At 40.6% G+C, this 144179-nt stretch overlaps 1 long non-coding RNA gene across 2 annotated transcripts; it reads left to right on the top strand.

Moving 5' to 3' along the window:
* The first annotated feature begins 11779 nt into the window (after nucleotides 1–11779).
* On the top strand, nucleotides 11780–91621 carry LOC125078288 (uncharacterized). Of its 2 annotated transcripts, XR_007120849.1 has the most exons (4): nucleotides 11780–11927; nucleotides 51569–51617; nucleotides 90638–90852; nucleotides 91278–91621. It is a non-coding gene; the product is annotated as an uncharacterized LOC125078288 (long non-coding RNA). The 2 variants fall into 2 exon arrangements; XR_007120848.1 differs by lacking the exons at nucleotides 90638–90852; nucleotides 91278–91621 and adding an exon at nucleotides 62403–62934.
* Nucleotides 91622–144179: the final 52558 nt, after the last annotated feature.

Raw genomic sequence — 144179 nt, forward strand, 5'->3', positions numbered from 1 at the left:
AAGTACTTGTCTACATCTCTATTCTCTTCCTATAGATTCCTAGAAATAGGATAACCGAGTCAAAAGTCATGAAATCCTTGTATTGAACTTTCAAAAGCTCTTACTTGATTTACATATTGCAGATAGCTTTGGGGAAATTTACCCATTTATTATACCATGGGGATATATATTGCTGCTGCCACCGCTACTACTACTACTACTACTACTACTTTCATTTGGTAATTTGAGAGGCCAGGAAAAATGATCTAATTGTTAACAGTGACTTCCTCACTGATCTTCTTGGAGTATATCCAGCTCCAATTAAGCCTCCATAGTGTTTCTAGACACATTTTTCTCTAAAATTAAAATTTGATTATATCACGTTCGTGCTAAAGCCAGTCATTTGCTCCCCATTGTTTAAAAGCACAAGTCCTACATGTAAGAGAATGTTTTATCAGCACTTTCCTAATATGGCTACATTTCCAATCTCATTTTTTTTTCTTTCCCCCTCATATTCTCCTCTCCAGTAACAAGAAACCGTTTACAGTCTCTAAAATGCCCTGTTTTACAATTCTTTTCCTTTTCATATGTGTTCTCTCTGTCTTGAATGCTTTTCCCTCTTGGTGGGCAGCACTTTCAAAGCCTGTGTAGAGAGAAGGCATATGGGGTGTTCCATTCCTAAAAATGGGAATGCTACTGTAAGCGGCACTATACTGGGTCTCCTTACCACTGTCCCCATGTTGTGTTCCAGTCTTTCATGTGGCAGCTACGCTTCTGCTCTCTGTAAAACTCTGTAAATCAAGATGTGCCTTCTGAAGAAATTATTATTTCTTCCAAGTAGCTTCCATACAATTTTTTGTTGATTCTCCCGGGCTGTAGTGGTGTTTATGCTGCCCTTCATAATGCCAAAAGATATCTCTCAGTTCCAATTTCGCTGATTCTGTCTTCTTAAACACTTCTTGAAGGCACCCTGAACTTCTGTAAAACTTGCAATTTAGTGTCTAGCATGGTACTGTCACTTTGTTATGCATTGTTAAGCACTGTGTCAAAAATGCTTTTGAGGACACAAAATAAATTGCCAGCACTCAAAATAATGGCAGAAAGAGAAGCAAAAGTATGTACAGTTGACCCTTGAACAATGTAAATTTGAACTGCATGGGTCCACTTACACACAGATTTTTTTTTTCTAGATAAACACAGTACATTATTATAAATATATTTTCTGTTCCTTATGATTTTCTTGATAACATTACCTTTTCTCTAGCTTAGTTTATTGTAGGAATACAGTACATGAAACATAGAACATACAAAATATGTGTTAATTGATTATTTTGTTATTGGTAAGGCTTCCAGTCAACAGTAGGCTCTTGGTAATTAAGTTTGGGGGAGTCAAATTTACGCAGATATTTGACTGCACACAGGGTTGCTGACCTTAACCCCTGCCTCGTTCAAGGGTCAGCCATTTTATAGAACACTCTCAACTCAGAGGGGAATGATAGTGTGCAATAATGAGGGACTCACATTCATTGGCCGATTGTCTGGTATACGTTGCTGTGTTAATGCTTACTAGTTCTATGCCTACAAAATCACCCAAGACATGAAAAAATGTTTATTTGTTTACAGCACACTTCATTATATTGTTATTATAAATGTGTTTACATATTTTTAAAGACAGTATTTATAGATATTATAGGGGAAAAGTTTTTTTTTTTTAAAGAATTAGAGTTGAATGCAGTGTTATTCAACATGGTGCAACATAAATCAAGTTGCATTTGTATTTAAAACGGTCCAAGTATTATCCCCTCTAGGAAATCTTTTCTGACACTCCTCATCCCCTGTGCCTCCTTTAATATGATTGATTTGGATTGATTTGTATTGATTTTTGATTTGCTGGAAGGTGGAGATGATTTATGATAAATTACAAATATCATCATCATGACCATACTTTGATTGAATCAAGGAATCGTAGAGCTGGATGGCATCTCAAATGTCAGTTTGTCTAACCTCTCACTCAGTGGAAGTGGCATTGCTGAGAGAGGGTCACATTATGTCTGCTAGGATGGCTTTCATTGTTAGAAAAGTTATTCATCACACTGTATAGAAAATTTCTCTGAGTGACAAGCCCTTGTTGGTCTGGGCTTTAACTCTACAGAATGAATCCAACTCCTTTATCACAAAATAGACCTTCCCCTGGTTGAGCCCAGCAGGCATATCCTGTTCTTCCCTTCTCTGGGCTAAGCATCTCCAAGTCCTCAAATGACCTGAGTGGGCTGCATGCACAGATTTGATGCCAGTAGAGCAAAGGCTGGTGTGGCTCTAGTTCTGAGAGTCTCTAAGTTACAACTGAATGGAAGACTATCGTCCTTCTTTTCACTTTCTTAGTGTGGGTAGTTTAAGAGTTTATCTGTTAGCTGAACTTTATGAATTAGCCATGACTTTTTTGGCTGCAAGTAACAAAACACTAATTCAAACGAACTTATATAAGAATAGGCTCATTGAACTGGCAAATCTAAGGGGTGGCTTTAGGCAAAACTGGATTCTGTGATTGCAATGCCAGCAGGGACTTTTCTTTCCATCTCTCAGCTCTGCTTGCCTCTTTTTGACTTAATTCCTAAGTGGGCAGGGTAGCCAGCAGCCCCACATTGCTACCATTAGAGCTTGTTATTGTAAACAAGGAGGGACCATCTCCTTTGGTTTCTCTCACAGAACACTGGAAGAGAATGGCTTGGCTTGGGTCATGTGCCCATTCCTGAGCCAATCATGTGGCCAAATAGTTTGAAGTGCTTTAATCCAGCTTGTTTTCTGTGAACATGCTCTGCTTCTTCCCACCCTCCGCTCTGCCTGGGGCCCCCCCACCCCCCAAAACCACTTACCCTTTGGTGGAAGAATAAATGTGATCACCTGCATCTGAGTTATTCAGATTGAGAAGGATTACTGTGGGATGGGATTAGGGTTGGTTACTCAAAGGAGGTGATGCTGTGAAGATAAGCATATGTCTATCAAGTTACCTAATAGGCTATTCTTTTTTTTTTTAAGATTTATTTATTTATTTGACAGAGGGAGAGAGATCACAAGTAGACAGAGAGGCAGGCAGAGAGAAGGGAGAAGCAGGCCCCCCGATGAGCAGAGAGCCCGATGTGGGGCTCGATCCTAGGACCCTGGGATCATGACCTGAGCTGAAGGCAGAGGCTTAACCCTCTGAGCCACCCAGGCACCCTCCTAATAGGCTATTCTAAAAAGACCATGGTTCGGACATTCAGAGTCCAAATGCAGGAATGTTATGGCTGGATGAAATCAGTTGCAGTGGTCAGATGCATATGTATTTTTTTATAATATGTAGGTCATTTCCAACTCAAAGTTTTCCCCTAGGTGCCTTACACAGTATCAGGACTCAAAATACATTTTACTGTAATATTGAGAATCTGCCTATAATGTGCTTAAGTTAATATTTTGAAAAAGTCACTTTTCCTCAGGAGCATAGTATATTGGGTTACAGTCATAATGCTCACTTGCTTACATGTCTAAGTTATACTTCATTGTTTGAGGCAAGGTCATACGTCCTGTTCCATTTCTAAATCCATTCCGATTTGAGAGATTCCCTGTTGTGAGATTCTTCTTTATGATATTTAAAAACTACATGGAGAGATGGAGGCTGAGCTAGATTAAAGTTGTACAAATCTGATTAACATCATCTGCTCTGTTTCAAAGGTCAGGTGCACTCAACGAATTTACTTTGAAATTATTTTGTTTATTTTGTGGGCATATACATCATGAGCTTTCTAAAGGTCAAAAGTAGAGTTTGTTCTTGGATTCTAAAGCAATCTGATTTCCATTTACAGTATGCTTTGGTGACCCTAAATGCAGAAGCCAGCCCAGTTAAGTCATACTTCCAGTTTGTATTTGGTTTAATTTTCCCATGAAGAAAATCCCTGCTAGATTAAGGCAGTGCTGAAATATCATTTCCCCTAAATTACTTTTATTTCCAACTAGGTTCATAGGAGAACACTACTTAAATGATACCTGAACTGTGAACGTGGGTTTCATGCCCATTCTATTTTCAAAGATGTGAAAGCATCTTTGTCAGCTAGTTTCTTAGTTGGAAACAAGAACAAAGGTCAGAAAAGTTAGGACTCCTGGGTTTTATTAAAATTTACCTGGTAGGGGTCCTGAAGCTTTATTAATTGATGTGTGTAAAGTCACTGTGTGTTTCATACAGAAGAGGCTCCAACAGTCTTATTTACTATTCAAAAAATCAAGGATCTAGTTATATAAGGAGTATTTATTCATTAATTATTTTAAATGATTTTTTTTCTTTACCATATGTACTTTACCAAGATAAAAAGAAAATCTCTTGGAGTATTTTGTATTCATGTTCATTAACATTCTGGTGGAATAATGAACCTCCAAACGATTCATGTATGAATCAGTGAGGCATGGTTAATTACAGTTTTCAGCCACATAGCCAATAACATTCACCACAGAACACGGCATCTGTTAAATACATCTTTCTGAATTTTTGTTGGGGGGAGAGTGGTAGGAAATAGGGAGGTTGCAAATTACAATTTTAGAATGTCTAAATATTTTAGGGGCTTGTGCATTATAAATCTTTTTCAGGCAAGTATTTATCATAAGCATGACATCCTGTTATCAAAACAGACAAAAACCTCACAGATTCTCCTAAAAACAAAATGAAACAAAACAGAAACAACCACAAGTCCAGAGAATGGACCATGTTCTATAAGGAAAGAGAAGAAACTTTTGGGGACATTAGGGAATATGATTTACTACAAATTTCAAAAATACACTTTTTTTTTTAAAGATTTTTATTTATTTATTTGACAGAGATCACAAACAGGCAGAGAGGCAGGCAGAGAGAGAGGAGGAAGCAGGCTCCCTGTTGAGCAGAGAGCCCGATGCGGGGCTCGATCCCAGGACCCCGAGATCATGACCTGAGCCAAAGGCAGCGGCCTAACCCACTGAGCCACCCAGGCGCCCCTCAAAAATACACTTTATACTGAATTTTAGAAATTTTAGAAATGAATTTTCCTACTCCTTACAAAGTCATCTGGATACTATGACTCTCTCCAGTCCGAACATATTCAAAAAACAAAAATCTGAAAAGCCTATAGAGGACAGTAAAAGTTGAATGTCATGACTAAAACACTCAAATTCAGAGGCAATTTTGTGATGCATATTCAGAATCTTTTCTATTGCTTTTTTTGCTTAAAATATTTCCCCATAATACTTCCCATATTGTTGGATACTCAAATACTACAAGAATAAAAGCCTTAGAATCCACATTTTTAAAAAATTTAAACTGGTGTTATTTCAATGACATGTCCAATATATGGTTAAAAAAAATAGTGTTCAGAAGTTCAGAATTGTATAAAGTAGAATAAAAGATACTCCTGCTGCCCATCCCATCTGGTTTCCCCAACCACTGTAAACAACCATTTTGATGCTCCTGGTTTTCTACCACAGATGAAAATATAGGTTCACAATCTCTTATTTGCAATGTCAAAATCGCAAAAGGTTTGAAAACCCAAATGCTGGCCTGATAGGGGCTATGTATAGTGTTTATTTATCCCATATGTGTTTTTTTGCAGAAATATCAATGTTTGATGACAGGTTGCTGTCCCAGGACTACTCTAGGCATGTTACACTAGATGGTATAGGCATATATTACCTTTCCTAAAAACAGTAAGATTAATTTCCAAAATACACCTGTCCCCACAGTTTTGGATGAGTGATTATGGACCTTGATAATTATATATATATAAAACAATTCTTTCTTTTAATGATTATACAAATAGATCATACTGTATACAGCATCTGGCAAATACATTTATGCAATTGTTTAACATAGGTCCTTAAGATTTACTGTGGCCTACACGCTCTGGCCTCTGGTTACCTTTGACCTCATCTTCCATGGCTTTTCCTCTCATTCACTCTCCTCCAGCCACATGGACTTTCTTGCAACTCTTCCACCACACTAAGCCCGTTACTGTTTTAAGGACTTTGTACATACTGTTCCCTCTCTTTCTGGAACATTCTTCCATTGATTTTCTCACTTCATTGAGGCCCCCTCACTTCACTGAAATCTTCATTCAAATGACACCTCTTCAAAGAGGCCCTCCTGACCACTCTAACCAACAGAAGGCCACCCATCATCTTCTGACCCCTCATTCTACATTTTTCTCATAGCATTTATCATCATCCGATGATAGATTATAAATTTGTATATTAGTGTATGGTCTTTCTTCTCTACTAGAAGTTTCATGAGGGTAGGAATTTTTTGAAAAGGTTTATTTATTTATTTGAGAGAGAGTGAGTGAGTGTGTGGGGGAGGGGCAGAGGGAGAGAATCACAAGTAGACTCCCCACTGAGCGTGGAGCCTGATGTAGGGCTTGATTTCATGACCCATTAGATCATGACCTGAGTGGAAACCAAGGGTCAGATGCTTAACTGGTGGAGCCATCCAGGCACCCCCAGGGAAGGGATTTTTTGTGACTTACTTACTGTTGCATCTTCTAGAACCTAGAACAATGCTGGGGCATGTAGTAGGTGCTTAGTAAATAATTGTTAAATGAATTTTTCTGTTTGCCTCAAAATCAAGGAATTCATTTAATAGTTACAAGGCTCTCAATTGCCCTTTAGCAAACTAAGAAGTGTGCTTGTGAAAGTGTCCTGAGCTGGCTTTTAGGTCTCCTCCAGCCTCTTTCCCCACTGTTCTACTTCCACTGTAGATTGTGGACCAATACGTCTATCCTCTCTGAGCTCTGGTACTTGTCACATGCTGTTGCTTCTGCCTAGAACTCTCTTTTCCCTCCACTGTAGGTAGCAGAATTGACTCATTCTAGCATCAATTTCTAAAGCATCACATAGAATTGTTCACCTGTTTACTTGCCTATGGTTTCTATTACCATATAGTATCAGGGACTATGTCTAATTCCTCAATGAATCCTAGCCCAGTGCACAGTGGCTAGCCCGGAGTAACCCTTAGTACATGAAAAACTGAGCTGAAGTGAAGTTGCATCCCATTCTGCACTAAGTCCTCTACTAAAGAAATATACTTTTTAATTTTTAGGAAATGCTTTTAAAGGGTTTTTACCCCCCCAAGAATGATGAAATGTCTTTAAAGCTGCAGTGAAACCAGGGCAATGTGTTTAGAGGCATAATTTCTTGAAAGAGAGTGATGAAAAACCATAGCTTATCTTTGAGCCACCCTAGTGAGATCACAGCTTGGACACTGAGCTTAGTTTTATGCACCGTATGTTCTAGGTAACTGGAAGATGATTGCAAAAGATGGCAGTAAGAAGGATTAAGTGTGATTATTTATGAGGCATAGTTAAAAGGAGACAGCATGCATATGTTCACTAACTATAGGGAATAGACGATCTCTAAATATCTGATGAACAAATCCACCCAAGGAATATATTTAACACAACAAAGGAATAAGTAAGAGGAGAGAGTATAAAAAGATAGGGAAAAAATTTAGAGAATTTTCAGCATATCACAAGATGGTTCTTATTAACAACCAGATTTCTCCAATAACAGCCCAAAAGCTGAATGATTATGGGTTGAGAAATTTGTGAAGGAGACATGAGCATCTGGGTAGAGCTGAGTTTCCCAACCTTATTATGCTTTACATTACAGAAACAATGCATAATTTTTATCTAATTCAATGTTTTCCTATTAGAGATGATTTTACCAGTTAAATAAATACTCCAAGTTCTGGATTATGACCTGTGACATGCAGCTGAGATGAATTATGTAGGGAGTTGATCTCTTTGACCTCAAATGCCTTTCTAGTTTTGAAATTTATTTCCATGGTAAAGATTTTCCTGGAGGTCCTATGTGCCTGAAGAGGATGCTATTGGGAATATTTGACTTAAGCAGAAGACCAGTGGACAACTTAAATGACCACAGGCTTTCCACACATTAGGATAGTCTCAAGCTTTGGCATAATGGGAGGTTTTTGCAAGGTTGCTTTTGTCTCTTTATTTCATGGCTTACCTGAGTGTAATGAGTAGTGCAATGTTGGGCCCTTCCAGTACTTACTCTATTTGCTTTGTATTTATTGTGTGTCTACAACTGAGTAAGACATAATGTTCTTGCCTTCATGGAGCTTCCATTTTTTTTGGAGGACATGGATGATAAACAGAAAGACAAACAAATGGTGACTAACTTCAAATAAAGCTATTTGCTCTGAAGAAGTGCTATAATGGCACAACCCAGAGGATCTTGCACAAAACTGTCCTCTAGGTCTAAAGACCACCGTCTGTGCACTTACTGATTTCTTAAAGATCTGAAGCCCTTGGGGCGCCTGGGTGGCTCAGTGGGTTAAGCCGCTGCCTTCGGCTCAGGTCATGATCTCAGGGTCCTGGGATCGAGTCCCACATGGGGCTCTCTGCTCAGCAGGAAGCCTGCTTCCCTCTCTCTCTCTCTCTACCTTCCTCTCCGTCTACTTGTGATCTCTCTCTCTCAAATAAATAAATAAAATCTTAAAAAAAAAAAGATCTGAAGCCCTTTATTTGTGGTTCTTCAATATCATGAAATAAATAACATTGTCTTCAGCAATATTTCTTTAAATTCCCTTTTCTTTTTCTTGATGTCCTTCGTCCCCTTTCTTCTAAACCCCAGTCCCACTGGAGCTTCTCCTGAGATCTCCAAAGAGTTCTCAGTGTGAGAGGCTTTGGTTGCTGTAGATTTTGTTTTGTATGCGTGTGTTAGTGAGAATTTAGAGAGAATTATCTGTCTTAACTTTTCACATGATGAAGTATACAACATGGTAGATTGCTTTTTGTTTTGTTTTGGTATGGGTTTAAAGTTTTGAATTATTCTTATTCTGCTAGTCTCCACAATGAGGTCCTGGTGACCCAAAGCCACCTGGAACAGATACTCTTGGTGCCCTAAGTAGTATCCCTATTCCCTCACCCTTTCAGGATATACCAGCTCGACTTCCATTGGAAGCACCTGTATCTCTGGCTTTCTCTGGATACCGAGGCAACTCTGCCCGCTCATGCCTAGAGAGCCAGGGACTTAAGTGCCCCGGAAAATGGCCCCAATTACTGACTGATGGGAGTTAGTATTTAAACAACCAAGTTCTTTTGGTGGGGTAGCTCAGACTATGGCATGTGTTCTACATTGTTTCCTAGAGTTCCTCAGGAGGATTAAGCTCAATCACCTCTTGTAGTAACATGCTTTTTTGTCTGTCTTCCCTTCCCTGTTTCACTTTCCTATTCTACTGGTGTTTCCTGCAATTATTGACTTGCACTTGAATACCTGTCTCAGGATTTACTCCTGGGAGAACTCAAAGATACCACCTCCTGGTGATCATTAATCAAGTTGTATATCAGATAGTCATCCTGTACTGATTGTCTTGGCATTTGGATATCCTGGGTCCAAGGCAAGTGCCATGTGTTGATGCTTCTTATGTATGTATGTATGTATATATGTATGTATGCATGTATATATTGCTGAAGGTCATGACTGACCTTGACCTGACCTTGAGCCCAGTAAACAGCATCACCCTCAGTTGAACTAATACATGTATGTTCACACTAGACTGCTTAATAAGGGTTTAATAAATTATTAGATGCCATTGTTTAGATCCTGAGTATATTCATGACATTTACCTTTTGATTGCTAAGTAGAAGATGTAATGATCATAGGCTGATACTCTCTCAGGAGAAGTCTAGTGGTTGAGCTTTCCATTTTCATATGGTTCAGTGATTCTTTTCACAAGTCTGGCTGCTGACACATGTGCTGAAATCTCTCACGCCACTCAGTCTGAGAAAAGCTGGTACTGCTGAGCTGAGTCTGCTCGTAAGAGCTAAAAAGAACCGTTGTGTTATCAGAAACAACCCCAAATTGACAGATTAGGCTAGGAAGTCTGGGCAGAGGGTTTAATTTCTATGCACAAAATTAGTCTATATACAAATTGATCACGTTTCTATTCCATCTGTGATTGTTTTCAATTTCACCTAGTTATCCAAAATTCTCTAGTATTCTAGGTGGTCATGGTGTCTGTGTGATGACCTGTAAACTGACCATAATCCATAGTGACATTCTCTGAGAGCCAAGGTTCTTAGGACATCAGTATTTCACACCAGGACATTTTGTAGGACACCTCACTACCCTCCATGGGGTTCAAACATCAGAAAGGATGAGAGATAGAAGACTTGGTGTAATGGCCTGCATGTAAGGAAGCAGGCCAAAGAAAAAAATGATGGGAAAAAAAAAAGGGAAATTGGGATGCCTGGGTGGGCATGGAGCCTGCTACAGATTTGCTCTCCCTCTTCTCCCCTGCTTGCTCTCTCTCTGAGAAAGAAAGAAAGAGAGGAAAAATAAAGGGAAATGGTGTCAGGGTAAGTAAGAAAATATCCCAGTGTTCGTCCAGGTGTAATTGCTCGTTGCTTCTCCTTAAATGTAAAAGTTGATGGGCAAATATATTTTCTTCCTTGGCACTAGGATTGGTAGGAAAGAGAAGGGAAGTGTGCAATCCTGAAGGGAGGCTGCTATAAGAAGCATGGTGTGTAGTACCAAGAGTCTGAAGGCCAGGATTCTAGTCCCTGCTCATAAGCAGCATGATCTTGTACAATTATTTACCTGCTCTGCAATTTGCAATTGCGTTTATGGCAAAATCAAGTTTACTTCTCATACTCCTTTAGACTAGAAACATCTTGAAGTTAGGAATTGCATCTGAATCAGGAATTTATCTCTCCAGCATCCTAGACTATATTGAGAATGATTTTGAATTTGAAAGGGAGCGAGGCACAAGAACCCCATGGTCCTCAGAGATGGATTTAATTGATCTGCACCAAAGAAAGGGAGAATAGAAAGTAAAATGCTACCCTAGAGTTCATTTAGTTATTTAAAGCATATTTCCTGAGTGCCTAATATATATAGTTCCAGGTTCTAGAAATATTGCAGCGAGCAGAACAAAAATCTTCATCTGCATGGATCTTTCATTCTGGAGGACAAGACGATTAAAAAAGATAGATAAATGAATTATATACAGTGTTTGGGAAGGAAAAGTGCTAAGTAGAAAAACAGCACGAAGGGAGAAAGGAAGGGACAAAGTAGTTTGCAGTGCGATTTTATTTTTATTTTTTTTTAAGATTTTATTTATTTATTTGACAGAGAAAGATCACAAGTAGACAGAGAGGCAGGCAGAGAGAGAGAGAGGGAAGCAGGCTCCCCGCTGAGCAGAGAGCCCGATGCGGGCCTCCATCCCAGGACCCTGAGATCATGACCTGAGCCGAAGGCAGCGGCTTAATCCACTGAGCCACCCAGGCGCCCTTGCAGTGCGATTTTAGTTAGGATTACAACAAGGCCGAATGTGGTCGTAAAGTGGATCAAGTAAAGGTCTGCAAGCCCGTTGTTATGAGAAAAATATAAAGAAAATAAGACTTAAGGATTCAAGAGCGATCCAAAGGTAGAGGAAAAGAAAGAAAATCCAGCCAGTGTGTATTGGCGCGTTTGTGTGTGTGTGGGGGTGTAAGTTAAACACGTTTAGGAGGAAATAAGGAGGTAAAAAAGCAGCATAGCCTGAAGAATTTTATTTCTTTTAACCACTTGGAAAAAAAAGATTTATTACAAAAATCCCTTTCCCAAGGGATCCTCACCTCAGCTGCTCTCCTGAAACAATCTTTCTCACCCCGGTATCGGAGTTATGCCATTATAGCTTCTGATTGGCCTGGTGTAGGCTCCTACTTTATGCCTATTGGCCCTCGCTTCTGTCCTCAGGCCAGCGGCCATCTTAGATCCCGCCCCCGCCGCGGCGCCACCTGGGAATTGTAGTACCTTCTCCGTCCCGTCGCGGGACTTTTGCCCTCCAGTTCCCGGTTCCCTCAGGCCGCCTCCCCAGTGGGCACACGCCCAGGCGCCTTGCCCCGCGTTCCCTCCCTCTGCCTTTCACTTCCCAGCTGCCAAGATCTTGGAAGGTAGGGGCAGGGGGCAAACCCCAGTAGAAGAGTGTTTCTGGGGTGCGGGTCTTGATTTCCACGCGCGTCTGGTCTATATACCCACAGTCCAGTGGGGCGGGGTCTGGGTCGCATAGCTCCTTGGGGAGGGGGTGGTGGTGTGTCTGCCCGGAGGACCCTCCCACCCCCTGAACTTGCAGGACCCATTCTGACCAACAGCCCTAACTCTAACCCTTCCCTCATCTGCTGCATAAGGGGGTAAACTGAGGCATGGGGCCACTCCAGCGGTTCCAGGGACGCCCCAGCACCCATACCTAGTGGTGTAGTTGGCACTGGCCGCTTTTGCAAGGTTTGCCAGTGTCATAGGCAAGTAGCAGGAATCGCTGCCCCAACAGAACTGTGTCAAACACCCAGCGCTGGGTTCCCGAAAGGGAGGGGGAGGGGGCTGAACACGTGCCCCAAAAAGGAGCCTAGTAGGTAGAGGGAAGACAATATTTTGGGAGGGAATCTTCCATTTGATACTTTAAAAACATTTTTAAAAGCACTGAATGCTTTATGGTGGGGTAACTCAATGAGTCCAAACTTGTTAGAGCTATTTTATGGATTAATACAGTTTTATATAAAAATATGCGGGGATCTTAAAGGTAAATCGTGTAACGCTAGGGGAGGGGGGTTGGAGAGAGGAGTCTGGTTAGTGGAACCGGAGTTGGAGCCTCCTCTCTAGGATCAAATTCTCCATCTGGTGTATGACCTTGGACCAGCCACTCACAGTATTTTATCTTGGAAAAAAGAGCTTAAAGATCTCTGGCCAGGTGGCCCAAGGATGCTTGCTGGAGCTGAAAACTAAATGAGGTCTTGTTTGTGAAAGTCTGCCACTTGCAAACTTACTACTTTATTACTCCGGATCCCTCAAGATATGTGCGGGGACCAGCAGAAAATGATCCCAGGGGTTGTTGTAGAAAGGCTCTGACCTGTGCTGGGCCTGGGATTACTAAAAGCCGCCCCTAGTCGCACCTGTGAAGCCGGGTGTGTCTGAACCCTCCCTCTCCGGCTCCATTTTACCACCGGCATCCTACGTAGCGAAGGCGTCTGGGAGTTGGAGTCCCGCTGCGTGTTTCCCGGAGGGCTGGTACTCTATCTCCCAGCGTGCCATTTGGTGCGGCGAAGTGTCTCCTGGGAGTTGAAGTCTCACTTCGGCCGTTTTGTGGATCAGCTCTTTGACTGGGAACTACAACTTCCATGTGGCCCTGCGTTCTTGGCAGCCAGCCTCTGTGTCCACCTGCTGTGAGCCTGCACTAGAAAGATGTTCAGGAAGACTCTTTTGTTGTTGGGGAGTGGAGAGATATGTCTAGTAAAGATCTCGTTTATTATGCTTGTCGTCGTTGTCATGGATTGTATATGCTGTTACAAGTGTTAGGGGAGAATTGAATATACTTTTCCAAGTGTTAGGGACTATGCATGCTTTCAAACGCAGCAACACTAGACTTTTTACAGAATGTTCATATTACTTTTTTTCATAACACCGTATCTCCCATCTGTAGATGAGGAAAAACCTTGAGAAGTTGATTTGTCCTCGGTCACACATCTAGTAATAAAATAAAATAATAAAATATATGTGTATTATTAATATATATTACAGTTTTAATTTAATCCTCTCAAAAAACTATATGAGAGACATAACCATTTTATATGCTTTTCACATATTAGAAACTAAAAGTTTTAGTTAAGCAACTAAGGTTAAGCAACTTGTCCAAATTAACTCAGCTAGGGAATAGACGTACTCAGTAATCCTATCTGTTTTAACAGTCTCTGCTTAAGAAAAGACCCCACCTAGGGCACCTGTGAGGCTCAGTTGGTTGAGCATCTGCCTTCAGCTCAGGTCATGATTCCAGGGTCCTGGGATGCAGCCCCACATCAGGCTCCTTGCTCAGTGGGGAGCCTGCTTCTCCCTCTCCCACATCCCCTGCTTGTGCTCACTCTCTCTGTCAAAAAGGAAAAACAACCCCCCCCCCCCCCGCCAAACCCCAAAGACCCCACCTAACAGAGTGGGAGGGAGTCCAGTGTTTCTGAGTACAGAATTTGGAATCTTTCCATCATACCATGTTTCCTCCGTAGTCAGACTAAATGTTAGAGCTGCAAAAACCTTTGAGATCATTTAAATTTAAGGCAAAGATCTTGTAACAGTTCCTGGCATATAGTAAAGGTTCCATAAATGTTAGCTATATATAGCTTTTTAATACCTTTATTTTAGAGGTTAGGAAACTGGCCCAGGTGGTAAGGCCATTTGCCCAAGGTCACACAGTTGGTTTGTGTCAGAGATGAGACTAGACCCAAGTGTCTTATTTCCAAGTCCAGGGTTATTTTCATTCTACCAGCAGCAGCTAGGAGCAACAGATATGAAGCTGTTTAGATAATGGTTTCTCTTATAATTTGTTCTTTGTAGGCCACAAAGAACCAATTGTTGTAAATTGTTGTAAAGCCTCTTTTCATATTATTTGTAAGGTTGTAATGTTTCAACAATTCAACAAAAGTTTTTTGAGCATCTTTATATGCTCGTATCTCTTCAGGTGTAGGGGCCACATGGATTAAAGTAGTTAATGGGTTAGGGCTAGAAGGACCTGAGGAGAGGGATCCATGGTCTTCATCTCATGCCCTTTCTGCAAGGAGACAGGTTTCTGGAGGCCTTGTGGTAATGTATTTGACCTTTCAGGTTCATGATTTCTTTTACTTGATGTTCTCTTCCTATCCTTATCTCTGTAAATGTTTGATGGAATGCTTTAGGAAATGTTTCTATACTCCTCTCTTTATTTGTATATATGTGTGGCTTTAATTGCTCCCTTTATATTTTGGGATTATCTTGTTTTGGCTCCCAGTGCTTTTTTCTCTTTTGGTCTTTCAGACCCTTAAGAACAAAATCTGACACTGTGTTTGAATTCATATAAGTTACAGTCTGACCCTCTAATATGGGATATCAGAAAGGAACACACGAGTTGTTTGAATTATGTAAAACTTATATTTTAGAAGATACATTGTCCCTTTCAATTATGTATTTACAGGTAATAAAGGAGGTAACTCATCTCCTGTGTGTGAAAGCTTCTTTCTATGTAGTTAGATAATAAAGTAACATTTTGTAAATTATTGGCTAAACATTCCTCAAACAGTCACTATGGGAGATGTTCTCCCTATCCCCTCCTGTAGCCCCCTGCCCTGTCTCTCAGCTAATAGTCTGATCATTCAGGTTTCAGCACATGCCTGACCACTGGTAGATACTGAAAAAATATTTATGTAGTTGCATTCATAAGCATCCCTAAGCTCTGTTCCCACATCTTTTTCTGGAATCTCTTTTAAGATAGAAATGCTTTGAAATATAAGATGTAGCAGGTTGCTTTCCTTTCAATGTCTATATTGCAAAGAAAAATCTCAGCTTTTGAGGTCATCTTTCAAGGGGCTGTTTCTTTGGGAATGTTCATGTCTGTGATTTCTCAGATGAGAAAGTGATCCAAATAGCAAAACATGGCAAAGAAACCATAGAGAGTGGTAGTCTGGAGACCTATGATTTAAATCTCAGCCCTGCCCTAAGAGGTAGGTTACTTAGCCATTGGCTTTTTCTATAAAAGAGGAATAATAAGCGTTTCTCCCTCATAAAGTGAGGATACAGATTAAATAAGATAGTTATTTATTTATTTATTTATTATTTTCTGTCTTATTTCATTTTTTTAATTGATGTATAATGTATTATTTGCTTCAGGGGTACAGGTCTGTTATTCATCAGTCTTAAAATTCACAGCACTCACCATAGCACATACCCTCCCCAATGTCCATCTCCCAGCCACCCCATCCCTCCAACCCCCCTCCCCTCCAACAACCCTCAGGTTGTTTCCTGAGATTGAGTCTTTTATGATTTGTCTCCCTCTCTGGTTTCATCTTGTTTCATTTTCCCTTCCCTTCCCCTATGATCTTCTGTCTTGTTTCTCGAATTCCTTGTATCAATGATATCATATGATAAATGTCTTTCTTTGACTGACTTATTTTGCTTAGCATAATACCTTCTAGTTCCATCCACATCATTGCAAATGGCAAGATTTGGGGGGTTTTGATGGTTGCATAGTATTCCATTGTATATATGTACCACATCTTCTTTATCCATTCATCTGTTGATGGACATCTAGGTTCTTTCCATAGTTTGGCTATTGTAGACATTGCTGCTATAAACATTCAGGTGCACATGCCCCTGGATCACTACATTTTTTTTTAATTCAAAGATTTTATTTATTTATTTGACAGAGAGAGATCACAAGTAGGCAGAGGGGCCTGCAGAGAAAGAGGGGGAAGCAGGCTCCCCACTGAGAGCAGAGCGCCCAATGCGGGCCTCTATCCCAGGACCCTGAAATCATGACCTGAGCCGAAGGCAGCCGAAGGTAACCCACGGGGCCACCCAGGTGCCCCTGGATCACTACATTTGCATCTTAGGGTAAATAACCAGTAATGCAATTGCTGGGTCATAGGGTAGCTCTATTTTCAACTTTTTGAGGAACCTCCATATTGTTTTCCAGAGTGGCTGCACCAGCTTGCATCCCCAACAATGTAGGAGAGTTACCCTTTCTCCACATCCTCGCCAACACCTGTCATTTTCTGACTGGTTAATTTTAGTGTTTTTAAAACTTTGAGTGTGTTGTCAGGCACTCAGTAGCTTATATTCAATAGACGAATAGTAGCTCTTATTTTTATTATTAATGTAAACAATATATGAAGATATATCACATTTATCCACCATTTAACTTGAGGAAGTTATCTGCTTTATAAAAGGATTTGCCATTTGTTTTCTTAGAATAGCAATGTTGGCCATCCCATTTAAAGTGTGAAGTTATCCACAGCTTTGATAATCGATCTTGTCAGCACAGTGTTACTCTGTGTGTGTAGAGAAATGGTGAAGCTTTTGACTTTTTGTTGCCCACTGAGAGGTCCCTGATCTATGGTTCCATCTCTATATTGAATCTCATATTGAAAAGTGGCCTGCCTCTGTTGGTGGGGCCTTCTGTCTACTTCTGGAAAGTACTGGGCCTATTCCAGGTGTCTCAGGGTTAAAGTGAAATAGTCATCACCCTGTTGGTGAATAACCCCAGGGCAATGGACATGTGAACGTGGCAGGGTGTCTCTCTAAGTCTGACAACTGCAACAGCCATGAGGTTACTGATAAGGAGGTGAGTGAGAGAAGAGAGGTGGTGTAAAGGACAGGGAAGGAAAGATGGAAAAGAGCAAAAAGCAGATGGGCAAAGGGATCAGCGGAAGCTCTCAGTAGCCAAAGCACGTCCTTACTCAGTGCATTTATCCTGCTCCAGCTCTGTGCCAGGCACTGCACTGCTCTGCATGGGGGATACAGCAGTGAATGTGGCTGACATGGGTTGGTCACAGTGGTTGGTGGTGGTTAGTTTTAGGCAGGGAAGAGCTTAGAGGAAAGAAGAAAAGCAGGAAGGCAGAAAGGAGGAAAGGGAGGGAAGAATGTAGGAAAGGAAGAGGAGGATATTGGGATTTGATGAGTGGAAGCTGATCTTTGTGTCTGGGGTATAAAAATCATGGGAGGGGAGACATGGGGGAGGAATCGGGCTGCATAGGCAAGCACCAGCGATATTATGCAAAGTCTGGTTACCTGTACTGTAAAGGCATTCTAGACTTCATTCCAAGGGCATTTGGGAAACCACTTAACAGCCTTAACTGTGTGTGGGGGGGGGGGGGCTCCTGGGTGGCTCAGTAGGTTAAGTATCTGCCTTCCGCTTAGGTCATGATCCCAGGGTCCTTGGACTGAGCCTCATGTCAGGCTTCCTGCTCAGCGGAGAGCGTGCTTCTCCCTCTCCTCTGCCTGAGGCTCTGCCTACTTGTGCTGTCTTTCTATCTCTCTATCAAATACATAAAATCTTAAAACACACACACACACACACATAACAAAACAGTCTTCACGGGGGAAACGAAATGATAGGATTTAGTTTTTAAAAGCATGGATGCAGTCAAGATGATGAGTTTGTGAGAGAGAATTGTCCAAGTAGGCCTGTTTTTTAAGTGCATATAAATGTCCTGCAGATCTTAAGCTGCGGGTTCTGATTCAGTGCATCTAGAATGGACCAGAGGTTCGGGATTTCTAACAGGCTGATGCTGCTGGCCTGTGGACTGTACTTTGAGGGGCATGTGATGAGGAGACTCTTGGGTCATCTAGATGAGAGATGGTAGTGGTTCAGAGAATGGACCCCAGGGAGTCACAGGCCTGAATTCTAGTCTTGCTTCTTCTACCAGCCACTTACAGTGTGACTCTGGGGAGAGTGTCCTAGTCTCGCGGAGCTTCAGTTTCCTTATTATCTGTGAAATGGAGATAATAATTCCTATTGTAGAATGGCCTTTTGAGTTTTCATTGAGGTAACACAATAGCTAGCACTCAAGAAATGGTAGCTTTGAATTTATTCTTATTGTTGTTAATAAATCTGGCAACTTCATGCACCCTGCTCCATGTTACCTTTTTTTTTTTTTTTTTTTTTTTGGGAGGGAGAGGGGGAAGAGAGGAAGAAGGAGAGGGAGAGAGAGAATCTTAAGCAGGCTTCATGCCTAGGGTGGAGCCTGGCACAGGGTCCGATCTCACAACCCTGAGATCATGACCTGAGCCAAAATCAAGAGTCAGTTGCTTAACTGACTGAGCCACTCAGGCACCTCTGGAATAGATCACTTTTAATTGTACTGTTTTTGTTTTTATCTCAAGTGTGAAATGCTGAACTTGTTCAGTTCTTGGTAAAAACTTGAGTATTATGGGCAACTGGATATATCTCTCCCGTGTAATTGAGACAGTTTAAATTTGATGGGAAAAAACCCTGGGATCCTTAAAGTACCATCTTCTATCTGATTATGATGGGAATTTGAGGCACTTTGCCTCCTCATGTAGATTTATTTAAGCCCAATTATAGTGCCTCCTTCTTTACATAATTTTAACCTGTTTGGATTGCTTTTCAACCAGTGGTTCTCAGTCCTTGCTACAAGTTCAAATTACCAGGGGCTGGTCCCATCCAGAGAAATTGATTCAGAGTGCGGAGGGGAGGTAGGTATTGGTATTTTCCTTTTTAAATTTCCCATGTGATTCTGAAGTGCATTTAGGAATGAGAACCACTGATTCTGACAACAGAACATCATGAAATGAATCAGGTACAATCTAACAGGTGAAAGGTCTTTGCAGGGAGAGAAATATCTAGAAAGTAGCATTTTGAAGTCTTTGGTTGTGAAAGAGATGATAAGCCTTGTCACAAAGCTCTCCGGGAATTTGATGAACTAACTATAGGTTGTATCCTGGGTTTTCTTTGAAGTGAAATAGTGCACCCCTCTGTCCCCCTGTGGCCTGGTATCTCTAGGAGTGCTCACTTCAGTCAGGATTCTCAATTTTGTTTCAGGCTGTGTTTCTCTGCTTGATAATTTAGTTTGTTTTATTCTTCATAGCTGAAAAAAAATACTATTAACCCATTAAAACTATGTTCAAAAGAAAGAAACTGAGTTACATGCTTTCATGAGCTGTGGCTTCATTACTGTAAAGGTATAAACTGTTTTTCAGATAAACTACAACCCATTTTAACCAGTAACATTTTTAAAATTTTTATTAAAAGAATTTTTTTTTTTTTTAGATTCAGTAAGTTCCATGCTCAGTATGGGACTTAACCAGTAACATTCCTGTGTTCTAATTCAGTAGCCTGAAATGAATGCTTCTAGAGAGGCTGCCTATTATAAATATTGGTTTCCTTTTAAATTTTTTATAGTTACCCTCACCCTCCATTTCATGGCAGAATAATTAGGCTAATTTGGGTAAGTGTCTTTTATTTGCAGGATTATCCATAACATATGGGAACCCTTTCCTTTTAAAAGTTTCTTTTTCCTTATAGAAAATGTATGTCCTTAGGTTTGTTTGTATCTGAATATTCATGTTTAAAACCTTCTATCCAGCATCCAGGAGCAGTCTTGGCCTGAATTTCTCTTACCCTGCACCATAATTTTGTTTTTCAGCCTTTCCTCAGCTTTTTTTACCCACTAGGAAGTCATTTCACAATGTAGTAGTTTTATTTTTCTACTGTGTTGACTTATTAGAGTTTAATAGAGTTTCTCTCTATTAAGAGAGTGGGAAAAACTGTTTTTGTTGGAGGGTTTAAAATAAAGTTAAAAAATTACATACTTTATGGATATTTTGTACATAGGCCAAGGTTTTCTTTTAATGATGTATAAGTAGGAATAGAAGAGAAAAATGAGAAACTGGCTAAGAGATTTGCAAAAGGCCCACATTGAGATATTCTGGAACTTAAAGACTCTTTCTGAGTCTATTTATGTGTTTATTAGTGTTCCTTATTATGGATTTACCTCTTTTTATTAACAATCAGATTTCCATTAAAATTCAGTGTATTTTGCAGCTTCTCAGACCCACAGCTATTGGAGCTAAAACCCATCATAGATAATGTGGAAGTATCAGTACTCCCTCGTGAGGTTTAATGCACGCATATTTTAGTTGGGCACAGTTTAGAGGAGAGTATTGTCTGTAGTCATTTAATCACTGAAGTGTGTGGTATATGGTAAGAACAAAATTTCATTTTCTGCAAGACTTAAAGTCTTCTTCCTGTGCCTTCATTTTTGGGGAAAAAAAAAAAAAACCAAAAAAACCCAGAACTCAATGCTGTCTTAAGTCTACACATTAAAGCAGGACGGTACCTGCGTGGTTATGCCAGAAGACATTTAAACGATGCTGGAAGCATGTCTGTGCTTGGAGCCCAGCGGACAGGCAGTGGAGGGGGGCTGGAACCTGCTGGAGTAAGGTTGTTTCTCTCAACCCTGGAGCCTGTGCAATTCCTGTTCAGGTTCTCCCAGGAATGAAGCTGGTGATGGAGAGGTAGTGATCCTAAGGTGGGCAGGAAAAAGCAACCAAGAGGTAGAAAGACCTGCAGAGCCTGTGAAGAGGTATGACAACAAAAAACGTGGTTGAGTGGGGGGGAGGGGGAGGTGGGACATTTTTTGTTTTGACAAATACGTCTGTGAATGGTGTCCTCCAGAGTTGTGCTGTGCACGGCTTGCCTGGTTGTTAACACAGATAGCCACCCTGATCAATGGGAGGTGTTGGAACCTTCAAAGAGAAGGGATCCTGTACCAAAACAACAGGTGGGCCCTGCACTTGAGAATTGTAGTAGCTGGAATCTGCTGACTGAGCAGCTCTTAGCCAGTGTCCAATGAAATCTGTAGCTGGGGTGCTCTCTTGGCCCCTCGGAGCAGGGCAAAAAGCTTCTCCTAAGCTACAGTTTCCTCTAGGCTCTAGAACTTACAAGGGGCAACCAGCCAATACTTCCTTGGCCTAGAAGAATTAGCTGTGTTTGACTTTTAGCACAGATGAAACGGCTGGGTCCAAATCCTGTGGGTTGGGCACTGGTTGGAATTGTACCCAAACTTCCTGGTGAGGCCAGAAGCTTCTGCCATTTCTTACAAGCTCCCAGGTGATGCAGATGCTGCTGGTCCATGGGCCATGCTTGGAAATCAAGATTCTAGTTCTTTATGGCTCCTACTATGTTTCCATTCTGTTTTAATGTCATGAATAGGATTGTTTAGAGTTCACAAATACATATGTTACTCTGTTACAGGCTGAGGGTGATCTTGGGCAAGATGTTTTGCTTTGAAGAATTTTATTTTCTTCTCCAGAATGGACATAGTCATACATACCTCATAGGTGGGTATGAATACAGTGGGATAATCTATATAAAATATTAGCATAGCACCTCTCATATAGTAATTTCTTAGTAAGTGTTTGCTTTTATTTTTATTATTGCTATTATATTTTACACTTTTATTATTTTTGAGCTCAGAGATCCAGATCTATAAACTGAGGCATGTGGATTTACCAGTTACCAGATGTGGGGCCATGGGTAGGTTTCTTGATTAAGTCTGTTTCTTCACCTTTAAATTGGGGGTTACAGTGATCGCTAACTATGGATGCTGTGAGGGCTGAATAAGGCTGTATGTATAAAGCTGTTGGCATGTATTACTTACTCTCATGATTATAACACTAATCACTGGATTTGAGGGTCTGCACAGCAGCTTCTGTTACTTGGCATTGGCCAGGTTTCTCTGAGACTCTCTTGGTCTGGTAGGAACTGCCCACACCAGTGGCAGGTTAAGTGGACAGTGGGCCCAGGATTTGGAAGTAGGTCATACCTGGAAGTTAAGGTCAGCAGGCAGGTGGAATGTGGAATGACGCCTGGTAACAGGTCCCCTAGCAAATCCTAGTTGATGCTGTTGCTTACTCTGACCATGGAGCTTACTGGGCTCCTGCCTGGACAATCTCTGACCTGCCTAATATCCCAGTGTGTGAACCTAATCTCCAACTATATTCTTGCCAGTTCTTACTGCGTGTGAGTCATTCCCTTGCTCATAACTAATGTATTCATTTGGAAAGCATTTACTGAGGCCTTTTCTATGTCAGGCACTGTGCTAGCTGTGGTTCTATGCTGGTGAACAAGGCAGGCACAGTCACTGCTCTCAGGAGTCCAGTGGAGGAGATGGACAATGCTCAGGCCAACAAATGCAATTCTAAGATGCCGAGTACTGGGAAGGAAGAGTTGAAGGTACTGTGATACTAAAAGGGGGTGGGGTAGCCAGAGAGGAGGAGCTGATATTTGAGCAGAGACCTAAGTAAAGGATGAGTGGGAGGCAGCCATATGAAGAACTAGTGAAGTGGTATTCTAGGCAGAAGGAATAGCCTGTACCCAGGTCTTATTTAGGGAAAGAGTCTGACATGCTCAAAGGGATAAAAGAAGGCCTCTGTGGTAGACCATAGAGACTGAAGAGGGGCTGGCACTGTGTGAGGTTGGCCTGTCAGTGTAGGGCCTGGAGATCAAAGTATGGAGCCTGGATTATATTGTCTGGGTGATGGCTCTGTCCCTGAATCCCAGTACTGTGGTCAGAGGCTTGCTTTTTGCTGTCCAGACCTTCCTTCTGTTGACCCATTGCTCTGAGCACCTGCCTCCTGACTTCTTTTTCCTTCCCTCTTGTCAAAACATTAGTTATGGTCCCGGCTGGTGCTTCCCTAATGCCTGCCATCTCCATAGGCTTCTCTTTTTACAAACTATTTACTCTCTTTCTGGATACTAGGTTCCATGTGTAGAACTCGGTCCCTTTTCATTTCAGAGCGTTTGCTACACCCACTTCTGGCTCTGATGGGCTAGCAGGCTCATCTCCCTCCTGAACTGACCCCTCTGCCATGTGGCAATGAAAATCAAGAACAGAGCCCTTGCTTTATGGGTGCAGAGGAATAGAAAAAAAGAGAAAAAGAAAGGAAGAAGAGCAGTTTGGGGTCTATTGATGGGTAGAAGAAGAGATAAGATACAATTTTTTAGGTTGGAAGGCCGGTTGAAGGAAGTTTGTTGAGATTCACCCAGTCTTGTCCCTTGTATTTACAAATTTGGAGACGTGGTTTTAGAGAGAGGAAGTGACTTGCTCTTGGTCACAGATGGAGTCAGAAGCAGAATGATGACCTTTTTTCTTAGTCCTCTTTAGGTTAGTTCCTGTGTCTTTAGCTTCCTTAACTTCTACTTTTTTACAGCTTTTGCTTAACCTCTAATTTTTGATCAGTGCTCTCTTCCTCTGACTGTAAGCTCAGTGAAGGCAGGAGTGGTGGCTATTTTGCTGATGCCCCAGCACCTGGTCCCTAACTAAAAAATTGATGTTGAACTTCGCACTGTTGTCCTACTTCTGGGCTCTGCTCCATTATTTCTTCAGTTAGCCAAGTCTTGGTTGCATGGGGGCCATGGGTAGGTGAAATCTGCTGAAGTCCTAGACTTTAGCTCCTCTTACCATTTCTTGAATTTTTGTACAGCCGCCTATTTCCTCCCCTTCATGGAGAGAATGCCTTGTTTACTGTGTTACTGTTGTCTATCTTCCCTCTTTAGAAGTTTGCTCCCTGAGGGCCTGGACCTCAGGGAGCATGGTACTGGTTCCTTGCCCTGTCTCTGTGCATAAAGCAGCGCATGGCCTGTGGAGGACAGAATGTTATGTCTCATCATTACCGTCAAGATCTGAAAGTCTAGGTTGCCTTGAAGGCTGCTGCTCCATGCAGATGGCCATTTATGCTGTACAGATAATGCTAGGAGTCAAGAAGGGGCTCCTAGGAAGGGAACTGAGAGAAGAGCCTACTTTGGCTCTGAGGACGGACTCTTGTCTGCTTCTCATTAGCTGTATAATCTTAAGCAAAGTTCTCAACCTCTCTGCATCTCTTTTTTCTGTAAAATGCAGACGATAATACTATTTAGCTCTGGGTTGTGCGGATCCAGTGAGACGGTGGATGTGAAGCACAGTGCCTGACGTGTGGTCAGCACTCAATAAATATCACCTTGATTAAACCAGGAAGGTGGCTCCATCTACTCTTGCTGGCTGGTCATTACACGTGGGGTCCAGTTTTCACTTTGAAAATCAGAGCAACGTCTTTCCTATCATGCTGTGTTATTTGGTGGACTGTCATATTCTCTTTGGTCATCAAATAAATGTAGAGGCCATCAGTTCTGGCTGTATAAAGTTTGGTGGAAATGTTGATGAACATCAACCCAGGATTCAGCACACAAAAAAATAAATGCTGGTTGATGTTCAAGACAGAGGAATATAAATCAGAAAACAAACACATCCACCGTACTGTAATATTTAAATGCCTTCTCATAAACACTTAAGATTCTCATTAGTCCAACATCAGAAAAATGATAAATATTAATATTTGTCATCAAAGGAAAGCTTAGAAATCAAAGCAGAGTAAACAACTGTTGTATTTGAAGCATTACATAATACTGAATGAATTTTAATTGGACACCTCCAAAACTCTATTTTAAAAAAAATTTCTCCATGGGACAGTTTAATTATTTTTATCCATCATAAAAACTAGTAAAGGTATGCATTTAGTCGGAAAAGATTCAGGGGACTTGCTTATTCCAATCACGTTCTCAAAGACTTGGGCTGTTTTGTGTCTTGTGTCTGCAACAGAGACCCATGTGTCCCAGAGCCCCTCTCCTTCTCCAGATCTCCAGTTTGACTTCAGGAGACATATTGGAAGTGGCACTTGGTAGATCATGAAAGGCACTGGGAACTTCCTGTTTTGGCTGTGGATTCCTTCCCCAGGCTTCTTTCCCCTTCCCAGTTCTGAATGTGCCAGAAGCCTGCGCAGTAGTCCCTGGAGTCAACACGGAACAGTGGGAGAGACAACAGGCTGGTGCCATCACTGTGAGGTGGTCAGGCTTTCCCTCTGCTGCTTTCACAGTGTCTGGTGTGGCTGACTTGGGGTGACAGGACCTTATTGTGTCACTACAAGGATGTGGTGCAGGGAGTCAGGAGCCCTGGGTTTTCGTTGTGGCTCTCACTGCCTTATGCAAGTCTTGACCTCCCTTTCCACACCTGTATTAAGAGGGGATTGGATCTGATAATTCTCAAGTCCTGTGCCTCTCCAACATCTTATAACCCCAGTGGAGAGCTTTAGGAATAGGCTAAGCCCTTCTTTGTTCCCTCTGCAGAGGGGCGGTTCCTTGGAGTGGCTGGTGTTGGGGCCAGACAAACTCATATCTCACCTTAGCTAATTTACTTTAGTTCTTAGTTTCTTATCCATTATTAGGAATAGTATGAGGTTGTCAGAAGCACAAGAGATGATGTTTGGAGATCCATTGCTGTGTTGTTATTATTGTCATATTATGTTATTATTATATTATTATTATTATTATTATTAATTACGTTTATATCTGGACTCAGAACTTCTCCGTCTCTTTGTGCCTCAGTTTTCTCATCTAAAAAAATGGGAATAATAAGACTGTACCTCACTAGTTAATCATGAGAATGAGATAATACAGAAAATATGTAGGACACTTCCTGGTATACAGTAAGTACCATACATATGTTAGTGATGATTTTAGCTCTCATTTTTATTATTAGTTGCAATACATAGAGTGAAGTAGTGCTTTTTTGTAAAGAATAAGATAGGACAAGGCAAATGAGAGTAGTTAACTTCTCTGATGCACATTCTGAAGCAGATTTTTGGTGGTCTAAAAGATCCACCATTTTCTCTAAGCATCTCCTTTAACCTAGGGAACATTAAATAAATGATGTCAAATCTGTATTTCAAAGTCAAGTATCTATATCCAACAAGGGTCTTTAAAATAGGATACTGTAGCCTCTTCAAAATCACGTTCCATAAATACAAAGGCAATGAAACCAGTAACTGGAGAGGATATCTGCACCTCCATGTGTTCATAGCAGCATTATTTACAGTAGCCAAAATATAGAAACAATATAAGTGTCCATTAATGGGTGAATGGATAAAAAAGTTGTGGTGTACACACACACACACACACACACACACACACACAGGAATATTATTCAGCCATAAAAAATGAGAATGGTTGGACCTTGAGGACATAATGCTAAGAAATAAGTCAGACAGAAACAGAGAAATACTGTTTGATCTCACTTATTTGTGAAATCTAAAGACAAAAACAAAAACAAAACCCTAAACTAAACTCATAGGATGAGATCAGGTCTATAGTTACCAGAGGCAGGGGGTAAAGGGAGCGGGGGAAGGAATTGGAAGAAAGTGGTCAAAAGGTACAAGCTACCAGTTAGTTATAAGACAACTAAGTCCTAGGGCCAACATGGACAGCAGGATCACTGGCACTAACACTGCTGAGTGTTATACACGGAAGGTAAGAGCCTAGATCCTAGGAGTTCTCATCACAAGGAGAATTTTTTTTTTCTTTTCTCTTTATTGTATGTATCTGACAGGATGGTTGTTAACTAAACCTGTTATGATAATTATTTCTCAATATATGTAAATCCAACCGTCATACTGCATACGTTAAGCTTATACAACGCTGTATGTCAGTTATTTCTCAATAAAACTGGAAAAGAGACAGATCTCTAGTGGGAGAATGGGGAGAACAGAAGATAACTAAAATGGTTGAATCCAGATACCGGGGAAATAGAAAGAAACGAGGCAAGAGATTTTTTTTTTTCTAAAAATTTTTTTTTTCTAAAAAAGAGATTTTTTTTCCTAAAAGCTATGTATTGCCATTTGATTTGAACAGTTATATAATATACTTTATAATAAATTTAAAAATATTTTGTTAGAAGTAAAACAAAACAAAGCAAAACAAAAGGAATCTAATGTTTCGGGTCCATGATCTATCTTCAAATATAGGTTGAAACTAAGTTAGAAGAGAGTTTACTTTTTATCAGATTACTGTGGTTCAGGAATGAAACTAAGACCTTTGTGTGGATTCTCTCATTTCATCTTCAGGACAACTCTATGAGGTAGATACTCTTACCATCTCCATTTACGCATGAGAAAACTGAAACTGAGAGGTTAAGTAAGTGCTTAAGGACACCCTCCTGGCAAGTAGTAGGGCTGGGAATGAGGACCCAGGTCATGTGATTCAGGAGCTTGTGCTCTGCTAGCTGCCTTCCTCAGATGGTAGGAAGGTCAGACCTCCACGATAGCTACTGTTGCTGTATAATGAAGTCTAATGGATCAAGACAAGGATGTAAGTGACTTGCTTTTTATCAAAGACACAGCAAGTCAGCATTCATTTTTATTGTTTCCAAGATAATTCCATTTCATGTAGGGGAATGAATTTCAATATAGACTAGACTTATTTAAGGAAACATCAATATTTTTCTCAAATTGGCAGCATCACAACTGTATTTATGGAATTAAAGAAAACATACTGCATTTATATAATACAAGTTCACTTGGAAACCTAAAATTTCTTTATCTTTTTCTGTATCTTGGCTTCCTGCTGTTTGTGTTGGTCTGTTTTTAAAACAGAAATATAAATTATTTCTTGTTAACGCCTTCGGACCTGCAGGCAGATATTAGACTAAGTTGGCGTTCATAACACCAGCATCTTGGTCAGAGGGCCCAAATTATTCCATGAGAAGAGGTATTAAAAAAAAAAAAACAACAAAACTTCTTACCAACTGCATAAGAAAATAATTTATTTTAGAAGATTTAAAAAAAATACTCAAAAAACAAAATGACATTGCCATTCCACCCCCTCATGATAGAACTATCAATATAAGTGGATATGCTTTTTATCCTTTTTTTATTGCCTATGTATATTTATTTATTCTGTTAGTTTTTAAAATTGGGACCATACTTCACATATAGCTTTGTTACCTGTTTTTCACTCATCACTGTATTGTGTGTGTGTTCCCATGCCATTAATGACTGCAAAGTACTCCACTCTTGGAACCTGCGATTATTTTTCATCCTATTCCAGTTGTTTAGCATTAGGCTTTTCCCAGCTTGATTTCTGATATATATTACTGAAGAATATTTGCATGGATGCATCATGACATCCATGATTCTTTTCTTAGGTCACACTCTCAGAAGGGGAAATGCTGGGTCATATTGTAAGTTGTAGGAGTAGTTCCCTAGTCTTTCCACACTTCACTGCAGGTAATGCTCCCTGTGCCACCCAGACTCCCCACTAATGGCTTCTGCTGGGTTCTGTTTCCCAGGAATGTCAGAGAAGACCATGGAGCCAGAAGCTGGTGGGATCATTATTGTCACTCTTCAGGCTGGACTCAGTGATCAAAATAAACATGTTGGACTGCCAGGCCCGGTCTTCACATGGCCTTGATTAGTTAGTCTATTACCTTGTTGGCTCAGAATGCTTCCAGCTGCAAGTAACAGAAAACGCTGACTCACAGGGGCTCAAAAAAGCAGAAGATTATTTCTTCCCTAGAAGAAGAGACCTAGATGTATGGGGATTTGAGGGGTGGGTGGTGGGGTGGGGTAGGGAGGCTGGCTGTGGCTCTAGTTCAGCAGCTCAGAGATGTCAAGAATGTATCTACAGTGTTCTTGGCTTTTTCTTACTGGTCACAGGATGATGCAGTTGAAGCAGACGTCAGGCATGCGTTTAGGGAATCAGGGAGGAGTGAGAGAAAAGAAATGGAAGTGATACATTCTTGATCCTAGGAGTTGTTAGCCTGATTTTAAAAAGTGATGCTTTTTTCCCCCTCTTATTGCAGAAGTAATGTATGATCATTATAGAAAATATATTTCGCCCATAATCTTGCCACCAGGAGGTAATCACGGCTCTCATTTTGGTGTTTATCCTTCTAGTTTAGTTATAAGTGCTCAAAAAAGTGGGATTACCCTTTGATGGACTGCCTCATAACTGGCCTTTTTAATCAGCATCCATCTTCATGCCTAGCACCTGGTAGAAGCTTTACAAATTTTACTGAAAAATTAATGAATGATTTCAAAAATACGCTATGAATATTTTTCTGTATCGCCAATTATTTGTTTTAGAGTATAATTTTTAACAGCTGCATAACACTCAATTATTTGAATGTTTCATAATTTCTTTGACTGATTCTCTATTATTTCACATGTGAACTTTTAAAAAATTTTAACTATGACAATTCTGTAGTGAACATCCCTCTGAGTGTGTGTATACAAATCTCTCAATATTTCCTTAGATAAATTCCTTTCAGAAGTGGAATCACTGGGTCCAAGATCCAGTTATGAAGTCCTTGGTGTGTATCATCAAAGTGCCCTCTTTGTATGCAGCATTTTATACTACTTCCCACAATGTGAGTTGTTATAACCTTGTTTTAGGGTTTTTTTTTTGTTTTTTGTTTTTTTTTTAAGATTTTATTTATTTGTCAGAGAGAGAGGAGAGCGAGCGAGCACAGGCAGACAGAATGGCAGGCAGAGGCAGAGGGAGAAGCAGGCTCCCTGCTGAGCAAGGAGCCCGATGCGGGACTCGATCCCAGGACGCTGGGATCATGACCTGAGCCAAAGGCAGCTGCTTAACCAACTGAGCCACCCAGGCGTCCCTGTTTTAGGGTTTTTTAAAAATTTTGCAGTAGACTTAAAATTTTTTTTTCTGAGCAGGTAATATATTCATCTGGTTAAAAAAACCAAAACAATAGAAAAATATATAAAGTTTTGCTGCTCTTGTGCCCATACCCCTATCTCTGCCCCATTTCCCTTAGGGTAGTCACTTTGATTAGTTTCTTTTGAACTTTTTTGGTATTTTTTAATGTACATAGGAAAATATGCATCTAAATTACTTTTCTTCCTTTTTTTACAAAAAAAAAAAAAGGGACATTCAATATACACCATTCTGTACTTCACTTTATTTGGTTTGACTGCTGTATAATGTTCTATTATGTGAATACTCCATAGTTTTGTTTATCTATTCTCCCGTCTGGCCTTATTTGAAACTCGTATCTTTTCAGCCAAACCAGGCCCAAATGAACTGCGGTATTCTGGCCCTGCGGCAATGCCACTAATAGGAGCAGGCAGCTATATCTTAATTTCCTAGCCCTACTGCCTGGGCTGCTGCACATTTTGACTTTGCCTCCCAGGGTGTAGTTGGCAGGGTCTGAAGTATTCCGAATCCAAGGAGGGAGAGAATTATAAAGGTAGGTTTCTCCTCTTTGAAGACCCATTGGCCCCCCCTAGCTTGGCTTGTGAGATATTTCATTTCCTACTTTGGGTAAAGAACAACCCCTCCATTCTTATTCAAGGGATGGTGGCTCCCATAGGAAATAATGTGCTGTGTACTTTTTCTTTTTTTTAATATATCATGTATTATTTGTTTCAGGGGTACAGGTCTGTGAATCATCAGGCTTACAGAATTCACAGCACTCACCATAGCATACACCCTCCCCAGTGTCCATCCCCTAGCTACCCTCTCCCTCCCCACCTCACCCCGCAGCAACCCTCAGTTTGTTTCCTGAGATGAAGAGTCTCTTATAGTTTGTTTCCCTCTCTGGTTTTGTCTTATCTCATTTTTCCCTCCCTTCCTCTATGGTGTGTACTTTTTAAGGAATTTCATATCACAGTTCTGGCCCATTGTGTCCTCCTTCAAAAAGCTCTAGGGAAGAATCCTTCCTTGCCTCTTCCAGCTTCTGGGGGCCCCAGGCATTCTTCGGCTTGTGGTTCTATTTCCGTCACGTGACCTTCTCTGTGTCTTTTCCTCTTCTGCTTGACAAAGACATCTTTCTTTGGGGGTCACCAGAGACTTTGATTTTAGTGCTCAGATTCCTGAACCTGTGCGCTGCTCTATTGTGTCCTGGGAGGCGCCACAGAAAAAGGCTATTTTCTCTTCCAAATGATAAAAGAAAGGGGCTTTCTTGCTCAGTGTTGCCGCTTTATTGTCCTGCACAGTGCCTTGTACAGTGCAGAGGAAGTGCTCAAATGGAACGTCTTCATCAGTGAGTGATACACTGACTATACGAAGGCAGGTTTTGTGTCTCTTTCTACTTTCCTCTGGGTTGAACCTCCCCAGGTACTTCAGTTGTCCCTTGTGTGAAGTTCAGAAACCTCCACCATTCTTGTTACCCTCCTGTAGGTACTTTCTAACTTGGCCAGTATTTCTCTTAAAATATGCCTTCCAGAATGAACTCTAGATAGGATCTAAGTAACAGGATTCTCATGGTTTGCATGCAGTATTTTTTGTAAAGTATTCCTAGTTGTGAGGATTTGGAGAAAAAGGAATGCTCGTGAACTGTTTTTTGGGAATGCAAACTGGTGCAGCCACTGTAAAAAATTGTATGGAAGATCCTCAAAAAATTAAAAATAGAATTATCATATGATCTAGTAATTCAACTACTGGGTATCTTCCCAAAGAATATGAAAATGCTAATTCAAAAAGATATATGCACCCCTATGTTTATTGCAGCATGATATTTTGCTAAATTATGTAAGGAACAGAACTATTTATAGATGAATGGATAAAGAAGATGTGGTATATATTCACAATAGAATATTACTCAGCCATAAAAGGGAATGAAATCTTGCCATTTACAACAACATGGGTGGATCTGGAGGATACAATGCTAAGTGGAGTAAGTCAGTCAGAGAAAGACAAATACCTCTCACTCATATGTGGAATTTAAGAAACAAAACAAGCAAACAAAGAAAAAAGAGACAAACCGAGAAATAGACTGTTAATTATAGAGAACAAATTGATGGTTAGCAGAGGGGAGGTGTGGGGATGGGTGAAATAGGTGAAGGGGATTAAGGGCACACTTATGATGAGCACTGAGTAATGTATAGAATTGTTGAATCATTATATTGTACACCTTAAACTAATATCAAAAACAAACAAACAAATAAAAGTAGCCCTGGCTTGTGTTCATTTTGGAGCAACTGCTAAATTCATTGCTGGTAATTACTAGATAAGGACATAAAACAACAACAACAGCAAACTCCCTATACTAGTAGCCCCACTCAGTCACTGAGTTTTTTAGGGCCAAATTCAGCCCTTAGTTAAATGCAGTTTTGATTGATTCTGGATTCTGGGGATGCATTTTGAGATTGGAAAGAACAGTCCAGACATCACACTTTGATGTTTAGTGGAAAGGGCAGCATACTTATGAATAAATCCAGTTTTCCCTCTCCATTCCAATTTGTTAAACCCATGGAAAAAAGTTGTGTGCTGTAAGAACTATAAATGATCCAAAGCAGGTTTTTTTTTTTTCCCCCCAAAAACAGATCAGGATTTTCATGACCAAGTATTAGAGAAGAGAACCTTTTTGTTCTTAATTTCCACTTTTGGGGCAGGTCATTGGTAGTCTTTTTTTTTTTTTTTTTTTGATATATCACATTTACCACTGCTTGTGTTAATTTTCATGTTCTTCTACCCTGAACAAATTTATGCTCTTGGTGTTGTATGTGCTGCAAGTTTCACTGCTGTCAAAACATGTTTTTTAAAATAACCCATGGGTTTTAACCACAACAGTCAAGATCAATTAGATTTCTTTTAAAAGTAATATCTACCTTAGTGTTTAGATCAGCAAGAAGATGTGGTTATGATAACTTTTGCCCTTACATGGCAAGAGAGGACTGAGGTATACGAGTGCTTTTTAAAGTGTTTCTTTTAATTAATTTTTTTTTTTTTTTAAGCTAGGGGTTAAAATAATGAAAAGATACTAGCTCCCAGTGGTGGACTTCATGGCTTCCTGTATTCCATTATACTTTCTGCTGCATCTTGATGCCTTGGTTTCTTGGAAAGGAAACATTTTGAAGACAAAGGTCCTCTGCTGGGAACTCTTCCCCCTCACCTCTTACCTCGCTACTAATTCTACTTGACACTTTATCTTAAATATGTCTTCCACAGGGAAAGTCACTCTAACCCATAAGACTTGGTTAGTTATTTAATAAGTCCCTCAGTACCTTGTATTTCATTACATCAATTTCAATCTCTTTGTTAATATTTGTCCTTTACCCCAGACTGTAAACTTTGCAAGGCAGGGGCTGTCTCTTTTCAACGCTCTACCTACCTTGGTGTCTGACTCATAGTAGATACTTAATAAACTTTTGTTGGCTGATCGGTCAGAAGCTGAAAAAGGGGTTATGGGAACAATACTTTTAACAATAGTTGCGTGTGCGTGTGTGTGTGTGTGTGTGTGTACATGTTTAGCTAATAGCCGTGAGTGCTGTTTTCTTTCTGGTTTTGGGGGGCTGGGGGAGGAGAGAGGCACTACTGCATCAAATTACTGAAGTGGAAAGAACAGTTGACATTCTGTTTTAAAGTGACCATGTATTTGACCCACTTCTTCTCTAGTAATGTCATCACGATTGTATCTCATTGCTGTGGGTTCTTGGAGGCTGACAGGCGGAACAAGTTGCTTGAGCTTACAGTCCTCATCTGTCACACAGAACAGCTTGCAGATTCTTATTATGTGAATGAAATATGGAGAGAAGGATATTTTTCTTCCTGGGCTATCAGGGTAATTGAAAGTAACCATATCAGGGCAAGGGGAAAACACAGGAAAATAGACTGCTTTTGTGAAGGGTAACCCATCGGCTCTCAGAACTGCAAGTGCAGGGTGTCTTCTCCAAGTGCAGAGGCTAGGGAAGGGTTCCCTGTTATCGAAAAGCCTAGGATTCGACCAGAACATTTTTTCAGTAAGGAAAATGCCACTCCTGAGCTCCCTGATGAGCCACTGCGACTGCCTTTCCAGGTACATCTCATGGGACCCAGGGCACGGGCTTTGTATATTCTTTAGCTAGGGAAGAACTCTGTTTTAGTATTCCAGATCAATAAACTGTAGGAGGAAATTGGAAATGTGCTATGAAAAATCATTAACCAGAGAAATTCTACTGTTCCCAAGTTTTGCATCAGAAGAAATAAATAACATTTGACTGCTCTTACACTTTATAGTTTACAAGCTTGGCCCTGGTGCAAGGGAATATCAGATAACACCATGTCACTGACACTTTGCCTTCGAAATGGTCAGTTCTGCAGAAGTAAATGGAGCTTTACAGAACAGTTTTAGTTCACAGGAAGCCTTCCACTTCACATTGGTCAACGGTACTAAGGTGGTGATGGCGAGCAGGGTACAGTTCAGCAGTCATTCAAGTCATGACTTTGTTATATTCTGAGATAGCTTTAAAATCACTTAGTCAAATAAAACTCCAAAGTACTGTAACTGCCAGGTTGCTTTATCTAATTTATGAAACAGAGGCAAAGGAATCAACAATAACTCTCCATTTGCCATTATTAGATTAGCTATTACTGAAACCGCAGAAAGTATATAACCCTTTACTTTGTGTTCACTCAAATTTGGTTATTAAGCTTTGATGGAACTTTCATTTAACCAAATGCCTTTGTTTATGACAATAAGCATGTTAAGTCTTTTGTGTTCTGAATTTGATATGACCATTTTGGTACATGCCTCCTGCTAAGCCATGTTAAAAAAGTTTTAGATTCTATTCATTTGTGTAATGTCAAATATTTTCAATTCAATCCAGTTAGGGTCTTGCATTTCTTCCCAAGTTGAAGAAATGCATCTTTTCCCTGGTAGGCCTTCCTTTTTCAAGAATAAACCAGGCATTAACAAACATAGCAGCTCCGTAAAAATTGATTTTTCAAAAGTAAATAAGCATCTGGTGGGCTGAAAATGTTTTGTACCTGGTATTTAAAAGATATTTTGACTATTGCCAAAAGGAATCAATTCCTTCATGCCATCTCCTTTGTTGATGTCGTCATATGCCACTGTATGGTATAGAGCTCAGGCTTGGGCTGGGATTTGTACCTCAACTCTGCCACTTTACCTGCCTGTGACTTTGGACTTCACCTCTTCCGGAGGTCTGTTATCTCTAATTGCCCTTTTCTTGGTGTGCGATAGAGTTCTTAACAGTACTTATCAAGTTATATATGGGGGAATGCATGTGAAGTCCGCAAACATGTGATTATTCCTGTAACGTGTGTGTGTGTGTGTGTACATGTGCAGGTGTGTGTGTCTACACTCTACGTATGGGTTGTCGCCTTAACTAAAACCCCATACTGACTCAGAATTGGGTTATAATAGTGGGGATGCTGTTACCCTTTCAGGATTTCATATTCTGGTATCATGGCTATATCTGTGCCATGGAACATCGTTACCATTTCGGATCTATTCAGAGCCACTGTTTGAAGACAAATCACCATGGCTGTTTTAATTGCTGAGATTGGAACCCAAGAACCAAATCCATATTCTGAAGAAGTCTTGCTTTTAAATTGGAACTTCATTTCATTTCCTTTGAATTGATGTAAAAGCTAGGATAAAGAGTGTTTTAGATAAGTGAACTAGAAATATATGGCCTTTCCAATAAGAAGGGCTCCTACTGACAATTTGTTGCTAGTTTTTCACCGGCTCCTTCCCACATCTGTTAAGCTTCTGTCTAATTGCCTTGGTCTCTTTGAATTTTTCATCCTTAACTCTGTCCTTTACTTAAATGTTTTTTGGGGTAATGGAGACAGGTTTGGAGAAACCTACTCTGTCTCACCCATGTCCTTTCACCCGGAACCCATAGAGGAGCCACTAGAGGTCAGGCTGGGAGATGTGGTTCCTGACATTGGTTTCCATCAAATTTACATGGTTCTAATGGGGATGAAGTTTTTTTCCCTCATCTGTACTATCCTCTGTTGGCTTGAATAATGAGTCACAGAAAAATGAAAACTTCCTTAGCTGTGAAAGTTTCAGCAAAAAAAAAAAAAAAGCCACTGGCATTAGTATAATGCAAAATAAGATAACATTTAAAGATAGATAGTCTTGCTTCAGCATCATATTGACAATGCCCCTCACTTGAGTCAGGGACTGGGGACTTACTGAGATATACCATCTGGCAAAACACGGAAGGCCAGTCTTGTGCCAACCGAGAAAGCTGCATCAGTTCCAACTCTTGTGTTCTTTGCACATTATTGGATGCCTTGCAAAACGTTTATCACTTTTTAATTAGTAAGGACTAAGGGATTTTCATACCCCAAAGAAAATGTCAGCAGCCCAAAGAAAGACAAATTATCCAGTGGATCATAAGGGGCAGTAGGTATTTAACTTTGAGCTTGCACAGAAACAAGGACAGTTGCGTACTAGGATCTTTGTTGTAGGACATGTGTTCTTGGTCTGTCTGGGTGGTGCTGGGGATCTGGGCTTTCTGTTCCTCTAGCGGCTCCCCAGCTGGTTTCTCCTCCAGCACTGCCAGGCCTTGAGAGCACATGCCAAGAGATCAACTCTTTCCTGCTCTTTGGCCTATCATGTAAACCGTGGCCTGTCATGTTCATTAAAATGAAAATTTGTCGGATGGAATTTGCCCGACTGGCAGAATAAGTTTAAATGTCAGATGTTGTTAGGCCTGGATATAAATATTATGTTTTTATTGTTAATTAATTGCAGCGCCTCAGTACCAGTAATCCAAAATCCAATTTAGTCTGCAATAGGCCTGTGGATAAGGGCCAGAGATAATGAATGCAGAGGGAAAAAATGTATTCAGTGTTCCCATTGTATCTGTCAATGTCCTCTTAGAAAAATAGCAAATTTTGGTGTGCCACTTTAACTCAAAGGGTGGAAAACAGAACAGAATTAAGACTCATTGTCTTTTGAAACCTCTCAAATGTTACTTCATGTTGAATCTCTTCCATTGCTAGCCCCGAATCTGTCCCAGCATCAAAATCTCCAGATTTGCTTCTCTGTCTCCTTTCTGTGATTTCCCCCACATTGCTTCCACCCGAGTCCCTTGTTATGTTCATAGCTCATTTTGGAGTAGCAGAACTGAGGTACCTATTCCCATAATCCTCCTCATTTCTCTTTGCTCTGTTCATTTTCCCCTCTTCCATTCACCATCAATCCTACTCTTTTTTTTTTTTTGTCTTCTTTTTGTCCTTTGTTTCGGTCCCCAGACTCGGCAGCCTATCTGTAAGTCTGCCACTGTTTGTTAAGATCATTTTGCCTCCAAATTGAGCTGGTGGCTGACAATCACTCAGAGTAATGCTGCATAACTGTTTGCATTAGAAAGGGGAGCAGACATCTTGCCGCTGGGGCCCAGGCCTCAAAACTGACTGTTGTTGCCAGCAGGCATTTGCCACCACCATTCCCAACCAGTGTTTTGTGGAGTACTTGGGGTGAGCATGGCATCTTACTCTGCCACCTTCCTGGTTTCCAAAGGCAAGTGGGTGTGCCAGGCAGAGGAAGACTAATTAAGACTTTGGAAGGCAGGACTAATGTGCTCCAGTGGTCAGGGACCTTCATTTAATTCCTGGCATCCTGGTCCATGCCAACCTCGTTCTGCCCCTGTGATTAAGCCAGCCGAGAAGCAGGGAAGGAAAGATGAACTTTGGTGTACTCTGAGTTTCCCTGTCCAGCAGTGTCTGTCAGATTAAAAATGAGAGGGAAGGAGGCCAGGGAATCTTCCAGATGGAGAGTTCAGAGGAGGGCACCACCAGACTCCCTCTCTGCAGTGACGTAGCTGGGCCATCAGAATATCGGGCCATGAGCCAAGAGGAGCACAGGCTGCTGTCTGGCCCTGTAGTAGAGTAGAGGCCCGGTAGAACAGTCACCCTTGGCTTGGGGTGGGAACATACTCAGACCAGGCCCACACAGGCACGTATGTGATGGAGGCAGAGTGTTTGCCCCAAGAGTTTGGTCAGTCTGGTTAGAGGACAGGCCCTTCATCCTGGACTTCTTGTAAGAGTGTGTTCCCCGAGGCATATGGACACTCCCAAAGCCCAGCGGGGAGCTGGGTGTTCTCCACCCTCTTTGGTTTCTCCCCTTGGATAGAATCGGCCATGTACGAAAGGTGACCTTCGATGGGCCCGCAGCAGCAGGAACAGCAGTGTCTGTACATCCTTGGACGGCCTTGCATGTAGACAGCAGTTCCAGACAGCAGGAGTTTAGTGAGGACACAGTGCACAGACAGCCACTCTCCACACCTTTTGGTAGCGCAATTTTGTAACTGGTTTCAGCATTCATTAAAAAGTATCCAGGGTAGATGGATAGGAATAGGATTTTGCTCAAATGAGAACTGTTTTTTAGACTCAGGCTGTCTGAGGTCTGTGTCAGCACAGAATGATAATGAATGAGGTTAAACACAGAATATCTGACGTGACCTTCCTAAAAAATGGATTATTTTAACATTGCTTCTGTACAACCTCAGTTTCTCTCTGAGGTGACCCTATTTTTCTCAAAATCAGGTTATATGCGAGTTTGGGGAAGGTTTGGACTATGGGGAACCAAGCTGTTTGACTTGAAATGTCATCCCGTTTTGAGGAAACATACTGGGGCCACGTTAGGGCATCCCTGTGCAAATGTCACATTGTCAGAATGTCTCCCCGGGGATTAGACTGGCCATGGTACTTCCCAGTCCTGTCTTGCTGGTCAGACAAAGCCACTGCCTCCCCAGAGCCAGGGCGCTAACCCGGCCGGGGTCATGCTCCCTGAGATTCATGGAATTTGATTTGTCACAAACTCTCTGAATTTTAACATGCTAATTATTGGCTGATTGGTATGCAGCTCCTTAGACGTCACCTAATGATTTTCCAGAGCTCATACTCTTGGCAAATTTACTTTTCTGGTGCCTGGCAAATATGACAGCATTGAACAGGTGTGGCGATGATGTGTGGGGGTGTGTATGTGTATGTGTGTTTGTGTGTGTGTGTGGTGATACAAACGTAGGCTTGTAGAGAGATCTTTTCATCTTAAGAAAGCTTAGAATACAAATTAAGAAAAGGGGGAAAAAGAAGAAAATAAAACTAATCTTGCTTATGAATTTTCAATTCTATGGGATGCCTGGGTGGCTCAGTGCGTTAAGCTGCTGCCTTCGGCTCAGGTCATGATCCTGGGGTCCTATGATCAAGTCCCGCATTGGGCTCCTTGCTCGGCGGGGAGCCTCCCTCCCTCTCCACCTCTGCCTGCCTCTCTGCCTGCTTGTGTACTTTCTCTCTCTCTTTCTGACAAATAAATAAATAAAATCTTAAAAAAAAAAAAAAGAATTTTCAATTCTAGAGGTGCCTGGCTGGCTCAGTTTTGTGGAGCATGTGACTCTTGATCTCGGGGTTGTGAGTTCAAGCCCCACACTGGGTGTAAAGATTACATAAAAAAAATTTTTTTTTAAATCTTAAAAAGAAAAAAGAATTATCAATTTTATTTTTTATTTTTATTTTTTTTAAGATTTTATTTATTTATTTGACAGAGAGAGATCACAAGCAGGCAGAGAGGCAGGTAGAGAGAGAGGAGGAAGCAGGCTCCCTGCTGAGCAGAGAGCCCGATGCGGGGCTCGATCCCAGGACCCTGAGATCATGACCTGAGCCGAAGGCAGCGGCTTAACCCACTGAGCCACCCAGGCGCCCCAGAATTTTCAATTTTAATAGTAAAGCAAACTTACACTTCCTTTATTAAGCAAATTTTGTTGAAAATATGTTATGTGCTAGATACTGTTCTAAAAGATGAGGATTCAGTGCAGAACAAGATGTTGTCTGTATCTTTGTTGAACTTAGGCTGTAGTGGAAAGATTTCCACATATATTTTGAGATTATTGATTCATTTTCTAGGTGAAGTACAAAACTAAGAATTATTCTAACCACCCCTCTGAACTCTAAAGATATTAGAGTTTCACAAATTCTGACTTAGAAATTCTATTAGAAATACATACATATAAATTGAAATAAGACTTCTAGGAATATATGTGAGAAATGTCAAGTTTCTAGTGTCTTTGCTGCTGTCTCTTGTGAACATTTAAATCAGTATGAAGATGCAAATAATTCCATGTGTTTAAAATATTCATTTATCATCAGGTTGTTTAACCAGGGCTATGTTTTCCAGCTGCCTGGTTTTCACCGATATGTAGAAAAAGGTTTAAGAATCTTAGTTGAAAATGGGCTGTCATTTGAAAGGATGTTGCAATAATTTGTTGGCAGTAACAGCTCACTGAACGTAGCATAAGAAGCAAGACGAGGGCCGAATTTATTCAGTGTCTTCATTCTTGTGGCTTGTCTTCATTCCCAGGCGAACAGACTTCTTTCCCAGGTATGTAGATAATTGTTAAAGACTTAAAGGTCAATAACCAATTCTTTAATGTGGCAGTGAAGTCAAGTGAGGGCTGCAGAATGCAACGAAGGGAAATCACTCAGGTCCAGGCAGGGCTGTGTTAAGTCAAGTGTAGTTGGATGATTCCCAGAGAGAGGTTTCAGTTGGGAGAAGATGAATCGCAAAGGAAGTTTCTGTATTTGAGAACGATGTTTGTTTAAATTCAGGCTGGCTTTTAAGGGAGCTGGGGGCTGGGTAATGGAGTGAGGGGGTTGGGGCTGGTAAAGATTTTCTAGGAGGCTCTGAAAAGCCACCAGGAAAAACCAGGGTGTTACTGGCCTGTACTGCTCTGCCTCCATGTTTTTGTCTTTCAGAAGCCACCGAAGCCCAAACCTATTTGGATTGATTTAAATCTAATCTGTCTTGCAGGAGGTCATATGAAGGTTACAGAGTCTGTGTGCTGCAGAACAAAATGGAGATGAGCTAGGCTTGAGGGGAATGGGAGGTAGTGTACCACCATCCTGCTGCAGATGAAAAGGTTTTCGTGGCCTGTAGAAGTTTGAGTCCTTGGATTTTTGGGTCAAGGCAAACAGGGGAAAGGGAGGACTACTTTGAGTGGCTCTTCCTGACTTTTGTCTAGAGATACTTTGGGCATTGCAACCAGAGTGGGGTTTTGTTTGTTTGTTTGTTTGTTTGTTTTTTAAAGATTTTAAACAGAGAGACACACAGCAAAAGAGGGAACATAAGTAAGGGGAGTGAGAGAGGGAGATTCAGGCTTCCCACTGAGCAGGGAGCCCGATCCGATGTGGGGCTCAATCTTAGGATTCTGGGACCATGACCTGAGCCAAAGGCAGATGCTTAACAACTGAGCCACTCAGGTGCCCCAGAAACCAGAGGTTTTTTTGATCCTGATCTGCTCCTGTTTTGGATATGTAGCACACCTATGTGGAAAATGCTTGGGCACCAGAGAGATGTACACGAAGACTGTAGAATCCATGTGCACTTGTCTGCTCAACGCGTATTTACTGAAGGACTATTTGGTACAGGTATAGAATCTGGGGCTCACAATGCATGGGCTGGTGTGGTTGGTTTGCACAATAAAGGCCATAGGTCTTAAAGAGTTTGGACACTAATCAAGGTGATAAACATGTACACAGGAGAAAATAATTTAAGGCAATACCATGCATGCCAGTCACAAGTCATTATATGATCAAGATGAGCCCTATTTGCTTGGTGAGTAGTTTTCTATACTTTCCCATTCCAACTCCCTTTATATTTTAGATGTATTTCTTATAAACATCATAAAGCAAGGCTTAAAAAAAGCCATTTTAAAAAATTATTCTAATAGGTGTGTTTAATCCATTCACTCTGATTCCTCATATATTTGAATTTACTTTAAATATTTTCTTTTGTGGGGCGCCTGGGTGGATCAGTGGGTTAAAGCCTCTGCCTTCGGCTCAGGTCATGATCTCAGGGTCCTGGGATGGAGCCCCGCATCGGGCTGTCTGCTCAGCAGGGAGCCTGCTTCTCCCTCTCTCTCTCTGTCTGCCTCTGCCTACCTGTGATCTCTGTCAAATAAATAAATAAAATCTTAAAAAAAAAAAGTTTAAATATTTTCTTTTGTATTTTCTACTCACTTATGCTTTCCTTTGTTTCTTGCCTGCTTCCATTCCAATATTCTATGGAGAATTGGCTGAGTTTTCTGTTCTTTATATTGTTCCCTAAGTTGGTTTGGACATCCCTATTGTTTTGGTGATTACTCTTATGTGTTTTAAAATTGTGAAATATACCATACATACAAAATAGTTTTTGGGGGGCGCCTGGGTGGCTCAGTGGGTTGGGCCGCTGCCTTCGGCTCAGGTCATGATCCCAGGTCCTGGGTTCGAGCCCCGCATCGGGCTTTCTGCTCAGCAGGGAGCCTGCTTCCTCCTCTCTCTCTGCCTGCCTCTCTGCCTACTTGTGATTTCTCTCTGTCAAATAAATAAATAAAAAATCTTTAAAAAAAAATAGTTTTTGGAAGTGTATAATTGTATTGTATTCTATTATAATACAATATATATCCTTGGCCAAGAAATAGAGCATGACCATATTCCAGAATCTTCCCCAATCATTAGATTCCCTTGCTTTTTTAAAATAGTTTTGCCACTTATATGTTATATTCTAAAACAAGATGGTATTTTTACCTTTTTGAACATGTTGTATATATGGAATGATATTTATAGTCTTCTGTGACTTGTTTGTTGTTTTATATCAGATTTTTGAGAGGCATAGATGTTGATGTGTGTGTCTTTGTTCATTGATTTTTCAAGGCTGTATAATACCTCATTGTAAGACTGTAAAAATGTATGTATTCATTGTACTGTTGATAGGTGTTTGGGTTGTTTTCAGTATTTCTTGGCATTCTAGCAATGAGGCTCTAAACATTTTTGTATGCGTCTTTGTGAGCATGTATGCAAGGATATCTTTGACTATATACAATGAGAAAGAAATGCTGGTTATGCTTAACAAGTTAGTAACTTTAATGCATATCTTTAACAGTTTAATGAGTATCTGTTTCTTCCTTCTAAGCAATTTATTCCCCTCCCTTATTCCATATAATTGGAACTAACAACTAATTTCACCTTATTTGGAAACCCTAAAAATTGGTCATTACTGTTGTTGTTGGATTTTACAACCAAGGCTTAGTAATTATTACTCAATACCCATTATTCATTATTAAATTTACTAGATTTGCCATCATGCTTGCTAATGTCTTTATTTCCGATTGCTTTTTGCTGCTCATTCCTTCCATCTGGGGTCAATTCCTTTTTACTCAAGTATGCCTTTTAGTATTTCTTTCAGCAAAACTACTATGAGCAGAAAACAATCCTTGTCCCTCCCTTGAAAAATGTCCTTATTTCTCTGTCATTCTTGAATGATAATTTGTTTAGCATGGCTTATAGAATTTTTGTTGAATTTTTTTTCCCCTTAGTACTTTGAACATGTAATTTCATTGCTATCTTGCCTTTATTTTTGCTGATGACAAGTTGTTTTGTAAGGAGTCTGTTTTTTCTCTCTGGTTGACTTTAAGGCTTTCTATCTCCCGGTATTTTGTGGTTTCTTTCTGATGTATCTACCTGTGGATTTGCTTTTATTTATCTTGCTGAGGTCTTGGTGTGCTTTTTTCGTGAGGATTCATGTCTTATTCTAGAAAATTTACATTCATTATATTTTCGTATTTGTCTTTTCCTTTTCTTTTGAGCTTGGCTATTTGGATATATATGTACTTAAATTATCACCATATTTTTTTCTTTTTTTTTTTTTTTTTTTTTTCCAAATTAACACCTAATGTATTATTTGCCCCAGGGATTTAGGTCTGTGAATCATCAGACTTATACATTTCACAGCACTCGCCATAGCACATACCTTCCCCAAAGTCCATAACCAGCCACCCTATCCCCACCCTCAACCCTCCCAGCAACCCTCAGTTTGTCTCATGAGATTAAGAGTCTCCTATGGTTTGTCTCCCTCCTGATCCCATCTTGTTTCATTTTTCCCAGCCTGCCCCCCAAAACCCCCTGCCCTGCCTCTCAAATTCCTCATATCAGAGAGATCATATGATAATTGTTCTCTGATTGACCAATTGCACTCAGCATAATACCCTCTACTTCCATCCACGTAGTTTGTTGCAAATGGCAAGATTTCATTTCATTTGATGGCTGCATAGTATTCCATTGTATATATGTACCACATCTTCTTTATCCATTCATCTGTTGATGGACAGCTAGATTTGTTCCATAGTTTGGCTATTGTGGACATTGTTGCTATAAACATTGGAGTATAGGTGCCCCTTTGGATCACTACACTTTTATCTTTAGGGTAAATACCCAGTAGTGCAATTGCTGGGTCATAGGGTAGCTCTATTTTCAACTTTTGAGGAACCTCCATACTGTTTTCCAGAGTGGCTGTACCAGCTTGCATTCCCACCAACAGTGTAGGAGGGTTCCCCCTCCTCCACATCCTTGCCAACATCTGTCTTTTCCTGATTTGTTACTTTTAGCCATTCTGACTGGTGTGAGGTGGTATCTCACTGTGGTTTTGATTTGTATTTCCCTGATGCCGAGTGACGTTGAGCACTTTTTCATGTGTCTGTTGGCCATTTGGATGTCTTCTTTGCAGAAATGTCTGTTCATGTCCTCTGCCCATTTCTTGATTGGATTATTTGTTCTTTGGGTGTTGAGTTTGATAAGTTCTTTCTAGATTTTGGATATTAGCGCTTTATCTGATATGTCATTTGCGAATATCTTCTCCCATTCCGTCAGTTCTCTTTTGGTTTTGTTGACTGTTTCCTTTGCTGTGCAAAAGCTTTTGATCTTGATGAAATCCCAGTAGTTCATTTTTGCCCTTGCTTCTTTTGCCTTTGGCAGTGTTTCTAGGAAGAAGTTGCTGTGGCTGAGGTCAGAGTTTGCTGCCTGTGTTCTCCTCAAGGATTTTGATGGATTCCTGTCTCACATTGAGGTCTTTCATCCATTTTGAGTCTATTTTTGTGTGTGGTGTAAGGAAATGGTCCAGTTTCATTTTTCTGCATGTGGCTGTCCAATTCTCCCAACACCATTTGTTGAAGAGACTGTCTTTTTTCCGCTGGACATTCTTTCTTGCTTTGTCGAAGATTAGTTGACCATAGAGTGGAGAGTCCATTTCTGGGCTCTCTGTTCTGTTCCGTTGATCTATGTGTCTGTTTTTGTGCCAGTACCATACTGTCTTAATGATTACAGCTCTGTAACCGAGCTTGAAGTCTGGCATTGTGATGCCACCAACTTTGGTTTTCTTTTTCAACATTCCTCTGGCTATTTGGAGTCTTTTCTGGTTCCATGTAGATTTTAGGATAATTTGTTCCATTTCTTTGAAAAAAATGGATGGGATTTTGATAGAGATTGCATTAGATGTGTAGATTGTTTTAGGTAGCATAGACATTTTCACAATATTTGTTCTTCCAATCTATGAGTATGGAACTTTTTTCCATTTCTTTGTGTCTTCCTCAATTTCTTTCATGAGTCCTTTATAGTTTTCTGAGTACGGATTCTTTGCCTCTTCAGTTAGGTTTATTCCTAGGTATCCTATGGTTTTGGGTGCCATTGTAAATGGGATCTACTCCTTAATTTCTCTTCTGTCTTGCTGTTGGTGTATAGAAATGCAGCTAATTTTTGTGCATTGATTTTATATACTGCCACTTTACTGAATTCCTGTATGACTTCTAGCAGATTTGGAGTGGAGTCTTTTGGGTTTTCCACATAAAGTATCATATCATCTGCAAAGAGTGAGAGTTTGACTTCTTCTTTGCCGATTTGGATGTCTTTTATTTCTTTTTGTTGTCTGATTGCTGAGGCTAGGATTTCTAGTACTATGTTGAATAGCAGTGGTGATAGTGGACATCCCTGCCATTTTCCTGACCTTAGGGGAAAAGCTCTTAGCTCTGATATTCGTTGTGGGTTTTTCATAGATAGCTTTGATGATATTGAGGTGTGTACCCTCTATGCCTACTCTGTGAAGAGTTTTGATCAAGAAAGTATGCTGTACTTTGTCAAATGCTTTTTCAGCCTCTACTGAGAGTATCATATAGTTCTTGTTCTTTCTTTTATTAATGTATTGTATCACATTGATTGATTTGTGAATGTTGAACCAACCTTGCAGCCCTGGAATAAATCCCACTTGGTTGAGGTGAATAATCCTTTTAATGTACTTTTGGATCCTATTGGCTAGTATTTTGGTGAGAATTTTTGCATCCATGTTCATCAAGGATGTTGGTCTCTAATTCTCCTTTTTGATGGGGTCTTTGTCTGGTTTTGGGATCAAGGTAATGCTGGCCTCATAAAATGAGTTTGGAAGTTTTCCTTCCATTTCTTTTTTTTGGAACAGTTTCAGCAGAGTAGGTATTAATTCTTCTTTAAATGTTGGTAGAATTCCCCTGGGAAGCCATCTGGCCCTGGACTCTTGTTTGTTGGGAGATTTTTGATGACTGCTTCAATCTCCTTACTGGATATGGGTCTGTTCAGGTTTTCTATTTCTTCCTGGTTCAGTTTTGGTAGTTTACATTTCTCCAGGAATGCATCCATTTCTTCCAGATTGTCAAATTTGCTGGTGTAGAGTTGCTCATAATATGTTCTTATAATTATTTTTATTTCTTTGGTGTTGGTTGTGATCTCTCCTCTTTCATTCGTGATTTTATTAATTTGGGTCGTTTCTCTTTTCTTTTTGATAAGTCTGGCCAGGGGTTTATCAGTCCTATTAATTATTTCAAAGAACCAGCTCCTAGTTTCATTGATTTGTTCTACTGTTCTTTTGGTTTCTAATTCATTGATTTCTGCTCTGGTCTTTATTATTTCTCTTCTCCCGCTGGGTTTAGGCTTTCTTTGCTGTTCTTTCTCCAGCTCCTTTAGGTGTAGGGTTAGGTTGTGTACCTGAGACCTTTCTTGTTTCTGAGAAAGTCTTGTATTGCTATATTCTGTCCTCTCAGGACTGCCTTTGCTGTGTCCCACAGATTTTGAACCGTTGTGTTTTCATTATCATTTGTTTCCATGAATTTTTTCAATTCTTCTTTAATTTCCTGGTTGACCCATTCATTCTTTAGTAGGATGCTCTTTAGCCTCCATGTATCTGGGTTTTTTCCAACTTTCCTCTTGTGATTGAGTTCTAGCTTCAGAGCATTGTGGTCTAAAATATGCAGGGAATGATCCCAATCTTTTGGTACCAGTTGAGACCTGATTTGTGACCCAGGTTGTGATTTATTCTGGAGAATGTTCCAAGTGCACTGGAGAAGAATGTGTATTCTGTTATTTTGGGATGGAATGTTTTGAATATACCTATGAGGGCCATCTGGTCTAGTGTGTCATTTAAAGCCTTTATTTCCTTGCTGATCTTTTGTTTAGATGATCTGTCCATTTCAGTAAGAGGGGTATTAAGTCTCCTACTGTTATTATATTATTGTTGATATGTTTCTTTGATTTTGTTATTAACTGGTTTATATAATTGACTGCTCCCCTGTAGGGGCATAGATACTTAAAATTGTTAGACCTTTTTGTTGGGCATACTCTTTAAGTATGGTATAGTGTCCTTCCTCATCTCTTATTATAGTCTTCTGTTTAAAATCTAATTTGTCTGATATAAGGATTGCCACCCCAGCTTGCTTTTGATGTCCATTAGCAAGGTAAATGGTATTTTACCCTCTCACTTTGAATTTGGAGGTGTCTTTGGATCTAAAATGAGTCTCTTGCAGACAGCATATTGATGTGTCTTGTTTTTTTATCCATTCTTATACCCTGTGTCTTTTGATTGGGGCAATTAGCCCATTTACACTTAGGGTAACTATTGAAAGCTATGAGTTTAGTGCCATTGTAAAGCCTGTAAGGTGACTGTTACTGTATATTGTCTCTGTTCCTTTCTGGTCTGTTACTTTTAGGCTCTCTCTTTGCTTAGTGGACCCCTTTCAATATTTTCTGGAGGGCTGTTCTGGTGTTTGTAAAATCTTTTAATTTTTGTTTTCGTGGAAGCTTTTTATATCTCCTTCTATTTTCAATGACAGCCTATCTGAATATAGTATTCTTGGCTGTATATTTTTCTCGTTTAATGCTCTGAATATATCATGCCAGTCCTTTTTGGCCTGTTAGGTCTCTGTGGATAGGTTTGCTACCAATCTAATATTTTTACCATTGTATGTTACAGACTTCTTTTCCCGAGCTACTTTCGGGATTTTCTCTTTGTAACTGAGACTTGTAAATTTTACTATTAGATGATGGGGTGTGGACTTATTTTTATTGATTTTAAGGGGGATTCTCTTTGCTTCCTGGATTTTGTTGCTTGTTCCATTCACCAAATTAGTGAAATTCTCTACTATAATTTGCTCCAATATAACTTCTGTCCCCCTCTCTCTTTCTTCTTCTGGGACCCCAATTATTCTAACATTAATTCATCTTATGGTATCACTTATCTCTCAAATTCTCCTTTTGTGGTCCAGTGTTGTTTGTCTCTCTTTTGCTTAGCTCCTTTTAATCTCCATCATTTGGTCTTTTATATTACTAATTGACTCTTCTGCCTCATTTATCCTAGCAGTTAGAGCCTCCATTTTTGGTTGCACCTTATTAATAGCTTTTTTTTATTTCAACTTGGTTAGACTTTAGTTCTTTTATTTTCTCGAAAGGGCTTTTATTTCTCCAGAAAGCGATTCTCTAATATCTTAAATGCTTTTTTCAAGCCCAGCTAGCACCTTGATAATTGTCATTCTGCACTCTAGTTCTGACACATTACTAATGTCCATTATGATTAGGTCCTTAGCTGTCAGTACTACCTCTTGTTCTTTTTTTGTGGTGAGTTTTTCTGGCTTGTCATTTTATCCAGGTAAGAATAGTTGAATGAGAGAACAAAATACTAAAGGGGTAGCAATGACTCCAGAAAAATATATATTCGCCAAATCAGAAGAGACCCTAAACTGGGAGGAGAAGTTGGAGGGGGGAAATCTATATCTATATCTATCTCTCTCTCTATATATATATTAGACTGGTGAATAGAACAGAGCTGCACACTTGATTTTGGGTGTATTTTGGTCTGTTAGAAGAAACTACCTCCCAAAATTTTAAAGAAAGAAAAACTTATATATATACAAAAATAAGGGTAAACACAATGAAGGGTGGAATATGACTGTAAAGATGAAAATTTAAAAAGATTCTAAAAAAGGAGTTGATATGAAGTTGGTTGAAAAAAGAAAAAAAAAGAGAGGAAAGAATGTGATCAGGCTGGAGACTATAAGAAAACCATCCGCTAGATTTAGGGTGTATTTTGATCTATTTGAAGAAATTGTATCCCATAATTTTAAAGAAAAAAAAACCTATATCTATAAAAGAAATAAGGTTAAATACAGTGAAGGGATAAAATATGAGTATAACAATGAAAAGTAAAGATTTTTAAAAAGGTATTAATAAGATAAAATAGTGGGCGCCTGGGTGGCTCAGTGGGTTGGGCCGCTGCCTTCGGCTCAGGTCATGATCCCAGAGTCCTGGGATCGAGTCCCGCATCGGGCTCGCTGCTCAGCAGGAAGCCTGCTTCCCTTCCTCTCTCTCTGCCTGTCTCTCTGCCTAATTGTGATCTCTCTCTGTCAAATAAGTAAATAAAATCTTTAAAAAAAAAATAAGATAAAATACTTAAAAACTGTTAAAATTGGAAAGAGGTAAAGTTAAAAAAGTAGAATAAGAAAAAAATAAATTTTAAAAAATTTAACTTTCAAGGACTAAAGGATCATGGGAAAAAAGCCATGAATTCTATGTGTTGCTTTCCCCTAGCTCTAGAGTTCTTCAGTTCTCATTTATCAGTGAACTTGGTCTCGGCTGGATGTTCTTGCTGATCTTCTGTGGGAGGGGTCTGTGGCAGTGATTCTGAAATGTCTTTGCCCAACGCAGAATTGCACTGCCCTTGCCAGGGGCCAGGCTAAATAATCTGCTTGTGTTCACTCTTGGAGCTTTTGTTCTCTGAATGCTTTCCATACAGTTTTGGAGGTGGAGAATGAAAATGGCAGCCTCCCAATCTCCGGCCACATAGGAGCCGAGAGTTTGGGACCCCACTCCTCAGTGCGCCTGCAGAGAAAAGCAGTCAATCCCTCCTATCTCCCTGGTCTTTGGTCGCACTCTGTGTTCACTAGGCCTGTGACTGAGCATTTCTATCTCTGGTGCACGGCCCTGTTTGGAGTCTCCAAACCCAGCAGATTCCTGGTGTGCACTCCCACACTGCTGTGGAGGATGGAGGTGGTCTCCCCGGATCTGCTGCTTGTAGGGTCCCTGCCTGAAGAGCAGTGGCCCAGGTGTGCCTTGGATCACGGTTTAAGGTAACCCTGAGCTGGGAGCCCACTGCTCCGCTCCATCTCTGCAGCTGACTTCCCTACTCTGATACCTGGGAGATCTGCTGCACTCAGACACCCCTGGTCTTTTTGTGTCCTTGCGGGTCCTGAGACCACACTGTCCCTGCAAGGGCTCCACTTCCCGCTTAGCCTTTGGAGCAGCGTCCCTCAGTGGAGCAGACTTCTTAAAGTTTTTTGCTCCACTGCTCTCTCACTTGCCAGGAGCCAGCTCCTCCCTCCACGGTCTATCTTCTTGTGGCTTCAGATTCGCTTCTCTGCACATCCTACCTTCCGCAACGTGGTTGATTTTCTGTTCCTAGAATTGTTGCCCTTCTTCTTTTCTATCTCCTGTTGAGTTTGTAGGTGTTCAGAATGGTTTGATAACTAGCTGAACTCCTGGGACCTGATGATATCTCGGTCTTCTACTTCTCTACCATCTTGATCCTTCCAAATTATCACCATATTTTGCTTAGTTAGCATTTCTGTGTGTTTAAATTGGAAAGGCATACAGGTTGGTCTCTATGTTTTCAGACCATAAGTCTCATATTCTACAAAAATGCAGTATTATACTATTTTATGTAGTTTTCCCCAAATCATGTTTATCCCAGGTTATTTTTCTCCCAACACCATTGAAATCCATATAACAGGGGGAAGGGGAAATTTCTAATTTCTCATGGAGAGGCTTTATCTCGTGCATTAATATTCTAGGATTTATATCACAGCCCAGAAGTCTAGTCTTGGTCTTTAGTGGCCAGGCATCAGCAGTAATGGTTTCTTTGGTAAGGACTGAAGTGGGTACTTAGAACATGGAAGGAAAAGAAAAAGAACCATGGGAAAACCATGGATTAGTTGGCCATTCCCAGCTACTGCACTATTATGAGATGTTAGGATCTAGACAAGAGTGAGAGAAAGAGGAATATCCCAAGTAGTTTTGACCTTATGGTGTCACCATATGAGTAATGATGTACTGATGTTATATCAGCCCCTTGAAATACTAGTGTGACATAAATACTATTTCCTTGGAAGGACCGTGTGCCTCGTAGAAATGGAATGGGTTCCCCCATGTAAAACTTTTTCAGAGAAATGGAAATAGAGTGTGCAGAAAGAAGTAAGAACATAAAATGCTCGGTCAGAGCGAGTGTGCTGTGCAGTGTTTACCAGAATTGTGTCTCTGCACTTTATTGGCCATTCCTATGCTGTTGAGGCGCTCATACCCCAAAAGATTTCGCTGTCCATCTGACCGGGGTGTCTGACTGAATTCTGGCCTGACGTGTGTGCTGTCTTCACTTGATGACAGTCTTTTTTTGGCCTTTTGTGTGGGATGTATGAGGCCCCGGTTACTTGGCCGGATGTATGAGGCCCCGGTTACTTGGCCAGTGCCACAGACAATGGCATATGGAAATTCTCCTTAGAGACATGGAGAAGAAACGTTTGGTGTTTTACTCACAGATAACACCCTACTTTTGTTTTTATCTCTTTGCAGCTTTGAAGCTCAGAGAAGAAGGAAAATCCATTGAGAACAGTCTGTAAAGGTAAGTGTATTTATTACATGGCCTTGACAAACATTGCCTTTACAACATTGATTTTTCTTTTATTCAGAGATTTAAACACTTGGATTAAAGATACAGCTGACAGGACAACTTCCTTAACCACCTGCTTGTCCCCGCTCTTAGGCAAAAGTGCTGAGCAATAGTTAGCAGAGAGCAGGAGGAAATAAAATGATATGCTGAGGGTAGCCAAATGCAATTGTATGCTTGCTGACTTTTGCTTTCTTCTCAGCAGTTAAGACATTCCAATGGAGCTCAGTTTACTAAGATTAATGTTAGCTGGAAAAAGAATGCACTCGTACCAATTCTAGTCGATGGTTAAATAAAACCAGCTGGCCAAATAAAGCATTTAAACTAAAATGCAGAGTGGCATTTGAATTGGGTTGGATGAAATTTATCATGGAAGTCAGTTGTGCAGTTGCGTGGAGAAGCTAGTTTTGTCGAAAGGAGAAAGCCAGCCAGTTTGGTGTAGCTAATTTCATTCTGCCCAGTCTCCATGGACCCTAAGTGAGTTACAGGAAATGAACTTCCAAGTTTGAAGCAATGGGAAAAGTACCCATCGGCTTTCTGTGAAACATTACAATTGTGTTGGTTTTTACATGGAAAAATGTAATTGTTTCCTCTTTGCTAGGTATATTTATAAGCATACTGCTGTACAGCATTGTTCTTTGATTCATTGTTTAATTTCTGTTCTGCATGAAGTATTTTAATTTAAAGAATTCATTCTGGGGAATTACAGGGCTGCAGTTTCATCAAGAGTCTTTGGTGGCCAGGGTGAAATATGCCATAATTTAACATTTGTTTTCATCATCAATTATGTTTTTGACAATTTTAGGATTTTTTTCCTGTCGTTTTTATTACAGCAATCATGACCGTGACCACTTAAGTTAAAGTCGAAAGCCATTTTGATTTACCTTATATTTTAAGTTATTCCTAACTTCATGACAAATCTACTTCTGGGGCTGAATTTTTAATGTTTGTTTTGAGGGGGAAAATATTTTTGCAGGGAAATTGGAGAAAACCTCTTTTGAATGATCAAAACATGAGCTATAAAAGCACCATTTGGAGGTTCTGCTTTGGAATGACTAAACTCTGGTGCATGAAGGCTGGTTGGCATGGAATTTTTCTATAATGGTTTTCAGGCATATAACTTACACACCTCTGGACCACTGAGCCACATCTTGGAGTAAAGTGGTACTTGATGGCATCTTAGAAATAAATTCTCATAAATTATTGGGGTTGGTGATGATGTGGCAAGCTTCAGAATCTTGCGGACTTTAGGTACCATTATGATGCTCCCATTTCTCATTGGAGAATGTTTTCACGCAGCACAGACCCTTTCCTCTGCTCTCAATGAAAATCCTTTGTTAAATTGGTATTTTGGAGTCAGACATGGATTCAGTCCTGGGTTGACTTTAATAACTGTTGGACCATGGGCAACTTATTTACCTCCCATGTCTCAGTTTCCTAGTTTGTGAAATGGAGGTAATAGTATTGTTTTCCTCATAAGGTTGTTGTGAAGGTTATGAATTATTAGGTATTAAAGGCTTGGAACAGGTCCTGGCCCACGACAAATGCTCAGTATGTGTTAGTTGCTGCTGCTCTTGTTAATATTACTGTCATCATCATTATCATCAAATCAACATCCTTCTGAATTGATTCATTAGACATTTTGAGAAGTCTGTGCTCTTTGGAAGCTTCAAGATAATGTTTCCAAAATGAGCATGTCAGTACTAAAGAAGGAGAAATTCTGCTTTGTCTTTAGGAATCAGAGGAAAAGATAGCTTTCAGATAAAGTGAGAAGTGAGGCCTCTGGAAGTAAGAAGTTGTTAAGGTGAAGTTTTGTAGGCATTAGGGTAAACCGCTTTCTTCGGCTGTGTGTAGACAATTATTAGTTAATAGAGTCTTCAGAAATTAATGATCTAACTGCTAGTTAGTTAGGTTCTTAAGGAATTTTTGAAGAAAGTCTTGGCAAGTGTAGAAGGACTTGTCCCACTTTCCCTTTCTTTCCCTGTCTTGTATCTGTTTTCCCTTCCTAACAGCACTTTGATTTCCTTTTCGGGTGGTTAGATGAGTGGAGCTGTAACCAGAGGCCATACCCAGGGGCCTATACTCGGCCTAGGTGTGGGTGCATAGTCAGTAGCTTGATTAAGTGGGTGTTCATGAGCAGTTTCAGTTTTGAGCTAGAGGATTCTCCTTGCTCCCAGTGGGCATTCTGCTCTGAGCATACCTACTGTGGGACTACCTTAGCAGTTCCCATTCTTTAGTCTCCATGTCTGTCTTGGTAAATGATGGTTGTTAAGCCTTATTTTCCAGTGGAAAATTAGGCTTATTTTCCATGATTCCCCGAGCCCCTCGTCTTCTTCCAGTAATCCTCCTCAAATTAGCCAACTGGCTTCAGTCTTGGAACCATGGAAGCTGAAGTAATAGTTGACACATTAGGGAGCTAGATAATAAATGGGCTATGTTTGGAGGTTTACAATTAAAATATCATTCATTACTTCCATCCATCATGTGTAAGTACCTGAACGTTTTGCAATGGGTTATAAAAGGTGCAGAGTTCTCAATTAGTGTTTTAAAAGTGGGCCATTTTGCTGGACTTCCCATGACTCCTGTGTTTGGTAGAGAAAAGTCACTTCTGGCTACTAATCTAAGTTCTCAAAGGGTGTGTGTGTGTGTGTGTGTGTGTGTCGGGGGAAAGCTGGAAATGGCAGGAGAAGCAGAGAGATCTTCTCTCCAGTTTTTGGGGCCCTGGGCTGGGGGTTGTGAAGGGACTGTGATTTCCTTCCCCCTACTCCAGCCTCCCCAAACAGAACTCAATACGTATTTTTCTGCTTTTCCCTGAATCTTTATTCTTCTTTTGAACACTTGCCTTGCCCTACTGAACACCTTCTTTTCAATGATGTGTACAGTGTGATTGAAAACTCAATTATTTTGGTCTCTGGCATTCCTTGTGGTTTCTCGAGAATGGAATGGGCAAGTGCACTCTGTTTCCCCTTGTGTCTTGTTTGTTGACTACTTCTGTGTTCTGTGCAGTGCTTAGAACAAAGTTGGTTAATGATTTTTTTCACAGGAACATCAATTTTGCACTCCTACTGTGAATAAGTAGCATGAGTGCCTTGTATGGTGGAAACTTACCTGACATGTTAGGAAACATGCTTTCTAGTTTGGGCGCTGCTGTTGGTAGCTTTATGATCCTGGGCAAAATACCCAACTTTTCTTAAGGTCTCAGCTGTAAAATCGGGATAACCTTTGCCCAGTCTTCTGTATCGAGGTGTTCTGAGGTTGACATAAACGTAATCTGTGTGAGAATGCTTAGCCAGTTGTCAGGTGCTGGCATAACATCAGTGAATGATGGTGATGCTGATGACGATGATGCCATTTATGTTAAACAGATTGAAAAATCAAGGGATTTTTTTTTTTTTTAAATATAAGGCCGAGTAGAAAAGGGACATACATTTAAAAAACAAAAATAAAAATAAAACTCTACCTGGTGCTTGTGCTGGACATTCCGTTTGTGCTTCCGGCTCCTTGCTCCTCTGAGCCCCGGGAGGCTACCCTCTCTTGTCAGCATTCCCTGGTTTACCTTGCTCTCCGGCACTGGGTGAAAAGCCGAGAATGTGAGTTTGGAATATTATTCCCTACCTTCCTGCAGCACTGTGGTTGGCAGTGGCTGTATCCCTCTAAGGAGGGCCGCGGGTGCCGGGGACATAGGAAATGGTAAACTGTCAGTGCCTGGACATTTTGGTGGTACAGTTGGAAGGATTCTATCAATCAGTTTTTTATAAAGCAAGTTTTGGAGAATTGAAAAACCTTATGGTAACCCTAGTATATAAAGACATCCAATATTATACATGTAATGAATTATCTTTTAAAATTCACCTTTTTTTTTTTATCAAAGCAACCTATCGACCTTGTTTGAATAGAACAGCACTAAAAAGCAAATACTGAAAAACTGCAACACCTACCCCCTCCTCCTGCATTTCTCCTACCAGCCCACACCCCACACCCCACAATTGGCAACTTTCAACTCTGATACTTCCGGTGTTTATCTGTTGCCAAAAATGTGCTTATGCTGGTTTTTTTTTTCCCCCTGCTGTATTGATTTTAATAATAGTTCTTTGACAGTCCCCACTCTTATTGCTTCTGGTCCCCACAGCCCCCTAACATAGTTATATCACAATTTTTGCTTAAATCAAAATTTAACACTTAAATTATCATGTTGGTCTGATTGGTAATGTGTCTTTTAATGTGGAACTCTTGGTCTTCCTTGGAATTAACATATTCTTTCAAAATTTGCTTTTTTTCCTAGGCATCTACCTTATGAGGTGTAGGTGGTAATAGCATTTCCATTTTATAGATGTGTAAATTGAGGCTTGAAGCTGAAGTATTTTGCCCAGAGTCACATAGCTAGTAAACACCAGCCAGTCTCTCTACAAAGTCTGCATTCTTTTTTTTTTTAAATTTTTATTTATTTATTTGACAGAGAGAGATCACAGTAGACAGAGAGGCAGGCAGAGAGAGAGAGAGAGAGGGAAGCAGGCTCCCTGCTGAGCAGACAGCCCGATGCAGGACTCGATCCCAGGACCCTGAGATCATGACCTGAGCCGAAGGCAGCAGCTTAACCCACTGAGCCACCCAGGCGCCCCAAAGTCTGCATTCTTAATCATGACGTTGTTTGCAAACACTGTCACTTCAGCTGTTATTCTAATGGCTCTGTTAAAGCAAAGCAACACTTTAGGTCTATCTTTCAGGTTCAGAATCAGTAGATCTGAGATGGGGACCAATGTAGAAAGCTCCACAGGTGATTCCATTGATCGGCAGGGTCTGAGACCTTCTGTTCTATATCCTGTCATTACCTGTAATCACCATCCTCACCGTCATCGTCATCAACAGCACCACCACCACCTCCGTCAGCAGCAACAGAGGACAGTCTTGTGCTCTATCACTAAGTAGAAATCCTGGTGTCTATTAAAGCAGTTGCTTTTTGACCTCCTGGTGAGATCGCACTGGTGGGTGATTCAGGTAATAATTTATCTGGCCATTTTTCCTCTGTGGGTGCACAGAGGAACTGTGCCCTGTAGACCTGGACAAGGGTATTTTTTCACCTCAGTTGGTTGTTACTTTATCTGGTAAAAAAAAAAAAAAAAAAAAAGGCAATAAGAACATTGTCTCTGTACTTAACCCTGACCTTAAAGGGACTCATTTTTTTCTCTGAGTCCCCTAAAATGACATCTAGGGGGAATACAAAGCTCAAGTAAAAGAGAAACTTTGATGTCTTTGTTCTGTTTGATTTCCACCCCCTTCCTCCCATGCTTGTGGCATTTCTTGTTTATCAGGCAGGAGAGAAGCAGTAAAATTTGGCCTGGGGTTTTCTCATCCCTAGGTGTGAAATTATTTCAGAACTATAATAATAATACTTTGCATTTCTATAGTCCTTTTATTTGAAGATCTAAAAGTATTCTGTTGGTGTTAATAGAGCTTCCCAGCACCCTCTGAAGTAGGTAAGTATTATTAGAGAAGATTTCCTCCAAGAATATTTTCACTTCATATCCCATGTGTGACTTGAAAATGCTCTTGTATTGTTTGGGAATCTCAACTATTTTAAAGTGCCGTGCATATAGGGCACTTGTTTTCCTTATATTTGGTCTTCACTAATTCCCAGCTATTAAGGGAAATAGAGTCCTTTTCCCATGAATAGGTGTGGCACTATCTAGCGAGAATTAAAATAAAAGTGTTCTGTTACTGGCTTTTAGTTGAATGTTTTTGAAAATATTCAGTGATGTTCACCCACCATGGAACTATCTATCTTACAGATAATTTTTCTTTTTTTAAGGTAACAGGACTTGCAGGAATATATTGAATAACTAGTGGGAGTTTGACTTGGTAATGTGTCCTTAGGGAGCTCATGACGTGTCAAGCCAATTAAAAATACAGACTGAGTTTGCATTCTGATTTAAAGGTTTAATTTTGAAAAATTGCTTTGAAAGTTGCATACCTGAATTTTAATCATGCAGACCTTCCTACTTGGTTATTATTATTAATTTTTTTTCTTATAATGTTGTGAAGTTTCATCTTTGTGGTGCTCAGAGTGTCACTGATGCAGCATGTCTGCCATAGGCCGTGTGAGTAGCAAGAATTTCCTGTCTCCTACAGGGACTTTCTAGCCAGACTAAAAATCAACTTGACATGAGACAGATTAACAGGAGAGAAGCACATTTGATTTAATACATGTGGAGAATCCACATACATGTTGAAACTCTGAAGATAGGCCAGATGAGATTGTATGAATTAAGGAGAAGAGGGTAGGGCTTTGGAGTTTAAAGTGGAGGAATTGTAATTCACAGGGAGATGAAAAAGAGTAAATATTCGGTAACCAAATGTTTGCTGGACCTCCCAGAAAGAGTGGGTCAAAGAGAGGACTCTGCGGATACAGGCCTTGTCAGGTTCCTCCCTGTCTACCAGGTAAAGAGCTTTTCTCAAACCTTCTGGGTTTTGATTGCTTTTTAACTAAAAATAGTTATCATGTAAAAATGATCCATCTTGGGGCTGCCTGCCCTTGGTCCCTACACACAGAACATTCAAGAAAAGGACCTCTGTTCCTTAGTCCATGCTGGTCACCCTGAGAGTTTCCTCATCCATGCAGTGTTGGGTGGCCCTCTACTTCTCTCCAAAGGAAGTTGGGCTCTTTTTCATTTCAGGGATGTAGTATTTATGTTCCCAGAATCTCCTTATCATCCCCATCAAAAGTCCTATGACCTCCCTAGAGATCTGCCTGGGAATAGGGTTCTAGCCTTCACTACCTTAAGAAACTAGAAAACCTCTAGTTTCTCCCTGGTAGTATTCCACCTAAACAAGAATAAGGGAAACAGAATGGTTTTAAACAACACAGTCCAAATTTGGTTTTATCCCTGTCCTTTTTGCTGGTGTCTAGCACATTCCCTTCCTTGAAAGAAAAATCCTTAGTAGGGGCCAGATTGTGTGTGTGTGTGTGTGTGTGTGTGTGTGTGTGTGTGTGTGTTGGGGAGGGGGCTGTTAGAGATTACCTTCTAGTACTTTCTGCATTTGGACAAAGGGAATGCAATCTCTGTCGAAGTTCTTAAGATAAGAGGGGAATATATAGGAGGGATAACAAAATGCACAACTTGGTATTGTTAAAATATGCTGCCCAACACTGAGACAAGGAGACGCATGAGCATTTGTATTGTGCTTTATGACTGTCATGATGGAGACAGTGTCGGATGATCACATGGTTAATTCTTTTTCCTGGCATTTCAGTTGTCTTCCTTTTAGGGAGAAATTCACTGAAGACCCCTCATCTGTAGATTTGGAGGAATGTGGGCAGAACCATGAATCTCTGCACCATTTTCTCCTGTGTTTTTTGCTCAAAGGAGGTCACATAAATTTGTTGCTAATTATGTGAAGATAGATTTATCAGTGAAGATGCTTTTGGCTGCAAATAATTAGAAAGTCAATTCAAAATAGTTTGAACAATAAGGGAATTAAAAAAAAAAAGCTTCCTACCCTCTCCATGTCTACCTGCTGAGCCCCATGGATGTCATGATTGATGGGAAGGCATTATAGAACCCGGGCTTTGAATGTCTGGAATCCAACCTTAATCCACTTTTCCCTGGTGCCAAGCAACTGGGGACCCACCAGGGTGCCTTTGATGGTTGTCACTGTGCAGCAGGGAGAGGATTTTGAGCTCTAAGCTGTTGACAGATTGCTTATTGTCAATTATTTTGTGAATTTCTCTACCAGCTTATACTTGAACACAGAATAAAAGCTATCAGAATAAGGAAAATGAATTATCTTAAGGAACAAGATATCCCAAGGGGGCAGCTCCGGGTTATGTTAATATGGTGGCTCAACATTGTCATTAAAGTCTTCATTTCTTGCTTTTTACCTCTGCCATTTTCACGGTTTTGACTTGGTCCTCAGACTGGCTGCCTTAGGGATTCTAAAATGGCTTATTCATTCTGGGGAGTCACCTGGACATGTGGTAGCATCCATTGGCATTAGAGACTATTTATTCTTTTTATCCCTTTTTAAAAACAAGAGACTTTTCCTGTAACTCCTCTAGCAGGCTTCTTGTAAGGTTACATTTGGCTGATTGCAGCCACATACTCCTTTCTAAATCAGACACTGGCACAGGGGATGGGATTACCTTGGTTGGGTTAGGTTGGTGCTTTCCAATCTAAATTTCTTCTTGTCAGGGTATATCTAGAACATGAGAACATTTGGTCAGCATGTTTGGTAACTAGAGGGGCTGCTTACATCTGGAGGTGTCGGGTGTGTGTGTGTGTGTGTGTTGGGGGTGTGACTGAGGGCTCTCGCAGTCTTGACCCTGTTCTGCCCAGCTGCCTTAGGGGCCAAATAGATGGTATCTAAGCAGCTGTAACCCATTCTCTGCTTTAAACTAATCAGGACTTACCCCTGAGCTGGGTTAATCTCACCTTCCCTGGTACATGGCTTTGTGGAGGGAGGACAGTCCAATAAGATTGAGGTTTTACTTTCAAGGCACAAGAAGGGGTGGATGGCTGTTGGATAGGCCCTCAGTGGTGTCTGCTCTGTAGATATTTCTTGTTTTTGCACATATACCTAATCTCCTTCTTTGAATCATTAGTTCTTTATGGAGAAAGGACCAAGTTTTGTAAACGTTAATTGCTCAGTGATTATTTGTATATTGAATGAATATGTATTAATTTACTTGACTAATGCTTTCAACACCACTGACCTCCTGAACTATGCCAGGAGGTCAAGAAACTCTTGATGATTTTACATCTAGGGAAGGAGACAGATCACAACTATTTAACAAACAATACATATATAATTAAAAAAGTTAAGTCTTACTGCAACAGAAGGCAAAACAGAGCTGACCTCTTCATATGCGGTGGTCTGCGCGGGCTTGAGTTATGGCATTTTAGCTGAGATCTGAAGGAAGGACGGTGGGGGGAATCAGCCATGCAGACAGGGGAAAGAGGGTTCATAGTTTTTCACCCTTCTCCTAACTAACTCTTGGTTCAGAATCACTTGTTTTTAAGAAACAAACCAACAGAGACAAAAACAACAAAAGATGGCATTTGCTCTGAGACAACCGGCTAGCTTATGATTTGAGGGCAGGTTGGACTGAGACTTCTGAGACATTGGACCAGGACGTGGCTAACCCCCTAGTTCAGGAGTGGTAAATGGATAAACCACCCTAACTCTCAGAGTGGCTCCATCCTGAAGCACAGTGACTGACTCGGGCTGCACATCCTCTCCCACCACTTCTCCCTACATACTTGCTGCTCTGCTCTGTGTAGCCGGTCCACCTTGACTATCCCCGCTGCTCCCTCATCCCTTTTAAGGGGTGGACAGAGACTGATAGGAATCACTCCAGCTTCTCTTCCCTGGGAGCAAGTATCTGAGGAGCTTGAGCTAGGTCAGGTGCTCGCACTTGCTGGAGTCAGCTTTGGTCTGGGCCCAAGACCTACTTATTTCTACTTAATCCCATGACTGGGAGAGATTCTCTGACAAGGTGCTGTATAGGGCAGGTGGATGGGTTAATCCCCTTGTTGAATGCTGTTTTTCAGGTTTTCCAACTTAAACAACTCTGGGAGGGCCCCAATGATGTAAATAATTTAATTATTACCTGAGTTACTTAGTTGAGTACTGATGCCTATTGCTGGGCAGGGCACATAGCAGGTGCTTACCAAGCGGTTAGTGATGGTGAGAATAGCAGAGTGGACCATGAGATCTGGTAGTTCTTTCTTTCTTTCTTTCTTTGACAGAGATCACAAGTAGGCAGAGAGTGAGAGGGAGAGAAGCAGGCTCCCTGCTGAGCAGAGAGCCCGGTGCGGGGCTCGATCCCAGGACCCTGAGACCACGACCTGAGCCGAAGGCAGCGGCTTAACCCACTGAGCCACCCAGGCGCCCCTGGTGCAGGTCAATTATATTACTTTGAATGGAATGCTTCTCTGTTTTGCAGATGAAAAACTTTTTTGTAAATGCCAGTCTGTATCTTTAAACTACTTTATAATCACTTTATTCATATTACAAAAAGAATACACTTGCATTTTAGTTTATTTGGGAAATGGATCCCTAAAAGAGAAGAAAGTCGAGATTGTTGGAGATCCTACTGCCCAGAGACGACCACCTATGGCATTTCGGGGTCTTTCTTTTCAGTCCATTTTCTTTGTAGATACACTTAAAAAAAAAAAAAATGTATGTACTGCTCTTTCCCCTAAAAAAATTGATAAGTATTGCTTCTTAAATTTGCATGGTGAGGGGATGCCTGGGTGGCTCAGTTGGTTAAGCGGCTGCCTTCGGCTCAGGTCAAGATCCCAGCAGTCCTGGGATCAAGTCCCGCATCGGACTCCTTGCATCGCAGGGAGCCTGCTTCTCCCTTTGCCACTCTGTCTGCCTTTGCTCACTCTCTCTCTCTCTCTGACAAATAAATAAATAAAATCTTAAAAAAAATTTTTTTCCTGGTGAACATTACAAATTCTTCTACTATATCCTCATTAAGCACGGCCCTGGATTCTGCCATGGGGATGTAGCCTATAGAAGCTGGTGTACAGACTGGGAAATCACATCTGTCACTGAATGTGCTCCTTAGGCTGGGACGGATTGGGATGCTGACCCCGAGGTTGTGTGGCTGTGCAGATACTGAGGGGTGATCGTTGAAGTTGGTCAGAAATTAAGTTTCTGTGATAATGATCACTCTTGTCCCCCAGGCCACCACTTTCCAGAGGGTGATTTGCATGAAGCTCATTTTCTGTTTTGCAGGGAGGAGGCTCAGCTTGAGCATCCCTGTAAGGAAAATAATCAGCATCCCCCTCAGGGTTCCAGGAAACTTCTTTGCAGCTCAGGTCAGGGTGGCCCCTGCCGACGGCACTTGCTTCTCCCGATAAAGCAAATGCAAGCATGCCAAATTGCTTTGCTCCAGCTTAACCCTACTCCAGAATGAATCCATAAGTGCTACAAAAGGAAAGCTTATGAACATATGCTACACAGAACTCAGAAAGCGTCCTGCCTACTTAATCCTTTTCCTACTTCAGGGGAAAAAAAAAAATGTCTGTTTATACTTGAACTGAGAATTGAAGGATCACAAAAATGAAGATTGGATGCCTTGCTAGAAATCACCAGTTGTGTTTTCTCATTTCCCTTAGAGCCATGGGTTGATTTTTCAATACAGCTGTGTCAGTGGGGAAATGTGCCACTCTCTCTAGAGTTTTTAGACTCACTCCCAGTTATGTGACTGTGTCTAAATGCCTTTTGAGGAAATGCAAGTTCGCCTTGTTTAAATACAGAGCATTCATGACGGTGGATTCTGAGGACTGGAGGCTGACTCTTCGTGTCATTATGTCCGCCTTCCCCCGCTATGACTCCCCGTTTAGATTATTGCAGATGCGAAAGGCACTTCTCCACCTCGTGTTCTTGGAGCAGTTCTTCCGTGGAGAGCTGCGTGGAAACTACACTGGATGTGCACTAGCTCAGAGGTTCAGGAACACACCTTGGCACTTACCGTTGCACATTCGTCCTTCTAGTTCAAGATGATTCCCCTGCAAAACAGTTCATCTTTTTTCTTGCTGGCATATTTGCTTGCAGACACCCACAGAAGCTTCCTGGCAAGCTTTCTGGTCCCAAAGCAACTCAGATTTTCTTGATCCCGCTCTGCTTGCCTTGGGCCTCCCCACACTAGAGCTCTGGAGGAGACTAGCAGGTCGGCTTCACTCTCTTTCCCTTGCACAGACGTGGATGCTATGTTTCTGCCTGTGTCTTATTTAATGTATGTCTGTATCTTCCGGCTCTCTCGGGCTAGGGGTCTACAGGGCCATTCGGTTGGACACCAAAGGCACTCTCTGTGTATAGCCAGTCATAATGAATAACTGTAAACATGATTAGATGCCTGCCCGAAAGGGGTGTTAGCCAAGAGGTGTGTGAATCTGCTTGGAGGGGCAACAGCTGAGATGTCAGAGTTGTTTACCATCTCCTGGGTAGAGGCATCGGGAGAGTGTTCTCTGTCTGGAAAATATTACAGGCATCAGATCCTAACCTTCCCCTCCTGCGGCGGCAGGTGCTTATCCTTCTGATTTAGAAAGGAGGGATGCTGTCTGCGCATTATAAGCATAGGGGATTCAGAGCAAGAAAGAAGAGAAACGTGCAGGGGGCTTCACAATGGGAGGGAATTGTGGCCATCCTCAACCCAGGATACATTTGGTAAGGTGCGTTTATGAAGACCGTACGTGATGCTCTTTCTGTGTATGCCAGTGGGACCTGCTAATCTCCATTTTCTTTGAGCATTAAAAACATCATACTCTGATACTGGTGTTAAAAAAACAAAAATTCAACCAAGTAAATAAAAAAAAAATCTAATTGGCTTTATTAAACCATTCAAGAATCGGGCAGCCTCCCAGCTATCAAGTGGAGGGGAGCTCCAAAGGGCTACATACGGTGGAGGAAAGGATTTTGAAGGTAGAGAGGTGCGGGGAGGGGGAAGGAAATCATTAGCACAGAATTCATTGTTTTAGGTGAGGTTGCCCTCTTAAGGGGAATGGAAGGGGTCTGTCCGTAACCTTTCTGGGGCTGACCAGGAAATTCCCACATTGACTGGGTAAACGTTATGTTCTCTGGACGTTGAAACTGCAGTTAGGTTAGGTCTTAAGTCATGGCTTACTGACTTGGGCCTTAACCTAAGTGATGCCATTCGAAGCCTGTGGTTTTGTTTTTAACACTGGCAAACCAGAGAGGTATCAGGACAGTGAATGAAAGCATGTGGGTGTTACACTTAACAAGACATGAAACCATTATGCCGTTGATAGTTTATCTTGGTATTGTGATCTGGTTCAAAAATGTTGCCAGCATCTTTGGCCTACCACATCCTCTGGGCAATATGGTAGTCAATTTTCTTTAATTCTCTGATTTAATTTTTATCACTACTCGTGGGGCAGATGTTTTTCTTCAGAATTTAACAGATGAGGGAACTGAAGTTCAGAGAAGTTAACTAACTTTACCAAGATTGCGTAGCTTGTAAGAAGGGGGCACTGAGAAGAGAGAATACAGCAGATCCTTGTTCACCTAGGGCAAAGGAAGGGGAACTTATTTCTCCAAAAGGCATACTGATGGGATTTTTGCTACATTCTTGATATTTTTGGACAGGTTGGGATAACTTGGGCATTCAGGTGCTCCTTTTGGCAAAGCTAATTAATTTTCATTCATTCATTCATCCGTTTGTTTGTTCATTTATGGTTGATGCATTCAGATTCACTCACTTGCTTTTTCTATAAATTAGGCACCTGTTTTGCTGAAAGCTAGGTGTTAAGAGCAATGGAAAGATGATCAGAGAACTGAGAATCTGATTGGAGAGAAGATAGCCACTAGAGCTAGAACCTACGGCACTTGGGTGAATATGGCACGAAGCAAGCAGAATTCAGGAACTCACTCCAAGAGTTATTGGGGTGACCTCTAGGTAATGTGTCTCCTCCTATTGGGAACCCCTGTTAGTATTCCAGAAATTTGGTCTCAGCACAGGACTGGCATTTGTTCTGCACTGTCAGCCACAATGAAGAGACCTATTAACAGCATGCGATTTCTTTGTGATGGGTAATTTGTGAGCTCAGATGTGTGAAAGAGCTGGTGCATAGAAGTGGAGAAAGACCTTCATATCAAGCAGTACAGTGGACTTCCGCTATGACACAGATGCAGGGACACCCCCTGACACAAATAATTGCGCAGAGGGCGACAGCCTGCTCCTTTGTACTCGTATTTCATATAGCTTATGACATGCACCCCACAACACCCCAAGCATGCAGCCTTCACACATGGCTTCTTCCGGTTCTCAGTGCCCTTCCTAACTCTTTTTGGCGGTCTTTCCTGATTTAGTCAGAGCACACGCTGCAGGAGTGTTGAGAATTTGGATATCACTCATTTAGTACTCTTTATGTGAATTTAAACCAATAATTTATTACAGTATTTCAGGTAGTACATGAGATGATGTTGGATGGATACTTTTCTATTTCTAAAATATGGCAAGTGATATTGACTGTATACTAATGATACTGAATATTTACAGTGGCAACATAAAATTATCTTTTTTAAAGAAAGATTTTATTGATTTATTTGAAAGAGAGAAAGAGAATGCACAAACAGGGGTGGGGTAGGTGAGCAGGGAACCTGACACGGGGCTTGATCCCAGGGTCCTGGGATCATGACCTGAGACAAAGGCAGATGCTTACCCAAATGAGCCACCCAGGTGGCCCCTAAAATTGTCTTTCCAAAAATTTCAGTTAGCAAAGTTGAGTCAATTAAAAAAGTATTGTATTAATGTTAGAACATTGGTTCACAGATATAAGAGTCATGAAGTTTTAGAACAATTTACCTGTGTGTATTTGCATTTCAAAGTCTCTGCCTTTAACTGTGGAATATGTGTGTTTTGTCGCATAGGAAGAGAATTTAATTGATCAGGGCCGAGAGCATGCCTCTGAGATCTTATACTTCCTAGGTACCTAGTTCACCCTCTAGGGTTGTAATTTATCAGTGTTACAGATGTCTCGTGTCATAGACAGCTCATGTCACATCAGGCTTTTCTTTTAGTTAATGGTTACACTTTAGAGGAAGTGATTCTTCCTTTGTAATGTCCAATTTGCTGCAACTATGAGGTATGTGGCCATGGGGTTTTTCATTAAATGCTCATGTAAGCAGGGACTAATGCAGGTTAGAGTATGTAGACGTGGTATCTAGAGGAGCCAGAATGAAGAGTAGCAACCACCTGATCATACAATATAACAGAAATGCAATAGAATAAATGGAATATTTATTTCATGTACCAAAAATAGCCCCTGAATCTGCTCCTCAACCATTTTAAACAAGGGACAGGAAAAATTGTCAAAAAAGGGGAGATTGTTCTCTGAAATAGTAATTAGGCTAGGACAGAGAATAAGCTACTGCAAGTTTTCAGTGAGCTTGATGTGTCAGAATTCAGGGGCTTGCTAGTATTAGACTATGTGGCAGGGTTTTTTGGTCTTTCATGTGCGTCTTTCTTGAGGTAGAGCCAAGAAAGGGGACCCTGGGGAGTCAGAGCAGCCTGTGCTGGTGGAGTGAAATGAATTTGCTGATAATGTGCACATGACAGGCCAGGTGACATCTTGGGCTTCTTTCTAGCTTGTGGTTTGGATTATTTTCCCCCCCTGTCAGACAATGTATTTGTTTTTTGGGGGGTACTTCTTGGAGGTAGTAGAAGGAACACTTACTCTAAAGGTCTGTTTTAACGTCATATTCTAAATGCGTTGGAGAGGCTGTTACTACACAAAGTTATTGTTTATCCTTTTGGTAGAGACAAATATTGGTGTTTCTGTAGTATGTATCTATTTATTTGTTAGAGTCTACTAATGGTTGATGAGCAAGAGACAGAAAAGAAAAAGTAAATAGTAAATAGTATAACTATTACTATTGTTAGTCATTATTTCGTTGGGTTTTTAATCTAGTTTTGGGAGCCCAGTTCTTTCTGTTGACAAGGAACAATTAATTGCTTTCACAATTAGACTACTCTGTCATCAATAGATGTTTTGTAAAGCTAAGAATATCATTTTAACTTAGTAGTGTTCATTTTTCTTAAATTAAGTATGAGCAAGGGAAAATAACCCAAATTTCAAAAAATGGTGGAGATATATTTACTTGAAATGTATATATCTAATATGTGAGTGGATGTTCCTGTGTTCCAATAAAACTTTATTTACAAAAAAAGAGAGAAAGAAATGCATATATCTTGCAAAAATATTATCTTGGTAACTTAAAGAAACTCAAACTTAAAATGACAACTATTATTCACTGTCCCCGGCTTGGCGTGAGGATCAGTGAAGTGACTCATTCAGTAATCAGCTTTCTGTAACTCTGCTGGGGGCTGGGCATATAGCTGTTAGCATCACTGATAACATCTCTGCTCTATAGTTCCTGTGGTCTAGCTTTAAGTAAAAACCGGGTAAATGAATCCCGTAATATGTTGCATGATACTTTTTGTGTCCAAATCAACTGTTATTTCTTGCAATAGCATGAGTTTTATCCAGACAGCTACATAAACTCAACCTTGGTGTTTAATCATGGTAGATAAGCAAAACACACTTGAGATCTTTGCTCCCTAAATGCTGGAAACTGATTGGATGAGAGAAACTGGAGGACTGTCATTTTCTGGATGTTTCATATTTTATGGAAGCAGGGAACAAAGCTAGAGTTAACCTATTCTTTAATGTTATTGATGGTTAGGGGGGTAAAAGTGAAAAATCTATTTAACATATTATCTTTGACTTCCGGTAAAGTGAAATGAACCTAATCAGCACCGGTGTTTCTAAAAATGTGTCAAGTGTTTACATCTTAAATGCATTGTTAATGAGCTGTCATATGAAAATTTACCACAGGATTGCTCTACATCTACTTGCTAAAGCCTCAGAGGCCTAAATCCCAGCAAACATTTTCTGGAAATTGTAGGTCACCATCATGATTGACTACAACACCCGCCCCTCCCACACACTTTCATTACAGGAATTAATATAGTGAATTGCTATATGAATTGTTTGATGCTGTGAGGGAAAGGAATGCCAAGAGGTTCTAATGAGACTATCAGCAGCTCTGTAGTTGGCAAAGTCAAACTTCTGTGTATTTTCAGACTGTCTACCTTCTTGCCCACAGTATATATATATTTTAAATATTTTATTTATTTGACAGCGAGAAATCACAACTAGACAGAGAGGCAGGCAGAGAGAGAGGAGGAAGCAGGCTCCCTGTGGAGCAGAGAGCCCGGTGCGGGGCTCGATCCCAGGACTCTGGGATCATGACCTGAGCCGAAGGCAGAGGCTTTAACCCACTGAGTCACCCAGGAGCCCCCACAGTATATTTTTTTGTCTTGGTTTAGCTGGCAAACTGCCAAAGGAAGAGATTGATTGTTTTATGTCAACTTTTTATAGAAGTATAACATACAGGATTTGTACACTTGCAGATCTATAGTGTACACATTGATGAATTTTTATAACGTTCATGCCCAAGGAACTAGCATCCAGAATAAAATACAGGACATGACCCTCTCATGCCATCTACTCTGCTCCTAGCCCAGGCCACCATTATCTTGACTCTAACATTACAAACTGGTTTTTGCCATGGTTTTGACTTCTATGTAAATGGAATCATACAGAATAACCTTATTTGTGTGTGGCATCTTTTGTTCAACATTATGTTTGTAAATTTGGAGTGATTTTTTTTTTTTTGTGTGTGTGTGGTTAATTTTAAGAAATAATGTAGGCTTCTGGGTGTCAATTAAAGTTGTAGGGTGGGAAAATACTTTGGAAACTTTAAAGTGCCTTGCAACTAGAATGTTGGGTTGGTTGACTGGCCATTCAAGTAGTCTGGTGTATTTTAATGTGCTCTGGAAAAAAAATTGGTGTCATTTAATTATTATGGCTAGTTCAGCTACACAATTTGCATGTGCAAATTTGACAGTGTTTTACATGGAATAACTCATTTATATCTTAATAGATAATACTGTAAAATTTTTGGGTATTAGGGTTTCAAAGGTCATCTTAGAAATGTACTCCCTGAGGTTTATTCTTGTACAGGTTAGTGGATAACTTCTTATAATTGACTAATTAAAGTACTTTTAAACCTAAGGCTATATCTTAATATTTCTATCCTTCTGTATTTAATTGCATATCTATTTGAAGAATCTCTAACATTTTCTCTTCCACTGTCATATGATACATAAGATTTGGCTCAGAGGTCAGACTGCCTGCTGGATTACTCTCTTCTGGGAGGCCAACTATGTACTGATCTTCTTTTTGATTTAATTATTTATTTATTTATCTGAGACAGAGGGAGAGAGCACGTGAGAGAGCATGAGCAGGAGGGAGGGGCAGAGGCCAAGAGGAGAAGCAGGATCCCTGATGAACAGGGAGACCAGGACCCTGGGATCATGACCTGAGCTGAAGGCAGACGCTTAACTTACTGAGCCACCCAGGCGTCCCATGTAATGATTTTCTTGAAAAGACCATGTCTCACCCCATACCCCTCCCCCACCCCTATCAAAACCAAATTGAACACTCCCTCCTCAGCGGCACACTGCAGTGTGTAAGAGCGTGGGGATAGTGTCCTTGGGTGTGGAAGTGGGTTTCTGAGCCTTGACTAAGTTGCCTTTCCTCCTCTGAAAGTACCAGCTCCACCTCTCACTGATGGTTACTGGGAGGAGTCCAAGAACACAGAGAAGTGAACACGGTGCCTGGCACAACCTAAATGCTTCCTAATTGCCAGTTAGTATTGCTATAAGCATTCCCTTCTGTATTTTTCCTTTTAACACATAATGCTTTAATGATCCAAACCAGGCAGGTGATCCTTAGAGTAATTCATCCTTAAACTTTAAATAAATATGTGTATCTATTTAAAAAACAAAACAGAACAGTACCCTACACCATCCGTCAACCGGAGCAGACCCATTTAAACACCATCTAGACTAACAGGATGCATCTCTCATAGCTTTTTAAAAATTTTTGTACAGAACAAAAAACCCCAGGAAGCAGCGGTATTTTTAATGCTGGAACAAATGCAGTATCATTTTTCAACGTCTATCTGATGACAATCTGGTTATTAGGTTGTCAGAGTTTTCTGACAAAATGTAGTGTTGGACTACCCAATTACATTGCTTCAGAGTCCAGTGGGGCTGCTGATCTGGTTCCTAATAAGTTTTGGTCAGGGTTGTTTTGTTAAAGGCAAACTTATCAGTCATGTGAGAAATGTTTGCTTTTTTATGTTCACTAGTCTAAACATTAAAAAAAATCCACTTAGGCCTGATGTTGTGGGGAAGAGTAATTATACAGTCCTTCTGAGAATCCTGATGTCTCATCCATTTAAAAGTTTTAGATTATGGGGAAGAAATGTCAAAAAGCCAAAAAGTTCTATAGGTTTTATTTTACTTTATATTCAGGTGTTGGAAAATACAGCAACGAAAATCAGCTGTCTTAAAGGTGTACATTTAAAATCACTTCTCAAAAAAATAAAAAAATAAAAATAAAATCACTTCTCACTATCTCCCTTGCCTTTATTTTGTTTTTAAAGACCTAGAGTTTTCTCACAGATTGAATGCTTGAGCAAAGGAGAATACAGTTAGAGAAGTACTTTGAGGGGCACCGGAATGGCTCAGTCGTTGAGCATCTGCCTTTGGCTCAGGTCATGATCCTGGGGTCCTAGGATCAAGCCCTGCATCAGGCTACCTGCTGGATAAGAAGTGTGCTTCTCCCTCTCCCACTCCCCCTGCTTGTGTTCCCTCTCTCGCTGTGTTTTTCTCTGTCAAATAAATAAATAAAATCTTTAAAAAAATTAAAAAAAGAGAAGTACTTTGACACACCTTCTTCTGTATCAGGACAGTCTTCTCAGGTTTTGTGAGGTCAGAAGCTTATACTATTTGGAGTGAGGGCGGTCCTCTTTAAGAAAAAGAATAGGGGCACCTGGATGGCTCAGTCAGTTAAGCGTCTGACTCTGGATTTCAGCTCAGGTCATGGTCTCAGAGTCATGGGACTGAGCCCCACAGCGGGCTCCACGATTCTCTCTCTCCCACTGCCCTGCTCCCCAGTAAAAAAAGAAAAAAGAAAAAGAATAAAAATTTGTGAATACAAATTAGATACAAAGGTAAGTCTCTATTTCAACATTTCAGTTCAATGATTTGGTTCCTTTCCTTTCACGATCTCTCTCCCAGAAAATCTTTAAATAGGAATGCTTCTTGATGTCTCCTCCCACTTAGACCAGTGACTCTCAGCAACTCCCAGCACCCCAGGGCCCCATGCAGCAGGAGCCCTGAAGATTAAGCTGCATCAGCAGCCTGTTATTCCTTTTCTGCCTATTTGAATATGCTGTTGAGTCCATGAGACTATACCTGGGTGGATGATAACTAGCAAGCTGAGGAAGACTTCCAGTTCGAATAAATTGAAACCAAGTCAACCTCAAGGCAGATATTACAGATTCTTAAGTGAACTGGAAAAGAAAGATTTTTATAAAGTTTAAAGCCTTAAAGGGAGTTCTCAAAAGGTAGAATTATTTCAGGATATGTAGCCTCTGAGAAGAAATTGTTGCAGGGAAAAAATTCATTAGAAAATATATTAAAAAAAGGAGGAATTGATGTTTCTAGAAAGATGTTTTCTGAGGTGTTGACTTCTTTATATGACACACAGTAAACTCCCTGGCGGCAGAGTGACATCGAGACTTGACATCTGTGTAACTCTATATGCTATCTTTGGAATCAGGTGATTGCAGCACTGGCCAACCATCTGTGGGGCATGGATCACTGATCGTTATTTGACGGGTCCAAGTGTACACTCTTGTCTTTGTCACACTAGTGGCCTCACATGCTCACACTCTGAAGATAGCTGTTCAGGCGGGAGTTTCAGTCCTTGGCCTGAATGCTTCGAGACCTACAGAAACCTAAAACCCAAGTCAACATTTCCGGTTGGTACATTTGTCACTTAACTGAGCATTTGTCACCAGTCACTTTGTTAAACACTCTGCGATGCTAGTATTTGTCAGCTATAATTGGCTTACACAGAGATGAAAAGGGACCTTGGCTCCTGCTTTATCTTTGCGGTTCCAGGAGACATCAAAATCCCACTAATTTGGGAACTTAGATTAGTTACCTAAGTCATAAGATCAAGCTAAGTCTCTGGTACCTGGCAGGTGCTCATTATTTAATGAAAGATTTTCTAGAGCTGTTTGGTGCCTTTGATGGAACGGGGTGCAGAGTGAGAGTGGCAGAGATGGACACAGAGAGGTGTTAGGAACGTTAGTGGTGGCTTAGGAATATTTTACTCAATGACATTTCTTTAAGACAATATACTTTCAAACTGCTTGAACTACTTTTAATTATTTGTGTTTGCTTTTTTTTCTTTAAATATGTGCTCTGTGTAACAGACTACAAAGTGTTTATGCATTACCCCCTCATTCTTCTTTCATCTTCCTCCCACATTAACAGTATGTAACCTTACCTCTGTCGTGTCCTTTATTGTTTTCTCATCCTTTCCTGTGAGTTGCACAGCAGCCGCATTAGAATCCAGGTCTCTTCTCCCCATAACAGATGCAGAAATGCAAGCATAGGAAGATGTGCTTTTGTGGTTTCCACAAGATCATGCAGTATGTTCACCAGGACGGGGACCCAGCTCCCTCCCTCCAACCTCTACTGCTCTCAAAGACTCATCAATAGGCCAATTTAGATGGTGGGACCCTCTTAAGCACCCCATTGCAAGAAGGAACATAGAATTTTGTGGTGACATCTTAAATGCCCATTTAATATATATAGATACAACATTTTCAAGACGTCTAAAATATCAGACTATGCTGAGAAATGTGTGCAAATAATCTCCTGGAATTAATGAATGGAAGAGATTTACAGAATACTTCCATGTCTTAGCAACCGAAAACAAAGTTTGGCATGGCCATAGCATGCAAAAAATTCACTTCCTACGGAAAATACCTGCCAAATAAAGCATTTTCCTTTGGAAATTAACCAACAATTAATCCATGAAGATGGAATTCTGAGTTTCTTTTTCCCTAGTGCAGAGTCTCTGTGTAGCTCCCATTCGCCCATGCTGATGGATCCTACAGGTTTTGAAATCCTTTCCTGAAGCTTTATATTAAATGACATGCCTATTTATTTAGAAATCTAAAATGATTATCTTTACTTACATAAATGATATCTATAATTAGATGTTTCCTTTTTCAAAACTGCTGTAAAAATTATTTTATCATAGTGGTTCTTGGTTTTGAGACTCTGAAAGTGTTGTCAGTTGTATTTACTTTAGGGTTAGACCTTACTCCATGTAATTGTATCTTGTGTGTACCACAAGATCTTGAGTGTCCTAGTCTGTTTTTAGGTTACCTAAAGCAGAGTCGAAAGCATAAGTAGAGATGCAAAAACTGCATCTGTTTACCAGGGGAGGATGCATGGTGGTGTTTTGGTAGCAATTACCCTTCCCTTTGGCCACCTTCTGCATCCAGCCTTTAGAGTGGGATCTCGCCCCACCGCATCTGCCTCATTCAAGTGTTGTGGGGTCACCCCACAAGTTCTCAATTAGTGCAGGTCATGATTCCACCAGAAGGGTCCTTTTCCCATTGCTGTTTGTTTCAACAAAGTGGTTTCACAGAGTCCAGAGCGCTGCAGAATGCACAGGGTGACAACAAACAGATGACAAGTTAGAAGAGACACACCAGCTGTGATGACTCAGCAGGTGTTGGGCTTTAAGTGAGGAGTAGTGAAGATCAGAGATTAGGCTGCTGTTAAGATGTGTGTATAAAGCTACTTCTCCTTAACCTGGCTGGGTGCCCAAACCTCCTGCTAAAAGAGTCACTTTTAAGTGTTAAATTTAAACCTCAATTTCCTTTTTTACAGCCTAATAGTCTCTTTAGGTTCTCAGAGGGTAGAGTGGTAGGAAATTTGTGTGTGTGCGTATGTGTGTTTTTTTCTATGAAACTTTCTTCTAGTGAAAGCTTGTTGGAAAATGAGAGCAATGTTTTACAAATAAACCCCAGTGGTCTAATAGGCTATGTACACATATATTCAACTGTGAAATATTGTCCTTCTGAGTTATCTTGCAATTCCTGCCACCAAAGACATTGTAATAATAATAAATATCAGAGATCTTTAGAGACAACACACACACACAGACACACACACACAAACACATGCACACTGTGATTATGTTTAGGCAAGCACAGTTATTGGCAAATAAATTATCTAGAAACTTTTGGAATAATAGATGGATTAGTAAATTGTAAAATCAAATCAAAATATAACTGATTAAGTTTTTGAAGAGAGAATTTTTCTTTTCTTTCTAGCAAATTTAACCATAGTGCAACAAAAAGACAAATTCTCATGGTACCTGGAGGGAAGATGACAGAACACAGTGTAAACCAGTGACCCACAGGCCAATCTGGCTGCACATATATTTTGTTTGATCTGTACAATGTTTTAAAAAATTCGTGTAGTTGCCAGCACTTTAGAAACTGAAATATTTAAAATAAGTTTGTCAGTTTCCAAATTCCCTTGAAAGATATGGCGACATCTGTCCCTCTTTCTTCTATGGCGGTATTTCCCTGGAAAGACTAGTGGCTGCCTCTCTCAGTCTCCAAGCCCATGATGCTCCCCACTCCCCATCATGTCCTTGTCTGCAGGTGGAGGGGTGCACTGCCTGTGTTGTCCTGGCTACATTCATTTACATTATTTACATTACTCATTCATTTACATTACTCACCTGCCCTGCCAGCTTGTTTGTGACCCCTGGCTAAAGAAAGCCACTTCAAAGCCTGCAAATGTTACAAAGGTTGGGACAGGTAGGGGCTTAGTTTGTTTTGCAGAGAAAACTAGCACCCACGAAAGTGGCGAGGGGTTAGGGGTTGGGAGGTGGGATGGTGGTGGGCTGCATTCTAGGAACACGGACTTTAGCTCAGTGTCAGAATGATTTTAGAAACTTGACATCTCATCCCTGAAACTGTCACAGAAAGTGTTTGGACACAGTCCGATGACCATCTATCAGGGAAAATGAAGAAGGGATTCTTCTTGTTCCTTGGGAACTGGACTAGATCCCTTTTAAGATATTCTTCAATGCTTAGAATAAAAAAAAATCATTTAAATTGGATAATACAGTCACACAAGTCAAAAAGTGTTAAAAAGTGTACAATGGAAGGTCAGCCTCCCTCTGCTTGTGTCCCTCATGCCTCAGCTCCCCTCCAGGAGACAAATATTGTGCCTTTCATATGTGTCTTTCCAGAGGGGTTCTACGCAAATCCACACTTAGGTATTTTTCCTCACATCAATGATAATTCACTGTATATACTGTGTTGCCATTGCATTATTTTCCCTTACATCTAAAAAAAAAAATCAATTTTATTTATTTATTTAGTGTAGTTGACATACCATTCCCTTGCATTTTTAAAGCTGTTTATTTTAGCATATTGCCTCTCTTAGATCATTGCATATTGGTACATGAAGAACGACCTTGTTCCTTCTAATGCCTTCATTATGTTCACCAAGTAATCTACGTGAACCTGTAGGTCCACCCCTGGGCAATAAATGAAGGCTACTGGGGTCACAATAAAAACTTTCTCTCCTTCTGAGTGTTTCAGGAGAAACTACTCTAGTTATATAAAAAAGGGATAATTGAAGGCACCTGGGTGGCTCAGTTGGTTAAAGTCTTGCCTTCGGCTCAGGTCATGGTCTCAGGGTCCTGGGATCGAGCCCCGCATCGGGCTCTCTGCACAGCGGGGAGCCTGCTTCCTCCTCCCTCTCTGCCTGACTCTCTGCCTACTTATGACCTCTGTTTGTCAAATAAATAAATACAATCTTTAAAAAAAAAAAAAAAGGATAATTGAAGGAATGTGCTAACAATAATTCCAGAGGTAGCTATGTTACCCCACAGTTCTGGAGCAGGGTTTCTCAAACTTTAATGTGCATAAAAATGATCTGGGGATCTTGTTGCAGAGCAGATTCTCTCTCAGTAGGTGAGGCCTGACACTGTGCATTCCTGACCAGCTCCCAGGTGATGCTCAGGTTACACCGTCAGAGTTGAGGAAAGCAGAAACAAGACTTGTTGCCATTTGTTGCCATACTGTTTCAGTGTAGTGGGTGGTGGTGTTCAGATTTCCCAGATAGCCATCCTCCTCCTACTCTACAGGCTGGAGGTGGTGAGTTTGGAGGTTAATAGTGGTATCTTTTGCTTGTATGAAAATAGAGTGAATAGTATATGCTTAGTTTCTGTTTCAGTATATTTTATCAAATCCTTGATACACTTTAGTTGACATGTGGTTAAATTATTCTTTTTTTTAAAAAAAATTTTGTTAGTTAACATACAGTTAATATTGGTTTCAGGAGTCAGATTATTCTTTCAGTCTATAAGATTATAACAATTGAAGCAATATTCAATTTAACATTTTATATTTTTCTGCAAAGTGCTTATTTACATATGGATCCTTTTGGGGATAAAATTTATTTATTTATTTTTTTTTTAAAAGATTTTATTTATTTATTTGACAGAGAGAGATCACAAGTAGACAGAGAGGCAGGCAGAGAGAGAGAGAGAGAGAGGGAAGCAGGCTCCCTGCTGAGCAGAGAGCCCGATGCGGGGCTCGATCCCAGGACCCTGAGATCATGACCTCAGCCGAAGGCAGCAGCTTAACCCACTGAGCCACCCAGGCGCCCCTGGGGATAAAATTTAATTAGAAATTAAAGCCAAGGTCATTTAGCCATGTTAGGTGCCTTATTTATCTTTTTCACCAGACTCTAAAAACATTGTTTAATTTGTTTGTCCTCTTATACATTACTAGCACCTATGGCACTGATTCTCTCCTCGACCAAACTGTAGTTAGGCTTGGCTTCTCTGGGCCTTGTTCTCTACTAGGCCTCAACCTTGACCCTCATCCTGTCTTTGGCCCAGCCAGCCCTTTTTATCAAGAATCCTACTAAGTTATATCTGTTCACCCTAGCTGTCTGATGGTGTTCTTTATCTCCCATCCCTGACTTCTGAGCCCTTGGCCTGTTTTTACCATGAATCCTATTAAGCCAGTTCAGCAAGAATCCCCTGCCTTTGATGTCTCCTCTCAGTATTTTCCATCCTCTGACCCCCTCACTCTGTTCCTTGGCCATAAACCTCCAGCTGTCTTTGCTGTATTTGGAGTTGAGACTGATTTCTCTGAAAAAAGTCCTGAAAATTCTCCCCTACCATTTTAACAAGCGTCTGAATAATTTGTTCTTCTGCACCTGTTTCTTGCCCCCTCTATATTTTTTTTTCTTTTACAGCCTTTGTGATGCCATTCAACGGCATTAAAAGGAGACCAAAAGAGAGTATTTCTCATCACATTCCATTTTTCCTGTGTGGTTTAAGCTAATTTAATATTACAACTAAATTCATATTAAAGGTGTATTACCACTCAAAATTCAAAGTTTTAAAAAAACACATTCTAGATTCTTATCAACCATTTAGACTGATAAAAGATAATTTTCAGGAAAAGGCAAAATCATGAGTCTCCTCTAGGTACAAAATGTTCTATAGGTATAAAGATTTAAAATCTTGGGTGATATGAGGGAACCAGGCAAATATTAGAACTGACTTGAAGAAAAAGTCAAAATAACACAAATTTATATAGAGTAAACAAAAGACAAATTGCAAATTGAGACAAAACCTTTTTTTCTGTGTGGAAGGAAGTCAATTAAAATCACTGTCAGGATGGACTTTACATATCTATTCATTACCTAAATTAGGTAGTGCAAAATAGCTCAAAGACCGTGAACTAGGCTAGAATGTGCTGCCCCAAAGGGTGTGCTGTAGAGGATGTATGGTTTTCCATTGGAATGCAACCTTGTTTCCCTACAAGGTGAAGGCCATCTTTGTCTTTAAGGTATATGTCCTAACTATTAACTTGCAGTTTACCTTTGTAAAGCACAAAATGACCCCAAATTTGAGAATGTCCATACATAAGTAAATGACAAAGAAGGCATGGAGACCAACACATTATATATTGCCACAAAGTGTTGGAAAAACTGGAGACATTTTCTTAGTACATAGCCTCTAGCCTTCAACCTTGTTGCCTGAAGATTGAAAAGAAAAAGTGTATTTTCCCCTGTACTGGGAAAATTGAACTTCATGGTGCGAATTGACTATCCACCCAGATTGGACTGTTTATAAAATTCATTTTCATAATTGAGCATACTCACTTGAACCAGAAAATATTTAGAGGAGACAGTACAGTTGGGAATCAACAAAGACAGTTTGAAACCATTCCTGGAACTAAACTGCTATTGTCTAAGACAGAAGTTGAGCCAACTAATGCGGAATGGAGACATTGTGTTGCTTCCTTTCTGAGAATGCAAACTGAAACGCAGCTGTTGCTTTGGTTGAAATGTGCTAAATCCCTTTTGGAAGACTGACTCCTGACTTCCTCTCTAGGACAGACAAGACTGCCAGCCAGTAAAATGAAAACTCCAGGTGAAAATGGGAAAGTAATGCCCCAGGCAATTGCCATTAGGTTAAAATTCTTTCAGAGGCATTTTATGGCCCTTTTTTTGCATATGTTTTTGTCGCTCATATTTGAAACAACTTTTCCGAGGGTGTGTGTTACTTTTATATCTGTAAATTCTCTTCTCTGCCTTGCAACTTTGCAACCCTTTTCACTCAAGGACTAGGTAATAAGTATTACAGGCTTTGGGACCCTGTGGATTCTTTTCCACCTTGTAGCGTGAAAGCAGCCATAGATGGTGGAATGGTGGCTGTGTCCTAGTGAAATTTTTATTTAGGGCACTGAAATTTGACTTCTGTGTAACTTTAACATGTCATGAACTATTCTTCTTCTGGATTTTTTTCAACCGATTCAAAATGTGTATATCACTTCTTAGTGTGCAGGCATACAAAGAGACGGCTGCTCAGATTTGGCCCTTGAGCCCTGGTTTGCTGACCCCCTCCCTTGCTTTGCAGAGTGGGTGGGATATAGTTGCTACATAAAGATCAGATTTTTATGTTTCTCTTATGCTTTAGCAGATTTTCTGTTCTGTTGCTTCCCTGCTGAGAGACCTTTGGGCAAATAAGCTCATCTCACTGAAGTTAGCTTTCTTTCTTTGTAAAATGTGATATTCCCTAACCTCAGAATTGTTTTATGGACTAAACAAATTATATCAAAAGACGTAGCACCACAACCTGGACCTTAAAAAAGAGTTGAATAACAGTTGTATTTCTCCCCTCTGTTTCTTTCTACCTCTTGACCTATTATCATTATTGTTGTTGTTGTTATTATTTAATTTTTGACTGTTGCCATTTCATTTTATTGTGAATTGAATTTTTGTAAAGAGGGTCCAATTTTTCTATTTATATTAATGTTATGTAACCTAAATTTAATAGGGGTAGGAATATAAAATGTGTTTATATTAGGAGAATCCGCTGAAGAAAAACCCTGGGTTGAATCCTCATGTTAAAGCAGATAATCCAGGGGCGCCTGGGTGGCTCAGTGGGTTAAGCCTCTGCCTTCGGCTCAGGTCATGATCTCAGGGTCCTGGGATCGAGCCCCGCAGTGGACTCTCTGCTCAGCAGGGAGCCTGTCCCCCCCCCCCCCGCCCCCGCTCTCTGCCTGCCTCTCTGCCTAATAGCCTCTGCCTATTGTGATCTGTTAAATAAAGAAATAAAAAATCTAAAAAAAAAAAAATCATTAAAAAAAAAGAGCAGATAATCCACTGCTTTAACATGAGGATTCAACCTAGGGTTTTTCTTCCTAACTCACCCATTCTGTTAGCTCATATTTCTGAGTATTAGATTTTCATGTTGAATTATTTTGTGTCAAGATAACCTTTTTTTTTTTTTTAAGATTTTATTTGTTTATTTGACAGAGATCACAAGTAGGCAGAGAGGCAGGCAAAGAGAGAGGAGGAAGCAGGCTCCCTGCCGAGCAGAGAGCCCAACGGGGGGCTCGATCCCAGAACCCTGAGATCATGACCTGAGCCGAAGGCAGAGGCTTTAACCCACTGAGCCACCCTGGCGCCCCGTGTCAAGATAAGCTTTAGGGTCAAGTATTTGTTCTGATGAGAGACTTTGCCTGACCACCCCGTCTGGAGTAGCGGCCCCGGGCTTCTCCAGGCCACTTCCTTACCTTACCTGTGCCTCCTCTGCAGAGGCATTAACTATAGTCAGAAGCTCTCTTCCTTTATCTGTTGGCTTATTGCATGATTCCCTGACTCTCTCAGGATGGCAAGCAGCACATCTGTCCTGTTCATTTCTGTGTGCCCAGCGCCTCTTCACATAGTGCCAGGCAGGGGAAGTGCTCTGAGAACACTCATCGCCGGAATGAATGGGTCACATTTGTAGAAGTGACCATATTTTAGGAGCAGGGAAGATGCTCCATAGCTTTCTGTATTACAGGGAACATTTGGAAAATTGGGTTTTCAAAAGGCTGGTGTCAATGGATTCAAGTTCAGCATGAAATAATTGTCTGTATTAAAAATAACACACATCTGAAGGGACCCATTATTGCTAATAAGGAGTTTAAAAAATATGAACTGCTCCTTTAAATGTGAAAGTTATAAGTAAAGACAACCAGAAGAACCATATGTCAGGGTCCAAGAAGTGCTCTGAAGAATGTCAGGCTTATTTTATTCTACAATGTGTCTGGTGAGTGTCTGTTTCCTTGGAAAAGTAATATAAGCAAAAATAGAAGCATAGGCAGGGAGGAGAGGAAAAAAATATCACTGAATTTGGAATCACGTACCTGGGTTCAAGTTCTGGATCCTCAGATGACTTGGAAGGACCAACATTGTGACCTTGGGGTAATCCACTAACATGTCTGTATGAAAGAACACCTCTCAGGTTGCCTGTGCGGGTCGACTAGCGTGCCGAATGGTTGTGGAATCTCTTAAGTGCTGCATCCAGCCAAGTTATTTTGTCTTATTTTTAACATTTCATTGTATTTTATTTTATCTTTAAGTACATCTGACTTTGTTATCAATAGGTAAATTTAATTTTATTATGAATCACTGACAAAAATGGTGATATCAGCTAGAAGGCAGCAATGGTACACAAATTTGAATATCTCCTACCCCATCCCTAAGAGTCTGATGCGAGTTCTGTTGATTGTACCAGGCAAAAGGACTACCCAGTCTTTTCCTACTCTGGGTTCCAGGCCTTTGGAGTCTGGACATGGTGATGATGAGGATAGAATTCATGAGAAATACATAGCAGTTATTATTAGTATCCATATTTTGTCAGTCACCTTGCTTCTCAGAACAATCTTATGAGATAGGTTGTGTAATTATTATCCTGATAAGTAAATTCAGGCTTAGAGAGTGTGAGTATCTTGTCCTGGGCCTCACAACTATGAGAAAGCAGAGTCTGGGTGACTTTGAGGCTCATATTATTTCTGTGCTAGCAGTTCTCTAACTTTGACCAACAACGGATTCAACTCTGGGGCTTATTAATACCCAGATGGCCAGCTTCTCTTCCAGAATTTCTGATTTAGTAGATTTGAGGTGATGTCTTAGAATTTCCCTGTGATACTGCCAACATAGGGACCATTCCTCTATACCATTGTTCTTGTTCCGTAAAGGACTCAAGCTGTTTTCTTCTTATGCTTTGCCTTTGTTCTGGTTCAGAATGCCCAGGAAAACCCAGCTTCTCTTGAATTTTAGAATCCTTTGTAGGAGGGGAGAGGAATTTCAGGAAGACTGTATATTGATCTAGGGCCCTCATAAAGTCTGAAGGAGTACCATTGGACCCTGTAACAGGTGACCTTCATGATCTTCCAAAATCATTGGCACTTGCCTCAAACTTGAGGCTCTCCTTTTCTTTCTCTTGGGTCCGCTTTGGTCTCAAACTCTTCTGATTTGTAAGAAGAATCTTCATAGCTCTGTCCATTCACTGATCCCTAGATCTATTGCTCCATTGATACATGCAGCAAATGTTAATGCTGCCTACATTTGCGCCCTCTGTGTACCAGGTACCTGGCTGGAGCTGTGGGTACAATGGTGCACAAAACCAGATATGGTTCCTGCCACCAAGAACATAATTTTAGTAAGAAAACAGACATTAGTCAGAAAAATCAGATCTAGGGGCACCTGGGTGTCTCAGTCGGTTAAGTATCCGACTCTTGATTTGGACTCAGGTCAGGATCTCAATCGTGTCGAGCTCTGCGCTCAGATGGGGAGTCTGCTTGAGATTCTCCCTCTCTCTCTCCCTCTACCCCTTCTCTCATTCCCTCATTTGCGTGCACTTTCTCTCAAATAAATACATAAATCTTAAAAAGAAAAAAAAAAGAAAAATCAGATCGCTAATTGTCCATGGTGTTAAGTGCAACAAAGTAGAGGTACGTGGTGCAATGAGAGCATGAAACAGGGAGTTTTGAAACTGTCTGAGAGGAGGGATGGTCAGGGGAAGCTTGTTTATGGAAATAATGATTGAACCAAAATCTGAAGGAAGATTAGGAATTAAGTAGGTCCGGAAGCTGGAGCAGGGGACAGGGAAGAACATCCAAGGCAGAGAAATGGCATGGGCAGAGAAATGGAAGGAGCATGGCAGAGTCCAACAGCATTGGACTCTAAATTGGAGATCCCTAGTCTAAGATTTATGTGTGTATTAAAGGATAATTCTCCAAAAAGAGGCAAATTCATGACTTTCATAGTGATGTAAAATGAGTATGTATTAAAGATTATACTCAACTCATGATGAGAAAACCAGTCAGGTCTTAGTAACAAGTTTATAAAGAAAATTGAAAGAACACATTTATAGAACAAGAACACTGAAACAAATGTATCAATGGAGGCAGAAGTGGTTTTTATGGGTGGGGGTCAATTAAAGCTCCAGTGGATTGGACAGCATTTGCATGTCTATAGACAAGAATTCTCTTGCATTACTATCAGTTATCTATAATTTACTGACTTGAGAAATAGCTCTCAGAATCAGAACCTGATAACCTGATACCTGGGAGGAGGTCGCCTTTATAATCTAGACAATGCATAGATATCCACTGAAGAACAATCTCCTTCTCTGGGGTCCTTAAATCATGAATATATATTTATGGTTTAGAGCTAGTTGGATTTGATTTGAAGAGGCCCAATGCTTAATTATTGGACACTCCAAAGAAGTATGGGGTAGCATTTACTGCCAGACCATTTATACTCCACCTTGAGAATGACCCATCATGATGAGTAAATTGTCCAGCTGGTCCCTCCTTGCTAAATTCCTTGAAACACAAGTCTAACAGGTGTCCCATGCACAGTTTCTTCTTTCTCATGGCAGAAAGCAAGAAAAAAAATCTTTGAGAGAGGCAATCAGAAAAAGACAGTATAATTTGACCTTCATCCAAGAGCCCCTCTGAGAACAACGGCAGACACCTTTCCAGTGAACCTGAAAATCAAACTAGTTTTGCCAAGTTGAAGTCTGGCACAGCCTCCAGAGGGTTTGTAACAAAGAATTTCCTTCAGTTGTGGCAGGTGAACTCTTGATAGGAGAAGGATAATCATTTGGTCAATTGAGAGAATGACGGGTGCTGATGAGCTGAAATTGATGATTTACTCTGTTGAAATGTTAAACCAGCATTGGCAGTTACCACAATTCCTTAATTGGCAACCACACTTAGGAGCCAAGTGGTAAGAGCTTCCTTGTTGTTTAAGAGAATGAAAGAATCACACTCCCTTTAACATTGTAAACTGGGTGTGTTCAGTGCAGGCTCCCTGTTTTCTATATCAATGCCTTAGTGTACCAGGAGACAGAATTAGAACAGCACCTTTTAATTCAATTTGTAGCAGGTCAGAGTTTAAAACTGCAATTTTATAAATGTTTGATAAAAAATGTCATTGGTTTTGATCGAGTTCTGTTATTAACCTCTAGCTAGAGAGTTTTTTTTTTTCTTTTGAATTAGTGTTAATATGTCTGACTTCTCAGTAATGCATGCTGTCTCTAGTTTTGTTCCTGCTAGAAGACTATCAATGGAATAATGCATTTCATTGGCTGGTTCACCACAAAGATTTTAAATTGAAAAAATGGCAAGATAAATAAGTTACCTACTGGAGATAGCACTGCTGCTATTTTTTTCTTTTCCAAATGTAGTAAGAGATATTAAAACTGTCTCTTAAAAATAGCAATTTGTTTCCTTCTGCTGTAATCATGGGTGAAAGTGCTGTGAAATGTGTATCATTTGTTTTTGAACTGTGGATGATTTAGTTAAAAGAAAAAAGTAAAATGTCCCCAACCCAAAAAAGCATTCTTACTGTTTGCTAAATCAGACTTCTACTAGTAAACAGCTCAAAAAGCTTTCCATAATATTTATGAACAATTTCTCAATTTTATACCCAGATATTTCTGTTATACTCTGCAAAGGAGATAATCCTGGCTGAACAAAAAGAAGAACCTTTTTTTAGATTGAATAGACTGGACAATTCAGTAGCAAAGTGCACGATTACCAATCTTTCAAGCAAAGCTTTTATGTAAGGCAACTTTATAACTTCATCCATTCCAAAGAGAAAAGCGTAAAAGACCATAGGGAAAATAAAAAGGCAAAAGAGGAATGTAGAAAAGTATCCTATCCTTTACATCTCTATAACCACTTATTTCATGGCTATACACACTGAGTTAACCCAATTTAAAGCTACAGTGTAACTTTTAAAAAGGTGTTTCTCTGTTGCTCATGGCAGTCAGTCTACACAAATAAGGAGCAGACATGACTGCCATTAACTTTCTTTCCTGGATTGTTTTAGAATATACTCATCTCTTATGGGGTATGCCCCTGTGTTGTACTGCATAGGAAAAGGTAGTAAGAGTCATCAGTAACAGCCATCTTAACATGCTACAGGAACTGTCAAGTAATAGTGATTGCTAAAAACAAACAAACAAACAAACAAACAAACAAATGGGTTTTCTAATTTCCTGTGGCTCACAAACTTCCAGAGTCTCATCTTTACAAAGAAACAAATACTGTTCTTTTTTCCCTTGAGTAAATGAACCCATGGGCATGATTCCTGCCTGATGGTGGATTGTGGCATGTTTCTCAAAGCATGAGTTTTGCAACCATCTGCCTCAGAATTGCACGAGGCACTTGCAAAAATGCAGATTCCTGGGCTCTATCCTGGACTGTTGAAGTCTGAACCTCGAGGCTGGGATGGGGTGAGGACCAGGAACATGCAGGTTTCTCCAGTTCTCCAGGTGAGTCATTAGCCCATTTAAAGTCTGAACATTTTCTTTATAGGGATGAAAAGCCTGGTGATTGGAATAAACTGCTGAATGTGATTTAGGAAGAAAAATATGCAGGAGTGATGGCAGATGGTGTGTCTTCTTCGTCTTACTCCTTCCTTCATTCCCTGATGTCAGAAACTCAAGACAGTCATTTGAACCTGGCATCGGAGTTCTTGGGAACATCTCACAAAAGTAGGCATGTGCCTACAGACATCTCATTTTGCACCCAAATCTCAGGGAGTTGATGAATCTGTTGAAATCCATTCATGTTCGTTGTACCTCAGGAACCCTTCATCTGATGGGATTATTTTAAGGGGGGATAGGGAAGTGAAAACACCAAGTGAAGAAGGAAGAAACGTGGGAGATATATCCAGACCACACTTGAAGTTGCCTATGTTATGTACCCTAAATGAAAGGTGCCCCTCTGGGGGTGTAGATAGGGCTGAAAGGCAGTTTGTGTAACACTGGCTAATTTGTACACCCCAGGGTGGGGCTTTGTCTCTGAAGGGAGGGGAGCCTTTTTATAATTTGTCTTGTATGTGTAGTTCTCATCAAACACAAGCCTAACATATCCCATCTGTTTTCAACAATGAGGCAGGCTAATTTCCTTAGTGTTTCTCTTAGTGGATTGGATGTTTCATGAAAGCTTTAGCCCTACATATTTCCAATAACATCACTTCAGATTACATCAGAAGAGACACAATTATTTTTGCAATATTAGTAAAATAAAGTGCATCTGGGGGCTGGACCAAAAGTAGAGAGAAGTCAGATATTTGTTAAAAAGACCCTGTGTTTTTTTTCCTCTCTGTAGTGGTAATAGTATTGGACAATTGCACTGGGGTCTAAAAAATCCAACAATGCTGTATCAGTGTGCTAATCATGACGCTTCTCCCAACCCACTTCTCCTTTTTTCTTTTTCTTTTTTTCCCTTTTTCTTATAAGTAGGCTCCACATTGGGTGTGGAGCCCAGTATGGGGTGTGGAGCCCAACTTGGGGCTTGAACTCACGATCCTGAGATCAAAACCTGAGCTGACATCAAGAGTTGGATGCTTAACCAACTGAGCCACCTGGGAACCCCCAACCTACTTCTTTTAAGCCATCCATTCAATGCAACTGCTGACAATGGTCATCTAATGGACGGCTAGAGTTTAATTGTATGTTGTTTTATGGTGTCTGGCAATGTGAGTCCCCTCCCTGACATAGTTTATAGAGCTTTTTAAAAATAAGGGTCATTTGACTGTGTGTTCTCATTTGCTAAAAGGCATCCATTCCTTTGGTTCTTATAGACACTATTGCTGTAGTGAACTTGGACCTGGTGTTTCTATTTTGGAAAAATGTCCTTAAAACCAAATGTCATGGAATATAAAGACATTTCTAAAAAATTAGTAGTATGGAAAACGTAAAATGGTGGCCATGTGAAGTGTTCTGGCCTTCATGTCCAGGATGATACAGTATTTGTAATGTAGAGAAGGAAAGACAGCCTTCTTCAAAGAGCCAAAGATGAAATGCCTGCGTGAGCGTAGCACTGTACATTTAATTAGACATCTCCGTGTAATTTATAGTTCCCTGAAAAGACTGGTGTTCTTTTGGCTGCCGATGGTTTTATTTGGTTACCAATTATGGAAATTAGCTGTGTTTTAGGAAACCCTCTGAAAGATGTGCCTAGATAATAAATCCTGTGCCTTGCTCGGCATATTGATGGTTCCGTTGATGAGAGGTTGCACAAAGTCAATAGTTGATTCTGCTTGGTGGTAACATTTGCATTTAATAAAAAGTCATGTTTATCGTTGCTGCTATATAAATGCAACTGGCACCTACTGTATTGTGGCTAAAAAATGCTAGGTAGAGAATGTGCACCCAAGAAGGAAACATAGGTGAGGGTAATTATTGTTATTTTTTGTTTGAAAACAGTTTGGACCTCAGGTCATGGAGATAGATTAATTATAGTCCTCAGTTCATGGCACAACGTCATCCTTGACTCAGGCGTTAACCCCATTCTGATTTACTTCTTTCACAACATAACATGTAGTCGTAAACCTAAGGAGGAAACAGCACCAATAATTCACGTCCAAATGTGTGACTTTTTTATTGTGTCTCTGCCTCCTAAGAGGTAACTACTAACCTCATGATCATCATTCCTTGTTCTTTTCTTTTAATTTTATGTTTTACATATACTTCCATCGATGGCCTTTTGGATTGTTTTTTTTTCCTTTCCCTTTCCTCTGTTATGCATGGTGCTACAATGAAGATTTTTATGCACATTTTCTGGTACACATGAGGGAAAGTAAAACACAGCCCTGCTGGCAACTGGAACATAAAGAATGCCCAGAATAAGACATAAACAAAGCCATTCTGTGACCCTGTAAGGGACTAAAGAAAATGACTGTCCCTCTCTTCTGACCACCACTGCCTTTTTCTGAGTGGTCCCTGCTTCTAGACCAACACCAGTCTTCTTTGATCCCTCAATGCCCAGACGAAGGTTCTGATAGTTTTCCTTTTGGGAGCTGCCCCCAAGGCTCCTCCTTTTTTTTTTTTTTTAAAGATTTGATTTATTTTATTTTAAAGAGAGGGTGCACACATGCAAGTGGGAGGAGGGCGGGAGGGGGGCAGAAAGAATCTCAAGCAGACTCCATGCTCAGTGCAGAGCCCTACTTGGGGCTCCATCTCATGTGAGATCATGACAGGAGCCAAAACCCAGAGTCCAAGACTTAATTGACTAAGCCACCCAGGGGCCCCTCCAAGGTTCCTCCTTTGCTACAGGCAGTTGTAACACAAGTTGAACTACCAGTGTGTTCCTATCAGCCTTTTGCTGATGCACTTTGACGTTGATATGTGTTTCTCTTAGGTATTAATATATACGTAATGAGTTTGCTTGATGAGATAGGGTACGGGAATACTCAAACTAAACAAGTTTTTAAAATCTTGCTAATTTCCATCCAGGTGTTCCCATCACATTTTATTTTCATCCACCATGAAAAACATCTACTTGACCCATTTCTGCACATGAGTTAAATGCACATGACAGACTGTGTCTATATTAGATGTATCCCTCCCAGTGTATGGGCAGCTCACTTCTTTTCTTTAAAGAAATATATGTTTATTCGGTCAGTTGTCATGTGGTGTTTCAGTAGTGGGATTTGCTTAGCATAATCTCTACTATATTTTAGCCTGCGATACATTCATCTTTTAAAAAATTCAGCTGAAGAGTCGTATCTCTGTGGGTTTCTTACTTTTAGTTTCCCTTCTTCTTTTGAGAGTGACCCAGAGCAGTGGTTCTCAAACTTTAGTGGACAAAATCATCTCAAGAGTCTTCATCTGAATGAGAAACTCTAGAGGATTCTGAGGTGGAAAAGAGGGTCCTACAATGTGTTGCAAATAGATGTATTAGTCACCAGTGCCTCGACAGGAGCAGATTTGTGGCTCCTCACCTAAAAGATGAAATGTTGGGATGATCTCACTAAGTATAAAATGATGATAATGAAGTAGATATTGGGGCACCTGGGTGGCTTAGTGGGTTAAGCCTCTGCCTTCAGCTCAGGTCATGATCTCAGGGTCCTGGGATTGAGCCTTGCATTATGCTCTCTGTTCAGCAGGGAGCCTGCTTCCCCCCCCCCCGCCTGCTCTGCCCACTTGTGATCTCTCTCTCTCTGTCGAATAACTAAATGAAATCTTTAAAAAAAAAAAGAATTTTAATGAAGTAGATATTAATCTGAACTGGGACATGGTAAGGATTGTACAGTAAGAGTGTCGTATTCAGTGAATGAATGAGTGAAATGCAGAGGAAATCGTAGAAACTCTACCTCTCAAACTGTACTTGGAAGGAAGGTATGGTATCCTCTTGGATTCTTTTAAAATTCTTGTCTTCAGTACTCATTGCTAGGGATACATGGCAAGCCAAACAGATAGGGTTCCTGCATTCTAGAAACTTAGGTACTTGGGTCGTACTTAGATAGACCATAAATAAATAATCTCACTGTTATTTTTGAAAGATATATTTATTTATTTATTTGAGAGAGTGAGTGAGCAGGGGGAGGGGGAGAAGGAGAGGGTGAGAGAGAATCCTCAAGGAGACCCCCTGCGGGTGTGGAGCTCAACATGGGGCTCAATCCCATGAGATCATGACCTGCTCCAAAATCAGGAGCCAGAAGCTTAACTGACTGAGCCACCCAGGTGCCCCTATTCTTAACATTATTTGGGGACAGTTTTGATAAATGCTGTGAAGGAGAAGTTCAAGGTGTTACGAAAGTGGGACAGCATTCTCTCCCAGTTTGGTACGTCTCCAGGGTCAGTGATGTTTCTGTGAAGAAGTGAGGTTTCAGTTGGTTGGTAGGCAAAGGGTCAGGGTCCCAGGACCACCCCCAGGTTCAATAATTTGCTAGGAGTGCTCAGAACTTAGTATGTAGTTGTGCTCATGGCTGTGATTTATTGTAGCAGAAAGGTAAGAAGCAAACTCAGCAAAGGGAAAAGCATATGCAGTGAAGTCCAGAGGATACCAGGCACAAGGTTGTAAGAATTGGCTCCTGGTGGCTCACTCAGGGACTATGTAACTGTGACAACGCAAATGCCATGCCGTCTAACAGGGAGGCTCACTAGAGCTTCGGTGCCCAAGGTTTTTATTGGGGGCTGGTCGGTGTGGCTCTGCCTAATATGTACCAAAACTATAGCCCTCCCAAAAGGAAAACAGGTGTTTGGCATAAACTATATTATTTGTACAAACAGTTTAGGCACAATGAGCCATCCTTCTCAGTTCTGGGGGTCACAAGAACCCTCCTGAAGTCCAAGATTCCAGATGCCAGTCAAGAGTCAACTTTGCATCCAGCCTTTCTAAGGATAGCAGCCTCAGGCCTGCTGTGTTAACTTCTTTCTGCACAACATAACAATTAAAGAAATTAGCGGTGAAATGATACACTGTCTTGGCCTTGCTTTAAAATATTTTAATAGGTTTAAAAAGGAGGTGATAAATGAAGCAAATGTGGGAAAATCTTCATTCCTGTTGGCCCTGGGTGGATGGAAACTTGGAGGTCCATTATACTTGTCTTTCATTATGTTTGGGAATTTTTATTTAAAGAAGTAAAAAATAAAAACTAAAAAAACCCAACAGAACAAACAAAACCTAAACCAAGAACCAAACCATGGAAACAAAAAGAAGAAAAAGGGGTAAATGTTGACCAGGCATAAAGGGAGTTAACATTTTTCTTAGTTCGGTTCCATCTGGTCGGTTCATTTTAATTAAAACAAAAATTGAGTATCTACTTCAGTTTAATTTGGCCAATTCAAGAAATCTTTTATTTTGAGCCTGTTTTTTGCCAGGGCCTCAGTTCTGTCCTGTGAATGGTACGCAGATCAGCAAGACACCTACTCGTTGTGTCTATGGACTCCTGTATGAAATGGGTGTGCATATGAGATCCACCCCGCCTCACCTTGGGTGTTGCAAAGGATTGTTGGAACGTGAGAGAAACCAGCTGCTGCAAGTTTCATTAGCAGCCATGAATGCTATAATAAATGTGGATTGCTACCTTGGGGAGGTGAGTACACGATTCTCTCATTGGTTTAGAAGAATATTCAATGAGGCAGAACGTTCCTGAGGGAAGCAGAAATGATGACAGGGATACTGCCCTGGAGAATTGCCTTTGGCAGTGGTTTGGCAGGGGAAGAGGGCCTGTCCGGTCCTCCCTTTGAGGAGATCTGCATGTGGAAGGGTAGATGATGGGAGCTAGCTTTTATTTAAAAGAGAATAGGTAAGCTATTGAATTAGAGCACACCAAAGGTGGCTTTATTTGAAAATGCTTTCAAAAGCTGTTTTGACAAGACCAGGGAGGAGGCAGTGGTATCATTAAATAAGCTGGCAACTTTTGTAACCAGCTTTTTGGTTTTCCACCTCAAGGGAGAGTCAATAAACTTTGATTCCCAACATTAATGTAATTATTTTGATTTTTCTGGCTCATTCTAGGGAAGGCTGCAGAGCTGCAATATCAGATGGCCGAAAGCAATTCAGAAATCCTGTGTCCCCAAGGACACCCATTGCCGTTCAGAAGTAGCAGGAGAGGGGGTGGAATAAATCATTTCCTCTGATCTTGTTAGTGTTGAGAATATTATGGAGAAGCAAATGCATTGCAGCACTAATACCAGAAGGCTACTGCAGGCAGAGGGGGGGAATAACAAGATTTCTCTGCTTTTTTAGAGGCTTACCTTAAATATGATTTCCCCTTTATGTATTTTTAAAATTGTTGTATGAGGGGTTTCCCCCTCCCTTCCGATCCTGAAGTTTCTTCCTTCTGTTTTGTCATCTTGTCTGTCATCCAGAGATCCTCCCTGATACTGCTCTTGGCAGCTGTAGCATACTTCTAATGTCAGTTGATACTCCAATAATATGTTGGGTTCATTTAGTGTAAACGGTCCTCTTGTTCTGGGGGGTTTCCTTGGGCCCAATGAGAAACGGTGTTCTTGAATAACCAGGTGTGCTAGACTGACCTGCTATGTGTGAGTATAGTGACACCCTCCCCCCACTAGAAAATGCACTCTGTTCAGTTTTTTAAATGCCAGTTGATTTGGGGTTTTTTAATTGTTAGGCAGTCACAAAAGGAATAGAGTCATTGAAATTTACTAATGATGGGAGCAGAGTCAAAGAATATATTTGTTTCCAGAAGTTAAACTTGGATCATTGGAGATGTATATAGTTGCAAAATGTTTTTTCCCCTTGTTTCCTAAGCAATAAATTTAAAAGATGATGGGTATGTATTTACATAATTCTTTTTTTGTTGTTTTTTTTTTTAACTTCAAGGGTTGTTAACTATAATTTAAGGCTGGGCTCCTCTTACTGTAAATTGTAAACAAACCTTGAGGCCTAGGCCATGGGCACTGGCTATAAATCATCATCTTCACAATAATAGCCACAACGAGGCCTTGACTTTCAGAGTGCTGTGAACATTGATTCCTGAAAGCAAATTTCAACGTACAAGTTTTAGGCCTCTGATATTAGAAGGCCAGTAGGCCAGCCAACATGCCTTACTCAAGTATATCTTTACCTGGGAAGGGATTTATGCTCTTATTTTTTCCACTGACCTTCTGAACTTTAGACTCCATGTGCATCACTGAAATTATCTGTCATGTCAATTAAAGACAAAAAGCTGAAAAGCAAAGCCAGTTTATTGGTCATTATCATCAGTCGTATAATTAGTCTCCACATCCTATTTTCTACCCTCTAAAACTTGCATTTCCTCCATTCTAAGAAGGATAGATGTTCCATATTTTATTGTTTCTGGAATAATGACTTCTTACAATTGATATGTTCCTTTAGTAGTATATTTCTTCATGTTCTCTGAAAAATGGTATTTCAGTTTATGGCATCTTGTATTCCAGGATATATGTTATATCTCAAATTCCCCTTCATCTCTGTTGCTGTCACGTGAGTGTAGGTCACCATGGTCTCTTATTTAGGCAATTGTAACAGCTGTCTCACTGGTCTACCTATTTCTGATCATGTGCTGATGCCATACTGATCTTATGAAAGCACAGATACGGTCTCATCATTATTCTCTTTAAAATCCTTTAATGGCCTTCCATTGCTTCTAAGATGGAGACCTAAAACATCACAGCAGCTTACAGGACTTTGCATGACCTGGCCCTTGCTTCCTTCATCCATTTCATCTCAAAGCCTCTCCACTCCCCCCTGCTTCCGTGTTATAGTTTAGAGCATCCCCAAATTCAGTGATTCAGGAGCCATATCTTTACATATTCTTGCTCTACCTGTACTAATTTTTTTCTTTTTTTGAAACTTAGGTGAAAATCATCTTTTTTTTTTTTTTAAAGCTTGTTTGTTTGTTTATTTATTTATTTATTTATTTATGTGGCCGGGGGAGGAGCAGAGGGAGAGAGAAAGAGAGAGTTTCCAGCAAACTTCCTGCTGAGTGAGGAGCCTCATGCCGGGCTCTATCCCACAATCCGGGGATCATGACCTGAGCTGAAATCAAGAGTCAGACCCTTAATCAGGCACCCCTACCTATACTAATATTTACTAAAAGAGAAAATTTTGCTTATTTTTCCTTAAGTTTAAATTTATTTTTATTTATTTATTTATTTTTATTTTATATTTTTATAATATATTTTAAATATATTTTATTTATTTGACAGAGAGAAATCACAACTAGGCAGAGAAGCAGGCAGAGAGAGAGGAGGAAACAGGCTCCCTGCGGAGCAGAAACCCCGATGTGGGGCTCGATCCCAGGACCCTGGGATTGTGACCCGAGCTGAAGTCAGAGGCCTTAACCCACTGAGCCACCCAGGCACCCCAAGTTTAAATTTATTTTAAAAGGAAACTTTGTTTCATGACTCTGTGCAAACTAGTATTCTTCTAATATACATCTTAAAGCACTTGAACTTATTAAAGTGGAAAAGTTAGCCTTTTTATCAACAAAACATGCCCTAATTGGTTCATCCACCACCTTTTAGCAGCGATTTCTCCAGCTCAAGTAATCTGCTATCTGTTCTTTTGATGTTTTTTTTTTTTTTAATAAGAGGAGGATTCTGGTTTTGAGGGTTTGGCCTTTCTTCCTATCTCCCCGATCCCTTCTTTACTTAGCTAACTCTTCCCTATCCTCTGAGTTTTAGCTGACACAACCACTACTCCAAATTCGATGGGACTCAACTGTTTTAATCTCATCAGATAGAGTACCTTCTTTTTATAAAATTAATTTTATGTTCTCTTACATCATAGAATGAAATACATTGATAATATTACCTACCCCCCACATACTTCTAAAAATTGATATAGTAGTTTAACTAATAATATAAAGGAAAAAGAAAAGGGAAGTGAGTTACAATAAACAAAGTATTTTGGTGTAAATGCCAAGGCACAGCTCCACTTGAAGACAATGAATCAGTCGATTGCTTTATCTACTTGATCTGAATAAAATAGGATCTAAGAGAAGATTAGAAGCCATTCTGTGGAAGAAGTACAGAAATGAAAGAGGAGAGGTATGGGGACACTAGAATAAAAACTGGTTTTGGGATAAATAATGACATCTGATGAGAAAAAGAGGGAAATAATCACAATTAAAGTAAAGCTAATATGCTGAGATTAATTACACAAATTTTTTTAAAAGATTTTATTTATTTGACAGACAGAGATCACAAGCAGGTAGAGAGGCAGACAGAGAGAAAGAGAGGAGGAAGCAGGCCCCCTGCTGAGCAGAGAGCCCGATGCGGGGCTCAATCCCAGGAACCTGAGATCATGACCTGAGCTGAAGGCAGAGGCTTAACCCACTGAGCCACCCAGGCGCCCCTACACAGTTTTGAGGTAGAGACCATAAGCGAGTCCGACCTTCCTGGAAATTAGTTGGACTTATTTGTAAAGGTATTTGCAAATTAATTCCCTTTGTTATGATGAGGGACTGACTGGTATTGAAGAATCACAAGAAGAATACCTCTAATATTGAAATCCTTCCTCAGCTTGTGGCATATATTTGGTCTCTAGTTCTTAAAAAGCTCTTCAGTAGGCAACAGGGAATAGCAAATGGATTGGAAAAAGAAACAGTAATATAAAAAGTCATAAAGAAGTTGTGTGGGAGACCTCTAGGGACAGTTTCAGTGTAAGACTGAGAAACAAGAGGCAAATCCAAAGTAAGTAAATAATTTTAATCAGTAATTTTGACAATATAGATTTTTATCATTGTGCTACAGAATTTTTAAAAGGTATATATTATGGCAATAAAATGAAATATTTAAAAATATTCTCAATTAATGCATTTTGGAATATCCCTGAGTGTCATGGGTCATGGCCAACTTAATACTATTTGCTGCTAAACCTATTTTTCTCTTACACATTTGCATGTGGCAGATATGAATGCAGACTAATACCATTGTGTTTTATATTGGTAGGCTGAGTCTCCTAAGCCCCACTGCTGTCAGTGATGTGATTTTCTGAAATAGTGAACAATTGGTAAAGTGTTGAACAAGAACTACAGTCTTCCTTTGGTCTACCTGTTAGTTTCATTCCTTAAAAATTCAGTGAAAACTAAAAACGTATAAAAAATATGTAAAAAAGGGGCGCCTGGGTGGCTCAGTGGGTTAGGCCACTGCTTTCGGCTCAGGTCATGATCCCAGGTCCTGGGTTCAAGCCCCGCATCGGGCTTTCTGCTCGGCAGGGAGCCTGCTTCCTCCTCTCTCTCTGCCTGCCTCTCTGCCTACTTGTGATTTCTCTCTGTCAAATAAATAAATAAAATCTTTAAAAAAAAAATATGTAAAAAAGATAATCATATATTGTTTTTTTTTCCTGCCTACACGAGTGGTGGGACATGTGAAAGTCATGAGGGACAGGAGACCATTTTTCATTGTGTGGGCCTGTCTTGCACGTTACAGAACATCTAGTATCTCTGGAGCCCTCCAGAAAGTACTAATCACATTTGCCATCAGTGAGATAGCCCCTCACAATTCCAAAAAAGAAATCACCTTAGAGGACAATGCCCACCCCATTGAGAACTACCATTGAGAACATACCATTCAAAGGTAAAGGGCTAGAATCCAAAATCTATAAAAAGCTTAGCAAACTCAACACCCAAAGAACAAATAATCCAATCAAGAAATGGGCAGAGGACATGAACAGACATTTCTGCAAAGAAGACATCCAGATGGCCAACAGACACATGAAAAAGTGCTCCACATCACTCGGCATCAGGGAAATACAAATCAAAACCACAATGAAATACCACCTCACACCAGTCAGAATGGCTAAAATTAACAAGTCAGGAAATGACAGATGTTGGTGAGGATGCAGAGAAAGGAGAACCCTCCTACATTGTTGGTGGGAATGCAAGCTGGTATAGCCACTCTGGAAAACAGTATGGAGGTTCCTCAAAAAGTTGAAAATAGAGCTACCCTACGACCCAGCAATTGCACTACTGGGTATTTACCCTAAAGATACAAACGTAGTGATCCGAAGGGGCACGTGCACCCAAATGTTTATAGCAGCCATGTCCACAATAGCCAAACTATGGAAAGAACCTAGATGTCCATCAACAGACGAATGGATAAAGAAGATGTGGCATATATATACAATGGAATACTATGCAGCCATCAAAAGAAATGAAATCTTGCCATTTGCGATGACATGGATGGAACTAGAGGGTATTATGCTTAGCGAAATAAGTTAATCAGAGAAAGACAACTATCATATGATCTCCCTGGTATGAGGAAGTGGAGATGCAACGTGGGGGGTTTGGGGGGGATAGGAAAAGAATAAATGAAACAAGATGGGATCGGTAGGGAGACAAACCATAAGTGACTCTTAATCTCACAAAACAAACTGAGGGTTGCCAGGGGGAGGAGGGTAGGGAGAGGGTGGTGCAGTTATAGACATTGGGGAGAGTATGTGTATGGTAAGTGCTGTGAAGTGTGTAAACCTGGCGATTCACAGACCTGTACCCCTGGGGCTAATAATACATTATATGTTTATAAAAAAAATTAAAAAATGGGGCGCCTGGGTGGCTCAGTGGGTTAAAGCCTCTGCCTTCGGCTCAGGTCATGATCCCAGGGTCCTGGGATCGAGCCCCGCATCGGGCTCTCTGCTCAGCAGGAGCCTGCTTCCCCCTCTCTCTCTGCCTGCCTCTCTGCCTACTTGTGATCTCTCTCTCTGTCAAATAAATAAATAAAATCTTTAAAAAGAATTATAAAAAATACTGTAAAAAAAAAAAGCTTTCCAAGGGCTCTCATTTTACTTCTTTACAACATACTTGTAATAACTTGTTCCTTGGTTCTTGTTCTCTGGCAAATTGAAGATTCCACAGGTCTAGAGATGGTTGGACTCATATGCCATTGTATCCGGACTGGGGCAATGGCAAACATACCAAAGACTTTCAAAAATCATTTATTGAATGCACAAAAGGACCTTAGCCCCTTAGGTTCCATTTATAGTTAACTTGGTGTGTCCTTTGGTGAGGGTTGGAGGTGACACCTGACTAGATAAGAGTACCCAGATTGTCAGGACTAGAGTCCTAGTTTATTTAGGAGAGTCCCAGTTTATATTACTTTTCTCTGCATCTTGTCTAGGTTAGCATTTATCCTGAATATGTAGATAGAAGGGGTTCAGATTGTCACCACAAAATATACCACTTTGGTATAGTGATTATTTTGAATTAAAAGTACTTTAAGAAATTGCCAGTGTAAGAAGGATAAATACTCTGACCCTCCTTAATCCTCCTGAAAACAGGAGATCAATCTTTGCTCTGAAAGGTACTTCTTGTGGGAGATGGGTGGAAGGATCTTTATGATCATCTATAGGGAATTTAGGGGCAAGAAGGCTGTAGTTTAAAAACATTGTTGGGTGCCTGGGTGGCTCAGTGGGTTAAGCCTCTGCCTTCAGCTTGGGTCATGGTCTCAGGGTCCAAGGATCGAGGCCCACATTGGGCTCTCTGCTCAGCAGGGAGCCTGATTCCCCCCCAACCCCCTGCCTGCCTCTCTGCCTACTTGTGATCTCTCTCTCTGTCAAATAAATAAATAAAATCTTTAAAAAAACAAAAACAAACAAACAAAAAACTTCGTAAATACATAAGCCGTATTTTCTTAGTTACCTCTTCACCATTTATCGCCTATAGCCCAAACCCCTTTGTCTTATCAGTTCTTCACAAGTTTATAGTTTCTTTGTCTAAAAGATACAAAAGCGTCATCTCTGGTCACTTTTTTGGGTCTTCATTCTCTTGTAAATGCTGCTGTGAACATGTAACAAGTCACTAAAGTTTATAATTTATTGAAGTTTTTATTTTCTCCTGTCAGTCTCTCTTACATAAGTTTGATTCTTAAGCCCTGTTAGACACCCAGTGAAGGCAGAAGGGGAAAGAAGGGTATTTCTTCCCTTACAACATGCATGTGCGCGCGCGCGCACACACACACACACACACACACACATCCATATTTAAATAAAAATAATTTTATTTTTGGAAACCATTTTGGAATAGGACTATTTTTTTTTAAATGTCTACCAGTATAATAAAACCCAATTTGTAAGTGAGCAAGTAAATATTTTAAGAAATCAAAAAGTAAGAGTGGGGGTACCTGGGTGGCTCATCTGGCTAGACCTCCAACTCTTGGTTTTGACTCAGGTCATGATGTCAGGGTCGTAAGATAGATTCCTGGTGCTCAGCGTGGAGTCTGTTTGGGATTCTTTCTCTTCCCCGTGCCTCTCCCCACTGCTAGTACTCTCTCTGACTCTAAAATAAATAAATAAATAAAATCTTTTAAAAAATTAAATAATATTTATTTTTAGCACCTCCTTTCAATCTCCCAATTTTTTTTTTTTTTCAGTCTGGAGGATAAAGTATTTATAGCCATCCTACCTGTGATCCTTAGCAACATGATAACAAGATTGTTCTTGTCATTGTCCCAGAGAAAACCCATCTTTTCCCTAGCATGGGCTGGATGCCATGGAAATGCTGTCTGTGACTCTGCATCCACTGGTCCCATTTAAGTGGTTTCTCGGCTCTCTTTTTTCCCTGAATGGTGATGATCTTTCAGCCCTGACATATTGGCATCTTAATTATTTGAAAGGATTACGATTGACTTTATGATCATACTTCTTTCTCTATTATTCTTTTAGCTAGAGGGAAGTTTTAGTTGTTAAAATTAAAAAATGAAATACTGTTCCTGTGGTAAACTTCTTGTCTTTGGAAACCTTTCCACTGGAGACAATGAAGATCCAGAAGGAGGAGCAGCAAGTACTTTTCTAGGGTCCCAGCGAGGTTTATAATTCTTTTATCTTGGTTTGAACTCTGCATCCAGGACCATAAAACTTTTACAGATTTATGCTTTGAATTTTATGTATTCCCTTTCTCTTAGGTTGAAACTGTTAAGTTCAGATTTTTAAATACTTTCTTTTAGTTTAAAATACAATGGGCATAAAGAATACTAGATCTCACTTTAAAATAAAAAAATTATGTCATCTATTTCCCTTGTAAGATTTAATCTGAGAGAAATTAGTGCATATGCCCACAAAAAAGACTTGCACAAGGATGTTCATAGCAGTTTATTCATAATAACCCAAAATGTGAGAGAATCCGGTGTCTGTGAGTGGGTGAGTGAGTAAACAAACTGTGGTGTAGTCATATGACGGATACTACTCAGGAAAAAAAGGGAACAACTGATATATACAACAATATGGGTGCATTTCAAAAACATTATGTTGACAAAAGAAACCACAAACAAAAAAGTACACACTGTATGATTCCACTTATATAAAATTTAGGAACCAGACTTATGAATCAATGGTAGTAGAAGGTAGAAACATGGAAGGTTGGGAAAGCTATTGCCTGGAAAGGGTCACTAGGGATTTTTCTGGAAATAAATTTATGTCTTGTTTTGGGTGGAGGATCCTTGGGTTTATACATGTGAAGATGTCAAGGAGCTGGACACTTAAGATTTGCATATTCTATTGTATATAAATTATCATGCTAAATTAAGAATGGAGGAGAGAAAATACGTATAAAGCTGCTTTTGATTAAAAAGTGTTGTTTGTCTGGAAAAATGAATAAAAGTCCAAAGATACTAAATTATTCATAGTCTCATCACATAAATAGTTTGGTTAACTTTTTTCCTGTCTTTTAACCAGACATGGTTCCCCTCCCCACTCCCTGCTCCCAGCTTTTCTCTCCTCTGTCCCTCTTTACTTCCCTCTTTCACTGTCTTTTTTTGACATAGTTAATGCTTGGATTTGACTGGATTTCCAAATTTGGGAATAATTCTTTCTGAGAGAGAAGAATTTCCAAAGGGCACATTTTGTTCATTTATGAAGTCACATCTTAGCCTTCACATTAAAAAAAGCTATCATAATTATACTAGCTAAGTGACAAAGGCAAAGGTAGCTAGGAAGAACCTGGGTGTTTTTGAATTTTTTTTTTTCCCAAAGGGCTTTTCTGTAAATGAATGGTGAATTTCTCTGATTCTCCCTATCGTTTTGCTTATGTTTTTCTGTTCCCTGATCTTATCTTATACTTGCAAGGTTGCTGCCGTAGATGAATCATTCTAAAATCATGGATATAAATAATATTTTATATGCTTTTATATATTTAAAATTCTCCAAATTTTGATCAAATTTTTTTCTACTCTTCAGAGAATAGCCATGAAGGTCTTGGTATTGGGAAATTTGGAGGTATTGTGCAGCCTTACAATTCATCACATACTGTTCTTAAAATTCATATTTCAGCATATTAAAATTGGATCCCAAGATCTTTTGTGGAGGAGCCTTGGCACTCTGACTCACCTTATATTGAGCCAACATGACAGAAAAATACATCATTTTTCCCTACCGTGAAAGGAAACAAGTGTGAAAATAATGGGAAAGATGTGCAGTCTAAAACAAAGCAACATAATTTGCACTGTGAGTTGCTTAATGTATTGTATAGTTATTATCTCACTTAAGCTCCCCAGGTAATATAATTGCTAATATTAAAAAATCTGTTTTGTTTTGTCACCTCAACAGAACATTTTGCCTTGAGACTTAATTAATGCATTTCTCTCTTATGCATGTGTTTTTAGACACAATGGGTGTACCCTTAAATAACCTTCAGGAACACTACACATTTATGTGCTGTTTTGAGAGGCAGAAAACAGCCATAAAAAGAACCTGGTACTCTATATTCTTTCTGTAATCAGAAGAGAAGAGTTTTGTTGGAATCCTCTTTATTAGAGGCAGCTGTCAGTATGGGTTTTTTTTTTCCCTTGGATGAAAACAAAAGGTGTTACAGAGGAATGTATATAAAGATAGCACCCATGAGGCATTAGGATAAATAAAAGTAGGCAATATTAATGATGCTCATTAGCAGATGTCACTGTTGGGGATGAAGTAAATTCCGTGCCAAAGTGTTTCATATATTACACTTTTCAAAACTGTCAACTTTTTGACTTTGATGTATGTTCACGTGAATAGCTTTAATAAGTTTCTACAGCCCTTTCTTTGCATATACTCTGAAGAATTCTGTGGAATCGCTGGCAACAATATCACAAAGACATTTTTGCCAAATGATTGGCGCTTTACTCAGAAATGTGAAGGCTCAGATCATTGCATTCCCACTTATTCATGGTGCAAATATTTGTCTAAGAATTAGTTAAAAAATACTGTATGACCAAATTGATTTTATAGTTTAAGGCAATCTTCCACAGGCTGTTGCCTGTATAACTAATAGAATTACGTATGCATAAAACTGCCTTTACTGTAGAAGCCAAAATGCAGAATAATAGCTTGTCAAACTGTCATTTGCAAGTGAGATCATAGATTTTATAGTCCAAATTAGGTTGTGTTCTTTTCCTTTTTGTCAGGTCATATTCTAATAACCATATTGTGCACTAAACCCTGTGATTATCCCAACACTTGACAGATGGTAGGCTGTTAATTTGTATGTAAGAGACAGTGATTGCCAGCACCCTGGCAGTATTCAACAAAATATGAAATGTCAAAATCCACTTTGGTTACGTTTTGCTTGACTTCATTTTAGCAAGGTAATGCTAGGCAGAAGAGTTTTAGTAGCTTAGCATGTTTAATTTTACTATTCTGAATGATTTTACTAATCTCTAGAAATAGAATTAAGGAAGAAGTAATTTTTCTTGTTGATGTTGTTCTTTCTGCTTTCCTGTGGAGAGTGGTCATCAGGCTGAGGGGTTAATTGAAGAGGCTGCATGAGAGCTGGGAGCAGATAAGATTTAATTGCTCAATATTGAGGATAAGTGTTGTATGATAGTAGCATACACTGATGTCTAGAAGTATGGTGGGGGTCAAAATAATTTAAAAGTTTAAGTTAAAAGTGCATTGGCAAATCCACTAAAAAACTATTACAACTAATAAATGAGTTCAGCAATGTGGCAAGATACAAGATCAATATACAAAAATCAATTTTATTTCTGTATACTAGCAATGAACAATCTCCAAATGATATTAGGAAAACAATCTCACTTATAATAGCAAAAAAGTACATAGCAGTAAACATGAGATGAGAAGTACAAGACTTGTACACTAAAAACTATAAAATATTGTTGAACAGTGTTATAGAATAGATAAATGGAAAGACATCCCATGTTTATGGATCAGAAAATTAACATCAATGAGATTCCAATACTACCCCAAACGATCCACATCCTCAATGTAATCCCTTTCAAAATATGGTCACTTGGTTTTTGACAAGAGTGCCAAGACAATTCAATGGGGGAAACATTAGTCTTTTCAAGGAGTATTGCCAGGACAACTGGATATACACATGCGAAAGAATGAATTTAGACCTCCACCTCACACCATTTAGCTCAAAATGCAACACACACATAAATGTAAGAGCTAATACTATAAATCTTCCAGGATATAGTAAGAGTTAATTTTTGTGATCTTGGGTTAGGGTCCTTAGATATAACACCAAAAGCACAGATGATAAAATACAAGTCAATAATTTGACTTCATTGAAATTAAAACTTTTTTCAGATGATACCATCAAGCAAGTGAAAAAATGATCCACGGATGAGAGAAAGTCATATATTTGATAAGGGACTTTGTGTGAATGCATAAAAAACTCTTACAACTCAATAATAAAAGACAATCTGACTGAAAAATGGGCAAAGGGCCTGATGAAGCATTTTTCCAAAGAAGGTATACAAATGGTTAATAAGCACACGAAAAGATCCCCAACAACATTCATCATTAGGGAAATCAAACCAAATCAAAACCACAATGAAATACCACTTTATGTGCACCAGAAATGCCAACATAAAGAAAACAATGGCAAGTTTTGGTGAGGATATGGAGAGAATGGAACTTTCATACGTTGCTGGTGGGATTGTAAAATGACATAGCCATGTTGGAAAACTGTTTGCCAGTTCCCCAAAAGGTTAGACATAGAGTTATAATATGACCCAGGATTCTACTCTGAGGTCATTTGCAATTCTTGTATATACCCAAGAGAACTGAAAACAAATATCTACACAAAACCTTGTATGTTAATGTTCATACAGCATATTCATAATAGCCAAAAGGTAGAAATAATCCAAATGTCCACCTACAATGAATGGATAAACAAATGTGGTATATCCATACAGTGGAATGTTACTCCATTTTTAAAAAGGAAGTATTGATACATGGTACAACAAGAATTTTTCTTGAAAACATGCTAAGTGAGAGAAGCCAGTCACAAATGCCATGTGCTTTATGAGTCCATTGACAGGAACTGGAAACCTATCCTCTGTCTATGGATTTGTCTCTTCTGGACAATGAAGTAGTTAATATTTTGCCTTTTTTGTGTGTGCTATGCCTCAGATACCTAGTCTTCCCCCTAAAATGTGGTCTTTAAAGACCAACAGCCTAAATGTATTTTTTTAAAGCAACTTATTATTTCTTAACGGCCTAATTTTAAATGTTAACAATTACTGCAATGTATTTGGATCGCCCCTTTTGGTATAGGATGTTTTAAGAAAATCCTAGTGAAATAAAGTTAATTTACAGAAATTTTGTGGCATAATTTTTCATTTGAAAGAGATTTAGATGTTACAAATATTATTTTTCATTTTTCATTGTCATTTTTGTAAGGATCATTTTTAATGATTGCACAGCTTTTCATATTGTCACACCATAAGGTACTGAAGCACAATACAAGAATTTGATTTTTTAAATGAGGAGAAAAGTAGTGGCTCCTGGCTGGCTCAGTTGGTAGAGCTTGCAACTCTTAATCTCAGGGTCATGAGTTCAAGCTTCATGGTTGGGCACAGGGTCTACTTAAAATAAATAAATTAAAAATAAAAGAGGAGGAAAAGTAATCTCAGTGGGTTAGGAAGCCTAGGTATCTTTTTCCCATTTCAGTGATTGGAGTTCTGTTCAAAAAGGCCACTCGCCTTAATTTATTTAGCATGCAGTTCTTAGGAACACATCCATAGTGGGAAATGATGCATAATCCCATTGTTCTTAGATATTGGGGGAGGGGGCAGATAAAAGATGAAAGTTTAATACTAACACTCCTTTTGACTCAGCAGATCAAACTTTCAGAATCAGGGAGAAAAAGGAGAGCAGGAGAGAGCAACCTGGTATTTTCAATACCGAAGAGTAAAACTGAAATGGGAAAAAAGATATAATCAGAACCCACCACCATCCTATTTCAGCACAGCATGTATTCTCAGTTTAAAATCAAAAAAATTTTTTTTAAGAGAAAGCGTTTTAAGATAATATCTCTGGGAGCCATTTCGGTGAAAGGCAGGTGAAGCTTTCACTCCCCCCTGAGAAATTGCTTTGAGCTTGTGAAGGCGCCGAGGCTCAGGAGGTGGGTGGGTGGGTCCTTGCGGGTGTGTGAATGAGCCTATCTGCATGAACCCTGAATAGTAGATGAGAGCCCAGAGTGGGGCTGGTGGGGCCAGCTGAGCGCCTCTCCTCTTCCTATTGCAGATTTGCCACGAAATGAGGCCCTGGGTAACCAAGCAGACTGCTGCGGGGGAGCTGGTAAAAAGCTTGGTAACTTGCCTGAGTGCTTTTGAGAACCGACCTTGCCATTACAATCCTGAGAAAGCTGGTGGGTCACTCAATTGGTGAATCTATGAATCTGGAGAACAGGAAGCAGAGAACATTAGTCCTTGATTTTCTTTCTTTCTCTCTTTCTTCCTTTTTTGCCAGAAACTGTAAAAAAAAAAAAAAAAAAGGAACTTGAAGCCACATTCACAGGAGAGCTTCTGTGTTCTCTTTCTGAGACACATTCTCCCTGCTTCTGGTGGAATGGCTGAGAGAGGTGCTTGGTATTGACATTCAAATGAAAGAATCAGATATCTCTCTGGGCTACAGAATTTCTTTATCTGATACTGCCACAACAAGCAGATCAGAGGTATTTGTCTGTTTCACTCTGGTTCTTTTATATTCTGACTGCTGAATGAAAGGAGCAATAGCTAAGACTTCTCTTTGAAAAGGAGAAGTCCATTATCTGTGTCTTTGAAGCTCTGAAGAGTGAGCATATTCTCCTTGGATAAAGCCCCCTAATAGGTGGAAGGAAGCAAAGGCAGCCTTATAAATTTCCCTGGGAACAAGCAGAGCTATTGTTTTCTTTATTCAAAATATACCTCTCAGCAGGTGATCTTGTTCTGAGTGAGACCTCCAAGGATCTGGGAATTTCATGTGGCCCTTACCTCAAACAGCTTAGGCTGTCTTGAGAGATGTGAAAGATCAGATCGCTGTACTGGGAGTGCTTGGTGTGGTGAACAAATTTATCCTCAGATTTTAAAACTTGAAACTTTGGCAATTATATTAATAAAGATAAGTAAGCTGGTTGACATCAACACGTGCATTCTGTTTGTTCTTTGTACATTCGTGTATCTCCCAGAGAGGGCTGTGACCCAGATTCCATAAGCATTCAAGACGTTCATTAGATTAGAATGACATATACTTATCATTAGAGCGTACTAATTAAAGCAGAAAGTGACATTTCAAAGTAATGATGTTCCCTAGTGTCTCAATGTAAAATACTCCCTAGTCTATTTTTAATGACCTAGTATGCTATGTATGTTTAAAATATTATTTTGTTGTGAGCTTGTGTTTTCATTATTGTCTATGGTGGTGATGACCAGCAAGGTAGGACATTCTTTCAGATGAATAAGGAAGGAGACCGGTGAAACCTACCAGGGTATTTGGGCTTTGACTCTAGTCGCATCTGGGTGCATCCATGCATTCTCTCATTCATCCCACACTTTGCATACTTTCTACTTCCCAAACTCTGTTCCAGGTGCTGGGGATGCCTTGGTTACCAGGACACAGATGATTCCTGCCCTCCAGGAACTTGTCCCTCCCTTTTATTATGATCAAAGCTTTTCTTTATCTTTCCTCTTTTACATCCTTAGTAGCAGCAGGCAGAGAGGATAGTGTGCTCAGTGCTACTTATATATACACCCTCACCCGCTATTGCAAACTTTTAGATATTCTTTGATAAGGATAGTAAAAGAAACTATCTCCTTACTTACTCTATACATTTTCTCGTACTCATGTCACCTAAATTTGAATTCTGTATTCAGTGACCTACAACTGTATCTAAGGCTCCAGTTCTCTGCCTGGTATCCTGTTGGTGTTTTCAGAATGCTCATTCCCTTCCCTCCCTGTCCCCCATAGTCACCTAAGTAGTAATGGCACTGAACTGGATGGCTCCAGTGTTTACGTTGTGAATACTTTATTTGTTTATTTATGTTTCAGTAATCTCCACACCTAATGGGGGACTTAAACTCACAACCCCAAGATCTAGAGTTGTTTGCTCTCCAGATTGAGCCAGCCAGAGGCCCCAATCAGTAACACTTTTCACATGTCAGTGGGCCTTATATTTTGGGCCCTTGTTGTGAAAATTTGCAAATCAAGCTAGCTGTCACTGATTATAATAATATATAAAGAGGAGAGTCACCTTAAGTCAAGATCATTCACTTTGAGGGTTTGTAGTACCAGAGACAGCCAAGAAGGAGCAAATTCCTTAGCCAACACCCAGTTGGAAAGAGAAGAAACATTCCTTTCTCTGCTAACAGAAGCTGTGGGAGAGGGAGTCTCAAGAGGAAATCAGGGTCTGAACACAGATGAACAGAGCAAAGAATTTTCAAACAAAAGCAGGAAAGAGAAAGAGGAATATGCTATTGTGCTGAACTTGTCCATTTCCCATGTACTCATTTTGTCAGGAGTAAAGTAAAAAAAAAAAAAAAAAAAAAAAAGTAAAAAAAGTAAAGTAAGCAGGCAGATGAGCATCTTTGTTGCCGTCATCATCGTCATCCAATATCATCATTTCAATAGCTGTTGTTTATTAAGCACAGAAATCCTATCAAATAGGTGCTGCTTTTATCCAAATTTATGGACAACCAAACCAGTTAGCGTGTTTAGGCAACTTGCCCAAAACTACAGAGCTGGTAAATGACAAAGTCGGGACTCCCACCCAGAGATGGCTGTCCCCAAAGTGCTCTTGACCATTGCACTCTGCCATCAGTCATTGTCTTTTATTTATGTTCTGTCTTGTACAAGTAGCCATTAAAGGTCTTTAGCCTCATAGACGGTAATGAGTTAAATATTCAGGTTGTCCTTGATCCCTGGGTGAACAATGCCATTCTCTGGGTCTTTTTTTGGATGAATTTTCCAGCGTGAATTCCAGGCCTTCCAGTGATTGTGTTCAGTGATGGCAACTGATTTTAGGCTGCGTTTGCTCTTCAAATCCACTTAAAGTACCAGCATTCCTTAAAGTGATGTGCACCACAGCCTTCCTTGAATGATTATAAAGCCACATACACATGAGCTGGGATTCACCATTTGAAAGTGAGGTGGTTCTTCATGCTACAGCAAAATGTACTGAAACATCTTTTATATGCATACCCTGTTATTCAAATTCTTTTTTTTTTTAAATTTGGTTCAAATTCTTAAGAGAAATCCCGACTATGTATTTCTTTTCCTGCCCGCTTCTAGAAAGGATTTGAGGCAGTTACTCTAGTGTATTTTACTTACTGTTGAGAGCTAGAAATTCAAAGGCAGAATATTTTTATGAAAGGCAGTCGTGTTGAGATCTTGATGCTAGTCCTGGAAATGACTTCTCTAAACACTAAAAAATGGTGGTTTGGAGTCTGGAATGAGATAGTTCTTGCTTCGAATATCTATCTGGCTACTTGCCATATGACCTTGGGCAAGGCTAATGGCTTTGGGGGCCTCAGTTTCTTAATTTGTAAAATGGGGAGTAATAAAAGTATCTCATCACTGTGAGGGTTTACCTGAGGTAGTGCCTGTAGAGCACGGGACACAGTGTCTGGTGTCCAGGGAGGGTTGAATAAATGTGACGATGATGGAGGTGCTGGTGGTAAAAGAAATAAGGTTTACTGCTTCATTTCCGCCAATGGAATGTTCCATGGAAGTTAATTATATGAATCTGATGAGCTCCTCTCGATGGGTGGACATCCAGCTTACCTTACTTGGCACTGCCACGGAACACTGGTTCTCAAATGTGTCCACACATAGTTTAGAGGTGTTTGCTTTGAAATCAGGAAAGCAGGTGACAGAGGTAGCACCATGGGCAAGGAGCTGGCTGAGTTGGGTTTAATTAGGGCTCTACTGCCTGCAGCTTGCATGATCTTAGGCAACTGTCTTAAGCCTTCTGAGCCTCAGTTTCTTCTGTGACATGGTGACAGCCATACCTACCTATCAGGGCTGTTTTGAAAACCGCATGACCTAACATGTTGTGAAGAGACTTTGAAGACACACTGGTTTACAAATCTAGTTGTTTGTGGCAGAGATTTTACTGGGAGAGCAAAAATTTGATACAGAGCTGCCCGAGGGACTTTATGGGCTAGGTTTAGAGCCCAGGGCTGTGGCAACTTTCTATTTCAAAGATGCAGTTTCCCAGGTTAATCTCATCTACTTGGAAATGCTAGAGCCGCAGTAGAACACTTTGAATCAAATGGTTAATTGTCTTTGGAGGCCTTTCCTCTTTTGGTTATCAGATGCTGTGCTTAGGTTCTTTAAACCCCGGACTGCAAGGAAGAAATCCTTAGGTAACAATAGATTTAGTGGGGTATAAATCTACGTAACTAGCAGCCGGCTAGGAGCTGATGAGGGTTGGCCCCAGACTCGAGCCACAGTAGCTGAGTTAGAAGGATGTGCCGACGTCAACTTCAAGCCACAGGGCCCAGCAGCAAACTGCAGAGAAGCAATAGCAGCCTGTGGTGTGGCCTGTGGTGCCCCCGTCATTCTTGTCAGTATCACCATAATCACCATTAAGCTTTATTAAGTGCTGGTGTGTGGAGCTTCTTAGGTGCCGTTGCAGACAGATATGTAGCTGTGTGTTTTAAGTGAGAGCCTCATGCAGGGCCGTGAGGTGAAGGAGCCCCAGCTATTATCCAAAGCAGGCCCACAGCCGTGGCTGCGTGGGCAGAGGCTTCTGTCTGTGGTACGGCTTAGCCCGTGGCCACTTTCTCTTAGAACTGCCCTCTCACCTTCAAGGGTGAGCCCTGGCCGTCATGTTTTAGTGTGTAACTTGGCTTCCAAGGCCACCCCTGAGTGGATAAAGGATGCATAGCTGACTCAAGATGGGCCAGTCAGAACGTCTGTCCCAGAAGGTGGCTTTGGGACTAAGACATTTGCAGATACACTGGATAGGTAGGTGAATTTGGGAGCTATGGAAGGTTTATCTCTTAGATTAGTTCAGTAATCCTCATAGCATCCCTATGGAGTAGGTCTTCTTCTCATTCCCATTTTATAGAAGAGGAAACTGAGTTGCTGGGGGGGGGGTTAACTAATTTATTGGGTAGTGGCAAGGCCAGGCATGAATCCAGGTAGCATGAACTCATGCCTTCAGCCACTGTATAACTGTCATTTTGAGAGAGAGGGAGAAAAGACAATGGGCCTATGGAGAGATGAGAGATGCAGGTTAAATGACTGTGAGGTGGGAGCGGGTGCAGAGAGGGGATAATCAGACCGATTAAGAGACAAGCTGCCTTGATTCTCTAAGCTTTTTGGCTCCAGGGTCTAGACCTTAGTGACTGCACTTTCCAAAGTTGGGCTTTGAGAAGTATCTTTGTGTCCTTATAAATAAATTCGCTTTTTTTGTGCACAAAGTAGTTTCAGTGGATGTTTATTACTTGCAACCAAAAAGTCTTGATGGAGTGATCACACTGTCACAGTGTGTTAAAAAAGACCATGGGTCATCCATTGGCCTGTGTAGCCCAAGGTAGCCTTACATTATCTGTATGTGTGGTGTATATCTGTATATCTGTGGTGTCTAGGCTTGTGGTGGAGAAAGACAGGTAAACCCGTGATTGGAGCACAGTGTGACAAACTTTCTGAGAGATGAAAGCCTAAGTTGTTATAGAAACAGATGTGGGGCAAACAACATGAGACTGGTGTCAGGTGTGGAGAATCAGGGATGCCTTCTTAGGGGATATTTGAGCTGTTTTTGAAGAATGAATAGAATTTAGCTCTTGAAGAATGGGCGGGAAGAAGGGTGTTCCAGGTAGTGAGACTGGTATGTGCAGGGGAAAAAGAAAGAACGAATGGACGAAATAGAAAGCGAGACCTATGATGCATTTCGAAAGGATGAGTAATTAAGTGTGATGGAGAAGAAGGAAGGAGGATGGACAGGATATGCAAATGACATTCTTGGGTGGACCAGATCTCAAAGGAGCTTTAGTGCCAAGCTATGGAGTTTGAAGCTTATCCTGTATGCCAGTGTTTCACTGCCTACCAGGTACCTTCTCTCCCTCCAATGTGAAGACATCGATAGCTTTTGAAATGGAAAAGATGACATTCTGACATTAGGCAATCTTAGGACAAACACCACCACACACAGAATTCCAATATCCGACACTACTGTTTTCATCTTTGTACATTATCAACATTGTAGTTGTCCTCAAACATGCCTATTTTTGTACATGGTCACAATCTACTTATGATTTTCACTTCCCAGTAGATCGAAAAGATTTTCTATGTTTCTATGTTGGCCTTTCTTAATTATTATAACAGCAGGCTGCAGACACAAGGTTTTCTGAGTACACACACAGCTCCAGGCAATGCACAAGGTTCTGGTGCAGCAAAGACAAACGACCTGAAGATTTCTGCTTTCAAACAACTCAGGATCTGATAGAATGCTTCTGTTGAAGTATGGGATCATATGCGCTTTAAATTAGCATGTGGTTTTAATATGATTTTCTGAAAAATGCATTCAGTTCTTGGAGGATTGATTGAGGGATTTTTCTAATTCCTTCCTTCTGCGCTCACTGTCCCCTTGCCCCTAACCCATCATGAGTTCTCGATGGCTAACAAATGGCCATGTCTTCACATGCTTCTTGTGTTATTGTGCTACTTACCTGGTGTCTCTTTTGTATCTTATGCTCTGAAAGCCATTTGATGGTTAACCATAAACAGGATCCAAATCAAGCTCTTGAGCTGAGTTAATTTGATTATGAAACATTATCTTGATTGTGGCAAGCGTCCAGTTGTCATCTTTTTAATGATACAGACCTCCACAGCCCAAACTAATTATAAACCAGGCCCATTCCAGGGAGGTTAGCATTGCCTAACCAGCCTCTGCAAGCCAGACGCGAGTGTGTCAGTGATGTGAGCACATCTGCTTTTCCTTCCTCTGGCCTTCTGTGGATATCAGCGATGTCATTTCTCTCTCCCTCCCTGCTCTTTTGTTAAAGAAAATAGGGGTGATTGGCCAAAATTGGTCTTTAAATTAAATTTTGGCTCTTACCTCCAACATGATCATGAAGTTCCAGATTAAAGATGCAGATAATTTTGCAATCAGATTTACATTTTGGTCTGTAATGAGTTTAAACATCTTTACTTGCTTTAGTTCTCCCCCTCTGTGATGCTTTTTGTTGACTTCAGCTCTGTAGTCTGAGTGGTATTTTGCTGTTTGTTTTTACTCCAGTCTTTATATCTAAAAGTCATTTATTTTCTTCATTCCTAGTCTTTTTTTTTTTTTTAAATTTTAAGAGATTTTTATTTATTTATTTGACAGGCAGAGATCACAAGTAGGCAGAGAGGCAGGTGGTGGGTGGGTGGGTGGGGCGGTGAGGCAGGCTCCCTGCTGAGCAGAGAGTCCGATATGGGGCTCTATCCCAGGACCCTGGGATCATGACCTGAGCTGAAGGCAGAGGCTTTAACCCACTGAGCCACCCAGGTGCCCCCTTCATTCCTAGTCTTGTATAGTTGTAGAAAAGATATTGATCATTTGGTGTACATAAAAAAAAAAATTAAAGATTCACTCTAAGTGCTTCATTATCCACATAATGGAGAAATGGGTGGAGAAGCCAACCAAACCATATTCTCTGGAAATCCTCATATCTGATTTTACCTGGTGTGTGTGTGTGTGTATCTGTGTTTAGACACAAGTATGCAAGTGTGGGTTGTTGACACACAGACTTGAAATAGGTTGTTATTCCATAGATCTTAAAAATGTAGAAAACTCTCTTAGCCTCACTTTCTTAACTTGTAAAAGGGGAACAATAGCAGTTCTTACTATAAGTAGTTGCAGGGATAATTCATTTGATGCTGCTGCTAAGTGCTTGCCCCATAATAAATACTCAGTAAATATCAACAGTTAATATCATGGCCCTTGTCCTGTGGGAAAGAAAAGCCTTCTTTTTTATCTCAACTTTTAGCTACTAATAAGCCCGTAAGTTCATCTCTTTATAAAGAGGCCAAACTCATTGCCAGAAAGCTTAAACCTTGGAATAGTTACCCAAGCCATGTTCTCCAGCATCCCTTCCCTCCTGACTCAGCTTGGGTTGAAAGATTTGTCATTTCCTTGTAGTTCTCACCAATACCATCTTTGTGGCTGATTCCCCTGGTGGCTATTGTCACAGCCCCTCGTCTCTGATTTCAGTTGCAACTGTGGTAACCAGTTTTGTCCCAGTCACTTGTCTCACCTGTACCACCTGCTTCTGCTTCCTTCCCAGGACCCTTTCTCAGGCTGGGAGCCTTCCTGGCCTGGGCCAAAGAGGAGACTGGAAGTGTCAGGGAAGTAACTGCCTTCAGGGGCCACTGTCAACCCCTGGGTATTTAAACATGTGAATAAATGCTCCAGATTTTCATTCGTAGGTGCATAATTCTGGATGCATTCTTAGGAAGTCCTGGCCAAATAAAACCCCTTCCCCTCAGTGGCAAACTTGATAATATACCCTTCCATTGGTTTTTAATCCTTCCCTGGCTTTTCTGTATTCCTTTGTCCCTACTTCCTGAAATCATCTTCAAAATAAACTTCTGCACCCAAGCCCTCACCTCAGGTTCTGCCTTTAGGGAAACTCAGCCCACGACGGCCTTGAAGTTTCCTGCCTCCTTGGTATTTCTTTAATCTGTAAGTATTAGCCCTGGATCATTTCTCTTTCCTTTCTAGCCCAGAGGGAAGAGAGGTCTCATGGATTTTCAAGGTCAGACTCTTTCTCTTTGATCTTCATCCTGTCCCCTCTAAATCTTCTGGGCCCACAAACCATCATATCTTGTTTACTGCTACACTTCCAATATAGAGTGCGTGGCCCATAATAAGAGCTTAAGACTAATTAAATGAGAGAACGAATTATTCCCTTTCTCTTGCATGTTTTTCAGTCTTCTTCTCTTGACTCATGTTGTTCTCAACTTTTATTGTTCTTTTAGTCTTTTTTTGGAGGTCCAGAGATCTTTTGCCTTGGAAGTAGACATGATTGCCTGATTAGAGAACCCACTGCTTTATTAGGTCTGCTAACCAGCTCCCAATGCCTTGGCAGTATAGGACCTTGTCGGACATCTTTTCTTTCTTGAACTCTGTCTCACTGGGTCTTTGGAAATCTGCCTGTCTCACTGGGTCTTTGGAAATCTCCTGGTCCTTCTCCCGGTTCTCAAACTTTTCTTTCCAAGTGTTTTTGTTAGCTTGTTTAGCTGATTCTATGTTTGGCTTTTTCAAGGGTTCCATCTTTGATCCTCTCCTTTCTGGAGTTACATAGTAACCTCAGAAAATCAGTGACTAATGTCTCTTCAGCCATATGGATAGCTCCTGAATCTGTAATCTCTAGACGGACTCTCCTGAGTTCAAAGCTGTTGGGAATCTCCATCTGAAATTCTTGCAGATGTTTCCAAGTCCCCATGTTCAAGCTGGGATTCATTTTTGTCTCCCCATTTTCATCTTTTCTTTCTGTTGCATACCCTGCCTTTGTTCCTGGGCTCATCATGTCACTGTATTGCAGTACGGAAGCCTTTGTATGATCCCTACCTGCCTGCTCTCAACCTTTGCTGTCAAGAAATAATTTCTGAGTTCCTACTATGAGTCAGACACTGTGCCAGTTGCTTGAGATACATGGAAAATAAAATAGACCCTCACAAGGCCCATAGTCTAGTAGCAGGTATAGACATTCACTTGATTTATCCCACAAATATAGCATTACAAACTGAAATAAGTGCTGTGGAAGAAAAGTCCAATGTGCTTTGAGAGCATGTCATGAAAGGACCTAATTTATTCCTGGGATTTGCATGGCTTCCTTTAGGAAGAGTGGCATTTGATCTGAGATCTGAAGGATGAATAGGGATTAATTAATTGAGAGGGACTCTTCCCTCTTTATTACTGTGCACTAGAGTCACCAGGTCCCATTGATAGTGCCTGTGAAATGTCTTCATTGTTCTATTTCTCATTCTTGTCCTAAACCATGGTAATTCCCACCTCCACTCTGGCACTCCACTTCCATTCATTAATTTTCACGTTACTGCAAGCATGCTTTTATTGGACACAAGTCTGACCACATAGTTTGCCTGCTTCTAGCTTAAAACCATTGGTAGCTCCCTAGTGCTTCTAGGGTAGAATCCCAGCCCTCTGGCATGGCATCCAAAGACTTTTTAAATTTTGGCTCCGACCTTTGTTTCTTGCCTCATCTCCTGCTATTCCACAGCACACTGACTGTTTTGTGGCCACTAGAGACTCTGTAGATAGCTGAAGACACAGTATCCTCTTAGGCTGTCATGTGTTGGTATATGCATTTATTAACTTTGAGTTCCTCTACAATTCTCTTGCACCTGGTCAGCTCCTATGATACTAGTAGGCCGTCAATAAATGTCGTGTCTTCCGTGAGACTTTCTCTTAGAACTCTCATCCGTTTGCCTTATATTAACTTAGTTGTTTAGTGCATGTGCTCCTCTGCGATCAAGATTGTGCCATGCTCCTTACTCTATACCGAGGTGTTCAGTAATTACGTGTAATTGAATTGTCCATGTGTGCCCAGGGGAAAGGAGACAGAGATACTGGGGAATGGGAAGAAAGCCAAAAGAAAAAAGCCAGACCTTTTCTAATTATAAGAACTGGTGATCCCAAGCAGTGTTTAGTCAAGACATGTAGGTGGCCCAAGCAGACTGATTATTTGGTGTCTCTTCAGCAATCAAGTGACATATCAGATTTGATCAATGCTGCTTGCGAGAAGGAGGATGATGTAGCATTCTGGCCTCCTCAGTCAGCTCAGCAAAAAGAAAACCTTTGGTTGTTGATTGACCCTACCTAAAGGCATTGTATGGACCTTGTTTTGTTCTAGAACATTCTACCCCTACTCTTGCCTTAATGGTCTCATCAAAGTATTTCTTACAATTAAACACACTTCCCTTCTTGAAGAAAGTTCTGACGAGTGCTGTTTTCTTCTGTGTGTTACTTTTGTGGAGATACTTTAGTACCTGTTCTTGCTTGGCATCCTGGGCAGCTGCTGGCCAGTCCTCCTGTTAATCCTGCTCAGATACCAAGAAAAGAAGACCAGGTTGTGTAAAGCCCTTTACCAGTATGACACCAGTGACCTATAAAAATTTTTCTTTTCAGGTCTGGCTTATATCCATTTAACAAAGAAATCTGTTTTATGTTTCACAATTAGCAGGATGTTGCTGTGAAGTGCGTGGCAGAGTGGGGCTTGTGTTCTGTTCTGTATTTACAAATGATAGGCAAATGGTGGTGGTCAAGGGCCAAGAGTGGACTGCTGCTCTCCGAGCTTGCCAAGACTGCTCGGTGCCTGGGCCACCTCTCGGGTCCAGCATCCACCCCTGCCATCCTGTCCCGGACAAGGCTGTGAGTGTTTTGCCATGCTAGTGTTGGGGAGGCTTTCAGCACAGACAACCTGGTTGTTGCCTTCGCGTGGATGTGCCCAGGAAGGGAAGTGTGTCCATGACAACCAGAGATGGATGCTACAGGAATGCCCTTCTTCCGATTTGACTTTGTCCCTGAGACGGAAGCTTACTGATGCTGGTGTCCACTCACAGTGCAACAGACAATTAGTCATTGCTAAGGGACAGGAACATAGGGTGGGAGGAAGATGAGTTCAACTTTCCAAGTACCGAGGAGTTAGTCTGTGCTGGGTGCCATGTAGATGCTGCGGGAACACGGTGGGTATAACATGGTCCCTGTCCTTAAGGAGGTGTTATCTTTATTTATTGAGTCATTTAAGCCCTTTGCACTCCTAAAGGTTAGTGAAAGTGGCAATTTGGGACTGATCATTTGGAAAACCAGAGGTATGTCCTGAATTTATAGATCTTTCAGTGGAACTGACGCCAACTATCTAAACCCAGTGCGTACAAAGTGCTTTATGTGATGTTGTGTAAAATGCTTTCAGATATGCTGTATCAATTTAGTTGCACACGGCACCAGCATCACTAATTTTAATGATGAGAATCATCATGTCCAGATTAAGGATTTCATTCTGGATGTCCTAGCTTATCAGAGATAGCTTTCTGTGACCCTTGGTCTCCTGATTATTTTTTTTTTTAAAGATTTTATATATTTATTTGACAGAGAAAGCACAAGTAGGCAGAGCAGCAGGCAGAGAGAGTGGGGGAAGCAGGCTCCCCGCTGAGCAGAGAGCCTGAAGCGGGGCTTGATCCCAGGACCCTGAGATCATGACCTGAGCCAAAGGCAGAGGCTTAACCCACTGAGCCACCCTGGCACCCTGTCTCCTGATTCTTTTCTTCCTTACTCAACTATCTCCCTGTCTAGATCTACCATAAATTTGGATTTTTCCATAACCACAGATTTGATGTATTTCAAACTCACTTTTATCCTACATCTTTACAGCTCTGTCTAGCTCTTGTGTATTAAGTGTGCAATGTGTGTGGAGTGCTCCTGTGTTGGTGCCTCTTATCTGCCTTTTTAACTTAGGCCTTCTTTATTTTGTCCTTTTTTTTTTTTTGGAAAGGGATAGGGGAAACTTGACAATTTGACATTTCCCCTTTTTTTCATATTACTGTTTTTATAATTTCCCTGATTCCTGTGAACAATGATTATGAGAAGTGGTAAATGATCAAATGATTTCTTTCCTCCAGGTTAGCCTTATTTGATGCTATGCTGGGAATTCAGAATCACTGAATCTTTGGGGAAATGGTCAGAAGTTAGAATTCAGAATTTTGGATGAAAGCTCTTAGATCTTAGTTTAGGAGATCTGGCACAGAGCAGCAGGCCTCCTGAGTGAACTGACATGTGGAGTCACAGGAAGTGATGGAAACAGAGATCCTTGTTTGCAGAGGAGGAGGAAGTTTTCCTTGGCCATACTTTACGAAGAAGTAATTTCTTTGTTCTCTGACTTCCATAGCATTTATTTGTTTCTTATGGCATGCATTGCTTCATATTTTGATTATATTTTATAGTCACCAGATCTTTTACTAGACTTTTCTTTTTTTTCTTTTTGAGGACAGGTGTTGTCTGATGGTTTGACAACTCCAATGCACCTCTAACAGAGGACCTAGAATGTAATGATTAACAGATATACATGTTTCTGGGATTTCCAGAGACTCTCTCCTTTATGTAATATTGTTTCATTTGAATATTTTATAGCAAGCATGCATTACCATGCAATCAAGAAGAGAAAAAGTAATGATATAAGATTTTTCTGGATGATTAAATAGATAAGTGCATGATTAAGAATGCAAGGCTGCTGAGGAAATTGGGAAGCAAGACATCATTTACCCAACATCCAAAACACTAGTTTTCTAAAAAGTATAACATTTTTCATATTTATTACCCTAATTACTTTTGCAACATCTTGATGAATGGAGGGGAATAGGCACGTAATAGCTGTGATATCCAAAGTTCAAGTCTTTTCCCTACTGATTCTATGCGGGTTCCCTAAGCTTCAAAGATTTTGTTTTTGGATTTTTTTTTTTTTTCGTGTCCAGATGTTTGTGGATGGTTTTAAGGCAGCAGAATGGTTATTGACTAAATTGATCCCTGTGGTGTAAAAAAGTGAATTTAGCTTTCCCTTTGAGCTTTACCTCTGGAGTGGTACTATTGCATTGGGAGAGTCTGGCTCATTCACTCCTGAGCTCAAATGTGCTCTGAAATCTTCATCCATCGGAGCTCCTTCATCTCCATGCAGTCTGTCACCAAGTAGACGCACGTGCTATCACACGTTCCCATTATTTCAGGTTGCACAGAGCCAAGACAAAGACGAAGTTGGAAAAGAACATGCTTGTGTTTAGATGACGCAAGTCACCTTCTAATCTTCTCAAAGTGAACAAATACAGTGATTTCAAAATTGGCAGCCTCTTACTCAGGGACCACGTAGCTTGAATGTTTGCCTCTACGTCTGTCTCTTAGATTGGAACCACCATGTTGTAGGTGAGCACATAGAACATTTCTAGGAAATACAAAGGAAGCAGATGCTTTCCAAGATCCAAACTTCGATTGTAGGATGTCTTTTTGGATTCAAGGATGTTGTTTATTCACAATTGTCAAGGGTGGTGAAGCTTTGAGGGAATACCAGATCAGCTTGTGTGGCGTGACATACACAATTCATCAATGCCTCACTTGACCTGGCATTTGCACCCTTGAATTTCTCTAGGTTACAGTTTTTGGAGCATGGCATTTTTCCTAAGTAGGAATAGATTTCAGGTAGGAAGAGAGTTTAGAGTATGTACTCATGCATGCCAGCAAACCTTTCCAACAATGTTCAATTTGAGTATTGGAGAAGAAGGAAAACAGGTAGGAGATAGCCTTGAATCACTCAGAATAAACATCTGACAATTAAAAACAAAAAAACCACTTGTTTTTTTCACAAGATAAGTGTTTCCCTTTTGAGAGCCCACAGACTTTATTATTCTGCCCAAACTTAAAACGTTGGTTGGAATCCCAGTAGTATGAGCGGGGGTGGGGGGGGTTTGAAATCAACAAATGTAAGAGGCCTCAAGTGATAGCAGTCCTCAAGTGACTGCTGTTTTGGGGATTTTCAGCTTTTTGGCACATGAAGAGAGCACCCGATAAGGACAGGCCCACCTATGACCCATGTGAATGGGACAGCCTCCTGAGGCATATGGAGCTCATGAAATCACGGGAAGCATATTTAAGCTCCTGGAACATTCCCGCTTAAAAGTTTTTGCAGGTTACGCTATGAAGAAATTCAGGAAGTATGCTAACCTGTATTGCATGCCTACTCTCTACCTTGAATTGTGGAATTTAACTTACCCTCCTGACATGTTTAAGAGATATTTACTTTTATCTTTTATTATAATTGAAGGAATAGAAGATCAAGGGTGTGAAGAATGTGCTCAGTCACCCAGAGAGTAATTGGCAGAATCAGGATTAGAACCATGGCTGTTTCACTTCAAAATTGCTGGTTTTCCATTTATTCCTTGGCCTTACACTGTCCTCTGTGAATCTCACATTGAACAAATAGGTCTTGCACGATCTTTGTCAGTGGCATTTATTCTGTTTTCTTTTCTAATTTTGCCAATTTTGTTCATCATGTCCTTGCATTAAAATTTTTGGCTTACTGGTTTTTCTCTTCGGGTTTAAGAAATTAACAATATGAACCTTTGTGAATCTGGTTTAGTACCTTCTCCCTAAGAAGTGTTCAGAAAACACCAGAATGAGTAAATGTAAAATATAGTATGTGATCATATAGTCTTTATTTATTTTTTGTCCATTTTTTTGGTAATTTTATTTTATTTTTTTTTCAGTGTTCCAAGATTCATTGTTTATGCACCTTACCCAGTGCTCCATGCAATATGTGCCCTCCTTAATATCCACCACCAGGCTCACCCAAACCCCTCCCCTCCAAAACCTCAGTTTGTTTCTCAGAGTCCACAGTCTCTCATGCTTCGTCTCCCCCTCTGATTTCCCCCAACACTTCTCTCCATCTCCCAATGTCCTCCGTGTTACTCCTTATGCTCCACAAGTCGATGAAACCATATAATATTTCTTGTTACCAAAGCTTCTTTAAAAATCAACCACCAATGAGCATTTAGCGTATCTTCTATGCGTACAGCAAGGTGGTAAATATAAAGAGGTATCCTTAAGAAAGCTTAACATTTAATTGTGAGAGACAAAACTGTCAGGGGGCTCCATCCTCTACTCATACTTTTAGGTAACCCATCCATTGTGTATTGTGATTATTGCAGATATGTCTTTCTGACATTCCACGTACCTACTAACTTTATATCTTCTTTGCTATTTAAGAGTTCAAGATGCTCATCTCACCGATCCAGGTCTCTTAGGTAATATATTTTTTCTGGGACTTTTCGCTGTGTCATGTGAAACAGTTAAGTGGCAGAACAAAATAATGGTGGCCATGGCAGTATCTAGGCTTTTACCCAGCATGCATCTGCTCCTTGCATTCCTGTGGTGCCACGTGGGGCCAAGCTGCCACCACCTCACATTACTGTGGCGGACTCCTAACTGGACTTCCCTTGCTTCTTCCCTTGCCCCATCAGTTGACACTCAACACAGAGGCTGGCTGATTCCATTGTAGCACAAGTCAGACAAGGTCACTCCTCTGCTCACAACCTTCCCATTCCCCTCAGAGAAGAGACCACAGTCATCACAGGGTCTGCAAGGTCCTGCGTCATCTGCCTTGCCTCCACCCCATTGTGCTTTTCTGGCCTCATCTCCTGTTTTCTCCTTGGTCGCTCCATCCCACGCTCTCAGCTATTCTTCCAGTCTCCTGGGGGTGCTTTGTCCTAGTGTTCCTTCAGCCCATTATGTGTGTTCACAGGTACCTGGAGGGTCATGGTTGTTCCTTCACCTTCTTGAGATCTTTACTTGCGAAGACTCTTCCAAGGTCTACTCTGACCATCCCGTTCAAGCTGTAGCCTCTCTGACTGCCCACTCTGGGACTACCCAGCTCCCTTCCTATAGCATTTATCACCATCTAACATGCTGTATGTTTTATTGGTTTAGTTTATTTTGTTTTATTTTCTGTCTTCCTCAACTAGAAATAAGACCCAGAAGGCAGGAAGACAAGTTCTTTGTTTTGGGTTTTGTTTTCTGTCTTGTTCTCTGCTGGATCCTAGTGCCTGGAATGGTATCTGATGGAATGAGATGCTTGATAAATATTTGACTGAAGAATGTGTGAAAATGTAGCTATGGGACTTGTCTATGTCATATATGTTCTTTAAGCATTATGAACCTTAATGATTTACCCATTCATAAAGTATTTATTGAGGGCTTACTATATGCCAAACCATAGCCTGAGTCCTGGAGATACAATGGGCCTTCTGGAGCTCATTGTTTGGTTGGGGAAGCTGACATTCAGCATAAATGTCTAATTATGCAGTGCTACACTTGTGGTGTGGGAGCTCAGAGAACGGGGTGCCTGACTTAGTCTGGGATTGAGAGCAGAAGGCCTCCCTGCAGAATACTTGTCTATCCCTGCTTTGTGAGCTTAGCTGTGAGCAGGAGATGAAGGCAGGACTGCTCGGCTGCTACTCCCACAGGGCCAGGGAAACTTTCGCACAGATTTCTCAAGCCACTGTGGTTTTCAAACCTCAGTGGCATCAGAGGCACCTGGTAGGCTTGTTAAAACACAGATCTGAGCCTCATTCCCAGAATTTCTGATTCAGTAGGTCTGGGGTAGGACCTGAACATTTGCATTTCTGACGAACTCCCCAGGGATGCTGATGCTGCTATTCTGGGAGGCCACACTTGGAGAGCCACTGGGTTAGAGGATGGGTTTGACATGTCTCTACCCAAAATGGGGAAACTTATTCTGAGGCAAGAGTTCGGAAGACTTCTGATCTTGGAGGAAGGGCCACCTGCAAGGAAATATGCAGATAGTTATAGTTGCTGAAAACCACAGGGTAGGCATAGGAGGGACTGGAGATAATGACGTATTTTTATTTTTATTTTTTTCCTGAGTACATACATAGATTTGAAAGCTTGTTATAATCACTACTATTGTTTCTCTTGTCAGAAGCAAAATACATTTGGCCTGGAATGTTAAAATTTTTGCTCCTCTGGAGTCAGACATAATTGGATTGGAATTTTAGCTCTGCCACGTACTCATTGTGATGCTGTGGCAGATGAACTAGCTGGGGTGAACTAAGAGTGGGGGAGCAGCCATTCGGCCTTAGGGCCTCTCCTGCAGAAGTAGCGTCTTTTTAAAAAATTTTTAGAGGTGGTGAGGTGGTGGTTGCTAAGACTGATTGGAAATTAGAGGCTGCAATAAGGAAGCTGGTGGCAGGTGCCTCTAAGCACGCGTGCCTCACCCCCAGCTCTCCCCTAGTGGAGGTAGGACATGGCTAAGCTTGGATTTTGGTCTCGTTCGGGGAATTCCTGTTCAGGGTAGGAACTCTCTGTCCACTTACTTCATCTGTAACATGGGATTCGTAATACTTCATTGTGTTGTGGGGACTTGAAAAGATTGCATATGTTGGAGGCTTACCCCATTGCTTGATGTTGCATAGATATTAAATATTGCTGTTGTCTTAAAAATGTCCTTCGAAGATTATCCGTCCTCCCATCCGTTCCCCCACTCTGCACCCCACCACGCCAGAAAATCCTGATGCTCTACCATCCTCCCCTTTCACCTACAATTCTGGGCTAAAATAAAACATGATTTAGAAATTTTAAACCTGATTGTTTCATTGTTCATATCTTGAAGAAAAGATAGTTGTTTGCCGATTTTTATAAAACTGATTAAAAAAAACTTGATTTGATAAAACTTGGGGAAACAATACTCGTTTTTAAGTGACTACTAGAGTTGAGTGGTTTGCTTTTCTGTGTTTTAGGGGCATTTACTTTTGGGTTCCTCCTACCTGCTTGGAAATTTCTTGTTCATCCTTAGGTTATTCAGGAATTTTTTTTTTTGGGGGATGATCATATATTTATAAGAAAAATAGAATTAAAAACAAACACAGTTTTTTCCTTGATTCTTGCTTTTACTCTGCTTGTTAGTCAAAATGATTTTAGCAATAATTTTGGAGGTCTATTGTATCCTAACTTTTCAAATTTTCATATGCCTTATGAACCTCCACTTCCTTTCCTTGCAATAAAAATATTTTGACTGAATAGGTTAAAATACCAACCTATTCATGTTTTCAAATGTATTAATTTTTTGCTTTTTGTTCAGTTAGAAAAAAAAAGCCAATTGAAATCATACTTTTTAAATGCAAGCGACTTCTTGTTCCTGTGTATAAATCAGCCTTCCATGAATCATGGTTTTTGTTTTTGTTTTTTTTTCACCTTTTTTGACAATTCCAAGGGAAAAACCTTTCTTTTGTACTACATTAACCTCACACTGTATTTATGTATTTATATTAAATAATATTCTTTGGGCAAAAAAGGGTTTGGTGTACTTAGTGAATTATGAACCCCGCAGACTGTTAATGCTCGTGGAACTCAGCGGTCGTCACTGATGAAACATCAGCATGTTGGCTATAAAATAAAAAAGAAGTAATTGGGGACATGTTGGGAGCTGGCAAATGGAAAACACTAGCAGATGTAGAACTGAAAAGAGAAAAGAAGTTTTAAAAAAAAAATCACATTTACTACAAGAGGAACTGCACAGATGGATGATAAGAGTTAGCATTTCATTCAGATAGAAAGTGGATTAGAAATGATATTTCTGTTTCTAGTCCTTAAAAGAAGTAATACTTGAACTCTCACAATTAGCCATATGAAAACCACTTTTACAGCAACCACATAGACCTGAAAAGGATATTTGTCAGGGACGTTTTCATCCCCTTAAGTCAACACAGGCTGGGGCACCTGGATGGCTCAGTCGTTTAAGCATCTGTGTTCAGCTCAGGTCATGATCTCAAGGTCCTGGGATTGAGTGCCTCATCAGTCTCTTTACTCAGCTGGGAGCCTGCATTACCTCTCCCTCTGCCTGCTGCTCTGCCTACTTGTGATTTCTCGCTCTCTCTCTCTCTCTGCCAAATAAATAAATAAATAAATAAATAAAAATCTTTAAAACAACAGCAACACAGATTAGGCATTGCTGGAGTCAACTTATACCTATTTGTGAGAGCAGATTATACTGCATCCCTTCTCATCTTCTTGTCCAGCACTCTCAGTGTTAGCCTGAAACAAATCATGGTGGACGTGTTGCCATGGCGGCAGACACTACCCTAAGATCATCTCCTTCACCCCCAGTCAGCTATGAAACATTTGTGCTACACTACCATGTATGTGTACGAACTGCTCTCTGGTAAATAGGGACGATGGAGGTTGAAGAGATGTGGAACATTCAAAGAAAACCTCTACCTGGTCAGTGTGATGGGATGTCCTGGACCACAGAGAATGTTAGCCCCTTCTAAATGCCAAACTCATTCTGATACCTAGGCCAGTATTATGCCAGTGGGTTTTCAAATACAACATTCTGATCCTCAAGCCTATTTTGTTCCAATAGCCATCTCCAATGCACACTTGATATGTCTGTGTATTATGTTGTGTGTTGTGTAGGGGGAAATACAACTTCTCTTCTTCATTGGCTTGAGCTGTTTTTTACATTCTGCTTTGTTAACTTTTCTGTTCATATAGTTTTCCATGCTCTGAAGTGTGAACCTGGCAAGAATGATCTGGTGCCTTAGGAAGAAACTAGGTCCTATCTATACTATATGATTCACATATTTTTTCTTTCCCTGGACTTAAGAATATCCACTTTCTACCATGAGTGAAAGAAGCATAATGTAGGGGATGCAGCAGAAAGAATTAGGTTAAGAAGACCCTGCCCCACGCCTACCATCTGTTCCTGCTTCTTCTAATACAGTTTGGCTCTCTTCTTAGCAAGTTCCATGCTAACATCTTATAACTTTAAAAATTGTGTAAAAACTGCCACTTTTGGAGAGTGAATCCTGAGGACCTTCTAGTGGCTGGTTATTTCTAGAAACATCTCTGTAAATGAAAAAGGTCTCCTTACATTTTAGGCAGACTTGGCTTGCTGAGAAAGCTGAGGGACGATATACCCTCCAGCCTGAGTCCTGATTTGCTCTTGAAGGAACGCGTCTCTGTAGCCCTTTTGAGGTTAAAGTTCTGAATATGGTAATGTTCGCTCCACAGGAGGACTTGGTCTTCAATGATGTCTTTTTGTAGTGACCCTCTAATATAAATAGACTTCTGCAATCCACATACCCAGGACACATCTAAATATAATAATGTTTATTAAATATCTCTTATATGGTTGATACCATACGAAGGGTTTTACAGAGTAAGCCATAATAATCTCATTTAAAGCTTATAACAGCCCTTTGAGCTGGATGCTATTATCAGCCTTATTTCTACATAATGAACTGAGGCTTTGAGTATTAAGTGACATGCCCTGGGTGACAGAGCCAAGAATTGAACCCAGGTCACTTGAGTTGAGAGCTCATGCTCTTAGCTGCTGTACTTAACCATCTCTTGTAGCTCAGGGGACATAAATGAAGTCAGCCTTGCTTAGCTTCTCCTCACTGGGAAGTTTATGTGTAATTTTCACAGGAATCTGTGTTTGGGGCAGAACTCTGAAGGTGTTTGTGCCAGAGAGCTATTCGTGTTCTCAGCCCAGAACAGTTGACAAGCAGGGGGGAAGAGGTGCACGAGTTTGAAGAAGGGAAGAGTGGAGGCCAGGGCAAATTCAATAGCCTGGAGATTTTGGAAAACAAATGAAGAGACTTGTTTTCTACTCTAAGTAGAAGATTATTTTATTGTTTCCACTGATTTTCATTTGTCTAACACACAGAACTCATAAGCTCCTTTCTCCAGCTTTATACATAAGTAGAATAACCAGTGAAAAAGGAGGCTGAGTGGGGATTCAAGTCCAAGGATCCCTGAATCCAGTCTGTATTTGTCGCCATTGTGCTTCGAGTGAAAAAGGACCAAAGCACCAAATCTAACCGGAAAATCTTTGTGGAGCTATAGGCAGGAATAAAGAAAGTATTTTGGGAAATGGGGTCCCTTTCTTGGCAAGAACAGCAACAATCGTGGTGGTCAGCGTTTACTGAGAGCTCACTCGGTATCTACTTTCTGCCCTTCCCAGAAGTCCACTAGGCCTTGGAGATGTCTGTAGGAAGCTGTGTTCTCATGAGTGACCTGGCTTGTCATCCACGGACACTGCTGAAGTCAGGAGAGCCCAATGGAGGAGAAGGCTGCTGTCAGGGTCACTGCAGTGGAGACTGATGAACTGTAGTCATCAGCTGATTAAAAATAAAAATGGGTGTGGTTTTGGGGCTGGCGACTTCAGTGAGCCCTAAGGGTGCTATATACCACTATGCCCTGCCAAACTGAAATGAAGATGCCCAGCAGGAGGTTTTCCCTGGTCAGCCTTCACCCTCTATTGTGTTGTTTCACAATCAATGGAGTTTTCTTCTGGTACCATTAATGGATCCATTGGGACTAGGCTCAAATTTATCATAAATAACAGGGATAAATCCTGCTGGGAAATGGGATATCAGAGATGATGGTGATGGTGACACTAATTAATATTAGTAAATAAATAACATTACTGAACACTTAACATGTGCAAGATATCATTGCATGTACTTTACCTTTCATTTCAACGAACTTACTGTAGGTATAAGAAGCCCTAATTTATGAACTGACACATGGTGAATAGGTCACTGACCCAGAGTCACAAACGGGAAAGTGATGTGGTTGAGGGTTGAGCCAAAGTAATCTAGAGCCAGCGGCCATATCAGTAGTCCTATATGTGTGGAACAGGTGCTGTGAAAAGTGATATATTTAACATGGAGACAGCAGCCAGTTTATCTGCCGACAGGAACTTGTCTCGCTTGGCCTTGATTCTGGAAAGAGGATGATGATCTAAGTTTAAATTCCAGGCCCTAGAGTCAGAATCGTCTTTCCTTAGTTGCAACTCGAAAAGAGCCTCCAGTAAACATGGGTCTTTCTTACTGTGCTCACGTCTCAGACTGCAGGGAGTGTCCACTGAGGCCAACTTCTCTGGGAATCTTCAGGAAATAGAAATAACCAGGGGAAAATGAACAGTAATTACCTGGCATTAAGTTGAGACCTTTTGTGTGAAAGGCATGTGAAGATAGGTCTTTCAGCGACTTAATGAGCCTTATCACGGGCCTTCAGCTTTTCTGAATAAATTTGGAGGTAATAAAATGTTGGACCTTGCTTTCAAACCAAATTATACTACAACATCATTTTGAAAGACCTTTGGAACAAGTGACTGAAAGTTTTCTCCTCCTCCTCCCCGAAGATAGAATCAGTTTCTCCTTACTAATGAGAACCCAGAGTAATTTCAGAAAATGCCAGTAAATAAAAGTATGTAATGAAATGAAATCAAATCTCATTTGTAAAAATGAATGCAGAGGAGTATTGCGTCCTGCTGGCCATTCCGAGCTTTGTTCTTTCAGCAAATGTATTGTAGAATCTCCTGACTGATGCCAGGCACTGAGCTAGGCACTGGGGATTCTGCCAAGAACCTGCTAGAAAGGAGTCCTAGACAATTAGCGAGTGGGAAAATGAAGAGGAAATGATTAGGGCTTTTGAAAAGTGCTAGGCAGGCAAGAATAGGGAGCTGCACTGGGGAGTGAGGACCTACCCAGCTAGGTCAAGGACACGAGCTCACAGCAGATGACATTTCACTGAGGTCACCTCACAACTACCATCAGATAAAACTGACACTCAGTGTGTATGTTTGTAGAAGAATAAGGGTCTATTTTAGTGACAATGCATTCAGTCTTTTTGTATGGTTTTGTATGTCCCCATTGACATTCTTATGCCCTCTTATATCTCTGTGTGACATCCAGGGCTGTCCGGGGACTTTTTATTATAAAACATACAGACACTCTTTTTTCAGACTATGTACTCACTCTTGCAAATCAATTTCTGGCTTTGTAGCTCATGGCTCATTTTCTACGAAAGTAAGGTGATTTTAGTTAACATAGGAGGAATCTTAGGACAGGATGAATCTACCCCATTTCCATTCGTGGTACATTTCATTGAGTAAACTGAATTTAGGCAGAAGGCACCAGCCCCTCAAGCAAGGTGACCTCTCTTGGGTGAATTAGATCATGTGTCATATTGCTTAAAAGATGTTGCCCCTCTATAGAAATGTTGAGAGGGACAGAAAGCATCACAGACTTTACTCTCCCAAGTTCTGTTTGTATTCATCTTTTAAAGTAATACAAGAGAATCCATTGTCATATAGGCTTTAAGAGTAAAATTATTGGAAGATTTCTTTAAAGTTGGCTCATTATATTTTTTGTACTGTAAACTATCTGGTAAATCTAATTTAAATGCAATTTTGTTTAATGACTAGTGTTGATATTATGATTCATCACTCATTTACTTAATTAGTAACACTTGACTTTATGTACCAAAAATGTCCAATTTGCACACTGATATTTTTTCAGTTAAATAAAATTATGTTATGGGAAGAAAAAGCTTTTTCCCCCCTCGTTTTCTGTTTAGTTTTTATTTTTGATTACCAACAGATATGAATCATCAGTCAGAGTGGAAATGGGACTATGCTGCTGAGGATTTTAGTAGTTGTTATGGACAAGGACTGTCTGGGTTCTGATTAGGGTTCCAGCAGTCATGGGCTATTGACTTTTTGGGAATGAACTTCACCTCTCTGAATGTCTCGGTATCCTCCTCCCCTTTGTACCTCTGTACCTACCATTAGCACCATGTACCATAGCACCCACTTTTCCTGTAAATGAATTTAAAAACCACTATGTGATTTTAATATTAATATTATTATTAATATATATTATAGGATTTGGAGGAATGAAGAGTGACTTCCAGAGGTCATGACTCTAGTGCCTGGTCCAAGGAAAAACCTCCCTAGTCCATCTCAGATTAATTTCATGGTTCTCAACTTAGATAATGAGTTCCACACTGCTTGGAAAGCTCTGGACAAGGGCATCCCCAAAGTCACAGGCTAATTGAGGCACATTCATAGCACATCACTTTTGATTCAATATTTGTGGGAATTAAAAGTGTGCATATATGTATTAAAAGGAACCCAGTTATATTATGCCACCACATGCACGAGTTGCATGCATTTTTAAAGTACTAGACTAAGCCTCACAAATTGTTTTCATTTGTAGACATCAGCTTAAGATTGTACCCTGCTAGGACCCTAGGATCATTCTCTTTTGTTATTTTGGAGTTTTGGAATGTTTGAGGAACACTAGAAAAATTGATGGGCCATTTACTCTTGTAAATGTTTCTGTAAGGAAATTCCAGGATTGCCCTTAATCATCCCCTTGAACTTTGTTAGCATTTTTAGGTGGGGTTTGGGGAGGAGGGAGTTAACAATATTACACAACTGATTTTGTGCAGCGGATAGAATTCTAAAGTGGATATAAGTTGGTTTGATGTACAGGGTCATTTAGCTATATGGGAGGTCTTGGTCCTGGAAGAAAATGCCTGGCTCTTGGCTTGTGGAATTCTGTGATTGCTTCGTTCATGCATTTCTCATATTAACAATGAATTGTCTTTCCCTTTATTCAGTGCTCAGGCCCTCTTCTTCTCTCTTCTTTTCCACAAGCCACAGGGACCTGCCCAGAGTTTTCCTCTGAGCTGTATGCACTCACAGGTGGTTGTCTCCTCATCTCCTAGCAAAGTTTCTAAGTATTTTGTATCAAAGTATTTTGAAGAATGAATTCCTAGGTTAATAGATGGTGCCTCCATCCATCTGTTCACACATACCGCAAACCTAGGAACCATTCGGGGTATCTGCCTTGTCCTCACCATGTCTGCCCTGCCTCTATCCCCACCCCTGCCCCACCCCCACCCCCATTCTATCGGCAGGTTATTCTATTTTGTCTTCTGAATATCTCTGGAATATGTTCATTTCCTTTCCTTTCTACTGTCACTCCACCATTCTATCAGATTTCAAGGCAAGACTCTTTTTACACACAGCTAAACTAAGTAATGTTGATGAGGAAGTTGATAAAATTAGGCACCATGACTGGATTTTTTCCCCTCTGTGCTATGCACATATTGTGAAGTACGTCGTATTATTATCCATATTTTATGGCTGAGGAAACATGTTGAGGTTCCATAACTTGGCCAGTGTTTCACAGAAACAAGTGGCTGAGCTGGAATTAGAATCCAGGTCTGACTGACCCCAAAGCTCGGTCTTCTAGCTGCCAATAATCACAGTGGGACAAATAATAAAAATAAATATTGTTAACAATAACAGCATCCTTATATGTGACAGGCAGTGGCTTAGGGGGGTACGTTTATTTTCTCCTTTCACTCCTGTGAGGTAGATAGGAAAACACTTGTTGCTAGGTTTCTGGGAGAACTGAGAATTCTGTATATTCCGCTGGCCAGCATCACTTGAGTTTTAAATGTTGTTATAATAATGATGATTATGATGATGATGATGATGGCAATAATAATAATGAACTTGAAACAATATAAATAGGAACTGGAGAGAGACCATGAAGAGAGATAGGGCATGGTTTCATATTCTTTAAATTTTCTCTCATGTCTCTAATGTACTTCTGTGTTCACTAGTGTTTATTCTGTAATGAGTCTTTAGTATACCTCAGTGGCCATAGAGGATCCCCATTTTGCTTTTTAATGTCTGTATAAGACTATGGTGATAATGATAGTTGCTCTTATTTGTTCCTTGTTTGATATGTTTTGATGCAAAAGACCCCTCAGCCCAGAGAGACAAGAGACCATGGGCTATAGGTTAGTAGGAGCTCAGGCTCTGGAGTCTGAGTTCAAATCCTGCCTCTGCTGCTTACTGGCTGTATCAGCCTGGGATGCATCTGCGTCTCTACGTGCTGCCCATGTTTAGTCGTCAAGTGTTTGTTGAGCATCTGCTATACGTAGTGCTCTGCGTTCGTAGCTGTGGTTGTAATGTGAAACAAAAACAGACATAATCCTTGCTTTGCTGGAATTTATGGTTCAATTCAAGACAGAGCTACCAACCACACAAATGAGTTTGTGAAAAGCTTATGATAGAGAGGTGCTTGGTCCTGTGAGAACACAACAAGGAAATGACCTCCTATGGAAGGTGTTCTCAAGTTGCCTCAGGCTACATAACTATAACTGTCAGCCAGTGTATGCAAAACTCTCAGCATGGTGTCTAGTACAGAAGAAGTGCTCCGTAGATGGTAGTTCTTTTTTTTTTTTTTTAAATTTTTTTTATTTATTTGACAGAGAGATGGAGAGAGAGCACAAGTAGGCAGAGGGGCAGGCAGAGGGAGAGGGGGAAGCAGGTTCTCTGCTGAGCAGGGATCCTGATGCGGGGCTCGATCCCAGGACCCTTGGGATCATGACGAAGGCAGCCGCTCAACCGACTAAGCCCCCCAGGTGCCCCTAGATGGTAGTTCTTGATAACATATGATTAATTTTCCCAAAGAAAGAACTGTAAACAAATGTAGTTAGTATAAAGCAACTCATGTGGTTGACTTTTGTCGATATCTGGATTTTATATGCTTTTTAAAAAAAGATTTTTTTTTTTTTTTTTTTGAGAGAGAGAGAGAGAGAAAGAGACTATGTGTGTAAATTGGGGAAGAAGCAGAAGGAGAGAGATGATCAAACTCTGGAGCCAAATGTGCGGCTCGATGTTACAACCCTGAGCTCATGACCCGAGCTGGCATCAAGAGTCAGACACTCAACCGACTGAGCCATCCAGGCGCCCTAGGTTTTGTATTCTATAATATAATCCTTGACCCTCTTTCTTTTTCCTACAAAGAAGCGTGGTGGGGATATTTACTTGAAGAACTGTTCAAGGATAGGCCACTAATGAAGACATCCAAACGCAGTCATCTTGTTCCATAATTAGTTCCAAGATAAAGTCAAACAGAAATAACTAGAAGCCAGGGCCTTTGGGGGCATTGTTTGTTTGGTAAATCTTGATTCATAGTCTCATTTACTCCTCATCAGCCTCTTGACCATTATTGCGGGCAGGTAGCTCTGTGTGGGGACCTTGATTGTCTGGCAGCCAAGACAGGGCTGTCCTAATGATGATTGGTTTCAGCGTCTCGTAACTGCTGGTCCCCAAATATAAGGCACGGCGCATATCCACACAGATCCTTATTGCTTTCATCCTGTGTGCAGTTTAGCAGGAAGAGAGTCCATATCTCACAGCGTTCAATAGTCTTACTTAATTAGGAACTGCTTGTGAATCAGGCCAGCTGATGGCCATAACTACTGATGTGGATATGCTTGCCCTGAACAGGCAGAGAAATGAAAAGAAATTTCAATAGTCCTTGAGTAACTGTGAAAGGCACCCGAGATTGGTCAGGAGCATGTGCTCTCCTTGGCCTTCCTGATCGCAGACCTGCCTTCCAGGTTATGACAACAGCTAAGGCACCACCAGCAGGGCCCATGTGGGGAAGAAGAACTTGAAACTAGAGGCATGTTCTCTCTTTTTTTTTTTTTTAAGATTTTGTTTATTTATTTGACAGGCAGAGATCACAAGTAGGCAGAGAGGCAGGCAGAGAGAGAGAGGAAGGGAAGCAGGCTCCCTGCTGAGCAGAGAGCCTGATGCGGGGCTCGATCCCAGGACCCCGGGATCATGACCTGAGCCGAAGGTAGAGGCTTAACCCACTGAGCCACCCAGGTGCCCCTAGAGGCATGTTCTCTTGTCTCACTATTGTCTTTCCCCTTCATCCTGAGCATAGATTTTCACTTTGGGAGAAAAAAATATTAAGGGAGGGCTGATCCAGTGTTAAAGCAGCTCTTCCTTGAACAGGAGGAAAAGGACCAAAAAGACTCAGTACAGGTTCTGTGATAACTGTCCATGTTGGCCCTGCTTTCTGTGTACTGAAGAGCATGGACTTTGAGTCCATCAAATCCTGACTCTGCCACCTGCTAATGGTGGACTTGGAGCAAGTTGCTTCACCTCAGAGTCTCTGTTTCCTCATCTGTAAAATGGGGATAATAGCAGTAGCTACTGCGAAGAATCTACCTTAGTGGGGATGTGATGTACAACGTGACGACTAAACACTGCTCTGTGTATTCTTGAGTGTTGCTAAGGGAGGAGATCCTGAAAGTTTTCATCACAAGGGAAAAACCATTGCCCCCCTTTTTTGTGTGTGTCTACATGACGTGATGAATAACTAAGCTTGTGCTAATGGTTTTACAATATATGCATATCAAGTCATTATGCAGTACACCTTAAATTTATAAAGTGTTGTGTGTCAGTAATATCTCAATAAAAGTGAAAGAAAGAAATGACTTACACTTTTGAAAAGTGTGTGAGCTTATACCTGCAAAATACTATGTGTGGAGTGAGGCTAGTAATAAGTGGTAAGTGACTGTCGACTGATTTGTGAGTTCAGTTTTGATGTAGTTTCTGGCTAGGACTTATGACTAAATTTGAGACTTGGTTCAAAAGGTAGAAGACACAAATTATATATATCTCTCTCCAGGACACAGTACAGCCTTAATAAATATTGGTTTCTTTCCAGTTCCAGTCATGTTGGCATTAAATTAATAAGACAACCAAGGCTGAACTGGGCAAATATGAAGTAGATCTATGATGGTAATTATTAACATTTGTATCACTTTAGACCTTAAAAAGCTTTTTCAACATACATAGCTTTCATAAATGCTTACAACAGACATTATTTTATTTAATCCATATATTGTTCTGGCAATCAGGGAGGTAGGAAATTTAAAAAAAAATTTTTTTTTTTTGGTCTGTTTGTTCATATATTCTTTCCTTCATCCAGCCAATGCATGTGAATGCCTTTAGTATGTCAGACACTGCACTAATCCTGGTGAACCAAATAGATGGGATCCCTGCCCCTCCAGTCCTGTTTTGGTTCATCCTCCAAATGCACATGTTAGGAGATGAAAAGATGATATAAGCAAAGTAGGCATTTCCTGTGATTAATGTTTTATACATGAAAAAAAAAAAAAACACAACAACTGTAATTCAGTCTGGCTGATAAGTGACAGAACCAGGTCTCAAACTCCAAATCCCTTGTCCTTTCCAATGGATCCCCTGCCTACCCCATCGAATATATAATTTAGGGTGAATGCCAGACATAGCCTGGAATAGCCGTTTATTTTACAGAGTAAAAGGTGCTGAAGCCTAAACTGGGTGAATGGTATGCTCAGGACCACCCCTGCTTTAGGTGTTCTCCGTTCCCATGAGGGAAACTTTGAATGACATGCTAAATCTTTGCATGTGTATAGCCTGTTCTGCAGTAACATAATGGCTGAATGGTGTTAATAGTTAAATAAACCTTGTGTTATCAAAGTCTGAATATAAAGTGTTTGTTTTGGGGGACATAGACGCTAGAGACTTTCACACTGGCAAAGCAAAGGTTTTTGTCTTTTTGTTTTTTCCTAGAAAGAACTTAAGAATAAGAATGTTTTATAGCCATAAAACCTAAATGCCACTGAGCAAATCTGGCATTTGATAACATGCGGCTTTCTTTCACAAGTAAGGGACTTTTACTTCTTGTCACCCCAGCACTATCATTATGTGTTTAGACCTTGATCACCCACTGTTACGGGAGATCGAGCTTGAGCCAGTCAAGCAGGGCGGTTGCATTTTGTAGATGCTGTAGTTTCTTCCTTCACAACATGGTGCCGGTTGTCTGTGGTGATTGAGTTTTTTTAAAATTTTTAAAAAATTTTTTTATTTTTTTAAAAGATTTTACTTATTTGACAGAGAGAGAGAAATCACAAGTAGGCAGAGAGGCAGGCAGAGAGAGAGGGGGAGGAAGCAGGCTCCCTGCGGGGCAGAGAGCCCGACTTGGGGCTTGATCCCAGGACCCTGAGATCATGACCTGAGCCGAAGGCAGAGGCTTTAACCCACTGAGCCACCCAGGCGCCCCTGTGGTGATTGAGTTTTAATCAAGGCAGCTGGAGAGCCTGCTCTGGGCCAGACCCTATTCCAGGCACAAAAATGAACAGAACATATCATGCCCCTGACTCTGATGGAGCTTATATTCTACTGGGGGTAGATAGTGATGGGAGGAAGGGAAGGGAGGGAAGAAGGAAGGAAGGGAGGGAGTGAGGGTGGGAGAAAAGAAGAAAGGAAGGAGGGAAGGAGGGAGATTGGGAGGGAAGAAGGATTATGCCAGGTAGTGATAAGGGCCATGACAATTATCAAGCAGGGTAAAGTGCAGAGAGTGAAGGAGTGGATATGGGGCTGGTTTGTGTGCTCTTTTATTTTATTTTTTAAAAAGATTTATTTATTTATTTATTTATTTATTTGAGAGAGCGAGAGCATGCACTAAGTGGGAGGAGGGGCCGAGGGAGAGGGAGAGAAAATCTCAAGAAGACTTCCAACTGAGTGATGAACCCAAGCTTCTATCTCATGACCCTGAGATCATGACCTAAGCCGAAATCAGGAGTCAGAGGATTAACTGACTGACCCACCCAGGTGCCTCATTGTGTGCTCTTTTAGGTAGGGTGATCTATGAGGGCCTTTCCGGGTTACTTCAAAGATGTGACCACGGTGAGAGAGTAGCCATATGACTGCCTGGAAAAAATGTATCTGAGGTAGAGAGAGCAGCAAGTTCAAAGGTCCTGAGATAGAAACATACCAGATCCATTGGTGGAGCGAGGGGGCCTATGGGGCTGGAGAAAAGAGTGATAGTTGTAGAGGCCTGAGAGATAGTTAGGGACAAGAGCTGGAAGGACCTTATAGATGTGTGAGATGAGAAGACACAGGTTTTTAGCCAGAGGAGGGATGTGGTCCTACTTAGGTTTAAGAGGTTCTTGAATGGGAATAGGCAGTACAGGAGCATGGGCAGAAGCTGAGGCTGGTAGGGAGTTATTAGAGTTATCCAGCCAAGGCATGGTGGTCGCTTTACTCGGGAGGTAGAGATGGAGTTGGCAAGAAATGGTTGGATTCTGATCATCTTTTAAAGGTCTAGCCAAAAGGCTGTGCTGATGAGCTCCAACGTGGTTGGCTTGTACAACTGGAAGAAGAGAGTTGACTTTTGGGAACACTATAATTTGTAGGCTCAGCTATCAATCTGTGTGAAAGACATGGCATATACTGGAGGGTCTTCCTTCAAATCAGTGGGTGCATGGAAATGCCAATGACACACATCTAGATACAAATGCACATGGGGTTGTAAAGTATGTCCTCCCCTTTCCTTTGTGCCTCCCCCCGACTCCCATATACCTATGACATTTCTTCTTAGCTATTCCCCACCCCTGATAAAATGTCTTCTGGGGAGAGGGCCAGTCCCTCAGTACTTTGTGCAATTTCAAGTCAGTATGGTACTTCTCCTAGGTGTATTTATATTTAAACCTTATTTTGAACTCTCCGATGACACACAGATTTCACTTTTATGCTAACTTGAATCATTGACAGTTGCCTAGAGAGCTGTGCTGAGGAAGTTTGTAAAGCTGCATACAAGCTCAGTGGGGAAGAGGAAAACTTGGTAATACCTGCCACCCTGTAGACTAGGAGTGGCATCCCATCTGAGCCTAGTGTTTGATAGTCTAGCTCAGCTGCCACCCAAAAAACACCTTTTTGTCCCATCTCTCCCCTCTTGGAGGGATTTTAGACATCAGCAACTAGGCAGAGAAAATATTTTCTCTTTTCCCTTTCGGAGCACTTCCCTCTGAAATCACACCAAGAAGGCCATTGGCTCAAAGATCAGATGGCTAACATATAAAGGTCTTGATGAGTTACATGACACAAAAGAAGAGTGTTCCAGAAGAGATAGGAACTTTACCTTAATGGGCAAGGCCTTTGCCAGGTCAAAATCCATTTTTTCTCTTGCATTCATCACTGCCAAGTATGCTGTAATTGACATTCATTTGTGATGTGCACTGTTTCCCCCACCAGAGTATGAGCCATAGGTCAAGGACTTGGCTCTGCCTGGTTCAGTACTGTTTCCCCCATGCCCAGAACAATGGCTCTAGGAAGAATGTTTTAAATGATTATTGAGGGACGCCTGGGTGGCTCAGTTGGTTAAGCAGCTGCCTTCTGCTCAGGTCATGATCCCAGCGTCCTGGGATCGAGTCCCACATCGGGCTCCTTGCTCATCAGGGAGCCTGCTTCTCCCTCTGCCTCTGCCTGCCATTCTGTCTGCCTGTGCTTGCTCTCTCTCCTTCTCTCTCTGACAAATATATAAATAAAATCTTTAAAAAAAAATAAATGATTATTGAGTGAAAAGATGCCTAAAAAAGCCTTAAGTTGTAGCCCAGAGTTAAGGTAAATGGTTATTAAGGAACAGCACTGTTTTGAGAGCAGGGAGCTCCTATTAAAATAAAAATCACTATCACTAAGTGGCTTAATAAACATTGTTAATAATTAGAATAATAATAATAATAATAATCACAATAGCTCTTCTTGAGCACTTGTGTGTGCCTGACCCTAGGCTACCTGCCTAATACCCATTGTCTTCGTGGGAAGTAGGTCCTCATTTGTTAGGTGCAAAGATTCAGGCTCAGGATGACTTGCCTAAGGACACACCACTAATAAATAGGGGATTCCAGAGCTAAAAAGAAAACACTAAGACTTCTCCATATGGGAATCTTCCCTTCTCTCTGGTTAATTGGAACATTTTCTTGCAGAGCCATTCAAGACCATTGGAAAAGGCAAAAAGAACAAAGTTTTAATTAAGTGGAGATTTGGCTGCCTTTTGCCTTGTCAAAACCCAAAGGTTGTGGGAGTCTGGAAGGGCCTTCAGATTGGTTCCTTGTTTTGTTTTTTTCTGTTGGTCTTTGGTAAGAGAGAACCTGACCTTCTCAGCATAGACAGCCTTTTCCCAAACATGTTGACAAGCTGGATACAAAGATCCCAAGTGAGTATCAGGGTAAAGAGGAAAGGGTAGTCTCAAAGCCCATATACCCGAACCCATGCTTTTGAGGAAAAATAGGTGGGTGGTGGGGAGGGACAAGCCAGAGTTAAGGAAGAGCAGATCCCACACTTCATGGCTTTGTACTAAGTCCTTAGAGCACTGTGATGATAGTTATTACAATGTTGTCCTTTAAATTGACTCACTTCTGTTTACTTAATTTATGTAAAACAGGATTTGTGAATCCCCACCACGAAGGGAAAACCAGCACCATTTGCCTTAGAGGAATAATATATAGATACATAATAATAAGATATATACAGTAAGGATAGTAAGGTCATATAAATGGTGAAAATGAGGCCACATTATTTCATATTTTAAAATTGAAGATTAAAAATAATGAAGTATCAATCTAACGTACAGACTGGAAAATAGGTTTCCTTGGGAGCAGAGTGGGATTGTTAATGATCAGCTATCAATAAGGTGATATTTAGCTTCTTGTCACTCAGTTTAAAGAAAAGATGAAAAGATTTTTTTTTTTCTGAGCTTTGATACTAATGAGTACCAAGAATCCTAACATATATGCATATAAAACTATATATGGAATATATATGAATATATTGTGCATGTATCAGATATATTGTATATATATAAAAATACCCATAATCATTTTTAAAAACCAGGTTGTGATTTAACTTTTTAATCATTTTAAGATTTTTAAAATTTATTTATTATTTTAGAGAAAGAGAGGAAGAGGGGAGGGGCAGAGAGAGAAGGAGAGAAAGTCTTAAGCAGACTCCACACTGAACACAGAGCCCCAAGTGGGGCTTGATAGCCGGGCTCAGTCTCAGGGCTGGATCTCATGATCCTGAGATCGTAACCCGAGGTGAAACCAGGAGTCAGATCCTTAGCTGACTGCACCACCTAGGTACCCCTAATTGAACTTTTTAATACTGGTTAGTGGTCCCTTGATTATGGGGACCTGGGCAAGAGGCAATAAGGTTAGTCACCAGTTTCCATTTGGCTCAGGTCAGGAGTGCCTGTCCAGGTACTTATGAAAGGAAACCTACTTTCTCTTGCTCACTCTTCCCAAGCCCTCTGTTACATGACTCCCTCAGCCCAACCCCATGGAGAGAAAAGCAGCCCAGGCTTCCTCCGCAGGAAACCTGGGCAGAGCTCCATCCATATCACCTTAAGGCATTTTCTGTTCCGCCAGTGGGAAACACTGTCTTACACTTACTCACTACCCTCTGCCATGGGGACCAAGCTTGACAATGCTCTAAGCAACTATAATAAAGTAAACTGGTTCAATCTTGCCCAACCGTGTCCCAAGGCTCTTATCTTTCTGCCACCAGAAAGTTCATATGCTCAAAATTGGTTCTTAGGAGCACTGACCTTAGTGCTCTTCCTCTGCAAAGGTATAATTTAGGAATAATCTTTGTTAGATTATGGCAGGATCTTTGTGCTTCCATTACACAATCAATTAGACATGTTGCAAGGCGGAGGCATTATTATTATCGCAGGCAGATGGTGAAATGTTACTCCATCCTTCTGTGCCTGCTTTAACTTCCCTGCACAACATCATTTAGGGGGTTTCTTTACAAATTGCAGTTTATTTGGAAAAGATTTAAAGCCCTGAGGGTTTGGCAAGAAGCTCTGGGTTATGAGCACATATACTTTATCTGTCAGTAGCAGAAAGGGCACCTCTGATTAATGCTGATTTTGCCCTGCAAGCCAGGTAGAGAACAAAGTCTTTGTTTCTTCAGTACTGTTCTGGGGTAAGAAAAGCTTGGAGGTTTCCTTACCTGTAGCCCCTCAAAGGAGGTTACGTGGGCATCCACCTAAGGATGGAGAAATTTCTTGTGGTGGGCTTCCCTGTGGAATGAGGTGGAGAATTTATTAACCCAAACTCCGGGGGATTGCTTCAAGAGAGAAGGACATTCAGGCCAGAATCTACTTTCCTCTGAAAAGAGGGTACAGGTGTCATAAACACAGTAAATGTAGGAACAGGAAGGATGCAGGATGGCTCTGGGGGGATCTGGGGTGGGGGGTGCACCAGAATGAGAGGATGAGGAGATGATAGTTGTGTTTTTGTTTTGTCTTCTTTTGTTGTTTTTTTTTCAGCAGCTGCTGGAAGGTTGGGCAAATGGCTGGGTGAGGAAGAATGTTAGGTTGTTTTGCTGTGTAATGCATGGGCACATCCCTGGAGTCTCTCTTGGTGGTTAGATTGTTGGGCAGGGGAAAGCTTTAAGGAAATGTCATGGGAGTCCCTTGGGAGATTATCAGAGGAAAGAAGTTTGAATGAGGCTTTCAAATGTGCAAGAGGTTTTGTGGTCAGATTTATAGCTACTTCTCCTCTCCACTTTCTGATATTATTATAGAGGATGCATTTGAATCAGAGTCCTCCGGCTGGGTGGGTGGTAGATGGATGGTATAATCTAGGAGAATCCCTGCAATTTTCCTGATAGTATATGTCATACGGAATTAGAGAAGGCTCAAGGCTCATGCCGTCTACCACCATCCAGGCATAGAACAATCCATGCAAAACCATCACCATGCAAGCTGACTTAGTGAGCAGGTACCGTGTTTTGGGAGCTGTGCTAAACTTACCTTACATGAATTGTCGTCTCATTTTACTCCTGAGATCCTTGTACACAGATACTGTGAGCACTCCAACCTGGCAGGGGAGACTCAAAGAGATTAGAGTTCACTTGGTCTCCCAAGACTGCCTTGCCAGTTCAGACTCCCACATCTGAGTTCTTAGTCCCAAGTACTGTTTCTTTGACATTATAATGACCTGTTCAGAAATTCTGCATCCCGGTGATTATTTTCTATAGAAAGTGTGCAGATCTCCCTTGACTTACAATGGGTTTATGTCCCGAGAAACATACCATAAGCTGAACATATTGTAAGTTGAAAATGCATGTAATACAATACACCTCACCTACCAAATATCAGAGCTTAGCCTAGCCCACTGTAACAAGCTCAGACCATTTACATTAGCCTACAGGTGGCCACAGTTGCCTAACACCAAGCCTAGTTTTGAACATCTCATGTAATTTATTGAGTGCTGTACTGCAAGTGGAAAACAGCATGGTTGTGTGGGTACCAAATGGTTATAAGTGTGTTGCTTGTTGACCCTTGTGATGGCAGGGCTGCCCAGCATCAAGAGAGGATCCTATGCATAGCGTCAGCCTGGGAAAAGATCCAGATTCAAAATTTGAAGTATGGTTTCTCCTTAATGTGTATCGCTTTCACACCACTGTGAAGTTGAAAAATTACAAGTCAAACCAGGCTAAGGCAGGGACTGTCTGTATACCTTTAATCCAGTGGTCTTTAACCAGTTTTGGACCCTCTTCAGAGACAAATACATATATATGCATATGTATATATATATATATATTATGTGTGTGTGCATGTGTAAAATATGTTCTCTCTATATAAAAATATATAATATGTATATATGTATAATGCTTTAATAATTTTTGGAGGGGATCCTGGGTGGCTCAGTTGGTGAAGTGTCTGCCTTCGGCTCAGGTCATGATCCCAGGGTCCTGGGATCGAGTCCCACATCAGGATCCCTGCTCAGCAGGGAGTCTGCTTCTTCCTCTCCCTCTGCCCCTCCCCCTGTCACTTGTGCTCACTCTCTCTTCCTCTCTCTCTTTCTCAAATAAAATCTTTAAAAAATTAAATAAAAATAAGAATAAATAAAAATGAAAAATTTTGGAGATTTTGAGGATCCCAGTTGGGAACACCTGCATTGCAGGAAAGACTCTTGGACTCTGAGTCTGGTTCCTGATGGCTTCCTTATAAGAGGGAACTAAATTGCTGACGTTAACAAACTCTTCCAAGTGTTTCCAACTAGCTAAGTGTTTCAAACTTCAAACCTGGCAGTTGGTCTACCCTGTAACAAGAATAGTAACTGTTTACTTATTAAGCACCCAACAATTAGGGTTGATAGTCAGTGGATACATGCACTGGGGCTGTCCTACTATTGGTAGTAGGCATCCATCACATCATTCCTGCTAACAGCCTTTTGAAGGAGATGGTGTCAGGCCATTTTATAAATGAGGATCCCCAGGCCCCAAGGCATTTACTTATGAGCTCACGTGCATGGCAGAAGCCTAATTCTAAACTTAATTCTAAATCTGCTGCTCTTGTTCCCTGTCTTGTCCTGTCTCTGAATGAACCTCCCCTTCCAAATCCTTCACAGGTTGTGCATTATATCCCATTGCTTCTCTTTCTCTGTCCTCTGTTTCCCAACCTGGGCATGTTGACATTTGGTCTCATACCATTCTGTTGGGGGCAGTGGAGGTGGGGTGGCAGGCCATGCTGTGCATTGTAGAATGCTTAGCTCTATCCCTGGACTCTATGCACTGGCTGTTAGAAGAACCTTCCCCTGCCCCCCTGGGTTGTGACAACCACAGATGTCTCCAGACACTGCCATATGTCCCCTGGGGAGCAGAATCAGTGTCTGCTGAGAACCATCTCTTTTTCTCTCTGGCCCTCAACCCTCATGCATATAAATATTCACATTATCACTGAGGGCTTACAATGTGCCAGATAAAGTGTTAGGCACGTTCCATGCATTATCTCAATAAACCCTCACAGTGTCCCATCATCTTATTGACTTCATGTCATAGGTGAGCGAGGCCTGCATGTTTCAGCAGATTAGTAACTTGCCCAGAGTCACACAGCTGCTAAGGGTAGAGCTGGCATTTGTCTCAGCTCTGTGTGCCTCCGGAGCCCTGGGCTTTATGAGAAATGTTTTCACCGAACTACTTAGTTGTTGGGAGCTCCAAATTAATCAGAACCTGAATATTTCCATTGTTTGAGATTTGTTCAGCTAGTAAGCTGGAAGAAAATTTTAATGGAATTTTGGGTCATCATATTTCCTGATCACTTATTATTATTATTTTTATACCACTGCTTTTTGTTGTTAATCCTTTCTCACTAAAATATTAACATCAACAACAAAAAAATGATCAAAACAAAATCTTGCTTTGAGCGTAATTTCTGAGCATAAATCTCAACTTCTTGAACATAAAAAAATAAATAAATAAAAGAATTTCCATATAAGGGAACAACTACTTCTCTAAGTCATCTTTAGGCACATTTTTCAATGGGTGCTTCCTGTGCTTCTTAACAACACAGATCATTGCTAAATAACTTGACCATAAAGGCAATGGATTTCTTGGAAAATCTGAGGAAAGTTTTCAACAAAATAATTTCTTTTTGACAAGCAGCATAGTTTTTAAAAGAGAATATGCATTTGAGAGCTCTGGAGACTTGTTATTTTTCTCAAAATGAGTTTTAACAATAACTTTACAAGTTAATAACATATATTAAAAAAACATATATTAGAAGAGCCTGATAAAGAGACAAGAGGGTTCAGCCTTAATTGGGCTTGATGTAGTAGCTCCTTAGGATGAGCTGGACATTTGGTATTTGTACCTGCTACATGTCTGTGCCCTCCTGCTTTGGACCTGTGGGTTTTCCTTTGGGGAACAAACTTTCACACTATACGCAGTATTACTGAGGCTATCACTCAAACACCTTGCTAGATAAGAGGTGGTCATGCAACCATGATAGGTCTCTCTGGCTCCCTCTCCAAAAATTCAGGGATTCTGAATCTTGAGTACTTTGACCCCAGGATAGAAAATGGTTGCTGTTGATTCTTTCTGATGGTGGTATCTAGAAGAACTGACTACCTGTTATTCCTAGTGCCTGGTTCCTATGGCTTCTAACATTGTTTTAGTTTTACTTTGGTTTTTTGTTTGTTTGCTTGTTTGTTTAGAGAGGGAGAAGAAGAGAGAGAATCTCAAGTAGGCTCCAGACTCAGCACAGAGCCTGATGTGGGGCTTGATCTCACAACCCTGAGATCATGACCTAAGCTGAAATCAAAAGTCAGACGCTCAACCGACTGAGCCACCCAGGCATTCCTAGCTTTACTTTGAATTCTAGGAGCTATTCTGTCTTGCTTAAGGTCATGTTAAGTGGCGAAGTCAGGATTTGAATCCAAGTGTGATTTGAGAGCCCAAACTCCCAGCCACCTACACTAATTGAAATGCAGCCAGGACATACTGAAAGCACACATTCACATTAGGTCCATTTTTGACTTCATAAGATATTCTCAATCTCAAGAGGGGACCATTTCTCCTCCATGTGTTCCACAATGAAAAACAAGCTGCAAAATATAAATGCTTTTCTCTTGCCTCCGTGTGGTAAATTAGAATAATTATTGTTAGTTAAGGGACGTGAATGAAATGTCTTTATCAAGCACCAAGTTAAATGGAGTTTCTGTTTTTAAACCACAGAAGATAATGCTGTCTTGACAGATTGTGAGTGACAGAAAGAGAAGTGTTTTCAGCGGGATCCAAATGGAGATGTTGCCGGAGAAAGCATAAGTAGTGAAATCAGAAAGCTCCGGGGGTTTGGTATGGAGCGGTGTCATCAGTGCATCTTTCGTCTTTTGGTTCCTGACAATAAGATAATTTGGTACCTTCACATTCTTCC

Source organism: Lutra lutra, chromosome 1 (genome assembly GCF_902655055.1).
Source record: "Lutra lutra chromosome 1, mLutLut1.2, whole genome shotgun sequence".
Taxonomy (NCBI): domain Eukaryota; kingdom Metazoa; phylum Chordata; class Mammalia; order Carnivora; family Mustelidae; genus Lutra; species Lutra lutra.